This window comes from Ambystoma mexicanum, chromosome 9 (assembly GCF_040938575.1).
Source record: "Ambystoma mexicanum isolate Mex_15411 chromosome 9, UKY_AmexF1_1, whole genome shotgun sequence".
NCBI lineage: Eukaryota > Metazoa > Chordata > Amphibia > Caudata > Ambystomatidae > Ambystoma > Ambystoma mexicanum.
Window position 1 is genome coordinate 1,503,836,136 of NC_090931.1, and position 144,179 is coordinate 1,503,980,314.

At 47.2% G+C, this 144,179-nt stretch overlaps 1 protein-coding gene across 2 annotated transcripts; it reads left to right on the plus strand.

Moving 5' to 3' along the window:
• Positions 1-299: 299 nt before the first annotated feature.
• Positions 300-61,868, plus strand: LOC138489343 (zinc finger protein 300-like). Of its 2 annotated transcripts, none has more exons than XM_069617057.1 (3): positions 300-466; positions 27,211-27,321; positions 53,350-61,868. In XM_069617057.1, the coding sequence occupies exons 1-3, from the start codon at positions 448-450 to the stop codon at positions 54,336-54,338; spliced, it is 1,119 nt and encodes a 372-aa protein (XP_069473158.1). In that variant the 5' UTR covers positions 300-447; the 3' UTR covers positions 54,339-61,868. The 2 variants fall into 2 exon arrangements, with proteins under 2 accessions (XP_069473158.1, XP_069473159.1); XM_069617058.1 differs by having other exon boundaries at positions 357-466; positions 53,353-61,868.
• Positions 61,869-144,179: the final 82,311 nt, after the last annotated feature.

Here is a 144,179-nt window from a genome sequence, read left to right on the forward strand (position 1 = left end):
TAAGTGGTCTTCTCTAACGTCCTGAAACTGCACTCCGGGTCACATAAAGGGAACGTCGTACCCTTTAGTTCCCGCCCACTTTGACCACTGTATAGTTAATGGAGTGCGGTGTTGAAGCTTGTTCTGTAAGGCAGTGTCTGCTTGTGTGTATGGTTATTAGTATTTGTTAATGTGTGCAAAGCGTTGGCGACTCTCCTAGGCACCACGGGGAACTGGCGCTTCTCAAGCAGTGACGTCACGCCACACATCAACACTGCGAAAACGAACCGGAAGTGACGACAGGAAGTAATGCGTCAGGCATTTCCGCCGCTCTAGAGCCAGCAATGACTTCCTAATGCTCTTCCGGGTCACCAAAGGCAGCGTCAACACAGGACCCGGAACAAAAGCTAATCAACGGGGAGCAGACTAGTGATTTGTCTGAAACCCAGAGCGGGTCAGCGAGAGGACATGGCCGGGCAGGGTTCAGGTAAGGCGAGTTGTCTCAGGTGTTATTTTCGCGAGCAGAGCTCTAGTTGCAGCAAACTGGGCCCCCATCGTGAGGCCCCTTCAGCTTCGTGTTCCCAGCGCTCTCATTTCTGGAGGTAGTCGCTTGAAACGGTTGTATTTACTCTGGGGCAGGAAGGTGTGCAAATCCTAACATAATCCGTGCAGTTGACATTTTTTGTTATAAAGCAGCACTGGCTGAAGATGGCTATGAAGACGGGATGACGTCGGCTCCTATGCAGCACGTGATATTGCATGTATGCCTTACATAGGCCCTGTTGCATGTCACCCCTCCTGGGAGCATGGTAGCTCCCACGATGTTGTAATGGGTCACGTGACCAACTTAATAAAAGACACGAGCCTTTTCCGGCTCGTCAGTCCACAAAGCTGACTCCGGTGTCTTCTTTATTTATTTTATTTTTATTTATTGCATTTATTACTCGCCCAAACCCTTGGGTACCACGGCGATGTTACAGACAGCTTGGTTAAAACATTTCTTGGACTTTGCCAATCGGGCGCAGTGCATGTGAATACAAAAATAATCATACACGAAGACATTAAATGCAGGGTTTCAGTACACTGATATTTCCTGAAGCATGGAGGGGTTTTTTTTTAGTCTTGGTTAAATAGCCACATTTTCAGGGATTTCTTGAAACCTGAGAATGTTTGCTCATTTTTGATGGAGAGGGGAAGAGTGTTCCAATATGTGGGTGCGAGGTATTGGAACTACTGCCTCCTGCCTTGGTTGTCTTGTAGCGGGGGATGGCTAGGAGTAATTGACTGTTAGATCTGAGGGGCCTCTTAGATACTTTTCTGGTGATGGCGTGGTTGAGGTAGATGGGGACACATGCGTGGATGCATTTGAATGTGACCCTGGCTTTGATGGGGAGCCAGTGATGGTTTCTTCTAATATTTGAGATATGATCTGACTTCCTTATTCCAAGGGCCGCCCGAAGGGCTTTATTTTGGATGAGCTGTAGTTTGTTTAGATTGGCTTTTGAGGTACCCAGGTAGAGTACGTTGCAGTAGTCGAGCCTGGATAAGATTAAAGCTCTTGCCAGCGTGATACAATTGGTTGGTGTCAAGAATTGGCGACTGAGAGCAATAAGTTTTGCGGTGTAGGATGTAGAGGAAGAGAGGGCGTTGATGTGCTTGGTCATGGTGAGGTTGGCATCAAGGTAGACACCTAGTGTTTTCACTTGTTTGAGTACTGATATGTTTGTGCCATCAATGTTGATGGATGAGTAATCAGGATGTAATGCTTCTATTTTGGATTGGGAGCCCACAATGAGAATCTCAGTCTTCTCATCGTTGAGACAGAGGCTATTTAGTGCCATCCAATTTTGGATTATGGCATATATTTTGTTGATAGTGTCGGTGTCTTGAGTGTAGTCTCCCGATAAAGGGATGAGGATCTGGGTGTCATCTGCAAAGTTGGTGTAGATGACACCCATGTCGTCTAGCGCTGAGAAGAGGAGTTTGGTGTATGCATTGTATAATGTTGGTGAGAGACAGGAACCTTGGGGAATACCAATGGGTACTATGATGGGGTTGGCGGCTTGTTTACCTATGGCGACCCTGGAGGTGCGGTCAGCAAGAAAGGATTTGATCCAGGTAGTAGCTTCGGTGGAGAAGTTGAAGTCTTTCGCTAGTGTGGCGCATAGTTTATTATGGTCTACTAAATCAAACGCTGCGGAGAGATCGAGTAGGAGGAGGATGCAGAGTTTCCCTGAGTCTCTAATGGTATCCATCTGGATTTTTAAGTCAAGGAGCGCTGTTTCTGTGCTATGGTTGGGGCGGAAGCCTGATTGCCTTTACTGCACCGTGCTGGTGCTGCACCGCGTGCGTCAGGCCCAATGGATGGGCCTCGCACCGAGACGGTGCCCCTGCTGGGCAACACCGTCCCACATGAAGGGCCTGGCTGTGTGATCACGGCTGTTAGGGCAACCCCGGCCTGGGTGCCCCCAGAGCCGGGGCTGCAGTGAGCTGGGTGCCACCAGCCCACGGGCTGTCCTCCGGTGATCCAGATCCATCAGGGTGATCCCTGCTGGACGTATGCTGCGTGGTTGCAGCCTCAATGGTAATCTCGAGTGATGCCGACATCAGTGGAGGCCCGCCCCATGATCCGGCAGCAGGCCCCCAACAGGCCCCAAGTGCTGCTATCAATAGAAACTCTTTGGTCAGGGGTTGAACTTGATTTTTCAAATCACATGCCAAGAAGGCGGCAGCTTGCGCTCTTCAGTGATCTTCATTACCTCGACGTCCACTCTTCCTTGTCCCAGTACTTACCTCATGATGCCCCTGCGTCCGACACAGGACCGTCTTCTATTTCGCATGCCCCCCAGCCCCCTAAACCACTGCATCCAGTTTAAATTGTTATGGACAATTCCCGGCGTGAGGCTCTGGAGAGCTACAGTTACTGGCCCCCTGATAGGGCTGTGCAGTGGGGCCTCGCTTCCCTCCAGGTGCGGCATGCTCCCAGGGCCACTGCGGGATTTGGGTCCTGGTTGAGCACAAATTATTATCCTCTCCCGGGTTTACTGCCTGGCTCGAGGCCGATGTAGAGGCATCGCTGCCCGGGGTCCTGCAGCGCCCGGGCTACGGTAAGGAGATGGATGGTACTATGTATGCTCCAGGGGTGCTGAGTGGGGTTTGTTGTGCACCACTTCACCCCATTGTCTCGGGCTCAGCGTTCCGTTCCTCATCAGCGCGACAAGGCCGGCTAATTGATGTGCATCCTGGGGGCGGGTTGGCTCCGCCTCCGGAGGGGTGTGGGAGATTTGCATTAGTGTTTCTCTGGTGGAACTGGAGGAAACCTTTGATTTAAATGGGCCGTTCCCAAGGGGATTAACTGTTTGTTCTCCTTCATTGGTGGGTTTCTCCTGGCCTGCAGTTTATATATGATTGCTCAGCAAGTGATTTTTCTGCTGTTGATGCACACCATGGGAATGCACTCTGCTAAACTCAGGCATCTTGCCCTGTCCTCTTCTTCGTCTTCCTCTTCACCTGGGCTTCGCAGGAGGAAGAAGAAAGAATCTAGGCATTTTTTCTTCTCCTGGAAGGACTTAAAGAAGTTGCTACAGCATCATGCCCGTACGCATGGGTACAAGCCCAGCGTTGGTCGTCTTCATCCTCTTCTAGCGCAGTAGTCCTCTGCCGCTTCCTGTTCATCAGCTGACGCAGAAAGGAAATATCTGGACAGGGTAGAGGTGGAGGCAGTTCTTGCTCACGTTTGGGACTGCATGGGTTTTTCAGAGACCTTAGTACCAGTGGAGGGGGCTGACCCCTCTATTCGCCAGTATAAGCATACCCAGAGGATGGGGTTGCCTTTGGTTTCTGATATCCGGGCTAAGATCCTTCGTGAATGGCTTGACCCAGAGAAGATTGCCATGCCCTGTTTTATGGCCAAACTCAACCCGTTTAAAGTGGGTGAGAGGTTGCTCTTTGACTCAGTTGAGGTTGATGATTTCCTCGCCCGTCTGGTGGGTCGCTCCTCTGTCGGCCGAGGAGGCGGCTGTCCGGGACCTGGTGGACCATAGGGTGAATTCTTGCCTGAAGAAAGTTCATGCTGGTGCACATCTGGCCCTTGGGGCGAATATCTACTGCTCTTACGCTGCAGAGACTGCTGAGTGGTTTCAGGAAGTTGAAGAAGGTCGTGGATGGGGGTTCTGACGGTGCCCTGCTGCTAGCTGACATGCAGCGGCAGGTTGAACTTTTGATGGAGTGCATGATATGGCCATGGGTGCTGGTGTGTCGGCTCGGAAGCATGTACATCTGCAGAATTGGAAAACTGGAGGTTCACAGAAGGTGGTTGCCTTGAAATTTCCTTTTTGATGGTTCGAAGCGTTTTGGTGATTTACTTGAGGATAAAGTGCATAAGGTGTTTTGTGCTGACAAACACGCTGACAAATTACGGCAGAAGTCTACCTCGGCGGTCGAGTAATCTTCTTCTGGTCCAGGGACCGGACAGTCTTTCCCTGGTTTCTCCTCCCGCTCTTTTGGTGGAACCGGGGGGAATGGGGGTGGTCCTCCGCGCTCTTTTCTTCCAGGCCCGGCCAAGGAGTCCTGATGGTTTGGGCAGGCTGGTGTGCGGGCATCTCCGGCTGTTTTTTCTGGTATGGGACAGGTGGTGCTCGGATTCTTGGGCTCTGGACATTGTTCGGAGGGTCGGAATGCTGTTTCCCCTATCGCTGACCGAGTGGTTGGCTATGTCGACTGCCTTTTCTGTATTGTTGCAGAGGGTGGCGATCATGCCCGTTCCCTTCCCGCTCCGGTGTCTGGGTTTCTTCTCACAGGTGTTTCTGGTCTCCAACCCTTAGGGGACGTCTCGCCTTATCTTGGACATCAAGGCCTGCCTGTGCCTTCCCTCGTTCAGGGTCTTTCTCCCAGGGTTTGGCTGCTTCCTGGGCGGATGCTAGGGGATTCTCTACAGGAGATTTGTGGGGCAGCCTCCTGGGCGGATCTGACCACTTTCGCCTACCACTATCGGTTGAATTTCTCCCGCTCTGGGATGGTTCCATCAGGTTTGAGGTTTTATCTGTTGGGATGTGAGTTTGGAGTTATTAAAGGTGTTTTTTTTTGTTTTGCACCTTCAGGCTCTGTCTCATTGGGACCTTTCCCCGTTCCTGCTTTGGTATGCCTCATGAGGTAAGTACCGCGACACGGAAGTGTGGACATGGAGGTAATGCTCTGATTACTTATCGGTAATCTTCATTACTCCTAATCCAATTCTTCCTCAGCACAGTACTGACAACCCTCCTCTCCCTTCCTGCAGGGAAGGTCCCATGCTCCGGCTTGGATATGTTAAACTGGATACTGTGGTTTAGGGGGAGGAGTTATACGAAAAAGAAGAAGGTCCTGTGTCGGAGGCAAGGGCCTCATGAGGTAAGTACTTTGACGAGGAAGAGTAGGACCAGGAGTAATGAAGATTACCGATAAGTAATCACAGCATTACCCCTCCTCGGCCTGGGTCCAGACTAGTGTCGGCAGGTCGCAAAGGAAAAATTAGCGTAACAATCCCAAAACAACGGACTCCCATGCACATAACAAGCACACGCCTATAACACTGGATATGTCAGAAAAGTACGAAACTTATTACACATGCATTGAGGAACACAGATTTAGTGTTTAGAAAAAGAAAAAAAACAATGAGTGTCTCGTTTTATGTCTTGTATGAATTTTTAAAAAGCATGTTGTTGGCTTTACCATTCATTTGGCTATTCGGGTGCCGTCAGGACTGTTTTTTTGTTCTTCCGTAAGTGGAAACCCAAGGCTGGCTCATGGTGTCACACATAACATGTGCCCATTTAGCAGCTATGACCATGTGAATTGCTCCTCTGTTCAGTGGCTCGCTGGTGTGACATGCTCCTCTGGTCAGTCACCTTCTGGTCTTTGGCTCTCTGATGAATCACATAGCTCATCTGGTCCATCACTAAGGTCACTGGCTCATTTGTCAGTTGCTCCTCTGGTATCGCATGTCTCTGGTGCTTGGCATATGGTGTCTGGTTGGCTTTGTCAGTAGTTGATTGTGCATGGTCCCGTAATACCACAGAAGACTGAGCACTGCTACAAGTTGGAGTGTCTTCAAGGAGTCGCGAGGGCGGTGGGGGGGGGGGGACAGTCATAAGGGTGATCCTGGTACATTAATTAGAAACCTTGGGCCCTGAGATTTTGCAATGGCATAGTGTCACTGAGCCTAACATTACAGAATATCAGCGTTCAAAATTGCTGGGAACTATTTAGCTCCTGCTTCTAGCCCAGGAGAGCCTGGTTAGCTTGAAACCGGCAGCTACCACAAACTACTTTGGCTCCCCATGCGAACTGGGTCCTTACACACACCTGCATATCTCACATTAACTGAGTAGTTGAGAATATTATTAAAGAAGAATTATGCACATTTGAACATAATGGATTATACATAATGGGCGGCAAGTTAGTTTGCCTCTCCTGTGGGAGTTAGATTTGCGGTGCGTTGAATGCTTACTCCTCGTTCTCTAGTGGTAGCTCCTACTTACTGGGTAATGCCCGACACCCAGAAGCTGGTTTTGGCTCCTGCTCACCGATTTCAGACATTGCAATATGGCATAACAAGGCATGGAAGCTTGTTGTTGTTCATTCTGTTAAGAAAATTTGACTGTCCCTCTAAATAAATCACCTTTTCCATGTTAAAAATAGTCGACTTAATCTCTAACTTTGAAAAGGGAAGCCTTATTGTATAACTTTATATCTTGTAAGTTTACACTGAGGTATTAGGTAATACAGCAGTGAGGAGTCTTTCAGATGGAATACAGTTCCCATCAGTGTTAAATCCTTTCACAAATGCAAGGAGAATTACACCCTGACGAGACAATGGAGTGATTGCAGGTAGTTAATGGCGCGATTGCGGCTGTTAAAAGGGTTGTCTGGAGGTCAGTCAGTGAGCTCTGTTAAGCTGTGACTTGTAATGGGCTTTGCTGCAAAGTCAACAATCCAACTTTACGCGCACATTTTGTCACATACGTGGATAAAAAACGCAACAAGTGACCTATAAATATTATAAAGCGACTGGCCAAAAACAAGCCCCACGGTGCTTATAATGATCCCATGCTTAAATGAATGAATGAATACTTTTAGTTCAGATTTGTAAAAACAATCTATAAAACCATAATAGTGCAATTAAATACATAAAATCACAATCAAGTAAACAACCAAATTGATAAAAAAGAATGTTCTTAAAACCAAGATATACTAGATAAAAAGCATACAGTACAGGTCATAAAGACATTAGATTGAGTTCATAAAATGAGCAATGAGATTCTTCTTTCCCAGGCCTACTGGATATAGCATGCAAGTTCAAAAGCACTAGTAACATCTGATGAATTCAACAGCAGCTAGAAAGCTGGTTTATACCCACTTCGCCCACATGTAAAAATAAACTCCAACAATCGCTGGCTAGGTTACCTACCTTATTCTTGTGTGTGAGGGTAATGTGCAATATTAGCACACCTCCCTGCAAACGATCCCAAAAGTGCTTATTGCATTAATTTGCAACATAACATACCTCATATTCATCCATCCTAGCCACACACATCCACCAATACGCCAACGACACACCGCTATACCCAGATTGACTCCATCAAGGACATCCATAGGCTCAAAACCTGCCTCTCACTGACCCAGTCTTGGATGTCCAGTGCATACTTGAAGCTCAACCCCGCCAAGACCAAATTCCTGCTCCTCGCTAACAACACCGAACACCCAGACATACAGACCTGGCTATCAACCATGAACTCTGAGGACTCCCCACGTGAGCTCACCTCCTGCGACAAGTTCCTCGGGTTCCACATCGACAAACGCCTCTCCTTCAAGACACACATAGCTAAGAAAACTCAGACAGCTTGGTGTTGGCGCTCCTTTCTGTGAAAGTCAAGCCCTTCCTCTCTCCCGACAGCTTTAGATCCCTCCCGTTGTCCTCCCATGTGCCCCTGAGAAGTGTCCTACGGGCGGCCGCACACCTCTTCAAGAGTCTACGCTGATACGACCACCTCACCTCGGCCCTCATCGATCTTCACTGGCTCCCATTGCATGCACAAATCACCTTAGTCTTGTCATCTACAAAGCGGCATCATTTTTTTTAAAGACTGATGCAGTTGTAATGCGCTGTCCAGTTCAGGAGGTGGTAGGCATCGTTACAGCAGCTGGCAAGTATGATAGGAGTAGAGGGAGGATAGCGATCCGGAAAACAAAGTAGAAGATAAGAGTACAAGAATAAGTAGCAGGAAAGGCAGGAAAGGCAGAAAAGGATATAACTATCGTCTCACCCGAAAGAGGAAATCCGGAGGGTTGAAACGCGGCAAGCGAGGCCCGCTGAATGAAGAGAAAGCTGGCTTCCGGGCAGCATCTTAGAAAAGACTACAACGGCACTCTGATGTGCGGGAAAGAACGTCACTGCAAATGGAATGTCTTTATCCATCTGTGCCACAGTGACCACTGTATCGCTGTGGCAGTATGACCCCCTTCTTCTCCGGTCTAGTCCTGGTTTCCAGGGATGTCGAAGATGAAAACGTTTGAGGAGAATGAGTTTGAGAGGCTGAATGTGAGAGACTGGTTCCCCAGTAAGTTCTTGAGGGGGAATCTCTGTTCAGTGAACCAGTTATTGAACGGCACCTCAGTAATATTGAGAGTCACAAACGGGCTACTTCGTATTCCACATGTTCCGGACTGGACAAAGACATGTGAAAAAACAGGTGGATGCGTTTCCAAGATTTAAGTAATTGTAAACGATATGCCACAGGGTTAATCTTGGCCGTTATGGGGAAGGGTCCCATATACCTAGGGGAGAGTTGAGAAGGTCTGATCCATCTATGCAGGTATTTTGTTGAAAGCAACACCTTGCCTCCCTTTGACCAGAGTAGATCTTTGCTCCAGTGTTGATCGGCATACATACTGTTTCTTTCTTTACTTTCAATCTTGGTAGCGATGTGTAATGCGTAGTTATAGGCGGATTCTGCAAGCGCTAACATGCTCGACCAGTTGTCTTGATTATTGGTGGTATAACATCTAAGGTATTGTACGATTCAAACGCTCATTTTGGCCATTTGTCTGTGGCTGATAGCCAGAAGACCATGCACTTTCTACACCTATAGGGTACACGAGGAGGACCAAAAACAAGAAGTATAACGGGAACCTCGATCTGTGGTAATGAGAGCGGGAGTCCATGCAAACGGTACATATCCTTCAGAAAGACTGAAGCCATTACAGGTGCCGGGGAATGCTCTGTAACGAAGAAAAGTGTGCCATCTCGCTGAACAAATCCACTGTAACCATAATCGCTGTGTTGCCCTCAGAAGGGAGCAAATCCACTACACAGTATGTAGATGGATGAGTCCATGGACATAGGGGAACTGGTGACTGTGTGAGTTTTCCAGTGGGTTTGTGTGTGTTATACTGGAGCAAGTCGGACAGGAAAGCACATAGTCCCTCACGTCTTTCTTCAAGGTAGGTCACCATAAGGTGCGAGTAAGAAGATCTTGGAGAACAGTGAGTCCTCGATGTCCCGCAGTGGGAACATCATGTATCAACAAAAGGACCTTGCTCTGTAAAGGACCTGAGGGAATGATTAGTCGTCCTTTGTAGAAAAACAACTGTTCCTTTTGGGAAACGTGTTCGTGATCTTTAAGGGGTAAGGACATAGTTTCTGTAAGTAGGTCAAAAAATGCGTTCACGATGAGTAGAATCATTTCAGAAATGAAGTCGCCGTTTTCGTTTATATCCTAAAGTGAAAGTGAATCCGCAATGATGTTTAGGGTCCCAGGTAGGTACGTGATGGAAAAATCATACTGCAAGAAGTAAGCCCATCCGGCTTGCCTGCTATTGTTGTATTCAATCTGTTGGAGTACTTGAAGATTCTTGTTGTCTGTGCGGACCTCAAAGGGATGTTCTGCTCTCAGCAGTAGGTGTCTCTATTCAGTACAGGCAGCCCGTATGGCGAGTAACTCTTTTTTTCTATCACTGAGTAGTTTCTTTCACTGGCTGTCAAAGTCCTGGAATAATAGGCCACTGGATGTTCGGAATGATTTATGGCTACTTGTAAGGACGGCTCTAATGGCCCCGTGTGAGGCATCTGTTTCCATGATAAACGGTCTAGACTGATCGGCTGAACCAATATAGGAGCCATACAGAAGGCTTCCCGAAATGTCAAAAAGGCTTGCTCTGCTGTCTTTCCCCAGATAAAAGGAGAGGGCAGTGATCGGTAAGAAATTCCAGATGACGCGACGATGGACATTGGCTACTCCTATCTCTTTATGTCCTTGACAGATTTTGGGGTGGGCCAGGTGGAGATCGCTGAAACCTTTTGTGGATCCATGTGAACCCCTTCTTTGGTTAGTATAAATCATAGATTGGCAACAGGATGTGCTTCAAAGAGGTGTTTCTCCGATTTGACCAGTTGGTTTTGTTGAAGCCTATGCGGAACCTCCAGAGAGACGTTCTCTGGGGAAGAGGAGAATACCAGGATGTCGTCCAAGTATACGATGATGTGATGAAATAGGACATCCGCACTCAGATGTGCGGGAAAGAATGTCTGGGCAAACTGGGCATCATCCTCCATTCTGTGCCACAGTGACCACTGTGTTGCTGTGACAGCTATTTTGCAGTGGAAGACTCCCTTATGGTAATACACGCCACAATCCAGTCCTGGATGGCGACTAACTACCTATGTCTCAACAACAATAAGACTGAGATTCTGCTCATAGGCTCCCCCGCATTGCTGTAAAAAACTCAGCCCACAATTTACCTCATTCTGCAATCCAGATGGATGCAATCCAGATCCTAGTTTCTGATGCAGTAAACACGCTGGGGATACACCTGGGCTCCCCCCTCTCCTTCAACAAATAAGTCAGTACAATTGCATCATCAGCAGCTTGCACAACTAAGCTCATCAATGCAGACCGTTCCTTACCACAGAGAATTACATGACCATCACCAGAGCAATAACCGGGGCCAGATTGGACTACTGTAACGTTCTATTCGCTGGAACCTCTAAACAGAACCCAAACAAACTACAGATTATCCAGAACAACGCCCTACTTGTTTGTTTGCTTGTTAAGCGCTTATACAATAAGAAAATATTGTTTCAAAGCACCTACAGGGCAGAACACAATATTTAAGAGCAGAGGTGGTGGGGAGAGGGAGAGGGACGAATCTACTATGCCTTCTGAGTATTCAGAATGTGCCAGTGCAGAAAGGAAGAGGGGGTAAGTGCTGGGGAGTCTGAGCTCATGGGTGAGCCATATACGAAGTGCTAGGAATGTTGAGTGCTACACGGCATGGACCGCAGGAGTTGAAAGTGCGAGCCGACAGAGCGGAGGGTGTACAGATTCAAAGTGTTGTGGGTAGACAGGAGCTGGGAATAATTGGTGTGGGAAGTCAAAGCCCTGAGGATGCATAAGGGGCAACGCCACCAATCGGCAACTGTGGGATTAGCACGGGAGTGAAGGATGGAAGGAGGAGGAAAAGAGGAAAATCTTAAGGAGCTTCTGGAATTTGAGAAGATCCTGCTCCAGGCACAGGGGAGGGGAGCCTATTCCAAAAGGAGGGAGCCCGCAGAGGAAAGTGAGCAACCCCCTGCCCTCTGTTTAGCAAAATGCTTTACACACAGAGTTGGTGCCAGAGGAGCGAGGTGGTCTAGAGGGAGAGTATTTAGTGAGATAAAGTAGAAGATAGTATGGTGCCCTGGCCCAGACAGCCTTGTGGATGATGCAGAGGGATTTTAATTGATTCCGTGCAGCAACTTGGAGCCAGTGAAGACTTTAGTGCAGGAGAGATGCGGTCCCTGGGCGTAACGCCAAGGATAAGTCTTGCTGCCCTATTCTGGATAAGCTTGAGGGGGCACATAGTGGAAGAAGGAAGATTGAGAAGGAGGCTGTTAGATTTCAAGTTTAGAGAGAAGCAGGGCTTGAGTCACATTGAGCCTCCTGAGGGGAAAGTGAGAAAAGGTAAATTTCTTTGACAAGAAAGAGCTGATAATTGGACATCTTGGCAATGTCCTGAGTGTGAGGGAGGAAAGAGAGAGAGGAGTCGAAGATGACTCCAAGGTTTCTGGCTTCAGTTGAACGCACAGGGGGAGAACCCAAGGAGGAAGGCCAGAGTGAGGGGAAGGAGGGAGCAGAGGTCCCAATGGGAAGGATCTCTGTTTTACAGGCGTTGAGGCAGAGATCATTGGAGGCGCACCAGGACTGGATGGCAGATAGGCAGTCAGGGATGATGGAGGGTGCAAGGGGGTCAGCAGGGAGTCTGAAGAAGAGCTGTGTGTCATCCACTTAACACTGGATGTTAGAGGAGATGAGGCATGCAAGGAGAGCAAGGTAGATAAAGAGCTAAGGGGAGAGAAAAGATCCCTGGGGGACACCACAGGTGGAGATGGAAGTAGGAGAGAAGGGCCCCAGGATGACTTGGGAAGAGTGGTTAGTGAGGAAAGAGGACATCCAATCCAGTGCTCATTCCGAGATACCAAGTGTATCGTGGATCCTTTGTATGAGGATGGAATGGTTAACTGTGTCAGATGCAGAGGAGCAATCAAGTCAAGAAGTATAAGGACAGCTGGGGAGTGGAGTCCAGAGATGCGAGCAGTTCTTTACGGGTGTTCAGAAGAGCAGTTTCCGTGCCTCTGAATGATTGGAATCCAGATTGATGGTCGTGGAGGCCACCAACAAGTTGTGTGAGAGGCAAGGCCAGCTTCTCAAGCAGCTTCCCCAGGAAGGGGAAAGATATGTTCATTTCATCCATTAGTTCAGCTGCTGATTTCTAACCGGCAAGGCTTTGGTGCTCCTGGTTTGTTGCATGTCTTGGGGTGGACAGTAGTTAAACAGTTCTTGTCTCTCCATTATAGGGGTGCTCCTGAGTTGTTGCATAATTTGGGTTGTTTCAGCTGGTGGCGGTTGTGTGCCATGGGGTGTACAGTTGCCAATCACCTCTAAATTATTGTGGGCGAAGTGTGGGGTCATGATGAGCTTGGTGAATGGAACTTGAGAAGTGTTTGTGTGTGAAATGGGTGGTGTAAACAGAAAGTGTTATGGCCGGTAAAATGTATGCAGTGGGGAATAGGGTGGCAAGAAGGGGTTGCTTTGAGTGTTGTGCGAGGGCAGTTGTTGGTCTTCAGATATGTGGTTCAGAAGTGCGAGGCCTTGTCCAGACGAGTGCTGAATGGTGCAGTAGGGCCATCGGGTTTGATTGCCCAGTGTGAAGTCTGGATGATTTGATGTCTAGAGTGTGCTGCCTACTGCCATGATCAGGGAGTGGCAGCGAAGATTGATATCTGGATGAAAAGGGGAGATATGAGGGCTGTAGCCATCTTATTTGATGTGTGAAAAGCTATGGTAGTTTTGGTTCCAGTTTTAGCTTCTCTATATTATGCATTTAAAGAATTGAGGGAATATGGAAGTGGTCAAAAAAAAGAGAGAAGCTGGGAAACCCGGATAGATGAGGGATGGGGAGATGGGACACTATTGTAAAATAAGGTGAACGTCAAATAAACAGGGAAGCCAGGTTGTCTTGGAGCTGCATCCTGCTTCAGTGCTCTGTCTGTGTTGCTTCAGCTGATTCCTGTGATGAATCCAATGGAACCTTCACGGATTCCCTAGCGGTAACCTCCTCCCATGTGGCCGGGGGAAGGCTTCCGCTACTTGATCCTGACCCTGGGGACGCTTTTATGAGGAAGGATCACATGGGAGGGGACAACTACCGGGGAGATGTCATGACTTAATTGGATGCACCACAGAATCTCCCCCCGCCCCTTGCCCCCCTTCCCATGAGGGAGACCCTCTGCCACCCAAGACCTTAATGGCCGATTGTCAGTTAACGGTTCCTCCTTATAGAGGAAGTCAAGAAACCTTTTATTCACACTAGTCTGGTCAGGCCCCTACCTTTGATCCAAACACCCACAACTCGCATATAATACCTTTTTGTTTCTGATGTGCATTTATGTGAAATCTCAGAGAAAAGCCATCTATGAGTTAAAAGTCCAAAGACATCCATGGACTCCAGCTCCCATAACCAATCAGGTAGTGAGACAAGGAGGAGGATGAGGGAGTTTGTGCAAAGGGACAGAAGCTCAAAGTACAACATGCAGGCTAGTTGTGTTTGTAAGCCTACAGTGCGTGGGTCATTTAAAAATGGCAACTGCACTAGTAGATTGAGCAGCAGGGCAGAAGAAGATGTTGAATCCCATACTGAGGCTCACAAGTGCGAGATATACAGACGGGGTGGTGGAACGGAGAAGGCCGCCGGGACAAGAGGAGAAAAGCCGCGTGCGAGCAAGAAGGACCGTGGAGGTGCTGGGAGCCACGCAGAAGCTCCTGGATGTTGGGCCGTTTGAAGAGACAGCGTTCTCAGGCCCGGGCCGAAAAGGAAAGCCACTAAATGAACGCAGAGCCACGCAGGACGCTGGAAGAACATCTGCACACTCCAAAGTGGGGGAAGGGACCATACCACAGATGCGCAAGCAGAGTCTGAGACGCTGGAAGGAACCGGTGAGTCTGCCCAAAGCAACTGGGGACTCCGGGGCATTCCAACAAGCGTGCCAACAAATGTTTGAATGGTACAAAGTTACTGGTGCAGAAAATACCCAAAGTACAAATTGAACACCCAATAAGAATGTTTGAATGCAGATGTTTTGTTAACAAACTTTAACGCGCACATCCACCCAAGGGCATCTTGGCGCGAAGACAGGACACAATGGACAAGCTACTGTCCCGCGAAAGGAGATGGCCTAGAACAGAAGGGTTTTAAGACGTCAACGAAAAAGAAGATGGTTCTCAATACATCCAAGGATACAGGTAACGTGTTCCAGTTGGCAAGGGGACTGAAAAGGCTCGGCCACTTACCTAAATTTCATGTCTCTAGGGTATCACCACTAGGTATGCTTTTTCAGAGCGAAGTGAGCGACCCGGAATGAAATGATGAAATTTACTTGCAGATAATCCGCTCCTAGGTGATGGGGAGCTCTGTGGACTAGACACAGGGACTTCATTTTTGGCCCCAGGGAGCCTGTGCAAGGAAGGGAGCACAGGGTTAATGTGAGATCCATATGGAATGGACATAGTTACACTGGCAGCCAAATGTTGGAGAAGCTACAGCCGATGTATGAGCCCAAGAAGTTGAGCCAGGAACAGAGTTGCAGTAGTCAATCCGGCTGATCACCACTGAGGCAACCACCAGATGGCCTAGGTGGGCGGGAAGAAAAGGCAACACCTTGCTCAGTACCCGCAGCGAAAAGTGGCCCGCTTTGCTTACTGCACTCACCTGAGTGGTCATAGAAAGTGAGGCAGAAAGAGAAGTTCTTAACCACTGTGACAGGGAAAGGTAGATCACCCTAAGGCATGGCCCACAAAGATACGAACCAAAGAGAGAGATCTGAAGGAGAGCCCAGCACCAGAATCTCCATCTTGTACCTGTTTAGCTTCAGTCAATTGATAGTGATATTTTATTTGTATTGCGCTCGTACACCAGTGTTTCAGAGGGAAATTGCGGCCCATCCATTCTACCACGGCCCTCAGCCACTCGCACAACCGCAAAGACACTTTGTCCGGTAGAGATCTAAATGCAACACGATCTGAGTGTCATCAGCGTAGGAGTAGCACCAACAGCCATGGGAGAGGATGAGCCCAATCAGTGGCCGGATGTAGATAAACCACATTGGGGACAAGGCGAAGCACCACAGGAAAGTGAGTTGCCAGAAGAGTAGAAAGGAGGAAGAGAGAGATTGCCCCCTTTCAGTCAGAAAACATGAAAACCAAACTAGGACCGGGCCAGAGAGGCCTGCCGAAGCCATGCGGGACAATCGGATGGAGTGGTTGACAGTGCCGAATGCTGCAGAAAGAGCTAATAATATCCGAGCACCCACTCCACCTTGGTCAACCTGCATGGTAAAGATAAGGCAAATCATGATGGCAAACCCTGATCAAGTACAGATGCATGAGATGCCAATGTGGGGGAGAAGTTTGAACAAATAAGAAGAATGTTTGAATGCAGACAAGGCAAAGTAGATACCATAGACATACCAAACACCTAATGGTGTATGCTTTTGTGGTATAGCCAAAGAACTGTGAAATCAAAGTTCTGGCAGGCAAGTACACTCGGCAGCTGAAATATTGTGTAAAGATTCCTGGCGGGGGAGTACACCAGGTGATATACAAGAGATACTGCGGAAAGACTGTTACAAGAGCTTATTGTTTAAACAAGAACTTTGTGAGTCCAGTGAAGACACAGAAAAACTATTAACCAAAGAGACATTATTTTTGCCATCCTATCTAAGAATCCAAGGGAAGGGGTCAATCCTATTGGATCCAAAGGTCGTTTACTTGGAGAAAAGTTTTGTTGGAGTGATTCTTATACTTTTGGTTTTTGAACACTTTGCCCAACATCAACGTTAAAGAAATGTTCTTGCACCCCTTTTTTTATTATTGTGTAGTCTGAGGGTCGGGATAGGACATTTTGAACACAAAATCCTACTGACATCCTGACACCGACCGATCCTTAGTTTTTGCTTTCTAGGTAGCGAAGATCCTATTTAGAATAAGCCCGAGAAGCATTTTTCCCAATCCATTTTTATTTAATAAATGTCTTTAAACAAAAACATGACAACTTTCTGTCCGGCTTTCATTTCTGATCCCTCATATTCCGGACTGTTTTTTATTTTTTCATAAAGTCCTGAAAAGCCTTTGGATTAGTCAGTCTCATCACCTCTGAATTAATTCAAATACATGGTGCCTCTTTTCCAGCCTTTATTTTTCTATATTTACTCATTGTTCTGATGGCTACTTCGCCTGGACCTGTGGCGTCTGTTATTACTGTTGATTTAATTTCTCTTTGTATCATTGGCCTTTATGCCAGTCTCCACACCCCACACACCCTGGACCTGCACTCTGCATTATTACATTTTTAAAAAGAAAGACGTACAGACCAGGAAACCATAGGAAACAGAAGAAAAAGAAGGATAAAGGGACTGTGCAGGGTAAGTGGGGAGGGTCAGAGAAGTAGCAAGAGGGAAACAGGGCAGCGAGATGGAGGGAAACCGCAGACTTCCTATGAGAGAATGAAATTGGGTGGTTCTCTAGAGACACAGTGACATACCTTATTTTTCTGTCTAGCCCCCAAGGTTGAAACGACAACTTTTCATTTCGACTATAATACGGGCATATATATTTGTCTGCAGTGCAGTCTTGGGGTTTTGCCAACACAATATCCTTGGCTATTCAGTCAGACTGACAGCTGTTAGAACACCAAAAGGTAGTGGCATGAGAGCTGAAATGCTGTATGGTCTCCAATATGAGAATTGTATTGTTTGCCGAGGGTGGATATTTTCTTTATTCAATAGATGCCCCAGAACCAAGGGTATTCTATCACTCTCACACAGACCAAACCTTTTAAAAGTGAGGTCAAGTTTTCAGCTATACAACAATGTCGCATTTCATGTCGTACTGACTCACCAATTCTGGAATCCTGGAAGCTCCAGACGTAGAAGACCATGGAAAAGAAGGGTCAAGAAACCTGTCTTTTACAGATTTGGTTATACCGTTTCTCACTTTCCCAGATCTTCAAATTGTGTTTCCAGAGCAGTTGTCTTTTATACATTTTAAGAGACATTTCAAGAGACATGGTAGGAAGGTAAGGTAGAGGCAGGAGAAGGAGAGGGGGTGAACTAACATCCTCCTCATCAGAACCCTCATATCCCTCCTCAGAGGAGCTTGGACAGCTGTCTGAACCCTCATCATCCTCACTCCCAGTAATATTGTTAATGGTGGACATAGGTTCACTGGAGCCATTCTTAAAGTCCCACAACCTTTGTATTGAGTCAAGCTTACGTCCTTTACAATTGATGACCTTCGCTTTACATATTGTGAACAATCTTTTCATTGCAACATAAGAGTAGTCCTCCGGCCTAACGCAGGCCATAGTGTTGGTTCTTGTGTTAAATACAATAAGTACACTCTACTTTGGCTAAACCAACCCTACTGGATGGTTTCCTTTAGACACAAAGTATATCAATAATCAATGTAATGCAATCCACATTTATCCCAGCACATGCCAACAGAGGACAGTTTTTCTGAAGTCCAACTAAGGGCTTAGAAAACAATTCAACTGAGGCAGAACAGGACTCCACTCTTAGTATAAGGCTGTACCACCAGAGTTCCTGGTAGCGTAGACCGAGCAGCCAGACTTATCTTAAGAGGGAGAGAGGGCTGTAGATCAGTACAAATGAAATTGTAATACAAATGGTCCAAAGAAACACTGAAAGACTATGTATTGTAAAAATAAATGGTTTATTTAAATACAAGTAGGCCCAGATAAATCTTGGGGGGGAAATAGTACTATTGCACATTATATGTAATCACAAGTATCAAAACACAACACTATGCTTGAAGGTACACAGACCAAAGCATAAAGCCTATTTGGAACACCTAACAATAGTTCTAGGGAAGTCGAACCTTTTCATACACATTCAGTATAGCTCACACCTATTCCTGGGGAGTAAAACTCAATGGTTACTTTCAGATTACATTCAGTAATTCAAGGGTAGTAGACCCTGCCGGTTGTACCGTGCCGCTAAGCAACAAATCACGTAATCAGTCAACTGGACAGTATATGTTTTGTGAATAGTGGAACACTTATTCTAGGTGCAGTAAAAACCTATAACTACTTTTGTGATAACCCACCGTTATACTAGGTGAGTAAAACCTATATACTTTTTCAAGGAGCTATCAGCAACTTGGGGCAGGTATAAACCTAAGTATCTGTTTGTGTCTGTCTAAAATAGCACAGGGAAAGCAAAACCCATGTTACCCTTTACTGAATGACTCAGTTATTCTAGGTAGGTAAAACGTAATGCAGACTTATCCTGGACAGGCTAACAGCAAGTCAGGGGAAGCAAGACCCAGTTGGGGGACACTAATACCATTATCCTACCAGGAATAACTAAAGTGAAACCAACCGCATTACTTTTGGGAAGAGTCACAACCAAATCACGGGTGAGTAATTTACCTATACATCTACTTTCTCTCAGAATGGCAAAACAGTTTCTAAGGAAAGAAAGACGTTAAACATACTTTTGAGAATAGTGCAACACACATTCAAGAGAAGTAAGAACCTTTTGTATCTGTTCACTCTCAGAGTTAGTTACCAACCAACTCTTAGTCTTTCCCTTATTCTTGGAGCATGAGTGTTCTCAGTGGTAGAAGGGGGGCCACTAGGGTCTAGTGTCCAAAAGACCAGTGTTTTCCTCACGGCTGGATGTGGTTCTGTGGATTTGGTGCCTTTTTAAAGGAGCACAGAAGAAGACAGAATATCGCCGATTGGATTCTCATTGTTACAAAGGTCCAGCACTCTGGTGAGGGGACTTTTCGGACTTGATTTGTGTCTCTGGAGATACACCAGGATGCCCATGAAGTTCCAGCGAGATTTGGAATTCGGAAGACCGTGCACGGCACAATGACTCAAGGTCCCAGGGTATTAGGGTATTGCAGCCCCGCAAGGTCGCAGCATGACGTGGGATGGCTCAAGATGCAGGTTTTAGTGGGTCTCAACAGACTCTGGGTCATCGTTTTTGGAGTCACCAGGTCGAGTGGAAGGAAGGGCTACAGCAGGCTCAGGTTACACAGCAGGCTCTCCATTCGCTGGAAATCGTCTCAGCCGCTTTTCCTTCATCATCCTCTTCGATTTTGGTTCTAGTGGTTGACTTATCTTCAGCTTCCAGTTTTGGAGTATTTAACAGGAATTACAACACAAACTCTGCATTCTCTCTCTGTATTTTACAACAAGGGGCGGTCTGGTTGTCCAATCAGGACAGCCAGCCCCCCGCTGGGATGTGTCCCCATTCAGGCAAGGAGGAAGACCAAGGGCTTTGGAGTTTTGGACTCCACCCTCGCTTCCTGCCTTCACAGACAGACTCGAGCCTGGGCGGGGAGTCCAGGGGACTCCTGCCGAAGATAAAAATCACACAAAGGAATTTCCCGCCCTGGATGTCAGGGGAAGGAATAAGTAAGGACAAACACTAAAATGGCTGGCGAAAAAAGAAGACCGGGGCCATTTTGGTTAAATGAGCACCTTTGGGTGTCTTTACTGCAGCTGTGAACACAGCCCTCAGTAAGTCTGCACTGAATTAGTAGAAGGTATCGCTGACACCAGCCATTGAAGGTAAGCTTGTCCCTGTAACAAAACTGTTTGTTTTAGAGTGAAAGGAGATGCATTAATTGTATCTCCCCAGCACTCCACATAAGTGGGGGGTGCTGGCTTCATCAAATAAAATGTAAAAGGGATCCAAAGATCCTTTCTACCCTTGGGAACTGTGGTTCTCTCAAGGTTAGCCAGAGAAAGAGAAACGGGGTGCGCCTGGGCAACCCAGCAACATCAGGCACTCATTGCCAAAAATGTGTTAGAGGATAACTTTTTAAAAAGCACTATGCAGAGTCAAAAACTGACACCCATAAAAAGAGTAAACTATTCTGTGGGTGTGGAAAAAGGTTCCCACTCAAAGAGGTATAAGGAAAAATAATCCACCTGTAAAGCAAAAAGTTTTGGGGTTGGCACAGGTTGGGAAGATTTACCATTTCTATGAAAATCTTACCGACAGCATTTCCAACGATCTCTGCCTCAAAGGCAGCAACACTGTGATCTTTCCGATTGGGACCCCTGCTCTTTGGCCTCCCACCTTAGACTCTCCCCCTGCTTCTTCTTCTTCCTACGCAAGAGACCTTGGAGTCATCTTTGACTCCTCTCTCTCCTTCCTCCCTCACACGAAGGATATTGCTAAGAAGTCCCACGTTCAACTCTTCCTTCTCAAAGGAGCTCTCCCTTTTCTCACTTTCCTCCAGAAGCTCATTGTTAACCGAGCTCTGGTTCTACTATTGCAAACGCCTCCTCCTTAATCTACCTTCTTCCACTCTGCGACTGCTTCAGCTAATCCAGGATAGAGCAGCAAGACTTATCATTGGCCTTAAGCCCAGGGACCGCATCTATCCTTCGCTAAAAAGTCTCTACTGGTTCCCGGTTGCTGCATGGATCAAATTCAAATCCCTGTGCATCATCCACAAGGCTGTCTGGGGACCACGCTATCTGCAATTCTCTTTTACAAAATACTCTCTTTGTAGACCTCTACGTTCCTCTGGCACCCACTCCCTATCTATAAAGCGTTTCGCTAAACATGGAGCAGGAGGACGTTCAATTTCCTCAGCTGCATCCCTCCTATCGAACAGCCTCCCCCCTCCCTCTGCATCTTAAGCAGGACCTTCTTAAGTTCCGAAAGCACCCCAAGACTTTCCTGGTTTCCTCCTCCTACCCTTCTTCCCTCCTTTGTTAATCTCACAGTTGCTGTGATTGGTGTCTTGGACCCTTATGCATACTTGGGTCCCCTGACCACTCACATCCAATCTCCCCAGCTTCTGTCTACCTTGAGCACTTGACTCGGCACACCCTCCGCACTGGAGACTCGCACATTTCCACCCAACGTGTATCCTGGCTGCATAGCACCTACCATACCTTGCACTTTATCTGTGGCTCACCCTTCAACACGGACATCCAGCACCTGCCCTCTTGCTTGCTGCACTTGAAAGTTCTGAATACTCATAATACCCTGTTGTTAGACGATCCTCTGCACACCAGAACACTGCTAACATCTCCACAACACCTTCCCTGGGTTCCCACACTACTCCCTCCAGGGTTCGAGACTCGCGTGATTTGGTTACCCCAAAGGACCGGAAGCTCCGTACCAGGTACAATGTACGTGCCCGGTTGCAGCCCTTCCTGCATTGGCAGTTGCCATGGAGAACATACAGCAGAAGGGGCGGCGGAACACCTCTGCATCGATCATTCATTTGCTCACGTGATTCAGAGCGGCGCTTCCCACGTGACCATGGTGGACGTCACATGACTCAGAAGTGCACAGTATATAAAGCTTGATGCACGGAGCACTCTCCGCTTCTCAGCTGTCTTTCGACTCTGTTTGGCGCTACGTTTGATATACTCTGTTGGGTTACCTTGATCTTGGATCTTTCACCTGGACTCCCTCGGATTACCCTTTTGTACCTTTGCTTGGAACTGTCTACCCATTGCTGAACCTCGACCCCTCCCTCACCTGTCTTCGGATCATCCCTTGGTACTTTGTTGGACTGCTACGCCATTGCCCTTTGGGAACTCAAGCTACGTCTTCAGCTCTACAGGTGGGCTATCCTGTGTCCACGCTTGACTCCGTTCCCTGTTGTTCTGGGGACCGCCTCTCATCTGAGTCTCGAACCTCCTTCACTAGGTTTCCCGGGTTTTCCAACCACCGGATAGGTAAGATTATTCAGATCCTCTGATTCTTGTGTTATATTGTATTTGCCTGGTACTTAACCTCGTTCTTTCTGCAGCAGCATCGGTGTTCCAGAGGTTCCGTGGATCCGGGAAGTAACATCTCCCACTTGTGGCTCCAAAGGTCGCACAGCGGGGTTCTTTTGGTTCCCCTGTGCGTCACCTGGGGACGGAGGTCTCAACGGTCTACACGACACTCAAGTCAGAACACATGTTCCCTCCCTGTTGCTTTGAAACAGAATGTATTTGCTGTATAAGAGCCTTACAAGCAAACCATACACTAAACTAAACTAATGATAGCTTGCCAAAAGAAACGGTAAATTAGTAAGCATGTCTAAGACTTGAACTCAGGTAAGTATAAAGTTAATAGCAATCTACTCGGATGAAAAGGAAATGACACAGCATAAGATACTAACGTGCACATTTTTTACTAGACCAGCTTTTGCAGCTAAGAGTAACTTGCAAAAGGTAAGTAACTTATTATTTTGTCATATAATGGATAGTTTCTTGACACATATATTGCAGGTCACGGAGTCTTTGAACTTTCTGCAGCTCCCTTGAAAGAGGTGCAACGAGGCCCATTTTTAGTGGAGTAACAGGATTTCGTCCAAGTTAGATCAAACTCCTGCAGTGGTTGATGTGGCAGAGTAGACTGGCTTCACTCTTAGGTGGGGATGGACTAGTACCAAAGTACCATTAGTATTATGCACATAACATCTCACATAATGTATTGAAAACATATATACATTTATTTACTACTGCATTAGGATAAAGACACTGTGCCTCATTACAGGTTTGGCTGTATTCCGGTGGTAAATCCACCAGAATACCGCCAAATGCAATTACTGTTAGCGGTACTTGGCCCGGATTGCAAGTGGTGGTAGGCGGTGTTAGTCCACTTATAGAGTCCATAGGACTTGTGACGAATCCCAGGATGCCATCACTGCTTCCAAAGGGTCAGACTCTTCCCATGAGGCCAAGGGGGTGGGACTGCTACTCGCTAGTCCCCCTGGGGGTGGTGCTCAGCGAGTGGATTTAATGGGAGGGGAAACCCCCCCCCCTTTGGGGCCAGTGACGACATGTCCAGAGAACGCGGTATCCCCGCCAATCACCTGACCCTAGGCCCCCTCCCTACAACAACCCTACCTCTCCTTCACCTCCTCCTATACCATGTATTTTTGTAGCCCAACAAAAGTAGAGAGCACTGATAAGGAACATCTCTAGTGAGATACATCATAACTCACTTAGTGCTGGGTCTGTGAGGAGACACAGAGTAGTACAGCAATTTACCAGAACCACTTTGCCTATTCTAGTGGTTCTTGACAGCCGATTGGAAGAAGCCATGTTAAAAGCAAAGAAGGACTTGACGAAGCATCAAGCCCGCACTGGAGGAACCGCGAGTTGGAGAACGCTCAGGGAAGAAGAAAGGCAGGCCGAGCCGGGCAAGGAGATGGTTGCTGTCAAGCTGGTCCGTTGTGCAGGGACATTGCGGTGAGCAGCAGAGAAGACGCTCCTGTCATCCCTGAAGGTCGACAGACATGTAGAAACGGTCCTACACCGATGAGAGTGAAGAAGGTACGGCGGAGTCGCCTACCTCCCTGGAATGAGAGAAGGAAGTAGGCGAAGCACAGCCACTGGCGGCAGGCGCACAGGCAGTCCCAAGAACATCGCGGACCACAAAACAAGGTACGTGGATGATCGTGGTGGCGCCGGGGGTCCTGTAAAGTGGTAGAGACAGTCCAAGGGGGCAAGTAAGCCCATAGAGCCACATGAATGGGTCTGGGACCCTAACCAAAGTCAAAAGACATTCAGAAAGCCTTCTGTGTATAATACTTGGCAGAACAGTGAACTAAGTTCAGTGGAGTATTGGGGGGGAAACCCGCAGTGAGAGTCTGGGACCCGCACCCATATAAAAAAAAGTATGAAAGTGATAAGACAGTACATGCAGTACTTGGCAGGCGAGTAAACCAAGTCTGTAGGGGACGCCATAGATTGGGAGTGCATTCAAGCTGTTCTTCGTCGCTGTGCCGGGTGGGAGGGCGGGTGGGAACCACGTGTGCCACCCAGGGTCAGGGACCCACCACAGCTTGGAAATGCACCCAGGCTGTTATTCTTCGTCACAGTCCCTGGTCGAGAGGAAACCAGTCTGCCAACCAGGGTCAAGGACCCACTCCAGTTTGGAAACGCATCAAACTCCTTTTTGTTTTTGCAACTGTGCCTGGTGAAAAGAAACTAGGTCTGCCAATCGGGGTTGGGAACCAAGGGACAGAAAAGAAGCCTGAAAAGTGCCAACAAGGGGACAGAGCTTCACCCAACAATTGTTGAACTTTACAAGAAGCCTGAACAAGGCCGGGCAAGGGAGATATTCCCCAATACTTCAAGGCCTGACGATTCCACAAATGTCGTGTCCAGGGGAAGGGTGCCACTCCCTTTGGGCTCGAGAGATCCTCTTTTCATTTAGTTTAAACTTCGAGTGTGAGGGACAGAGCTAGGGTTGTAACATTGGACATGGGGCTTTTGCTTTGGAAATTCTGTCACTCGTTATTTCAGTTGAGGCAGGGATACCCCTCTTAGAGTAAGGGCGGGATAGGATTTTCTTTTCCTTTTTGCACTTGAATAAAAGATTCTCATAATCACCATGGCCCCTCTGTTTCAGAGACTTACTTCTGCACCCTTACAGACTATGGGGATATTCTGCTAGCAGGTTATTCCACCGATTGTGCCGATTTTTGGCAGTAAGGAAGCAGAATTACCTCCAGCACACAAGGTTTTAGCGGCCAACCAATCAGGTTGTTCCTAAAAACTGCCAAACACACTGGCATTTGCAGGATTGTGATAGAGAAGTTGAGGGATTTGTAACTGGTTTACACACGTTTAAAGCACATGCAAGGTTACAGGGGTGGGATCAGGATGAGTCCACCTCGACTCAGTTAACATTGTATGCCTGCCACAGGGTTCACACAAACCAAGGAATGACCAAAAACAAAAGGGCCCAGTGCAGGTCTTAGGAAAATGAATAGATATTCCAATAACTGTTGTATGTGTGCATTGGACTACTTATGCTTTAAAAAGGGCTACAATATGGTATAGCACACTCCAAAACGCAGTCCTACTGCCCAACACGCTTCCATGGTGAAAGGCTTACCATGGGACCTAAATGAGGTGCATACCATGCACCACTACCCTGGGACCCATATGTGTTACTTGGGCAGGCCATCACAAAAAGTCCCTATATTGATACAAAAACGTCAGAAAACCAGGGACTCCTGGTCGGTCCCCTAAAAATGTTTAGGAGACCCACAGTTGGTCAAAAGATTCCCAAAAATAGAATTCTGCCCTAAAGTCAGAATGATCCATCCTGACACAAATTCAGGGTTTTGATGCATATATGACTGGCTGTGCTCACCACACCGCGTGTGTGTATTATTGGTTTTTAGAAGCAATGCATACATTTATCAACCATCAGACCGAGTGTGCGACAACAAGTAAGGCCCGAGTGCACATCTTAGGAGAGAAGAAATGCTAACCCTGGAGCCTTGATATGTTGATGTATTGAGGAAGTGATTATCCTGTCTTTACAAAGATCATATTTCATGTATTTATGTATGTATGGGATTTATAAAGCGCAAACCTACCTGTGAAGCAACATAGGGGGCACGGGCATGGGGCTACAAGTAGAGGTGCAGTGGTGTCGGAGGGTCTGGTAGAGATGTGGGGGGGGGAAGCTGGGATGAATAGGGGGAGCAGGAGAGGGGTCACAAGTAGTGGTGCCGAGGTATCCGAGGAGCTGCTATAGATGGGAGCAGGGGCAGGGTTACAAGCAGAGGGGCAGGGCTATTGAAGGAGCTGGGATAGAGAAGGGGAGCAGGGGAGAGGTCACAAGAGGAAGAGCTGGGATGGATAGGGGGAGCAGGAGAGGGGGTCACAAGTAGCGGTGCCAAGGTATCAGAGGAGCTGCTATAGATAGGAGCAGGTGCAGGGTTACAAGTAGAGAGGTGGGGGTATCGAAGGAGCTGGGATAGATGGGGGGAGATGGGGGAGGGGGTCACAAGTTGGGGTGCCGGGGCATCAGAGGAACTGGGAAAGAAAAGGGGAGCAGAGGAAGGGTCACACATAGAGGTGCAGGGGTATCGGAGGAGCTGAGATAGATGGGGGATCAGGGGAGGGGTCAAAAGTAAAGGTGTCAGGGTATTCGAGGAGCTGAGGGAGCTAGCAACAGCAGGGAGGGGGTCACAATTAGAGGTGCCGGGATAGATAGTGGGAGCAGGGGAGGGGGTCACAAGTAGAGGTGCCGGGATAGATAGTGGGAGCAGGGGAGGGGGGGTCACAAGTAGAGGTGCCGGGATAGATAGTGGGAGCAGGGGAGGGAGTCACAAGTAGAGGTGCCGGGATAGATAGTGGGAGCAGGGGAGGGGGTCACAAGTAGAGGTGCCGGGATAGATAGTGGGAGCAGGGGAAGTGTCACAAGTTGAGGTGCAGGGGTATCTGAGGAGCTTGGATACATAGGTGGGGAAGCAGGGGGGGTCACATGTAGAGTTGTGGAGGTATTGGAGGAGCTGGGATAGATGGGGGGGGCTCAAGGGAAGGGTCACAAGTAGAGGTGCAAGGGTATCGGAGCTTGGATAGATAGGGGGAGCAGGGAAGGGGTCAAAAGTAGGCGTGTCAGGGTATCGGAGGAGCTGGGATAGATCGGGCAGGAGGGGGAAGGGTCACACAGAGGTTTGTGGGTGTCGGAGGAGCTGGGATAGATGCAGAGCTGGAGATGGTTTAGGATCCTGTTGTACTATACACAACCTGTTTTATTGAGCTCTATATCTGCCAAACTTCTTTATTTTGCTGATGAAAAATGCCTGTATGAGGTATTTCTGTACCTGTTTTCATGGGACCGATATTTCCATGTGATTACAGGACATGCCCGTTTCTCAATGATTGACTCATTGTGCATTAAAGGAGAGGCAGACGAATATTCAATGGAGAGCCAGGAAGGGAAGATTGGAGAATGCTCTGGGAGTGCTGCAGGTGAGTGAAATCGGAGATTAGAAACAGCAGAGTGAGTCCTAGAGGTGGGCAGAATCAGAGGTTGGAGACTGCTCCAGGAGCCCTGCTAGTGTGGATATAGGGAACTAATCTGCTTAAAATTTCCCAGTGTCCCTCATGTGTTTATTCTTTTCTAAGATAATGTCTAATTCTGAAGTTTGTTAATCTGTTTAGATCACATGCTGTGCATGTAGTCCGACATCAAGTAGGAATTGCAGATTACATCTTTCAAATTTCGAAAAGGGACGTCGACATGTGATGTGTAATGTACCCAAAATCCTTCACGCCTCGAGGTCCCGCAAGATTTTTTTCCAACTATCTAGCGGGTCGCACATAATGCGGAGTCCTAAGAGTTTTATATTGCTATTTACAATTTCTTCTGCGGTTTGCTTGCCTTCAGCTGTTTGACGCCTGATCTTGTCTGCCAACAATCCATCCAGTGACTACTCGGCAACTGTTTTCCACGTGCCCTTGCCTCTCTTGCCCGGCCTTTAAAGTAGGGAGAGTTGGGCCTTGTTCGTACTGTCTTCTCTTGAGAATGCCTTTTCTTCACCCCTTCTCTCTCTCTCCTGTCCTTTCCTTTGTCTGACCACAGTGTCCCTCTGCTATGGAGAGGACGCCTTTTAAGTTTTGCCTGTCTTGCAACACCAAATTTCTCTGGAAGGACACCCATCGTCGATGCAATCAGTCTCTCCCTCATGATCACGACGAGCATAACGGTAAAGCAAGTAAGCTCGTTCGGCCCAAGACCCTGATAGACTGGAGTTTGAAATTGTGGACGGCCTATGCTTTGCATGCCAAGAGTCACTCTCCCGCCGGCGCCTCATATGAGTCTGTCGGCAGCCGCGGCTCTGATTTGGAGGCTGTCCACCTTACCGCGGAGCCCTCGCGATCCCCTGTGGCCATCGCGCTCCCCAGTGTCCATCGCCGGGCCGACAGGCATGCCACCGGCAGTGCCATGTGAAGCCACATCCTGACAGACACACATGCACCACCTGCTCCAAAGAACACAACCTCTAGCTGAGCTGTTGAGGAAGGCTTCTGCGCCCGCAGGCCCATCTAAGTCCGCAGCAGGGCCATCGAAACCTTGTAGTTCGAGGCCCTCTGCGCACACGTCCTTGTGGCCTACAAATTGTGGTAAATCCTCTTCTGTAGCGGCGCGCCCACTAAATCTATGGCCGCCAACGCGGGAGAGTCAAAAGCTACAGTGTCGTCGAAAGACGCACTAGCGTCTAAAGACACACCCAGGCAGGTCCACTTGTCGAAAACACTCCCAAAACTGGGAGAAGCTTTCCAAAGCTGTTTTACATGTTTCAGACTGCAAAAAAGCCTCCCCCTCATCTGATGACTATTCTTCAGCCTCTACTCCTCTTTCTGAAGCCCTGCGCCAGGACCCAGTCGCTCCTGCATGGCCCTTCCCCCTCCTGATCATTCACACTCCTCTGAATGGACCAGGGAAAGGTTTGAGGCTTGTATGAATAGAATGGCCGAGTTCATTAATTTCTCGGGCCAATTCGATGACATTTTGAAGAGAACGAGGGATGTTGACCCCTGTCCTGTCCCTCCTAAGTCAGAGGCTACACTCCCCAAGTGCTCAATTCTCATCCCTGGTTGAATCCCATCAGGAACCCAGTTGGATGGGTTTCTAAATGACCCAATGTGACCCTAGTCAAGAAATTCTTTATGCCCAAGACTCTGGCCAAGACAAACAAGATCCTACTTATCAGGACTTGGATTGGAACCCTGTAGATGACCAGGGCATGTGGCCAACCACTCCCCCTCATGACTCTGATCCAGTAAAAATTTTTCTGGACGCTCCTGAGGCCAGAGACTTGCCTATTGGTGACCAGATGACGTTCAATAAACGTCTAAAGAAGGCTGCTGACCATTTTCAAATTACCACACAAGAAGCTGTTCCTGATTCAGACTTTGTGGAAAATATCCTTAAGGAAAAGAATCCAGTCAGCCAAGCCATCCCTTTGTTGAACTCCTTCAAAAAACGTCTACCCACCTCATTGCTCACACCATCGCTCACACGTGTGGTTAATCCCTGTGTGGAGAAAATGTTCCACCTAGCTCCTTCGGACCCGCTGACCATCAGTGGCCATGCCATCCTGGACTACCTAGTCATCACTACTACATGGAAAAGTGCTTGGGTACCACTGTCCTCCTCGGAATCCCCTCCCAACAAGGACTGCAAGAAACGGTACACCCTTGGCAAGCGTGTCACCACCTCGGCTGCCTACTCCACCAGAATAGCCAATAATACCACTCTTCTAGCTAGCTATAGCGACATTCAGTGGGGTCTCGTCCAAGAGGACTAGAACCCGCTTGCACCCTCCTTTTGGCTGTGGTTGCGGAAGGACAAGTCACAGAGTATTCTTAAAAATACCTTGGACTCTGCCGTAACTGCAAGGCGTGTCCTAGCCCATAGCACCATTCTCAAACGCCACGCATGACTAAAAAATTCAGGCTTTAACCGGAGACCCAAACCTCCCTGATCAACAAGCCGGTGTAGGAAGCCAACCTTTTCGGGAAAGAGGTTGAGGAGGCACTGGAGCTCGCTAAGATAGAGCACAAGAGATTAAAATCGCTCGACCAAGCCCATCGTCCAGCCAGGCAATTTCAACACCCGCCGGCCCTTTCATGGGATGTCCTTCTCCGCTCTTCCTAACTGGACCCCCGGACAGGGCTCCCCCAGTGGTTTCCAGTCCCCTCAACAAAGATGGTTTCATCAGGGAAAAGGCAGAGGCAGAAACTCTGCTTCCCGAGGCTCCTCCGCCTCCAAGTGACTCGGCAGTGCAAGCCCCTCCCACACTTCCACGGTCAGGGGACATCTAACATCTTTTACCCACGTGTGGGAGGCATCACATGAGATCAGTGGGTACTCAAGACCATCACCCAAAGGTGCTGCATCAAATTCCTCCATCCACCCCGCTACTATCATCCACCCCGGAGCAGACGAATGTCATGAAACCATTTGCGCAGAGGTCCAGGTCCCGATAGTAAAGGGCGCCATCAAAGACGTCCCTCCACAGGTAAACAAGGGTATTTATTCAATATACTTCTTTGTACCCAAAAAGGATCCAACCATGCACCCTGTTTTAGATCTGTGTCCTGCAAATTATGTCAAACCTAAAATATTCAGGATGACAACACTCTTCAGGAAGTAATCCCGTTGCTGCAGCAGGGGGATTACATGGCCGCATTGGACATGAAAGATGCATACTTATATTTCAGTGTTGCCAGCGCACAGAAAGTACTTGCGGTTCAAGAGGGAGGACACACACTATCATTTCAAGGTTGTCCCCTTTGGCATTGCCTCAGCCCTGAGGGTGTTTAAAAAGGAACTAGCGGCTCACCTGCACAGGCAGTCCATCCTTGTGCACCCTTACCTAGACGACTGGCTCATAACCGGAGACACATACGGAATATGCCTGGGAAATACCCAGAAGACAGTAAATCTCCTATTCAATCAGGATTCGCTATTAAAGAGAAGAGTCTGGTCCCCAGCCAAGTCAAACTGATTTTTGGGACCTTGATTAGGACAGAACACAGGCTTGTCTTCCCCTCCAACGAGAGGATTCAAAACATGCTGTTCCAGATCCCTCATTATGTAGCTAGTCACCGGGTAACCGTTCGTAAGGCTATGCCTGCATCTTCCTAGTGCCTCACGCTAGTTTGCGAATGCGCCCCATGCAGGAGTGGCTCTCGAGCCAATGGTGTCAGGCCAGCGGCCAGTGGGACGATCTATTGGTTGTCTCGACAGCCCTTGTTCAGGCTCTGCAGTGGTGGTCAAAGGAAAACCTTCTGCAGGGGAAAACCTTTGCCACACTCGCAGTACATGCCACTCTCACCACAGACTCCTCTCTGTCAGGGTGGGGAGCTCACCTCCTTCAAAAGACAGTGCATGGTCCCCATAAGTAGGATCCAATCACATCAGACTGTTGTGTTTGCGCTGTTCAAAGCACTGAAAGCTTTCCAGGCTCACCTTCAGGGGAAAGCAGATCTCATCCTTACAGACGGCACCACAGCCATGTGCTACCAGAACACACAGGGGGCACTCATTCTCTAGGGCTATCCAAGCTATCCCAGAACATCTGGAAATGGGCACTAAAACACAACATGTTCCTTTTATCACAACATGTTCCAGGGGAGCACAATCTTCTGGCAGATGTGCTCAGCCGAGACTTCAACCTACCCGTAGAGCATGAGTGGCGCTTCCAAGAGCACATTCTACTCTACGTTTTTGCAGAGTGAGGTTTTCCAGACATTGACCTGTTCGCTGCTCTGGAGAACACCCAATGCCCAAATTACGCCGCCAGGCACCCACAAAAGCGCTTCAAAGGGAACAGTCTCTGAAGAACATGGTCCGGGAGATTTGCCTTTGCTTTTCCCCCGATTTCCCCTTCTCAACAGGATAGTGCACAAGATGCACCAGGAACCAGTCACAATAACCATGGTGGCACCCTTGTGGGCTCGGCAGCCGTTGGTATCCCATCTTATAAGGATCTCAGCTTCCCCCACCCCCCTCAAACACCCCCCAGGAAACTACCATGCCCGTACAACATGGTATCTCAAGAACAAGGGGAAATGCTGCACCCGTGCCCCAGACACTCACCTTATCAGTTTGACTCCGGAAGTCATAGCTTGGACACCTCCAACGCCCTCTGAGATGTATGGACATACTCGGAGAAGCACAAACTCCAAACTAGGCATTGCTATTCCAATAAGTGGAAACGCCTTATCTGGTGCAATGGTAAGAAAGTCAATCCCATTGACTGCTCCCCCAAAGATATTGTCCTGTACCTAACACACAGACGCGTGACTAGTTTTCAGTTCTCTAAAGGTCAACCTGACTGCTCTCTCTGCGTATACCACATCCCAGAGCAAAGTTTCATGGTGGAAGATTCCTGTAATTAACGCCTTTATGGAAGGGGTTAAAATACTTCACCCGCCCTCCCCCCTATTTACAACACAACTCGGATGGGAATGTCGTCCTCGCAAGATTAATGGGACCTCCTTTTGAACCCATGCACAAGGCTAGCCTTAAGACCCTCGCCTATAAGACTGCCTTCCTAGGGGCCATCACCTCAATAAGGAGGGTGAGTGAACTGCAGGCCCTCTCAGTTCAGGACCCATTTGAAACTATTCACAAAGACAAGGTGGTCTTGCGCACTCATCCACGTTTTGCGTATAAAATTCATCTCGAAGTTCCATATGAAACAAAACTTCCCACTTTCTTTCAGAACCTCACTAAATTGGCAGAAAGAAGCCTCCATACACTAGATGTTAGGAGGGCAGTGACATACTACCTTGAAAGGACTAAGCCACTATGAAAGACAAACCAAAATGTCTGTGCCAGTTGGTAGAGAACCCTTTCTCTAAATCAGCTATTTCCAAATGGGTTGTAAATGTCATCACACTGTGTTACTCTTGCCAAGAGAGATCTACCCTTGACGCCTAGCGCTCCCTCTTCTCGGGGCACATGGGCTATCTATCTATCTATCTATCTATCTATCTATCTATCTATCTATCTATCTATCTATCTATCTATCTATCTATCTATCTATCTATCTATCTATCTAGGTTTTTATATAGTGCTCTATCGCCCATAGGCCTCGGAGCACTCACAACAGAGACAGAAACAACATAAAACACAAGTCTACAAAGAGAACGACATAGAGATTCTATTAGACTTCTCCTTCGTCAAACAGATATGTCTTGAGCAGTTTCTTAAAGATGGTAAGAGACGTGCTGTTTTTTATGGGAGATGGCATAGCATTCCAAATCATCGGAGCCCAGTGAGTAAAATTTATGCCACCAACTCTTTCCAAGGTTTTACGTGGTTGTTGCAGATTATTTTTTCCTTTTAGACATTAGAGGTCTTTGAGCCGGGGCCTTAATTAGTCTCTTAGTGAGATAATTAGGAGCGATGCCTGTCTGACATTTGAAGGTCATAACTGAGCATTTGAATTTTATTCGCTGTTGAACTGGTAGACAGTGAAGTTTTTCTCCTGGCAACTGATGTTTTCTCCCGCCAGCTCAAGCCCCAGACCGCCCTAACTGCACCATTCTGAATGGTCTGCAATCTCTTGATGTTAGCCTTACAGGTACCCATCAAGAGACTATTGCAGTAGTCCAGTTTGGAGTTAATTATAGCTCCTCAATCAGCGCAAGATTTTGTTGTGATAGATATGGCTGTATTTGCCAATATGAGATTGATGTAAAAGGTGCATGTGGATTTAAGATGGGAGACCTGTCTGTTATACGAGAGATGTGAGTCCATAAAAATGCCCAAGGTCTTAACATGCTTAGATACTTCGATGAAGCTATTACATCATTGCATTAATTGCAAATGTTCCTCTAGATTTAATTTCCAAAGCAGCAACCTGGAGTTCTGTTCATACTTTCAACCAATACTAGTGCTTCAACACACACTCTAAGGGCCTCATGAGTTGGGCAGCAGCCCTTAAATTCAGCGGTAACGGTATTGGCGCTGCCAATACCGCTCCGCCTGATTACGAGTCAGCGCAACTATCGCCAGACCCAAAAGGAATGGGTGCTATTACAGCCTGCACTAATGGCACCGACAACACAAAGTGCAATTGCAGCTGTAGTGCATGTACGGCGGTATTCATGCCAGAAACTGGCTTTAATACAGCCGAGAATTACCTCCAGCCGCCAGCTGGAGGCAAATGAACACAGATGCCAGAAATGAAGCCACAGACATACCCAATCCACTCCGGAGGCCTACATAAGACGACACCCAAACCCCAAACACTGTTTCTAACACCATATTGATATTCATTGTGTCAAGCTGCGAAGCTGCTCATGCTGCAGCTGGGCCTTCAGATGCTGGACAACCAGGCCACGGCACAGGGAGTACAGCATTGGGGGGAGGAACAGGGAGTACAGAGTTGCGGGGGGGGGACAACGAGGAGGATAGCCGCCCAAGCAATGCGACCACCCATCCCCAGGGTCAGGCAATCACCTTGGGTCCTCTGCGACAACCAGTTGGTTAATGAGTACTGCCTCAACAGGGGGACATCACTGAGCTGCTGGCCGCTATCCATGAAGACATTGGGAGCAGGATCAATATCCATACAGCTGTGCCCCCACTAGTGAAGCTGGCGTCGGTCCTCCAGTTCCTGGGTACAGGCACCTTTCAGCACTCTTTGGCGATGATGCATGGCATGACACAGCCTACATTCTGTGCAGTCCTGGCCCAGGTACTGTACGCCCTCCTGCGCCATGTCAACCAACACATTGCACTGCCCACAACCCAGGTCAATGACATGAAGGCAAGTTTCTATGCTTCCGCACAACTGCCTAATCTCATAGCAGTCATTGACTGCACCCATGTTGTGTTGGTGGCGCCCCATGTCGCTGTATGCAGGAAGCAGAAGCACTACCACTCCCTCAACGTGCAGGTGACTTGCGGGTCTGACCTCATCATCATCACCACTGCTGTGCCCACTACCCAGGTTCCACTCGCGACTCCATGGTCCTACAGAACAGCACACTTCCTAGATACATGGAGAGGAACAGAGGACAGCGGACCTGGATAGTGGGTGAGTAAAATCCCTGCCACATATGCACTGTGAAGCATAGACCAAAAAGAGGGGTGGGGAACACTGAAAAGAAGCATGGCATGACAAGTGCATGCACTGGCAGCACCAGGGCAGCCCTTGCACTAACGACAGGATGCATACAAGGGCGCATGCACACGTTAGACACACCTGGACACACACGCTGATGTACACACATCGCTGACATCACCTCGACACATTATACTGCATTTACCAGAATGCATCAGGAATGCAGCACTGCGCAGATCCACACAGCAGCACCCAACAGCATGTCCACTCATGCCACAGCCATGTGTCCATGTGCAGTCACCTGGGACACACCACAGAAAACCGGCCACATTTCCACAGGGTGCATGTACAGGCAAAGGTATGCATGCCACCACCCACGAAGGCTGCACAAACACCACACATGCACAGCATGTGCAGGATGTACACATGCATACACACGGCTATCAATTGCAGACCCAAGTATGAGACAACTGATGTCTGTATCCCACCCCATGAATGTGACTCTGGGTATCCGCAGCTGGTGTGGCTCGTGACCCCTGTGCGTGATCCACATACACTGCACAAGACAGCCTACAACTATGCCCACTGCCGTACAAGTGTATGCACTCATAGCTTTAATGAGACCTATGAACTGAATATCAGCTTTATTATCAAATTGATGTTCTAATTGTCAATGTATCATTAAAGGTAGATTGGAGTCTGTTTTAGTTCTGATGTGCATATTGGCACAAATTACAATTGCCACATTTATAAAAACCCACCGGTTGTTTTAACCATGTGGTAGCTGTAGCAGGTGGTTTAGCATTATACGGATCAAAAAATGAAGGACTTAATTTGTCCTTTAGAGTGTTGGCCCTAGTGAAAATAAATTTCGGTTTCCCAGATGTGTGGAGTTAAATCCGAGTCTAAATGTAACAAATGCCAATGCTTTGAAGCCAATTTGTACAGAATCGATGAATCTTTAGAGAACTGGGTGATGATTGCAAGGGGTCTTTCCTTGGTGACAGTGGATGTTTTGGAAACAAGTAAGCCTGATTGTGAAGTAGACGTGTATTTGTTAGCGGCTTTGAAAATTATTGATAACGGATAACCTCGTCGTTTGAAGCGTTGGGTTAAAAATGTCCGCTCCGCTTGAAAGTCTAAATCTTTAGCGCAATTCCTTCTCGCCCTATAGAATTTGCCTCCTGGTATGTTATGAATGGTGGCTCTTTGGTGACAGCTACTGGCATGTAAAATATAATTCACAGCCGTAGGCTTCCTATAAATTCTTGTCTCTAATTTCTTCTTCAACAAAAATTTCCAAATCTAAGAAAGTGATAGAGTGGCTTGAGTGTTCAGACAAAGTGATGCCAAAGTTGTTGTTGTTAGCATAATTCACAAAATCATCAAGCGATGTGGAGGAGCCTTGCCAAATGATCAAAATATCATCTATATAGCGTTTCCAACATATAAGATCATTTTGATATTGGTAGTTATTGAGTATGTGTGTCTCCTCGTAATGTGACATAAAAAGGTTTGCCAAAGACGGTGCAAATTTGGCCCCCATCGCAACACCTTTTGTTTGCAAATAATAGATATTGTTAAAGAGGCATGCATTATTGCTCAAAGCCAAATTGAGAAGGGACTTGATCATTTGTATATGGTGATAATAAGAGACAGATGAATTGCGAAAGATAAAGTCTGCAGCATCAATAGCTAAATTGTGTTTGATATTAGAGTACAGGGCCATCACATCAAGGGTTGCCAGACAGTAATTTGGTTGCCGTACAATTGCAGTACTTGAGTACTGTCTCTAATGTATGTGATCATTCTGGTGACAAAGGGTTGAAACACTTGATCTAAGTATTGCGATATGCCTTCAGTTACCCACCCAATGCCACTCATTATTGGCCCTACCTCCGGCAATTCCGTGAACTGCTTGTGTATCTTAGGCATAAAATAGAGAGTAGGCATCGTAGGATCTTTAATAAGTAGAAAATGTTTTTCTTCATCAGTTAGATATCCTGAAGAATACCATTCATTGATTAAAGCATGCAAGTCTTGTACAATCTGTTTGGTCAGGGTTTTTTGTAGCTTAGTGTAACAATCTAGATGTTTGGTCCCCATTTTAATATAGTCCTCAGTATTCAATAGAACAATATTTCCGCCCTTATCAGCTTCTTTTATAGTGATGGAAGCATCACGGCTAGGTTTTTAAGGGCTATAAATTCACGGAAGTCAAGATTTTTGCAGTTATTGCCGCTAAGTGGTTTGTTCAAAACCTTATGTATATCTTTAATCATTGCTGCATGAAATGTTTCTATCACATTTTCAGTACCTACGTTCGGTGTAAATTTAGAGTGAGGCTTAAGTTCAGTCATTTCCAAATGCCTAGATTGGACACCAAGGTCCTGAAATATTGCAATCTTGTTAGGAACACTATCAGATGTCAAGGACAATAGTGTCTCGATATTAGCAATGTCTGTCATAGAATGTGTGCTTAATGGTGTCAGTATCGGTTCGGAAACCTACATTTTAACTTGATTAGCAAAAAATGTCTTTAGTTTCAACTTCCTAATAAATTTGAATAGATCTATTTGGAATTTAACAAAGTCTGCACAAGCTGTAGGTGCAAAAGAAAAGCCTTTATTCAAAATTCTAATCTCATCATCATCATTCAAAAAACGATGTGATAAGTTAACTACAAGATTGGGAATAATCATTTCCCCAGTTGTTTCTTCGCGTTGGCCCTTGTCAGAATTCCAGACTGACCAGATTCTACGTCTGGAATTCCTACGTGATGAACAATTTCTTCTTTCTAAATCTACCTGCCTCCACTCTCCGCCTTATACAATTAATCCAGAACAGGACTGCGAGACTTGTCCTTGGCCTCAAGCCCTGGGATCGTATCTCTCCAGCCTTGAAATCCCTTCATTGGCTCCCAGTGGATGCAAGGATTGAACGCTCTGTATTGCCCACAAGGCTTTCTGGGGCCTGGTTCCAAAATACCTTCTGCTATCCCTCCGTAAATACCTCCCCTCTCAAGCCCTTCGCTCCTCTACTTCGAACTCCCTCGGGAAAGAAACGAGCTGGGGAGATACATCTGTCTTTGGGTGGTGCCTCCCTTTGGAACAGCCTCCCGGCCACCTTAAAACTTGAGGAAAACATCTCTGGTTCCGGAAGCATCTCAAGACCTTCCTCTTTGCCTCTGCCTTTGCCCCCCTTCTCCCCTGTTGATCTGTTTCTTCTCTTGTCATCGTGCACCTGGCGACCCTCTGTCATTCGGGCCCATGTACCTGCTCACCCTGCCACCCTCCTGCACTGCCTCCAGGCCATCCTCTGCACTGGGTTTCTGTATGTGTACCCAGACAGTCCCCCACCCCATACTTTACTTCTGCACTTATCAGATATACCTTTCTGACTAACTTTCACCTGCCACTTGCAGGCTGCACTACCATGGTTTATCGCCCTTATTATTTATTTTATTTAAAGTGGGCAAAAGCGATCTGTGGTCTGTGGGTCCTAGTGGCAGTGGGATAGTGGACCTTGTGGCGGCGGTCTGGTGCTGACGTTTCAGAAAGGCGTGATTGGCGTGTGCTTGACCCGCCCCCACCTCAGCATTTCCTGTAAAGCCTCTGTTCCTGCGCATTTGCGCCCGTGCATTTGTCAAAGTGCATTTGGAAAGTGGATTTGCTGCTGTCTGGCTGTCCTGCCACGCTGCCACGTTACGCTGCTGGATTACAGATTTACTACAGCTGATCGTCATGTTTCTTTCCAGTGATTGACGTGCTATGGGCTAATTGCCGACCGTGAACACAAGTTGAATGTGACGGTTAGTGGCCATTGAACACTGGTTTCACTCTTCTTTTTTGTTTGTTTTTGTCAATGCTTGACCCGCCTCTCATCTCAGCATTTCCTGTAAAGCCTCTGTTCCTGTGCATTTGCGCACACATTTGTAAAAGTGCATTTGGAAAGTGGATTTGCTGCTGTCTAGCTGGAGAGCGGGTGGCGGTTGCTGGATGCACTCCAGGCGAGGTGACTGTAAGGTAATCGATCTAGTCACCTTACTGTTATAATCATTTTATCTTATTTTATTAATCTAATTTGTTTTTATTTATTGTGCATAACTTTCTATTACTGTGATGTCCATGAATATGTATTCTTTGAAATCATGCATGCCTAATCAACATGCGGATAATGTAGAGCCAAAACAAACTGCTACACAGTTTATAAAAATGCTAATTACATCTGCCGTACGATCACAAAGCATGAAGAAAATGCAACGTTCCTTGTCCTTATCGGCGGATATTCACCAGTTCTGTGTGAATGATGTAAAGTTAATGCTGTCTAATAAAGTGACGACGATTGGTGTAATGCCAGCGGAAGTTATGGTTTCTGCGGCGAACACCTTAGAAGCAAGTCCGCAGCTTGCCACAGACATACCACGTGTGCCCGCGTCTGTATCGCCATCTCTTGTTATCGCCACAGAGGCGAACTCGCCTACATCCACTGTCGTACAGAATGAAATTATGACATCAATCCAAACTCCCCACGAAATAACGGATTTAAATTTGGAATCGGCGTGTTTGAATGGTAAAATTCAACCAATGCAAGTGGTCATGTCAAGTAGCCGCAATTGCACACATGTAGATCCATTATCAAGTGCCGTATTTCAGAAGGCACACCCAGCTTGCACGGTGCTTGCTCAACAAAAGCTATGTGAAGCCTACAATACTGGGGGAAGCAGACGAGGAGGCGATTGACTTTATGAGCACGTTCAATAGTATACGTCCCGACTCTCGTATGTCTGTTCGAACACTGGGGATCTAATCCAACTAATTGAGGAAAATACCGTCCATAGCTCCGGAAATACCTCAATAAACAAACTTTTACAAGTTGAGAATGAACAGATACCAAGTACTTTTGAGATGTCAAAATCTCCTGTAATGTTTGATAAATCTGCTGATCAATCCCCAAACAACTCACCATCTTTCATAGCGCCAACTCCACAGTGCTCCCGCTTCAATGAACTGACAGAAGAATGGAGATTTTTATTCACAATCAAATGCCAAATCGTGTCTCTTTCCCGGAAGCACCTGCACTCAATAACACATTAAGTGCCATGAACACAGCCTTACTTTCAGTAGCTAAATTGTATGAATCTTGAGAACGCAAAATGAATAAACCGAGTTACTGATCCAGGTTCTTCAAGCATGTAAAATAACTCTCTCTGAATGTGTGATTCCAATTCAGTTAACATCAGTAATTAAGAAACATATTGAGAAGGAGACGACTGCTGAAGTGAGTGAAACTACTCGAGGAGTGGAAGCAAATATCCAATCCAATCTAGTACCTACCAAGCAATTCCCCTTTTAAAACGAAGCAAATTGAGAACCGTAATATGAATTCTGTGAATCGATCCACATGCACAAACTTGGCACCAAATAGCAGTAAGGCTGGTGAGGCTGATTAATTTACCAAAAACCCGAGCTGCAATGCTCCCAAGATTGACAAAACTACTCTGGAACTGCAGCCGGTTACGAAACCAAGTAATGCATTCAATCTCTTTGCAAATATGACATCTACACAATCCAGTGCTAGTAGACCGCTAAAAAGGGTCCAGAAAAAACAAATCAATTATACGTCAAAAGTCAGAATTAGGAAAAAGTGTCAATAAGGAGGCGCTTTATAAAAATGTTAACCTCCTCTATCAAAATGAAAGACACGGAGCAGGGAATGCGTAGTCTTCCCTTGGATGCAACAATTCATACTGGCCAAAAACCATTGATCTACAAACCACTAGATGACCTAGTGGATCTAGTTGCAAACACAGATCCACTCAAAATGGTTCAAGTAGAGTGTAATCTAGCGCCAATCTCTCAATTGACATCTAATGAAGCGCAGAATGTAACGTGCCCTACTATGCAGGTCTTGTGTGATGAGATAAAAAGCTCAATTGCGCAATATATCGCACACGCTACTGCTCCAATGGCTGGCATGGGTAATAACCAGGCCCCATTGTCTTTACTACCAAACTTACCCATGCTGTTAAAGGGTCCATTGCATGTCCAGACAGCATCACATATGGGATCAACAAAGATGGATCCTGTGAGGGACTCACGCCCCAGGTTGGACAACATGCAGTCAGTTGATGTCATTTGTTCAGAGGCCATAGCAGCCCGTAACCAGGGTAATAACTGGCAACAGTACAAAGATCATCATAGATTATTAATTAGATGCAGAGAACACCCTTTTGTGACATTCAACCTCAATCGCACAAGTATCTTGAACATCTGTGCCGAAGTCCTAGCCCTACAACACTTAACTTCGACCAATATAGATCTGGATGAGTTTACTGACCATAGAGATCTCTCCGAAGCAAGACTTTACATGCGTTCAGGAGTTATTCTAAACGCTCTTTGGCAAGCTAGGACAGCCTTGTATAACCCAGGCTTCGTACTAATACAAGATAAAATACAAATTAAAGAACAGGAGTAGTCACAATTAGCTAGAGGGCCAAGGATTTATGACAACGCCATGAAGAACCGTCAAAACCAATCGCAAATGTCCAACGCCCCTTGGCAAAAACAAACTCGCGAGGGAAGACCATAACAATCCCAGCACAAGGAATGTGTGACACTTTTATGTTGGAACACAAGAGGACATAGGCACTTCATCAACACAAAATCCCAAGAACTATATGAATATGACATTATCGTATTTCAGAAGACCTTGCTTTTAGCTGACCCCGTATGGGATCCTTATGATTATAATGACAGTTCCCGCCTTCAGCAATCCCTATGGACGCCCTATGGCTGGACTGCTCAAAATACACACCCAGAAGTCACCATCTAGCTACGTTCAGATAGTCGAGCTTCAAAAAGGTCCTTATAAAGTTGCCATTGTTGATATATACTGGGATAAACATCAACTGACATCTGAAACAGTCTTTGATCACTTGAATTGTGTTTTTGATGATTTACTATTGGACATAACCATAAATCACACACTAGTAATGGGAGACTTGAATCTCCATTTAATACAGTGAAATTCAATACAATGTACTGCAGATGAATTATGATGGCATAACGTAATGTCTGGCAAGAACTATGCCATGTTGAATGGGGCCATTCAAGGTGATATCCCACCCCTATCCACTTGGCATAGAGGCCTTCAACATGCACATCTTGACTACATTTTTTCTGATATGCGGTTTTTCAATATGGCATCTACTTTGACCATCAAAGATGCTGATCTAAGGGATCATAATCAATGATGTCTTGCATGGACATGGTTCATATCCCCAGAATCAAAAATCATGCAGCCTCAATTGTTAACAATGCAGGCAACAGAGTACGTTGGTCAAATAGTAAATTGTCTCAATACAAACAAACACTCTTGGATGTATTTTAAGATCCAAACACTTATGTACCAGGCTGTTATGTGGGTCTATGCAAAAGTTTGTTGGTAGTGGGACCAATAATCAGCAGTGCAAAAGGAAGCATGTACATGCTTATGACCCAGCGGTAAAATAAAAAAAATAAAAACAATAAAGACAAGATATAATAAGATTGAAATGAGTCTCCAATAGTTTGAATTCATGAAGAAAATCATCTGAAACGATTATACAAATAATGGCATTGTGGTAGAAAGGTGAATCGATAACAAAAAATGGAGAATATATGATGACTCAAATATGATCAAAATCAACAGGTGGCATATGGTCTCTTATGAATGGAGCACTTCATAACACACTCATCTCCATTCAATTTAACTGTGTATCAGAAGAAAATTGGAGTGCATATTGCACTGCTGCTTATCGGTCGCCCTTCCATTAAACTGAAATTGATTTCTTGGGTTTTGTCCTCACTCCCAGAGGCGTTCAGATGGATTTGCACAAGGTAGACGCCATTCTTAATTGGCCATCACCGTCCTCGGTTAAAGGTGTCCAGAGTATGCTCAGTTTTGCAAACTTTACCGCCGATTTATCCCGGGATTCTCGCAGATCTTACATCCGATCACTTCTTTATTATGAAAGAATAATGAGCATTTCCAATGGACTGAAGAAGCAGAAAAAGCGTTTCAAGAACTTAAGAGAAGGTTTACTTCAGCCCCAGTTTTGCGACACCCCCTGCTGGACCTCCCGTATATAGTGGAAACCGACGCCTCCAGAATGGTGATGGGAGCAGTTCTTTTACAGAGGGATCCCAGGACCGGCCAAATACAAGTTTTCCGCACCTGAACTTAATTATGCAATAACAGACAAGGAACTCCAAGGCAGCCTTTAAGGCTTGGCGACATTACCTCTTGGGCGCCAGACATACCATCACTGTAATCACGACCACCGGAACCTTCAATACCTCAAGACGGCAAAGGCTCAATCATCTTGTCAACTCCGGTGGGCTCTATTCTTCACAGAGTAGAATTACATAATCACTCATCGACCCGGAGTTTGGAACGGAAAGGCAGACGCCTTATCCCGCATGTGAGTTGATGAAAACATATACTCGGCCCCGGATCCCATAGCCATCATTCCGGGTGACAAGCTACTAGGTCTCACTGCCACATTATCCCTGGACGAACTTCAAAAGGAAATTCAGCTCTTAATGAACACTGAGGCATTACAGGAGTGGGCCGCTCAAAGTGAACATCGCACAATCAAGGATCAGCTCCCGTATTTCAGGGGATGTTTGTATCTACCGAATAAGGCATTACAAGAACAAGTCATCTCAGGTTATCACGATTCCCTGATGGAAGGACACCCAGGGATTGCCAAAACTTTAGCCAAAATACATTATTGGTGGCCAACCTGGCGAAAGGACATTATACAGTTAATTCTATCATGTGGCAATTGTGCACAGAATAAATCCCTAAAGCAATGACCTGCGGGTCTTCTTCAGTCCTTGGAAATTCCACCTGCGCCCGGGCACACACTCTCCCTCGATTTCATCACCGACCTACCTCCCTGCCAAGGATTCAACACTATTTTAGTGGTTGTTGACCTCTTTTAAAAAATGGCCCATTTCATACCACTTAAGGGTCTACCAAATGCATCCAGTCTGGCGAAGGTATTTTTGGAACAAATCGTGCGACTACACAGATTTCCCTCCGTCCTGATTTCAGACCGAGGCAGCCGGTTTGTGTCTCATTTCTGGAGGAATAGTTGTGCAATGGCCCAAATTGATATCCGTCTATCCACCAGTCACCATTCACAAACTGATGGTCAAACAGAACGGACAAATCAGACTTTAGAGCAATACCTAAGGTGCGTGCTACATCAAGTGGAAGAAGGTTGGAAGGATGTGCTTTGGATAGCCGAATATACCTACAATAATTCGTTACACTCCAGCACGGGGCAGAGTCCATTTTATACCATGTATGGAAGGCATCCACGTACTTCGGAGTTGGACGTCCCCACAACCTTGGAGATGCCAGCGGTAAAGACTTTACATACAACTATAACTCAGACTTTCAAAAGGGCGGCAGAACACTTGATTCAAGCCAAAGAAAGACAGAAAAAGTTTTCTGACCAACATCGACAAAGAGCCCCAGCCTACCAAGTTGGAGATGAAGTCTGGTTGGCATCTCGGCACGTACCTATAAGAGGATCTCAAACGGTACCTAGGACCTTATACCATCAAGGCTATCATAAACCCTATGGCAGTAAAACTAGCTTTACCACCGAACATGCAGATCCATCCTGTGTTCCACGTCTCACTTCTGAAGCCAGTTCAACCTGGAACCCGGGTTAAAACTCCACCAAATCTGATACTGGTTAATGGAGAGCCTGAATTTGAAGTTAGACATCCTAGACTCAAAAATCACCAAATCCAAGTTATATTATTTAGTGGACTGGAAAGGGTACAGCCCTCAAGACAGGACATGGGATCCGAGCGAGCACCTCCATGCACCACGCTTGGTTAAACGTTTTCATCGAGACCATCCAACCAAACCTGGGCCAGTCGGAAGGAATACGGTGAGAGGGGCCTTGGGGGCGGGGGGAGTGCTGTCACGACCCCTTTCCTTGACTCCCTCAGATGCAACAGCCCCCTGACAGCAGTGAAGCTACAGCCCCCCACAATGGCTCCAAGGGCCTTAAAAGCCCATCAACAGAAGACATGGAGTCAGTCCTGACGCCAGGCTCATTATTTAGAATGAGGCAAGCACCACTTTGGACCTTAATCCAATATGTAGGTCCTTTTATACAGATCAGTTCCAAGAACTGAGCCTTGCAGACTAGTGTTTTGGGTGTGGTCAAATCTTCAGTTGTGGCTGGCTATATAAGCCACGCCCGAACTGGTATTCACGCTTTGCGTTATTCTGCACTTGTGCAGCGTAACGCTCACCGTGTCCAGCTCCAGCTTATCAGCTACTCCCAGCGGCTTAAATCCATCAACCTGGATTCCATCGGCAACCTGCAAGAACAGCATTAACAAAAGGACGTTACCTGTGAGTAGCAGCTCCTATGTCCATCTGCACATCCATCTGCGCTCGACAGCCTCACCCATCCCTGGATTGTTCCACATCCTACAAGAACAGCATTAACGCAGAACATTTACCTGTGAGTAACAGCTCCTACATCCATCTGCGCTCAGTGGTCTCGCCATCTCCGGAGTGCTGCGCAACCTGCAAAATGAAAGAACAGCATTAATAATAATCCGTACTCGGCAAGCAGCATATTTGACATCGTGCAACGCTATCTGCAAAGGTGAAAAGCTAAACACCAATGACCACTCACCTGAATAACCGGTTGTCGATTGAACTTCATTCCGGACCATCAGCGCACTGCACCCTGTAAGAAGGCGAGAAAGAAATACAGGTTTGAAACTAGCTCACATTGATCAGCACCGCGCTTTGCGCTAAGCTACTTACCTCAGCCTTATCCATCCAGCGCAGCAGCTCCGCAACCACAACAACCCCTGTGGAAGACAGAGACATTTAGAGTACAAGAGAACGAAAAGAAGACGGGAGAAGGAATAGCAACTGAAAGACTTACCTGAACTCCATAAACGGAGTTGGTGTCACAGCCGGTCTGGACCCGACACAAGGGCACAGGACCAGTGAAGCAACTAGGCCCTCTGAACGCCCACAACTAACACGCGCCCCTGCGCAGAGACGCAGGATGGAGAGCTCAACGCACAAGAAACTAAGGTGAGGCATAACCTCCAAGGGAAGGGACTTGGTCAGTGGGAGGTGGGAGTCCACATCACAGGCTCGGTACTTAACCCTCCATTCTCCTGTCACAGGATCTGTCCACCAGCCAACATACAAATAAGCAGAAGGGGTCCAGGACAGTGCACAGTCTCCCATCCGGTGTCGTGTGATGCCCCTGTGGATACCAGGTGAGCATAACGGGAAGAAGCTCAGGACACTGTTAGAACACTTTTTTTTTTGTTGCTGACATTCCTACACACTTTATATCTTTTGTTGTGAGGGCAAGTATAGGTTTTGGACACAGACAAACTTTTGAGCTGAACTTAATGACAGTGACTATCTTTAGTTTCTTTAGGTAAGCAAATCCCACCTTAGCAAAGGGCAAGTTACTCCATCCTGATATGAGAAGTAAGCCATGTTAGTTTAGAAAGTGAGTCTTGTCTGTATCTTACTTCATGATGTCTTCACAAATGGTGTCATAGTGGGATGTGGCTTAAAGTTGGGGACCCCTCAGATATGAAAAATGTAGTACCAGAGCTTCAGACCCCCTCAGTAGCCACTAAAGGCTCCATTGGGTTTGATATTTGTAGCAAAAGGGACACGTTTATTCCCCCAGGAGAAATAAGACTGATACCCACTGATTTGACTCCAATTCCCCCCTCCTGAAACTTACATTAGACTGGCTCCCAAATCAGGACTAGCATGGAGGTTTGGAAATGTGTTAGCTGGGGTTATAAACCCAGACTTTAGAGGTTAATGTTAATGTTCAAGGTCATTTGTACCGCGCACTATCACCACCGGAGTGGTCCCCTGGCGCTCTGGCGGCTCTGAAAGAGGGGGGGGATGGTGGGTTAGTGGGTGGAGGCTGGAAAAGTGCAAGATTGCAGTGATGTGCTGTTGGCAGCCTCAGCCCGGTGGTTCCGTCGGCTGGGCCTGGGGTGTATGCGGCCGGTAGTCGTCGTGTGCTGATGTGCGAGTCTATGTGTTTTTTTGTTTTGTTGTTGCAGTGTAGTGAAGTTCGTGCGGTTTGCTGCGCTAGAGGTTTGTGGTTGTGTTTGGTTTGGAGTTTGAGAGGTGTATGCAGAGAAGGAAATTGTTAATGGTATTCGTTAGTCATCGCTATCCTGGAGGGTGGAACATCTTTTCATTATTTACATGCCCTGAACGTTTGAGCTATGCAGATGGCCGACATCCACTAAAGTCTTGAAGGAAGATGCACCATACAAAATGTTGCACTCCAAAGCCCACTGGGTAGGCCAGCAGAATGTCTATGGATTAGTGTTGTAAACCTATACACTTGGAGAAAAATGGAACTAGAAAGTAACACTCCTTACATACTTGTAGGTATAGATTGGGGGCATCAAGTGGATAGATTGGTGCACTAAGTTAATGGTTATCAGGGTTTACAATCCCACTGGAAAACAATATAATGGTGATAATTACAGTATTAACATCAGAGAAATACAATCCTACTACTATGTTGGCGACGATCATGGATGACGAATGCAAAATGTCAAGGCACTAACCATGATGCAGGTCAATGTGAGATTATTAGTGATGTGTGGTAAATTCCCAATGCAGAGTTAAGACAAGAGGTAAAATGGTAAAGTGTTGTTACAGAATCATAGAAAAGATCCCTTCCAACCCCATCAAGGGGATAAAATGAAGAAGCCGGGAAGGAGACAACCGATAGTGGTACTCGGGTTTCGTGGAGGCGGATGATGCACCAGACACCCCTCCAGAGCCTGAGCCTAGAAGAGTCGGGAGAAGAAGAAGCTGAAACCCTTCCTGTCTTAGCCTTTCCCCAAAGGAATGACCTGTTCTTGATTGAAGCCTTTTTGCAGGTCGCATTTGAACAAGAGGGCCATGAGAAAGGAGGACCATTTTTCTTTTTAAGACATGGGCTTATGTATCGGGGAGACACCACTTCAGGTGGCCTAGTAAAGACCCAATTGGTTGTCCCTAAGAATCATAAGCGAGTGGTCCTAGGAATATAGTGCACTCGCATTTGACAGACGGCCATTTAGGAAAGACAAAGACACAGGCCCAAATCACTAATGTTCTACTGGCCAGGAATACATTCTGACATAAAAAACCTCGTCCAGGCCTGTGAGATTTGCCAAAAACTAATATGCCACCACCAATTCCCTTAAATCCATTGCCAATCTGAAATTCCATTCTCAAGAATTGGTATCGACATTGTTGGGCCCCTGAAAACATCAAAATTAGGGAACAAGTAAAATTTGGTAATCGTGGATTATGCAACACAATACCTAGAAGCCTTTTCCCTGAGAGCAAGTATCACCCAGAAAATCCTGAAACATCTACTCCCTTCCTTTTCATGAGTAGGGTTTCAAAAGGAAATACTGACAGATCAAGGCTCTACATTCGTGAGCAAACTCATGGGGGAAGTAAAGCAATGGTTCATATTACAACTTTGAGAACACAGGGTGATATACTGATGGCGTGGATCACTTTTGGTGTGGATCATCGGGTGAGTTTAACGTGCCAAGAGAAGCTCCTGGGCCTTATTTGTGTATTTTGAATCTATTGGGCTGTTCGTAGCGCTCTGAGCGCTGTTGTACTAGCTCCCACCCACTCCTCCCCTGCTTCCCTTTCCTGATTCCCCCCCGCCTCCCAGCCTGCCCACTTCCTGTGATTGATGTCAGCAGGGGAAGCCAGTGGCCAGCCGTCAACCAGCAGCAACTAGTAAGGTAGGAGTGGCCCGGGTGAGGAATAGAGCCATCACTCTACCCTGATCACCCTGCCACGTAGCAACCTTACCTACACTAGAATAATACTGTGACTATTAGCCTGTGCCACTCTGAGATAACACTATGCTTATTGGCCGTATTTAACTGCATTGTGAAGGCCTTTCTCCCACTATACAGCACTCTCAGACCCAGGTGGTTTTTTCTCTGGTATTTAAATTGCATTGTGAAAGTAGTGCTGCCTTTTCGGTTTTTCCTTCTCAGCTAAGCATTCATCTAGCAAATAGTTCTACCATTGTCTGTCGTTACTTGTCTACTACTGTCTTGTCTCGTCTGCTGCTCCAAATGCAATACTGGCTCTCTGTCCGCACCAAGAAGAGAGCACACGTCCAAGCCTGCATCTCTGAAGCATCTAACAACTCGGCTGAACTCTTTAAAATCTGCAAGGAGCTGGCATATCCTGCTGCAGTCTCTACCTCTTCTGTCCCCTCCCAGGCCCTCTGCACAGCCCTGGCTTCTCTTTTCATCTCTAAAACTCAGGACATCCTGTCCTCTCTCTTCCTCTCACTCTACCTCTACTCCCTGCTCTTCCTCTGACCCTTCTTCGGCCCTCCTTCTCTGCCTTTCCCCTGTTCTCCCCAGACACGGTTTCTAGACCAGTCCGATCTATGAAAGTCTCGTCAAACCAGGTTCACCCCTGTTCCTCCCAAACCATCAAGGACTATATTGACACTGAAGGCGAGCGTCCCCCAGATAGCACGATCCTCCCCTCTGAGAGACAATAATGGACTCTCCCAAGATGGGAATAAGGCTAAGACAAAGTGCGGGTGAGCTTAAATGGGAGTTTATCAATCAGAATAGGGCATGCAAAGCTCTGTCTGACAATAGCAAAGACAGGCGTATATATTTACAAAAAGCGTCATAAGAACCTACATGCTATAGGGGGCACAAGCTCGTGGGGATTGGGTGGTAAACATTCACATAATATACAATACTCTGAGTCTTTTCAAAGCTTATGTTTTTGACATTGTTAGTGCCTTTTACATGGCCATTTCAAATGTGTTACCTATATGCTAAGTATTTAACAACCACAAAATTTTGTTACCTTTCTATACATGTGCAGTAAGCGAGGTAGTAGTAAGGTTGGTGGAGCACGCAGGAACAACCCACTAATAAGACTGATGGCAGTGACACATGGTGAGCTTGGACATACATATTGCGCATTTTCGTGCACCACTTACATGAGCTCCCAATAGGGCTGTATTTGTCTTCCTTTGCACTCTAGCAGCATTAGTTCAGTTATGGCATGGGACCTTGGGGTGCAGTCTTCTCGGCGAAACATATAACATGAAAACCCCGGGACACTTTTACCAATTGCGCATAGCTACGGGGATGTAGGTACTTCACCCCGAATGTCATATAAGCACACATTCTGCCATCTTCATGGAGGTTACAGGTTTTTAGTCAGAAAGGTCATGGAGAGAAAAGTTTCATCACAGGTAGTTTGCTCATTAGTATTTGGGGGCTCTGCTTTTGTCAGGGGACCATTTTAGGTCTTTTCCATCCCGGCCCTGCTGGCCGGGGTCATACTGGGAACAGCGATACACTGCGGAAGGTGAAATGTTAGTGTTGGCATCTAACACTAGCTCATGTCTGTTTGTTCGTGGGAACGGGCTCTCAGCGGATCTGCCAGGGAGCTGTGGCCACAGGGACAAGTGAGACTCTCCAGGGGTGGGGGCCGCGCTGTGGTGCACAGGGCTCAAACCATTTTGATTTCACAAAATGGTTTCCAGGGCCTAGCGAAATACAGCATGTTTGGTCAATGTCTTCAGCCAGTGGTCCACCCGCCACCTGGGCCCTGGTGGCAGGGGGAACCCCCGACGAGCCATGGACTTCACAAGGGGAGGGGTTACAGGGGAGGGGGGTCTCTTGGACCAATCCTCCCATACAACACCCTGGCTCCTTCTCTGGCTGACTTCTGCAACCACTCCTTCGCCACTGGAATCTTACCTCCCTCCCCCAGAAGCACTCCCTTGTGTCTTCTCAAGAAACCCTCTGCCGGCCCATCCTGCCCTGCTAACTATCACCCAATCTCCATCACTGCGTTCCTGGGCAAATTCCTGGAAAAGCTGGCCATCTCCCAGCTTAATCGTCACACTGAATCTGTTGGTTATCTCCATGACTGTTAGTCTGGCTTCAGAGCTGCCAGAAGCATGGAAACTGCTCTCCTGAACATCCGTAAGACCTGCTCTCCAACCTTGATTCCGGCTCAACCGTCTCAGTTATAACCTGGGTATCACCGATGAGGCCCTGGCTTGGCTGACTTCTTTCCTCTCCGATCAACCCTCCAAGGTCCAACTTGGGTCCTTCCTCTCCTCTATCTCTACCTGTGGTGTTGCCCAGGGGCCTAACCTCTATCCCTGGCTGTTTAACCAATACCTGGCACTTCTTGCCCACTGCATTGCCGCTCTTTGCCCTTACTTTCAGTGCTGTGCGGATGACACTCAACTAATTTTCAAGCTCCCTTCCACCACCACCTCTTCTTCTCTCATCTCTTGACAGTCTGTGTGCTCTCCAGGAGTGGTGTGCCGCCAATGACCTCTGGCTTAATGCCAGTAAGACCGAGATTCCCCTCATCGGCACACCTGCTCGCTCCTTTCCTGTCACTCTCTTGGCCCTCTTCCTGCTCCCATGAGGCCAAAAACCTTGGGGTCATCTTCGACGCCACACTCTCCTCACATCTCTGACGTCTCAAAGAAGTTGCACTACCAGCTGCACCTCCTCAGAGGTATCCTTCCTTTCCTCTCCTTCCCCCAGAAGCTCACTGTTTCCAGAGCTCTGGCTCTCTCTAGGCTGGACTACTGCAACAGTCTCTTTCTAAATCTGCCTGCCTCTACTCTCCACCCTCTGCAACTCATGCAGAACAGGACTGCGAGACCATAGGAGAGAACCTATAACAACCCTGAGTAGTAGATTTGAGTCAGTGTTCGATTAATAGGTCCACTGGAGAGCTCTTAGGGGTGTTATGTGTTCCGTCCTGTCAAATCAGTGTAGAAGACTTGAGTCAGCGTTTGTTAAAAAGATTGAGTCTTGACACTGGTGTAATATAGTCTATAAATAGATCCAGTGGACAACTTAAGAATGGTGTTATGTGCTCCCCCTGTCCAGTGTGAGTCTTTAGTCAATGTTAAATAGATCCAGTGTAGAGCTGTTATTACTGGTGTGCTGTGTTCCCTCATGTTGAGTCTCAGTGGTAGTACTGAGTCAATGTTAAATAGATCCAGTGTGGAGCGCTTGAGGCTGGTGGCCTGCACACCCATCTGTCAAGTCAGAGTAGGGATCTTGAGTACATCTTAAATAGATCCATTGAGGTAACTTAAGGCTGGTGTCCTGTGTTCCATCTGTCAAGTCTGAGTAGTAGTCTTGCCAATGTGTTCCAGATACATTGAGCTTCTAAGTAAGGTAAATATGGATGCAGAGATGTATGTTGTTGTCGTTATTGATAAAACTAGCGATATGATGGTGAATGTCCTGGGTGGGAAGGTGATGACTGGCCTGAATGAGCAAAGATAGTACAAGCATTACTTTACCAGGGGATTTATTTGTGGTTCTAGGGTAAGTCCATTGTCCATAGTAATGCTAAGGTACTTGAGCACGTTTTGGGTTTTCCGGCAAGTACCCATTCATATTTTCCTGAGTACTTTGGCTCTCGGTGCAATGTTAGTTGAAATGATCATGATGTTTGTTCTGTCCGTGTTCAGTGTTATGTTGTTATTCGACATCTGCATGCTCACTTGTGTGAACAGCAGGTAAAAGGCTCTATTCTGAATGGACGCCACAGGGTTGTTTTACGTGTGTTGGAACTGAAAGGGGGATGCCAGGTAGTTTCTGTTCTGTCTCTGCTTTTATTCACGCATTTCCATGCAAAGTAGAGCAAGGACTGGACACGTTCTATCATGTTTGCACCTATTATTGGATTTTATTTTACTGCCCAAATGTCCTGGCAAGTACGTTTTTCTTCATGTGGGAAGTCTAAAATGCCTTTTTTAATTGTATTTATTTTAGATCATAAATTGGCGAACTCAGGTTTCAATATACTTAATTTGGGGGTTCAAATTGATATTTTAGACGAGGGACACATGGAGTCCCTTAGATCACACAGTGTGTGATATACAGTCTTTTCATTGAAAAATGTTTTTTTATCGAAAAGGTTTAATGGAAAACTTTTCATCAAACATCTTTTAACAAATTTTTTTCTTATCTAAAATATATATGTATTTTTGGGTGGGATAAAGGGTTACATTTGGAAAACTGAGGTTTGGGGGGACTCCCCTCCCCCAATTAAAAAAATAAAATTATTGGTGAATTCGATGTACAAATTTTCAATGAAAAGTGTCATTAATATACATTAGGTGAAAACCTTTTTCATTGAATTTGTTTTCGAGGAAACATCTTTCAATGAAAAGAAATGTAACCACAATGTGTTTGTAGGACTATCCCAGGCTTGTTGGTGGTTGTGCTGTACGATGACATGAAATAATGCCTGTAACCTTGTCTTCTTTCAGCAGGAAATGAAGCCAATACCAAAATCGCGTGCCTGCAGATGAATCCTAGAATGTGCCTGCACTGCAATCAGAGCTTCACTGAGCAGTCCCAGCTCATGGTACATAAGAGGATCCACACGACGGAGAAATCATCTACCTGCAGCACCTGTGGAATGTACTTCGCTGACAAGCCCACACTTCTTGAACACAAAAGCTCAAGCATAAGCGTGGAACACTATGACTGTACACAGTGTGGGAAATCCTTTACTACAAGGTCAAAATTAGAACAGCATGAGGCAATCCATTTCTTGGAGAAACGCTATGAATGCAGGGAATGCAAGAAACGCTTCAGTGTCTCCTCAAAACTGCTTATGCATCATAGGAGTCACACTGGGGAAAAGCCCTATAAATGCACAGAGTGCAAGAAAGGCTTCATGGACATCTCACAACTGAAGGTACATCAGAGGATCCATACCGGGGAGAAGCCCTATGAATGCTTGGAATGTGGTAAGTGCTTTAATAGAAAATCGAACCTGATGGAACATAAGAAATCCCATACAGGGGAAGGACTATACCAGTGTACTGAGTGTGAGAAAAGCTTTGCTCAGAGGTCACATCTGAACAGCCATCAGAAGGTCCATACTGGGGAGCGTCCATACCACTGTATGGAGTGTGATAAAAGCTTCAGTCAGAGCTCAAATCTGTATCAGCATCAGAAGATCCATACTGGGGAGCGGCCATACCAGTGCACAGACTGTGGGAAAAGCTTTACTGACAGGTCAAATCTGTACCAGCATCAAAAGACACATACTGGGGAGCGACCCTACCAGTGTACAGAATGCGAGAAAAGCTTCACTCGTAGCACCAACCTGTCCACCCATCAGAAGGTCCATACTGGGGAGCGACCATACCAGTGTACCTGGTGTGAGAAAAGCTTCAGTCAGAAGTCTAATCTGAACACTCATCAGAAGGTTCATACTAGAGAGTTCCCATACCAGTGTACGGAGTGAGATAAGCTTCATTGAGAGGGGGAGCCTGTACACGCATCAGATGAGGCATTCTGGGAACAAGCCCTAGGAGTACAGAGTGTGGCGATGCATTTTATCTGGTATAAAACCTAAGCAGATATTACCAAGCCCACCTCGGGTCGTGGGTCCTAGGTGCATGGAACTGTGATAAGCCTTTTCAAATTGAAGTATTAGTCTTCAGTATACCTGGTGTATAACCCGTATATACTCTTGGCTAAACAAGAAACCTGCAATAAAAGAATCTTGCAAGCTACTTCGAGTACTAAGGAATTGTTTGTAATTCTAAAAGAACTTGAAAACCGAATGCCAGTTCAGGATAACTGTGTGAAAGACAAAACGTGGTGCTCTGACATCCAGAAAGCCTTAGCCAATAAAGTCACCACCCTCCAGAATAAATTCACCCAAAAAAAAAACACCCTAACTAACTTGACCCCATTAGACAAAACTGCTAATCCCAACCCTAAACCTTTTCGCTGCTTCAGCTTCTCTAAAATTTCCATCATTGATCACTCAAGCCTTCAAATTTCCAGGGTGACAATTGCCCTGCCCAACTAATCAAGGATGCCGCAAGAGATCTATCCCCTTTCATAGCTAAGCTGATCAATGCCTCATTCTCTTCTGGCACCATCCCAAGTAATCTCAAAGAGTCTTGGGTACTCCCACTTCTTAAAAAGCAACTTTAGATGAATCCATACCGACAAATTATAGGCCCATTACTACACTGCCATTCCTTCTTAAAATTCTAGACAAGGTGGCCTACCTCCAAATTCAGAAGTGCCTGGAACATAACCACCTCCTAGGTGTCCGCTAGACCCCAACATGGAACCGAAACCGCATTAATCGACCTCAAAACCCAAATAGATGAGCTCGGAGACAAGGGGAAACTGGCACTACTTCTCCTCTTTGACCTCTCAGCTGCATTCGACTTGGTGGACCACCAAATCCTATGTAGCCACATAGACTCTGCAGCGCACTTCTCCCAGGAAGCCATAGTCTGGATAAAATCTTTCCTGAGCAAGGACCAAGAGGGTCTTCTCACCTTCAGCAGCGGTAGACCCCATCCCCATCACTTGTGGAGTGCCCCAGTGTCTATGCCTGAATGATGACAAAACCAAGCTCATCATCCTGGGCACCACATCAAACCTTAACAAACTCGGCCCCAAATACACATCATTTAACATTGATGGCAGTCCCATCAAGGTGGCCAGCGAGGTGAAAACCTTAGGTCTCTACCTTGACTCCACCCTCACCTTCACTTAACAAGTAAATGCCATGGCCCCGGCTACTGCATATACATGCAAATTAATCTTGATAACCTGATGGTTGATATAACAGGAGTGAATCATTGTGGTATAGGGGGTATAGTACATGTAGGGATCATAAAATAACCCTGAGTAAATGAGTGCTGACTGTGATTGCCGCGGTGGATTAGATCACTGCATTAAAAACCAATGCATGTTTCAACCATCGGGTAATCAAGTGACCCCCTTTTTTCAGAACCTAGCTCCAGCAGGATCACCTAGCAGCCTCACCAGTACAACGAACGGTGTTACTCCATTCATTTGATTTCACGAGACGACGACACTAAGGTAGGTCTCGGACTTGCAGCATCCTCTCTTTTAATATGTCACCTTCCTGGTCACCCTGACACACATCATGTCATCTCTACACAGATACCTCACAATACCTGCCTTCCACCTACCCTGTCCTGATGACAGTTCGGTCCCTTCAGACAACTGGCCCAAATCCAGCACCCTCTGTTGGTTATTGATGTTCCGAACCAGTAACACCCATTGTTTATCGTGTCGACAACAGTTGCGTACAACTATTACTGAGTAGTACAAGAAAATGCACAAATAACTCTGCTACTAACCCTCACAACAATGTGTAGCTAATTGTGTCATTGTACCTTTTTCTTTTTGGTTTGTTTGTTTTTAAGGCCTCATGTTGCGTTACAGACCTACATTTTTTAGATGTTTGTCAATTATTAATTAAAGCCTTTGTTCTAAGGATATATCATCCTTATTCTGTGACCTCTCCCATTGCTAGTATTTGTTAACTCTAGCTTTTGCTGCTTTCCGTTCCTAACCTATAATGCATCCCTTGATCAGGGGTAGTTTTTGACTCTCTCTTTCCACAGTGTAAATCCACCCTCTAGAGTCTGGCCCCCCTCGAGCAAAAAAGAGGGTACCCTTTGCCCCACATATATCCTGTTCCTTGGACAACCCATCGGTTGTTGGGCACAATCAACTCCTTCACTAAATGGAGAGCGTGAACATCGTCAGCTTCTCTGATGATCTTTATAAAAAAATTACTAGATACACCATCTTCGTTTGGAAATAAGACCCCAACAATACCGCCGACCCAAAATCCGGCCTCTAATGACCTTGACCTATTATTTGCGAAGAAAAAGAAACTCATAAGAACAGAATCGCACAGGCAATTGATGCTGGAATACCTCAAAGCTGGTGTGATTCCCAAAGGCCTCCAAGTCAGAAATATACCATGCGTCTTCTTGGAAAACCCTAGATTCGTGACCAAATTCGGTGGCGTGGATAACAATTGCTCACGTGACTGGGTTATCCTCGTCATAGAAACTGCAGAAGAAGAAACTAAAACCCAAAAAGAAGAACTTCGCGCCTTGGAAGAAAAAAATCAAGAATGAGAACGTAATTCCTGATATCAAGACACAACTAGAACAAATAGACGAAGAAATAACATAAATTTACCATAGACAAGAAATTATGGAAACTCCAAAAGGACAACATCCAATGAGAACACGACAATGGATGCCGCCAGTGAAACAAACTTGGTAATACCGATCTTCAACCTAAGCAATCACAATTTATCTATGGATGAAACCAACATCCTGAGCAAAGGCCTCAGCTTCATCCCTACGACTCCAGCAGAAAGATTTAACACAGAAGTCGAACTCTATAAATTCTTCCGCACCATCAGACTAAAATACTTATTCAGAGATAGCCCAGAGAAAGACCGCCCCCCCCCCCTGTCCCGAACATTTACTGGTTTCTAAAACCACCCTCTACATTCACTCCTTTATTACACATGGTATGCCCTGAAATCCTAGCATACGAAAACCGCATCCTCATGGAAACCAGTCATCTCTTTGAAAAACAAATCGGATACCCAGACAACCTGAGCAAAAACAAATGCCTAGCCTTGAAATCTCTAGAAAGTAACCATGGTTTTCTAATAAAACCAGCTGATAAAGGCGGAGGCATTGTGCTATGGAGTAAGACCCTCTACGACACAGAAGTTCAAAGACAACTATCGGACACCAAATTTTATAGACTAATACAGACCAATCCAACAACAAGATTGCTGTCAGAAATAAAAAGCTTAATGTGCCATGCTTGGCAGGAGGGATGGATTGACGACAATGAAAAGCTCTTCCACATAAACCGCACTCCGGTGTTACCAGCCTTCTACCTCTTACCCAAAGTCCACAAAAACACACAGACGCCTCCTGGAAGACCAATAGTGGCAGGAATTGGATCTGTCCTTGAACCTTTATCTACATCAATCACTTCCTCTGACCTTTCATCAGCCAAATAAGATCGTACGTCCAAGACACCACCTTGACGATCAAGAAACTAAGCACACTAACCATCAATCAAAATTATCTTTTAGTCACTCTTGATGTAGAATCACTCTATACAAGCATACCCCAACGTGAGTGCATCGGAGTACTGGCCAGATACCTTGTGAGGAGACCCAAATTAGAACCACCTACAGCCTTCCTTCAGGAATATATAAGGATTGCTCTAACAGAACTATTTCATTTTTGAAAAAAACCTTTTATCAGCAATGCCATGGAACCAGCATGGGAGCAACTTTTGCTCCCGACATAGCAAACCTCTTTATGGACTTGTTTGAAATGAATACCAACAACCCTTTCTACATCGGTTGTTGGGTCCGCTACATCAATGACGTCCTAATGATCTGGAAAGTACAACTTTTCGAATTCTTCACTTGGTTGAACACACATAACAACTGCATCAAATTCACCATGCAGCAAGACAAAACATCAATACCTTTCCTTGACCTTACAATCTGCAAAACTACCACCAATACCCTGGCCACTACCTTATACAGAAAACCAACCTCCAAAAACACACTGTTAGAATTTAATAGTTTCCATCCAGCTGGCCTAAAAGAGAATTTACCTTTTGGCCAGTTCCTTCGATTGAGACGTAACTGCACCACCCGTGAAGATTATGACTGCACAAGCATGGAACTGTCCACCCGATTGAAGGCAAGGGGATACCCCGGACATATCATTCGTAGAGCCTGCAAAAGAGCGAAGCATACCGACGGAGTCCTGCCTCACTCCCACTCCACGTGTCAATATCAAAGACAAAATCACCTGTGTTACCACTTACACACCTCTAAGTAACTCTAGAAAACCATTCTTTGCCATTGGGACACGTTATATACCGAATCCTTTAAACCACCCAAACCCCGTTTCACATTCAAATGCAGTAGGAACCTCAAAGACTGTTTGGTACACATACGTTGAACAAGGTCCACCACCCAACCCACAATTGACACTGTGGAATTTACCCCCTGTCATAGGCCACCATAGATGTGGAGCCTGTTCTGTGTGCTGCCTCACCAAGGACCTTAAAACAATTGACCTGAACGGCAAAACTTGGACATTCAACATTTTTACAAACTGTAGATGTAAATGGTCAGTCTACGCTATCCAATGCCCCTGCAAACTACTCTACATAGGCAAAAGTAAACGCGAAATCAGACAACGGATCTGTGTATACAGGACATGCATCAGAAATGCAGTACCCGACAAACCTATGGTGGCACATTTTCAAGCAAAAAACCACAGACAAAATATAATTTTTTGGTTTATTCTCCAAACAGCTAACAACCCTTTTAGAGGTAGTAACATATCTATCCCTTCGCAAATTGGAACAACAGTGGATTTATCGGCTAAATTCAGTTAAACAAGGTTTAAATGTGTCAATGGATGTGAACTTGTTTTTCAAGTGATTCCTCTTCCCTTCGAACAATTTTTGTGCATTTCTGTGACAGAATCAGGTTCCTCGTTTTGATTACAAACTGCTAAAAGTAAATCAACAACTGCCATAGTGTAATTTTTTTTCTGCTGGCCTGATGCCATCATATGTGACAATAATGCTAACCCTATGGCAACATTAGATACTCTTGAACTACTGTCTGCCATCTTCTGTATTATACCAGATGCCAACTTACGTCATACTAATTGCTAGCAGAACCATCACAATCTCACTTATGTTCATGCTGTCACACTGTGATATGAATCAGTACTGAATTGCGTTACACCTACAGAAAAACGTGACAATAATGCCAACTCTGTGGCATGCAACACACCAGTGTCTTTATGAATATTTGTCATCTACTGCGTCAAGTCAAATGCCATGCTAATGACAGCAGAACTATATCACCAGATAAATTGCAAGAGATTGCAAAAGAAATAATTACATTTTCCTTGTTCATAATGTCACACTGTAATATTCACAAGTGTTTACAACTTTTGCAACTTTGACACGAATTGGTATTGAATAGCGTTAAACCGATAGAAAATGGACTTTCCTGTGTTTCTATTCTGCTTTTTTGTGACATGGCACCCAAATGTAAATAATACACCATATCACATTTGTTCTCTCATTGATACAATCCTTTCCCTCCAAATTGCCCTGCCACCCCATGGTTTCTAGAACTGACGCCTGCATCCATTTCATGCAACTACCCATGCGGCAACCCGATTCGGCACAATTAAGCTTCCCCATTCAATTGGCCCCACTGAACACATGAACGCCGGGGCTCCCTCGCAATACGCATGTGCGTAGCCATGACACTGCCCGCAAGCGGAGACAACTACAGCTCCACAGCACCACGAACAAGGTAAGCCGTGCCCAGTTTCCCGCACCTAATTGTTCAACTATCTGACCCGCACTGGGACAGGTCCCATTTCTCTGTGTCTGAGCTAATCAACAGCACCACTAGTTTATTAATGTTGCTGCTTTCACGCATGACTGTGGATACTCGCAGCTACTGATCCAAGCTCTCTATACCACTCAAGTCGTGGTCACTCTGCACTCTCAGATCAACAACCTGCCATTTTCACCAATAAGCCCCATACTGTGCTCAAGAGTCTCTAAACACAGCCCCCCCCGTCGCGCTCACACAGGCTCACTAGCTCACCACAGCTATCACTTGTATTTCAGCGATCATGGCGACTGTTCCGGCACAAATTATGCCGACCACAGTGATGAACCATGTTACTTAAATCCCCCCAACCCCTTTCCTTTCAGGCTGACATTTACCTTTCTTTTTAGGTGTCAAGCGGTCCTACCTATGCTACTTCATCTACATGCATTGGTCTTTAACGCAGTGATCTAATCCACCGCGGCAATCAGAGTCAGCACTCATTTACCCAGGGTTATTTTATGATCCCTACAAGGTATGTACTATACCCCCTATACCGCAATGATTCACTCCTCTTATATCAACCATTGGGTAATCAAGTGGCCCCCTTTTTTCAGATCCTAGCTCCAGCAGGATCACCTATCAGCCTCACCAGTACAAGGCACAGTGTTACCCCATTCATTTGATTTCACGAGACGACACCACTAAGGTAGTTCTCGGACTTGCAGTATCCTCTCTTTTAATATCTCACCTTCCTGGTCACCCTGACACACATCATGTCATCTTTCCACAGGTACCGCACAATACCTGCCTTCCACCAACCCTGTCCTGATGACAGTTCGGTCCCTTTAGACAACTGGCCCAAATCCAGCACCCTCTGTTGGTTATTGATGTTCCGGACCAGAAACACCCATTGTTTATCGTGTCGACAATTGCGTACAACTATTACTGAGTAGTACAAGAAAACGCACAAATAACTCTGCTACTAACCCTCACAACAATGTGTAGCTAATTGTGTCATTGTACCTTTTTTCTTTTTGGTTTATGTTTGTTTTTAAGGGCTCATGTTGAGTTACAGGCCTACATTTTTTAGATTTTTGTCAATTATTAATTAAAGCCTTTGTTCTCCCGATTCATCATCCTTATTCTGTGACCTCTCCCATTGCTAGTATTTGTTAACCCTAGCTTTTGCTGTTTTCCGTACCTAACCTATAATGCGTCCCTGATCAGGGGTAGTTTTTGACTCTCTTTTCCACAGTGACTTTTAATGAGGCCCACTGGCTTCTAATGCAAAGGCATATCTGCACTGTAAATAGCTGCTTCTGAAACTTTGCCCTCACTGTCGTTCCACAACATTTCTGTAGTTCCTTCTAACTGCACCGTTATGATTGTATACTTGTTTTTGTATGTTCCTGTGTGTCTATATGTTACTGTATGTATATCGCTGTTCTTATCATGTGCAACCTAAACTGAAAGATTTTGTGTATCCACTGTGCCCTGATGCCCTCGGGTCTGGTGCTCATTACAAATTAATAAAAAAACCCTACACATTTACTGCAATGAAAAGTATGTAAATATGTACCCAATTTACTGATATTAACCCCGTGAGAAAATTAGAAAAATGTTAAATAACTAAGACTCAAGTATATTGGAGAGTAGGAAGACTGACTACAGAACGATATACTGATCTGCAAATGTGACATGCATGTCAGTGTGGGACAGGAATCATGTATTTGTATACCTCTTTCATAATTAGTCACTGATTCAATGAAGTATGTGTGAAGATGCTTGGCAGACCGTCACTTTGGATTGGAAACTATATTGAACTGAGGTGAGGTACACTGTAGTGATCGGATAGCGAAGTAGGCACAATTCTGGATTGGACGTGTCCGTTTTAAACCCACATGCTGATGCATCATTGAGTGTTTCTGTCCCTCTAAAGAGATTCTCCTGCACTAAAACATTGCCCCATGACAACCTGCTCCCGGGAACTCTGAAGTACACCCTGTATTTCAATATGAAGAATCTGTGATTGGAGGCAGGGTGTTGGTATGTGTTACCTCATGATGTACCTCCTGCTTAGTGAACCAAAGGAGCAACCCCCAAGTGTGCACAAGCTACAGTCCTTGATTATGAGGTCTCATGTGCACATATGATATTAGCAGTGCAGAGATGTCTGTATGGTCTCATTGGATTCATCTCCCGGCTGAGTCGAAGTCCATTCTGCTACAAATAATCTACTGCGCTAAGTACCTTTGCAATCTTGGCACCGGTAACCCCACCCCTCTATGATCCCCCCCTCCCCCGTCCATATCAGAGAGTTGCACTGTCGATGCAGTGACCTGTGATGTGTTGCTGTACAAAGAACCACCTGGTAGGTCCATCCACAATACTACTATTGATTCAACATTCATCCTGCAGGAGCAATGGCTCAAACAGCAGAGAGGGCCTCATCCCCCAAACCAGCCTCCAGAATGGCTATCGCTCAGTTTTTGAGAAAGGGTGAAAAACAACCAACCCTCTCTGACTGGACGAAAAATTCAACCATTTTTGAAGATCACCAAAGAGAGACTGATATCAATCCAGGAGAAGAGCAATGCACACGTCAAGAATAATAGCAGAAGGAACAGCGTCCACCTCTTAGTTCTCCTGCAGAATACACACCGGCAGGATGCGTCGTCTCTCTAGCATATTCCATCACCTGGATCATGAGTCTGAAAGTGGACAAATCTCTGAACATACAGATAGGGAGCACCTCTGTCTGACAGCATTTTTAGGAGTAAACCAAGAGGTTTCTGGAGCACAAAAACCGTAACAAAGGTTTTGGTGCTGCCAAGGGGAAAGGTCTAGTGTCATGGAATGGGCAAACACTATTATTTTCACAGAATGTGTCAAGAGAAACTGCAGCCCTGCGAAATGCATTGCTGGCGCCCCGGCCTGTGCCAAGAAAATGTCATCTGAAATGTTGGCTGTCCCAACCCCTTTTGCTTTAAGGTCACAATAAACATAGACTATATGAAGACTCTGGGGATGTGAAAACATTTACCAGACACATGAGGCCAGAAAATATGGAACTTGCAACATGGATGACGTAGGGTGATGTATTGTATGGCTCGAGTTATAACCTACTTCTAAGTTTTACTGTAAAATGTTCTTTTTTTTCTTCTTTTGTCATGTTTGAATGTACTCCACTGAGAACCTGCTCTGGATATACTGCACTCTGACTCTGCTGTGGATATACTGCACTCTGACTCTGCTGTGGATATACTGCACTCTGACTCTGCTGTGGATATACTACACTGTGACCCGGCTCTGGATATACTGCACTCTGACTCTGCTCTGGGTGTCTGCTGTGTGTCCCGGCTCTGGAAATACTGCACTGTGATACTGCTTTGAAGACCTGCACTCTAGCCCTGCTATGGTTATACTGCACCACAGCACTAGTCTTAGGGTCTGCACTCTTACCTGGCTCTTCATGGTCTGCTCTGAAGGTCTGCATTGTTGCTCTCTACTTCAGCTTGACCATGTTGCCTAGGGACTTAAGCACACTCCAAGGATTTATGAACTATTATTTAAAAACCTGGGGCCAGATTCTCAAAAAGTAGCACAAATGAAGGGAGCACAGAGAATGCACTTGTTTTGTTTGCGCTAGTTTTAGACATGCACAAGTCACCTTACTCTCAAAGCTGACCTGTGCATTTCAGGAGGAGGGGTACAGTGGTGCAAAGATGCTCTGTCCAGCCCTCTTGCATGCATTAGTGTCGGGAGAGCATCTACTCACTTGCGCCAAAACAAATCTGGCTCCTGGGCTTTACATTTCCAGCTTATGTGAGCTTCTTGAAAGAAAGGTCTTCCAGTTATTGTTCATGTTATGTTAGTAACGCTTGTAACGCGTATTGTGTCCTACAGGTATCCTGGTGCTGAGAAAAGGCTACAATCAGCAGGGTCAAGGTGGAAAAGGGAAGGTCTTCAAGGATTGCTGGAATTGGGCATGATCCTCTGCAAGCCTCAATGCTATGGGAAGAATATTCCAAAGAGTTGGTACTGCAATGAGGTCACTATATTTTATGCTTTCCACCCGTGTTTATATGGAAAGTTTGTTCTTCTCAGATACAATATCATAGGTGCAGACCTCAGATTTTAGCATCATCTATCAATTAGTACAAGGGTCTGCAACCTCTAGCTCTCCAGAAGTTTTGTATTACAACTCCCATCAGCCCTAGCCAGTATAGTCTATTGGGAGGGATCATGATCGTTGTAGACCAGAACATCTGGAGAGCCAGAGGTTGCAGACCACTGCCTTAGTAAATCAATGTACTCAGAAATGTTTGAATTATAGCTCCCAAGTAACCCTCCCCTGCTAACGGCACAGTACCCATGCTCATGTAGTTTAGCTGTTTTGTATTTGTGAGAGTACTGAGTCATACCAGAATGGGTAGCCTCAGTTACTCCTTATGGTTACCTATACTGATTGCGTAGCTGGGTCAAGTTTGAGACCTTCGGGCCTGCATGAAATCTACTAAAAACGGTCTAGACCTGAGTGTATATTGAAGCCTTACCACACAATAAAGGACTTCTCTGTGTGTTGAATGTGTCTTGTTGCATTGCAATGAATGAGAGACTTGTGCTCTATTCAGATACATTTATAATATAGAGACTCTAAACACATATAGCTTGTTGACATCTAATGTTCGATTCATACTTTTTCCTCACTCTCTGCATTTTGGTACTGATCAAGAAGTAATTATCAATTTTGAAGGACATGTTGAAGCACCTGAATTGCCCACTTGGCCCTCAAAGCCCTGGGCGGAGGGGTGGCACTATTGCCCATACAAGTCTCGGGCAAAGCTTTTGGTTTTGGATGTTTATCTTCTACTATATTTTATTCACAACTATAGTCGGGTAACAGTGGAAAACAACAGGAAATAGTTACATCCAGAGTTAAATAGCCATAATATTACCGTACCAATACAACACTGCAGTAAACTAAGCATATGTGCTGATACCTGGTCTTATTGTGTTAATCTCCATTAATTAACATGCATTGTGTCTTTTAAAGAATGGAAACACCAAACGTCACAGAAACATGAGGGGAAAAGACGTGGGGGGCCTTTGCAGTTAAGTATAAAGTTCCATGCAGTCGCACTACATGTCATTGTTCTCCTCTGATGATTGTTTCCTTGAAAACATCACTTGTTCATAGGCTGACAATAGGACCAAACACTCAATTCAACTGTCCACTATAGGTTCATGATTAGACTCCCAGACAGGGTCCCAAATAAGATTATGAACTCTGTATATTTCACTCATAATGTATTCAAGTTTAGACTAAGACGATTGTTTATGGAGTACAAACGTAATTTCAAATGCCAGAGTATTTGTTAGGCGATTAACAATGTGTTATAACTACAAAAAACAGACATTTTGTAATCCATGCTTGATTGCCATATTAGAACACCTTCCTATGAAACAGGTCTGCTGGTATCACTGATCCGAACATGCCGGAGTAGAATAATATTGATTGCTACAAACACGAGTAACGTCGGTCTGGGAGCTGTCCGCCTCCATATTGCATTTGCATAAAGGTTGTTGAGGGATACTGAACAGTCATATGCAACCACTGAGAAAGAAATGCGATTACTAAAATGAGCTGTGGAAAGATGCAGTCATTTATTTCGGGTGTGCAAAGTGAAATGTGGACAGGCCACAAACATTTAAGAGAAATACTGATGGCAAAAGCCCTTGATAGGGTGATCGCAAGAATAAGGAAATGGAAAAACATGCTGCAAAAACACACATTCAAGTTCAGGCCTCAAGAACCGGACAGTGCACTGCCTCTCTCGCGTGAAGAATAACAGATAAAATCCTGACAAATTAGGGTGACAAAGAACGGACTGTTACGGACAAAACAGTTTCACAGCCTGAATGAGACCCCGCTATGAAAGATGACAAAACATTATGCAAGGCTATATGGAAATTTAAGTTCAGCTCTTTGAAGAAGGTGGCATTGAAGAAACTGGCTATAGAACCTTAATGGCCAATAAGGGACAGGCATCTAATTAAAATGGGCAATACTATTTTCAACTGTCGATGGGCACAACCACGTTATGAGTTTGGGACCCATATGGTCCCAATGGATACTGGCAGTCGGGCTGCGATGCTCAGACTGAGAGAACTACTACAGAATGTATCCTTTGTGAATAAAGTGAGAAACATTTACAGGGAGAAAGAGTGGCCATGGGCCAGGTTGGCCATCTATATGTAACAATACCTGGGTGCCCCCACTAACTCGCTCTCTATAGAGAGAGAGTTAGTGGGCGCACCCATGTATTGTACTAATCAATTTGCTGGCTCAGTGGGTAAAAGTCAATATCACCAGGGACATTGACACAGAGGGGAATTCCTAGACAAAATATTTAAGAGGTAGGAATTCCCCAACTTTTTCTCAACAGATAATGGCATTCAGTCGAACCCAAGGGAAATTAGGAGGTTTATGTGTGAAAATGGCATAGAACATGAGGTGGAAGAAATGATGAAAACCTTTTATTAGTAAAGCAGTAGCAGACAAATAACCAACGGCAAAAGGAGCCTTCGGCGTAAGCAAACCTCCCCCCCTGTGTACCAGGTCTCTTATACCCACATGAATACATGAGTTTCAATGGCGGGGGGGGGTTTGTGAGCTCATCCTGGCAAGGTCACACATTGCAACTTTATTGCTGACAGAGACCTTATATAGCTTTTTGATGCCAGCTGCACGCTACCGTGCGCATTAGCGTTAACAGTGAAGACTGCATAGCATAATACATTATAGCATAATACATTTCTCCAAGGTGAATATACTCCCTAAAGCTTTGCACTGCTCCGAAGCAGTCGAGAGTCCTTGTAATATGAGGGCTTTCGTCAGCTAAAGCCGCCTTTCATAGGAAAGCGAGAGCAGAGAACACGCTTACCTATGCCAAAAAGGATATACATCAGCAGTGTGAACAGTGGAGGCGAGCATTCTTTTGTGGTGAGCAAAGCGCTTTTCAAACTGTGACATGCGCAGTACATCCTACCATCTCACTTCATGCAAGCTAGAGACAGTGGTTTAAACATGGTGAGTGGCAAACGGAATATAATGGTGTACAGTGACATTATAATAGGGGGGTACATAAATGAGAAGACCTTGTTACGTAGTATTTCCTCTGCAGTCCCCTCCTATGAGACCTTCTCTCCAATATCATTACATACACCTTTATTAGAACACACCTCACATCTGGCCATATCTTCAGTAACTTGACAGTACATTACTTGTGCATTTTGGGAAACATCCGAACACGAACTGATTGCGTGTTGACTGAGGCATTTACAGACCATTAGCAGACCGGACAAACCTAAGATTGTGACCATAGCTATGAGTAGGATCTGACCGATGGATACACCGAACGGCCCTAGTAGCCCTATGATGCAGGACCCAAATGACCAGGAAGCCTCTGTGCTGCTGTGGGGCATGGTTGAGCAAGAAAAGTGTGGGGGTGGTGCACTGCTGGCAGAATATTTCCCATATAGCAACCCCCTCCCAAATTGATGGGCAACCATGGATAAGCTTTATCCCCACAGATGAGATAAGTTCCTAAGTAAGTAGCGTACCCAGATGGGGAGAATGAACATCTGTAGTCAAAGACTACAGTGACATTATTAATCACTACACTAGAGTTGCTGGACATGTAATACTGCAAAACAGGTGATTGCTGAAAGGTTTGGAATTAATCCTAACCTCTGGCATTGCACTGGGCAACCCCCCTCCAGACCATCATTCTTCAGCCTGACAATCCTTTACAGAAGGTGAAAGACTATATGCAAATTGGGCTTGGTCCCACCCCAAAAAGAGCAGTACAATCCAAACTGCTAGGTCACATCCCTTCTGCACGAGACCACCAGCATCCCCAAACATGTTTCAGCCTCATTGGTCGTCATCAGTGAGGAGTAGCTTTGGACCCATGTCTGGGTATACCTGTTCCACTGGGGGTGACTTATGCAAAACAAAAGAGTTGATGGCTGGACGGTTTGGAATTAATCCTAACCTCTGGCAGTGCTCAGCGCAACCCTCCAGACCACCATTCTTCAGCCTACCAAGCCATTACAGAAGGGGAAAGACCATATGCAAATCAGGCTTGCTTATGGTCTCGTGCAAAAGGGAAGTGACCAAGCAGTTCGGGCTGGACTGCCCCTTTTGTGGTGGGGCCAAGCCTGATTTGCATATGGTCTTTCCCCTTTTGTAATGGCTTGGCAGGCGAAGAACGATGATATGGAGGGTTGGCCAGAGGTTAAGATTAATTCTAAACCTTCCAGCCATGATCTCTTTCGTTTTGCTGGTCATGTAATACTGGCATTTACTATTTCCCACGGATAGAGACCATGGGTTGGTACAACATAGGAGACCAGCACTGAGGAGGACCGGTGAAGTGTGGCTGGTTTGACTGGGCTACATTGACCCATTGAACAGAATTTCTCCAAAACCAAGGTGCGCTTCAGCAGAAACAGCAAAATGGTTGCCCTGGTGCCAGTGAGCACCATGGCTTCAAAACTGCATCGTGCAGCAACAAAAGATACCTGCACCATCTTGTCAAGCACATATTGGGCAGGATGGAACTAGGGGACACACTGAGGGAGCGGGCCAGTGTGTTCTGACATATACAAAAGGAATAGAGTGAAAAAGCAGTGCTGCTTTGCTGAAAGCCCAAAGTCCCCATTGAAAAGGGAAGCATTTCACCTTTAAAATTGATGCTGCTCTGACGCTATTTTCATATGTTCTTCCTCAAACTACTGTTATTAATAAGGCCCTGCCATGGCCATTCATATCCCCATTGTGCTTCAGCAAAACCAAGCATGACTTCTGAATGACAGGCTCTGTCAAACCAAATCTGAGAAAAATCAACAAAGAAACTTCACTTTTACCCGCACGGGAAGCGGGTTTATTTTTACAAAGTATATAAGATCAGTAGTTCAAAGAAACTCCAGCTATCTGGGCTATGTCAATTTCAGTGCATCTGTCATTCAAATAAACTACTGCCCACAAGAAAATAACTATGGCTGCAAAACAGTGTGGGAATCTAGAGGGAAAGTCAAAAACCGAATTTAAGGAGCAAAGTGCACATGTGTAAAATGGGCTTTGCAACTAAAGAAAAAAAATGCCTGTTTAAAAAAAAAAAAGTAAAATGTTGAATGAAAGATTGTCTGTGCCTAGCAATGCGAAGGGGTTGGCTGCTGGGAAACACATATGGGCTGTCTATTCAACAGGCTTGTTTTTTTTTTTATTCAAGACCAAATAAAACAAAATGAGAGTTTTAAACTGCCTTGGCTAGATGTTGCAAGTTTCCAAAGGTTATTCCAGTTGGCAGAGTTAAGGCTTCCCCATGGAAGGGAACATCCATAAACTCTCAGTAGTTACTAACACCTCTGTGATAATTACTAGGTTGAACAGAATCTGGTCTGGGCTGAACCCTCTAACAATGGAACTCCCAGGACAAGGAAGTGTGAAGTGGGAAGAGGCAATAAACCTTCAATCAAGCTGGGAAACCCCCACCTTACTCTGGAGGAAATGACAGTTTGTGGCAGCTGAAGGAAAAAAAATGGTCCAGTGACAGACAAAGGACTGCCATTTGCTTCCAAAGACTTTATTAATAAAAATGTAAAGACTTTTATCTGTGCAGCAGGACTTTGCAAAAATTTGAAAATCTTGCAGTTTTAAAGTGATTTTGTGGTTTATAATTTGCGACATTGTAGAATTCATTGACACCTTGGGAACAGAAATGGCAAAGAATTTGGGATTATAAGGAAAGTATCTTTGCAAATTTTAATACTTACCTCTCTTATGATAATCCACACACGTGTATTAAGTTACAGAATTTTAGGCCGAATCTTTCATACTCAAAATTACCAAAAAGTATTAGAAGGGTGAAACAATGTCTCACAGATTGCAGGGTTGGACTGCAATGGTCTGCATAATATAGGTAACCTGTTTAGGTAATTTGCTAAGAGACCTCAACTGTATAAATGTACCATTTTTGGAAAAATCGGATTTTAGCTAAAGTAACTGTGGCCGGTTTTTGATTATTATAAAACTTGCACCATAAATCTGACATTCTGCCTTGAAATCCAACCAGTTGAGAGCGAGGCGGGGACTAGCATCCCTGACCAATCCAGTCGATTAGAGGTGTGCTTAGTTAAGCCTGCCCAGCCATATAGTTTGATGATGTCACTATGCATTATAAATAAGAGTCCCTGACAAGACTCTAGACAGACACTCTTCCTGAAGTTCCTGCGCTGCGTTCCTGATCTGCTCCAGCCATCTTACTGATTCCAACTACAAGGCTCAAGCATTGCTGATCCTATTCCCAGCAAGGCCATTGATCCAGAATCAACCCACTAATCTCCCATTAACAAAAAGGGGAAAGCTGTGGTACCTTTTGCATCCTGAAATCAGGCTGGCTTGCTGCCCACTACCTGGATGCCTACTGCACTCCTGCCATTCAGCTGTCTTTTGCCAGGAGAATTGCGATCCAGTGACTCGAATTGCCCAGCTGTTCGCTACCCGGTGGCCAGACCTTGCCCAGCTGTCTTTTGGCAGCTGTCTGTTGCCAGGCGCGCCAGCCGTGTGGTGACCAGAACCTGTTGACTGTCCAAAAATCCCAAAACTAGAAAGTGGACTGTGAGTATAATCCCTACCCCTTAGAAATACATAGCCTATCTTGTCTTGCCTTTGTCATTATCCCACTCTCTAAGCAATCCTATCTTACCCCGATAACTTGTTGAAACTGTTAGAATTATCCTCGCATCCTGTCCTTAATTTTTAAGTGCTAGCGCCATCTCTTTTCAATTTTGTCTTGTGTAATCCTAAACTATTAGTCATATTTTGAGTGATAGGACTGGTTTCCGCCGGGGTTGGGCGCTGGGGTGACTGGGTTGAACTCTCAAATCAACCTTGGATCTTACTGTGTCTGTCTTTGGTGGTCTAGTCTGAATACTCTGGTTTAAAGTAAAACTGTTCTTGTCACAACTGATTTCCTTTCCTATTTCACGGCTTAATTTTGCTCAAAGCGCACCTTTTTATATCTTGCATAACTCATCCAGTTTCATAGCTAGAGACCTATTTTCACTTCTATAATATCCCTGTGATATACATCTATCCCCCAAACCAAAAAACTGCACTCCAAATCAGAGCATTTCACCTGTTTTTCATAGAAACCGTTTGGGTAATATAAAGCGGGAATTGAGAAAATTGCAACTTTTCAACATGTCATTTGGCTGCAACATGTTCTAAACTTTCCACTAATTTTCGAATTGTATGCCTTTTGCTGATCCACTGCCTTGTGATTGCCAGTGATATAACATACATGCTATTGTGATAAAACATATGTATATTATAATTTAACCACATATTAATTATTTGCCATTCCTGAGTGTTATTTTAGGCCTTTGTTAAGGGTTTAAAGTCCGTTTTTGCCTCTTATTCTTTGAGGGAAGGTCAGATTTGTATTCTGTCTTCTGCCTCTTATTCCTGATTACCTGCTATCCACTCAAAATTCGATTATCTGTGGGTTGAGGTAACATTGCAGGGGGAAACCTTAACTTGGGTGCTATCTCTCCTGATCCAAAAAGTGCTCCTATTCATTTGTGCTGTGTACATGTTCTAATAGAAGGTGTTAACCAAGTGCATTGCTTACATTTCTGTTGTAATTATCACCCCATTGGTGATTGCTGCCCCAAATTAAAAATTGCATGATTTCTTTTGGATTCAAAAATAAATAAATAAATATTGTATTTTCACCAACCAGCCTGGTTCATAGTCCATTGTGACCCGGGGTATTTTAAAAAGGGGGTGTGATACTAGGTGTGTACCATCTCAAATTGAATCTGCATAAAATAAGGAGACAGCATCTCAGTCATGCGCTACATACTAGGCCGGAACCAAGGTGTGGGTCGCCAGATTGAAAGTCTTCGCATGACCTGCACCTTGTCTAAGGGAGGGAAATGTGGGGGCTGTTAGGGGAGTTTTCATAAAGTCCCACTTGGAGTTAAGACTTTAGTAAGCTATCTCAGTGGTTTGTAGATCTACAACTCTTAATATCAGTCTGTACTACTGCTGGAACCTTAGTAGAATGGCAGAGCAGTCAGGCGCATCATAAGAGGAAGATGTGAGCTGTAGGTAAGTACACTGAACCCAATTAGTAAAGCGCATCAAAGAAACGCACATAAAGGTGTATTCAAGTATGTCACTGTAATGTACTGAAGGATCTATCAGCTTCCATATTATATCAAACTTATTACACCTCAAGAATATACACTGGCGTCACATTGTGGCCGAAATAATTGGAATGTAGACTTGGGCTGTTTGTTTTCGGACATTGGGCCTCATTACACGGATGGCGGTAAGGGTTTACTGGTACCGGTAAGGGTACCAGTGCCGGTAAACCCTTACCGCCTTACTACGAGGTCCCTTTGTGGGTCCCTACCTTAACGGCTGGTTTTACCAGCCGTTAAGGACGGGACCCGCAAAGGGACCTTGGAGGTAATTACGGTACCGCAATTGGCGGTACCGTAATTACTGCCTTCCCCATTCCCATTGAGCCCTATGGGGGCAAGAATGGGGAAGTGCCATGGTGAATGGGGATTTACCGCCCCCACACACCTTGAAATACGGCGGTAATTCCGCCATTCACCATGGTAGACTCAGTAAAATACCGGCTGCAACACATGGCGCTAATAGCGCCATGGTTACCGCCTTCCGTGTAATGAGGCCCATTGAGTAAAATCGCATTTGTGCAGGACCAGTTAAATATAAGATTGATTTGGAGTTACTATATACGCAGCAGCAGATTAACCACTACTTATACTGGTCTTCGTAGAAGATGTGGTCGTGTAAATTATGCTGTGAAGATGTTTGCTGGAATTGTAGAAGTGATTTCCGGCACCACCCTCCATATGTTATGGTTTTGTAGAAAAATGCAATTATTTTGGGATGGCATTTTCCAGAGAATTGATTTGGTCTTAGGTATATCCCTTCCAAGAGACCCGCTTGTTGGCATAGTGGGCCTATTTGGGGTATCCAGTGGAAAAGGCTTTTGGGCATACAGGGCATTATTGGTTGCCAAAAGCCACATCCTGAAATTCATGAACAGTGATACTGCCCCTTGTGTTGATGATTGGCTGCCAAGTTCATCACTTCTCTCTAAAAGGGAGACAGTAACTTTAAAGATCAACATCAGAGGTATGAGAGCATCTGGGGTGTGTTTAATGACCTTTATGCTTAACTGTTTACGATTTTGCCTTAAGGTTTGCTTGGTTTGACTCCTCATTAACATCTGGGTGCGGTGGACGGTTTTAGTATTTCTGTTTTCTTTTTTCTCTGTTGTTCTTTTACACCTCCACCCTCATTTCCCCCACCCCCTATTTTTTTTACTCCTTTTACGTTATGACTATGATAGCTGAGTTAAGTTTGTATCTATTCTACAATATGTACATACAAATAATTGTCCTATATTATTTGTTCATGAACCTTTAGAAATAATAAAAAAATATTTGAAAAAAAAGAATATGCCAATAACCTGAAGAAAAAAAAAATACAGATTTATTATATTTACACAAGAATCACTTTAGATCACTTAGCACAATAAACCAAAATAATTTAGAATACTTTCCAAAGGCCACTGCTTAGTTTGTAGTTGCTTGCGGTTACATTTGTTACAGCTTTTGACAGTAATGTCAGTTCTATCGTATTATCAGTAATAATGCACACTCGCGAATCTTAGCAGAAATACGGTAAAGACATTTACTCTGCATGCACATATAAAATAGTGACTTTTGGGAAGTAACATTGTTGGCTAGTGCAACACAAGGAGGTCTTAAGGTTTTAGAGGCAGTTCCTGCGCACCGCAAGTCTTGCAAGGTTCAAAACGCAACCCTAGCTAAAGGCAGTTCAGAGAGGGCTCGATGTCTTGACAAGCAGCAGAATACAAAAGTTTATGTGGATACTTTATAGTTTCTAGTCTTTAAGATGGAAGAGGACACAATCAATCATTGGCGACCCTGTTAAAGGACTCGCTAAAGGGACACAAGCAGCGGCTTAAGTCGGAAGTAAGAGGGGGGTACCCTGGATACCTCTATGTGCACTCCAACGCTCTGGAGCGACTTCACAGATCAAGGTAAGCAATACCTTTCTCCCCACAGTACCTTAGGTTAGAAGAAAAGATTGTGGCTGGATTCTCCTCGATGTGGCGGTGCTGGACCCGACCACCGGATTTTTTGGTCTGATGATATCAGGGTCACAGTGGAGAACAAGTACAATTTGAAACACACCAAGTAGACAGAGAAGGATACTTCAGACTTGTCTTTTTCGTGAAGCCGGACCATAAATGTCCAGGTCCCCTCAACAGAGGGGGACCTTTCCAATGATACACCTCACTAGCTTTTAGAATGAAAGCGCTAGAGGAGTTGATCACTTGAAAGGGCAAGGAATCCAGACACACCACAGGGAAAAAGCACAGCAGGCTGGAACAAACCAGAAGGAACACAGATCAGTATGTCTCTACACAACGGTTTACCTTTAGTACCTGCCCAAATGATCACTGACCTGGATGACAGAGTAACAAGCCCTCCAATGGGTGTCTCGAATGCACCTCTGCCCTGGATCTTCCCTAAGAAAAGAAACAAACAGTGCGGTTGTAGACCCAACCAGATTGTTGCCGTCCTGTCTCTCCTAACCCAGGTGTGGAACTATAGATCTATCCTTACCATATACACTGCTTGAAGAGTCCCAACAGGGTAGTCCAGAAGGTAGGGTTGCTGGAGGTAGGAAAATGACAACGAAGGAAGGGAGGTGTTAGTTGGGTACAAAACCCGAACGGCACGAGGGATGCACTAGATGCGGGTTGCTGCACAGAATAGATGTTAGTTCAGCAAGGCGTCCAAGGTCCAGTGCAATAGGGTTCTAAGGGGTATAAGGGAAGCGGGTGGAAGACACAAGGAAGAAAGTACACATGGAATCCCAAAGTCCGCAAGGAAGCAGATGCAGGAGTTTGTACCTTTTCACAGCTCTTCAGAGATGTTGCTGGAGGGAGGGTTCTGATACAACTTCCTGAATGGAGTCAGGAAGCAAGAGAATGCCAGGCACGGACCGTGTCGATTCCGTGCAGGCAGTGTCTCAGATTTAAATCAGAAAGCAAACTCAAGTCCAGAGACAGGCCGAGGTCAGAAACACTGCGGGTGGTAAGCAAACCAGGAAGCAGGCAATCGGAAGTTTGAGGGACAAGCCGGTGTCAGGTACAGGTATGCAGAAACAGAAGTCTGAGGCGTAACAATGTAGCTTCAAAGCAAAGAAACACAATCAGAAGCACCGGGCGTATGAACAAGCCCACTTTTAAGCCAATCCAACAACGCAGCAGTTAAGCGCTGAGCGCAGTGCCACATGATCGCGTGTAGCCGTGACACGCAGTGCTATGGAGGCATGGTTGGAAAGCATGCAATGTGACCATGGCAACCTCCAAGGCAGTTTCCAGCGAGCAAAAAAGGAACGTGCACTGGGTCTGTCAAGAATCGAGTACTGCGTAGACTATGTATACCTCCATCCCCAAGCACCAGTCAGGGAGCTAAGGAACAACTCGCTGACCGATTATTGGGGCCACAGGTGGCTGGAACAAGAGCACCGGGTCCCCAGGTAGCTGCAATGGAAACAAGCAGTCAATGTATTAATCACTGTGTCGTACAACACAAGAACCAGTAATAAGACATGTACAGAAACAGGGCACCTACCAGTAGAACAGCTGGAGAGGTGGTGTAAGGGAGGAGGTGAAACAGGATCCCTGCTTGTCCCCCCAAGATGGTGCAATGTTGTAAGCAAAGGAAGGCCCAGCAGCTACAAGGTGGTGCAATGTTGTAAGCAAGGAAGGACCAGCAGCTAGCAGGTCCCAACAGGCACTTGATGGGTTGCCACCGTAGTACAAAACTTGTCCAAGAAGGACCCCAAGGGCGGTTGATTAGGGCCAAGCGTAATACAAGAAATGAAGACCCAAAAGCAATCCGGATGCAAAGTCTGTGGTCGGAAAGTCCAGGACAGCAAACAAGTGTGCCGTGGCCAAAAACGTTAAGTACGAGGCAGTCCGTGTAGCCGTAACCAAGTGGAGGCAGTTTGTGTAATCAGGCGGTAGATATCATCGTAGCCAAGGGTCTTACAAGAGGAGGTCCGTAAAGCGAAACAAGGTCGCAATCCAAAGGAACCAAGAGTCGGAATCGAGGAACGCAACTAGCCGGGAGCAAACACAGCTGAGAAGCGCTGCGTTCAACAACCGGCGTTCTTTTATCCCGTTGCTATGGCTGCTGGACCACGTGAGCGAGGCTGCGTCACGTGAGCCAGCCGCCGCGTTGTACGTGTGTTCCTCAATCTCCAATGCAACTTCCATTGCTGATGTGGCCAGAGCGGCCACGAACACCACATCTGAAACAACGGAGCACCCTTTGTTGATGGGAAATCGTAGCAACGTGCTCCTTGATCACCATGTTGCTGATGGGTAGGACGTTATTGAGCCCTGTGAGGAGAGATGTGCTGAGTGCTTGTCAGAGTTGTCCTGGTGTGTCACCAAGAGTGGGAGGTGGACATTAGAAGCGGGTTCCCAGGACCTCTCCTCAGGGCCAAGCCCAACCCAATCCACCAGGTAATACAGGCACCCCCTACTAATACGGGAGCCAAGGATGCCACTGACCTCGTACTCGTCCGGGGAACCCTGCAGGACGGGAGTAGGGGGCAATACCACTCGAGTGGTAGGAGGACATGGCTTCAAAAGGGAGGTATGAAAAACAGGGTGAATGCGACAGGCAACAGGCAAGGACAGGCGATACGCAACAGGATTGGTGACCCTGGTGACCCTGTAGGGGCTTACAAAATGAGGAAGCAATTTCCGGGAACCAGGAATGTGGAGGTACCTGGTGGACAGCCATACCCTGTCGCCTACAACGTAGGCAGGGGCCTGAGCGTGCTTCTTGTCCACTGCATGACACATTACAGCCTGTGCTTCCCAGAGATCGGTGAGGGTCTGGCCCTGGATGACTGTCAGGTCTCTAAGGCATGCATCAGCATAGTGTGTGTGTGTGAAGCAGGTAGATCAGGAAAGGGCAGGACACGAGGATGCTGGCCATATAGTGTGTAGAAAGGAGAAAAACCAGTAGATGAATGAGGGGCATTATTGTAAGCGAATTCAGCGATGTGTAATACCTGGTACCATGAGTGTTGGTGTTTTAGGGACAGACAGCGTAAGTATTGTTCGAGCGTCTGGTTGATGCGTTCGGTCTGCCCATCGGTCTCGGGGTGGTAAGAAGACGAGAACCGAGCATCAACATCCAAAAGTTTTGTGAGGGCCCGCCAAAATCTTGAGGTGATCTGGGAACCCTGGTCCATGACCAGAACAGTAGGAAGACCAAAGAGACAGAAGCTAGAACGAAAGAACAGACCGGCCAAGGTGGAAGCCGAGGGTATACCGGTGCAAGAAATGAAGCATGCCATCTTTATGAATGCGTCCACTACAACTCAGATCGTGTTATATCCTTGTACCTTCGGCATGTCCATGATAAAATCCCTGGTGACTGTATGCCATGGTCTAAGCGCAAGGGGCAGTGGTTGGAGCAGGCCTAGGGGTCGACCCTTACGGTGCTTGCATTGGGCGCAAATCAAGCAGTTATTGGCGTAATCACAAACATCCTTATGCATGGTGGGCCACCAACACCAACGTTGGAGCAAGGCTAGAGTGCGTTTCTGGCCTGGATGTCCATTGATTAGTGCGTCATGAGACCATTCTAGGGCATGAATGCGTGTCTCTTGGGTGGGTAGATACAGTCTGTTTTGCACGAATGGCAAACCATCATGAAACACCGGATTCCAGTCTTGTACTAGCTTGGGCAGAGGGAAACCCACTGTCGGATGGTAGTAAGCAAACATACAGGCGGGGTACATAGGCAAATGACATGCTTCTTGTCTAACAGTGTATCAGGAAAGACCAGGGGAGAGTCTCCACCCGGCAGGCACGGTAAAGCGTCCACCTTACCACGGACGTCACCGGGGTGGTGGCGTATGACAAAATCATAGCCAGAAAAAAACATGCACCACCTGACCTGTCGACTGTTGACGCATTTCAAAGCTGCAAGGTCCTGTAGGTTACGGTGGTCTGAGTAGACTGTGATCTGGTGCTTGACCCCTAGTAGATGGTGCCACCAGATTTGGAATGTGTCTTTCACAGCTAGGAGCTCCTTCTCTGTGACTGTATAGTGGGCTTCTGTGGGGTGAATTTGCAGGAGTGATAGGCCACTAGATGCAGGAGCCCAGTGGCTGGACATATCTGAAAAAGAACTGCGCCTAAAGCGTAGGAAGAAGCATCTGCTTCAACAACGAATGGCAGCTCTACATTAGGTTGGTGTAGTATGGGTGCAGTGGTGAATTCGGACTTCAAAGACACAAATGCCTCTTGCTGTACAGGGGTTCAAATAAACAGATTGAGTGGGCTTGTGAGTCTGGTCAAGGGGGCGGCAATGGCAGAGAAACCTGAGATGAACCGCCTCTAGAAATTCACGAACCCAAGAAATGATTGCAATGACTTAACGGTCGTAGGGACAGGCCAGTCGAGGATTGTGCTGACTTTGGAAGCGTTCATGGAGAGACCCCTGGACGTGATATGGACCCCCAAAATGTCCACTTCCGTTGCATGAAAAAGCAATTTTTCGTAGGGTTTTGCATATAGTGCGTTGGCCTTGAGCTGGGTGAGAACCTCCCGGACGTGCGTTACATGCACCTGAATGGAAGGAGAGAATATCAAAATATCATCTAGGTAGACGATTACATAGGTGTCAATGATGTCGTGAAATAGATTGTTCATAAACCTTTGAAAGGTTGCAGGGGCATTGCATAAACCGAAGGGCATAACCGTATATTCATAGAGACCATCCTGGGTGCAGAAGGCGGTTTTCCACTCGTCACCCCTCCTAATACAAACCAGATTATAGGCTCCCCTAAGGTTGAGTTTGGTGAAAACCGTGGCATGGGTTAGTTGGTTGAGCAAGGGGTTGAGGAGCGGTATGGGATACCGGTTCTTTACCGTTATTTGGTTGAGCCGCCTATAGTCCACACAAGGTCGCCTTCCCTCTTTGGCACGAAAAAGATGGGACTGGCCGCAGGGGATTGTGAGGGTCGGATGTGCCCCATTCGGAGAGAGGTTTGTAGGTACTCTTTCAGGGCCTGGTCGTCTGAAGGGGACAGCCAGTAAATACACCCACATGGAACAACTGCCCCAGGGACGAGGGCAATGGGGCAACCATAGGGCTGATGGGGTGGGAGATGCTCCGCACAACCCTTGTCGAACACCTCTAGGAAATCATGGTATTCCACAGGGATGCCGGAAGTGATTGCTCCCACAACATGGCCCGGAGGGTTGGGGGCCATGGCCTGGTGGTCGTCCAGCGTCAACTGGGCAAGGGCACCCAGTGCTTGGGATGACGAGGCAATGCCATCAGGGGAAGCAAGACAGTGTTCCTGACAATGGGGTGATTCAAAGAATACATGGCCCAAGACCAGTCGATTACAGGGTTATGAACCCGCAACCAGGGTATGCCTAGGATGAGACCAAACTGGGGTGCAATGATCAGATCAAAAGACACAATCTCTCTATGGGTGTCATGAATGACTAGTGTTAAAGGGGCTGTCTGTTTTCTGATAGGCCCTGAGACTAGTAATGAACCATTGACTGCTTGCACTGGTTCAGGACGTCTCTTGCTCTGCAAAGGGAGGTTAAGGGATGCCGCTAAGGAGATGTTTATGTAGTTGCCTGTGGGGCCCGAGTCTATCACCAATTGGACGAGGTGTCTGGTGCCGTCTGTGGACAGTAAGAGGGCGTGGATCAACATGGGTCTCGTGAGACCGAGAGGTGGCACTGAGGGAGTAGAGTGTAGGCCCGTCCGTGTCCCCTGGTCTAGGGACGAGCCTTCTGAAAACCTGATGGCTTAGGTTTGGGGTGTCTTGGACATTCCTTAACAACGTGACCATTCAGTCCACAGTAGAAGCAAGCATTGGAAGTCCTGCGTCGTTCTCTTTCTGTTGCGGTAATCGTACTGCGGATCCCCCCTATTTGCATAGGCTCCTCAGAGGCTTTGTTAGAAGGAGGACTGGGAGAAAAGGGCAAACAAGGACTCCTTCCCGTTTCCATCTTACGTTCAGCCCTCCGGGCATCTACCTGAAAAGCCAAATCCAACAATTCTGGGTATTGGGTGGGCAAAGAGGGCACCATGGCCAATGCGTCCTTCATGGTGTGGCTTAACCCCCTTTAGAAGACGACTGTCTTTTTGTTCTCGGGCATGGCTGTTTCCACTGATAATTGGTTAAATCGGGTGATGTAGTCAACCAAAGAGGTCTTCTGCTGGGTCAAGTCTAGTAATTCCAGGTCCCGGGTTTGTGCCTTATGAAGGGTGTCAAAAACTCTAGTCATTTCGGCCACCAATAGATCGAAAACATACAATACTGGGCTATTATATTCCAATAACTGATTGGCCCAGGCGGCTGCTATGCCGCTTAGATGTGAGAGGGTGAAGGCTGCCTTAGTGGTAGAGTCAGGGAATGTCTGAGGGCGACACAGAAAGTGAAGCTTACATTGATTCAAAAAGGTTCGGAATTTCCGAGGGTCACCCTGAAACTTCTCGGGGCTGCCAGGGGAAACGGTGTAGGCAAGTAAACAGGAGTCTGTGGAGTGGTGTTTCTGGTGGAACCGGGCTGGGGTGGTGGGTCCCTGTATTCAGGATCTGCGGGTAAAGCATGGCGTTCACTTTGAATAGTGTCTAACGGCTGATGTATGGTGGCTGTGGCGGCCGTCATATCAGCCCGTAAAACTGTGATTGCCTGGACCAAGGTAGCCACTGGGTCCCCAGCGGCGGTATACATAGTCTAGGCGGAAAGGCTTCTCAGTCTGTCAAGAATCGAGCTATGCATAGACTATGTATACCTCTGTCCCTAAGCACCAATCAGGGAGATAAGGAACAACTCGTTGACCGATTATTGGGGCCACAGGTGGCTGGAACAAAAGCACAGGGTCCCCAGATAGCTGCAATAGAAACAGGCAGTCAATGTATTAATCACTGTGATGTACAACACAAGAACCAGTAATGAGATATGTAAAGAAACAGGGCACCTACCAGTAGAACAGCTGGGGAGGTGGTGTAAGGGAGGAGGTGAAACAGGATCCCTGCTTGTCCCCCCAAGATGATGCAATGTTGTAAGCAAGGAAGGACCAGCAGCTGCAAGGTGGTGTATGTTGTAAGCAAGGAAGGACCAGCAGCTACCAGGTCCCAACAGACACTGATGGGTTGCCACCGTAGTCCAAAACTTGACTGAGAAGGGCCCCAAGGATGGATGATTAGGGCCAAGCTTAATACAAGAAAGGAAGATCCAAAAGCAATCTGGATGCAAAGTCTGAGGTCGGAAAGTCCAGGATAGCAAACAGAAGCACGCCGTGGCCAGAAACGTTAAGAATGAGGCAGTCCGTGTAGCCGTAACCAAGTGGAGGCAGTTTGTGTAATCAGGCGGTAGATGTCGTCGTAGCCAAGGGTCTTACAAGAAGAGGTCCGTAAAGCGAAACAAGGTCGTAATCCAAAGGAACCAAGAGTCAGAATCATGGAACACTACTAGCTAGGAGCCAACTCAGCTGAGAAGCGCTGCGTAGAGCAACCAGCGTTCTTTTATCCCGTCATATTAGCAGGCTGTCGCGTTGTACGTGTGTTCCTCAATCTCCATGGCAACTGCCATTGCCGACATGCCCAGAGCCGCCACAAACACTGCATCTGAAACAACAGTGCACCCTTTGTTGATGGGAGATCGTCGCAACGTGCTACTTGATCACCATGTGCTGCTGGGTAGGACGTTCTTTAGCCCTGTGAGGAGAGTTGTCCTGGTGTGCTCAGTGCGTGTCAGAAGTGTCCTGGTGTGCATAGTGCATGACACGCGGCCGCAGAAGTACAGGCAGAGACTGAGGTATGGGAAGAGCAGGGGTGGCCGGTACCATGACAGATGACGAAAGGCAGGTCAATAGACAGGATCTCTCAGCAGCAGTCTTGAGGCAACTTCTGTGGACAATCTGCGGTTTTGGCGCCTTTTCTGTAGCACTGATCAAAGGACGTGATTAGCTCCGGTCTTCTTCACTTCTTCCAGTCCCACACTCTGCTGAGGGGCTCTGGATGAGTTGGATCAGATCAGATCTCTGGAGTGTCCTTGAGGGCTCAGCAAAGAATTGGATAAGTTCAGCCTTTCCACAACAATCCACTGAGAATGGGCAGCAGGCCTCCTGGTGTTGGGGTTTTGCAGCTCTGGAAACTCACAGGGCCTCAGGAGATGGCTCAAATCAAAGTTTGTCTTGGGACTGGTTGTTCACACCAGTCAAAGGGAAGGAGTTGTCCTCTTCGGAGTTCCTCTGTCACACAGAAAACAGGGTCAGGACAGCTGTAGTTGCTTCACAAAGGGTCTGCAGGCGTCACTGGTCATCTTCTTCGGTTATTTCAGTTTCCAATGGGTGACATGCCTTTCACCTCAGGAGCTTCACCTTTTATGCAGTTCCAGCACACACTCCTCTGCAATCACTCTCAGCAATTTACAGAAAGAGGCGGTTGGCTGTCGGCTGTCCAATCAAGACAGCCCGACCCCAGTGGGAGCTGGTCCTATTCGGGCACTCAGGCAGACAAAGAGCATCGAGTGAAAAACTCCTCTCCCACTTCTTGCCTGCCAAGACACACTGGAGCCTAGGCGGGGACAGCCTACGGTTCGTGCCAAAGGCAAAACACACACACAGGCTTCCCTCACGCAGGACGGTAGAAGAAGGGCTGACAAAGAGCAACCATGCTAGTAATGGTGAAAAAAGAAAGGAGCCACCAAGTTCATACTTGGGTGACCCTATTGTGTATAACCGAGGCTATGGACATAGCCAGCAGTAGAAAATCCACACAATAGTTGGTAGAACACGTCCACTGCCACCAGCCATAACTAAGAGATTGTGTCTGTGACATAAAAGTCACAGGAACAGAGAGAAGGGGGACACTAAGTATCCCTTTGGCACTCCACCTAAGGTGGTGTGTGCCAATCTCACGTTTTAGGATTTTAGGAGAGATACTTGGTATCTCTCTATCCTTAAGAACTGTGGTGACTCTAGGATATTGCAAATAATCTCAGAGGAGGACCCAAAGGGTCCCCAGCAACACAGCCCATAAGGAGCGGTGTGCTGCCCAAATAAAAATACATATTCCTTAAAAGAGATATGGAGGAAAGTAGACTCCATAGGACAGTAAAATACAAAGGAAAGAGTTCCAAAAGACAGAGCCAAAAGAATGAATGCGTGGAAAAGGCTCCACTAATTCAGGATTAAAGAAAAAGTTCCAGAAGTCCAGCAACAAGTGCTTGGGGTCTCACTGGGAAAGGGGATGAAGCATAAACATGATAAATCTCCCTAAAACTTGATCCCCCCAGACTAGGGACAGGAGGATCTAATCCACTCCTTGATGAATCTCTTGATCCAGTCAGTCATACTTTCTGGAGAGACCATCAGCATTCTTATGTTGGGTACCTGACCTGTGCTCAATAGTGAAGTCAAAACGTTGTAGGCTTATGGACCACCTGAGCAATTTTGGGTTTTCTCCTTTCATCTGCATCAACCACCTTAAGGGTTGGTGGTTAGTTTGAACCCTGAAAGTAGTTCCATAGAGGTATGGCCTGAACCTCTTCAAGGCCCATACAATAGAAAAACATTCACATTCAATTGTGGCCCACCTTGTTTCCCTATCTTTTAATGTTCTAGTAATAAAGCAGTGGGGGTGCTCCCTGCCTTTGCCTTTGGCAATCTGCCAATAACCACTTGTCAGGTCAAAGGTACTGAGAAATTCTGCTGAGCCCAGCTTATCCACTAGTTCATCTGTCCTTGGCAAGGGATGGGCATCCGTGTTGGTAACTGCATCTAATGCCATATAGTCCACACAGAATCTAAATTCCTTAGTTCCTGCCTTTGGTACTAACACAACTGGGCTAGCCATGGACTTGTGGAATGTTCAATCATTCCAAGGTCAAGCATCTTGTTGACCTTCTCCTTTCTGTGATTCCTCACAGTATCTGACATCCTGTAGTCCCAGCATTTAACAGGTACACTATCACAAGTGCCAATATCATGTTGGCCCCATCGGGTCAAGCCTGGTGTCGGTGAGAACAAAGGGGAACACTGAGTTAACAGAGATTTGCACTCCCCGTGTTGCTGCATTGTGAGATTAGTAGAGAGTTGTACTCCTTCTACTGATCCATCTGATGTCCCTATAGAGGTTCTGGGAGAGGCTCACTCGCCTCTTCTTCATGCTCAGAAGCGAAGAGCAAAGCTCTTATCTCTGGTCTGGATACATAAGCCTTCAGACGGTTGGTATGAAAGACCCTAAAGGGCCTCCTTGGTGTTGCCCAAGTCTACCAAATAGTTGACCTCGCCACGTTTTCCTACAAGTTTGAACGGTCCTGTCCATTTGTCTTACAGAAACCATGATGAGAACTTGTTGGTCTGGAGTAAACTCCACAATGTTAACCTTCTGGTCATGCCAATGCTTGACCAGCTTTCAAATTCTCAGAAGCCTCTGTCATCATCTGTGCCATCCTCTGGCTAAGGCCTAGCACATAGTCAGTAATCCTTACTGGCTTGAGGGAAGAAGCACTCTCCAGACCCTCCTTAATCGGGGCCAAAGGGCCTCTGACAGGATGACCTTCAAGTAACTCAAAGGGACTAAAGCCCACTCCAGCTTGAAGAACTTCTCTATAGGCAAATAAAAGGCATGGTAGAAGAAGATCCCACTTTCTTCTAAGTGGTTCTTATAAAGCTCCAATCATGCTCTTCATTGTTCTGTTAAACCTCTCTACCAACCCGTTTGTTTGAGAGTGTTAGGCAGTTGAAAACTTGTAGGTGACCCCACAGGTTTTCCACATGGCGTGCATGTAGTGGGACACAAATTTGAGGCCCTTGTTGGATACAACCTCCTTAGGATATTCTACTCTGGTAAAAATACCAAGTAGGGCCTTAGCCACTGCCTGAGGAGTAACACTTCTCATTGGAATAGCTTCATGATACCTAGTGGCATGGTCCACTACAATCAATGTAAATCGGGTGCCTGAAGAAGTTAGAGGGTCTAGGAGACCAACAATGTCAATCCCCACCCTCTCGGAAGGAGCTCCCACAACTGGGAGAGGCACTAAAGGTGCCACATTCTTGGCTCCACTCTTACCAGATAACTGGAAATTGTGACAACTCCTACAGTGTTTCTCAGCCATCTTGGGCCTGTAAAAGTACAATGTTATCCTCTCCTTGGTCCTCTTGAAACTTAGGTGACCAGCCAGGGGGACTTCATGTGCTAACTGTAGGTATTTGGATCTCAATTATTGGGGTACCAGCACTCTCTTGATGTCCCCTGGAATAGACTCCATAGGCTCACTGTAGAGGGGTCCATCCTCCCAGTATAGCCTATGCTTCCAAGGGTCTTACCCACTCTGGGAAGATGCCTGCTGATGCAGACCTTCTAGAGAGGGATCCTTTCTCTGTCCCCTAGTGAAATCTGTCCTTGAAGTTCCACCTTCTGCAAGCAAAGTCTGCAGCTCAGGATGGTCTCTTGATGTCACCCGCAGGCGTTCCAACTGGCGGCTTCTTTCGCGCTGGGTTTTGGGACGTAGGTACGGGAGGTACTAGTCCCTCCTTTGTGTCCGTTACTTTTTCCTCCTTGTAGCGCGGGGCCGCTGAGAGTATATCTTCTCTCCCGGCCCATCGGTCCCTGCGTTGCAACTATCCTCTGGAAGCTCTCGCTCTTCCGGGTTTCTTCGCTCCTGCTTCGCTCTGACCTGGCTTCTGTCACTCGCGCTCTCCAGCGAGTGTTCCTCTTACCTTCTCTCCCCTCCAGTTTTTCTCTGCTGCCGCCGCGCCTCGGCGGTTACTGTTTCTCTTCTTTTGCGGCCCCGTCCCAGCGGATAGGCGCCGCCCCTTTCCCTACGCTTTTTCTTTTCTCACTCCGCTACTTGTCTGGCGCTTTTCTCCATTGCCTACCTCTCCTCTGGTCCTCGCCCCGCTTGTTGCAGTGGCTGGTGGGCGTTCCGTGGAGCCCTGTCCTCCGGCTCCCCACTGCAGGACTCCCCTGTTCCGCTGCAGTGTTGCCTTCAGTTACTCATAGGGATCCAGTCTATTACCTACCTCCCACTCATCTGAAAGTCTACTTTCCGCTGGAACTACGCCTTCCGTGCTACAGACCAGAGGAGTCCAAGGGTTTTTCCCCATTCAGGGTTTTTCCCCTATTTCGGCTTGGTTCCGGAAGGGAGGTCCTCAGACAGCTGTTCTCCTCAGCGGTCACGGTGGCCTCCCTCCGTGACAAGCAAGCTCATCGGAAAAAGGAGAAGGATTATCTACTTCAACGGCGTCTGCAGGACCCCGACAGCAATTCTGGCAGTTCAGGTGAGGAGAGCACGACAGAAGGGGGAGAAAAGGGAAACCAGGCACTTAAACTGTCACACTTGAATCCAGATCCAGCAGACCTGATTGAATCTCCTCCACCTCTTACTCATCAGAAGATGGTTCCTCTGGGGATTCTACTTGCACCAACCCAGCCAAAGCTGGGTGTGGGGTCATAGGTGTGACCTCTAGGTTTTTTTACAGGAACCTTTTTCCTTGTGGAAGCTTTTGGCTTGGGGCCCTTCTTTCCTTTGGAGACTTTAGGTTTCGCCTCGGTCTCAGTTGGAAGGTCTCCTAAGGTTGCCTCTCTTGCTTTCCTGGTTAGCTCTCTTCTTTTTTTTAAAAGGGGGCTTTGGGGTGCTGGAACCAACACCCAGGGCCTTCAAGTAATTGCCCAAGAGTACCCTACCTGGCACTTCTGACTGAACACTCACAGTGATTCTAACAGTCATGTTGTTACTTTTAATGATATCTGGCAGTATGGGGCACATTAGAACGGGACCTCCTGCTAACTTGGTAAGTATTTTGGGAGCCTCAGCAACTTCTTCCGGTTGAAAGAAACTTTCATCTACCAGCCCCAGTGTCTCTAATGGCAGGGGTGGCCTTACCATTTACAAGTACACTGTCTTTTTAATACTCTTTAGTATTATCAGGAATTGAATTATAGACCTCAATGTTCTGTTCCCACAGTCCCAGAGATACTAAAGATACTCTAGCTTGAATACCACTCGGTTCTTCAGCTTGAGGGTGAAAGCTAGCCACTGTCATTGGGATATCCACATCATGTGTGAATGCTAAGCTGATAGAGATGATCTCTGAAGATGTACCCTTACATCTGGAATCTCCTTTAACATAGTCACCAGACCCACAAACTACGCCATACATTTCCCAAATGTTTTCTGGAATGGGGGTTTCTGATAACCTCCCTCTGGTTTGGGCCCAGAGGTTTCACTAGCCCTATAAATTTGTTTATGGGTATATTTACAATTTTTATGTTTGTGGCCCTCTTTTGGTGGGGGATTTTTTGAATGATCCTTCTTATTCTTCTTATGCTTTCCTCATCCTCTTTCTTGTGAGGAGCCCCAGAATCCTTGTGAGTAGCCCTGTTAGCCACACATAAGTAAGCAGCTATTGCTAGCTTCTCAGGGTCCAATTCCTTAGTCAGCAAGGTGCTTTCTCAGCTCTGGGGAACAGGCATCACAAATATTTCTAGCATGAAGCAACATCTCATACCATCATAAGTGCTCACCTTGTAGCCCTTAATCCACCCATTTATGTGTTTCAGGCTTTCACACACCCAAGTGGTCCACAAGGTACCATCTCTCTTTTTGTGGTCCCTAAACCTTTTTAGGTATCGGGAAGGTGTCTTCCCAAACCTGGCTATGAGAGCAGTTTTTACCAACTGGTAATCTTGTCTAACAACATCATTGATAGACAATAGGGCACCAAGTGGGAGGCCCTCCTGGCCCCCCCGTCCATTCCTCTAAAACCATCATTAATGTCGACCTAAATCGCACTGTCTTGGTCCAGGGCCCTCGGGCCAATCTCCTCCATTTTGATAGACGCTTCCCGCACCTTATCAACTTCGTTTCTTCTCCTGCTATCCCTACTTACCCCTCTCTGGCTCCTCTTCTGCCTCCTTCCTCTGGCTCCTCTCCGACACCCACTCCTGCTTCTCTAGCCACCCTGTTGACTCCTTCCTCAGCTACCTCTCTGGCACTCTCTTCATCCTCTCCAACTACCCTGCCTTCTCTTCCTTCCTCCTCTGCCCATCATCAGGCACCTCCAACATTTCCGCAGGGCGCACCTCTAGCCTGTTCCCCTCAGAGGAAGTCCTTTAAAGGTGGCAACCTGTTCCACATCGCTACTCTCAACTCTCCCTTCAAACACTCCTCTGACATCTGCCGCCTCCTGGAAAAGCTTGATATGGATGCACTCGGTCTCACCGAGACTTGGTTCACGGCCAGCTCTGTCACGAGTTTTGACACTCTCCTTCCTGATGGCTACAAGATCCTCTCCAAACCCAGAACTAACCATTCCGGCGGGGGTGTAGCCTTGATTTTCCTGGAATGAATCCCTGAATCATCTGTCATTCCTATACAGGACTACTCCACCTTTGATTTCCTGGTCTACAGGCTCTCTATCTCTCCTGGCCTCACTTGCACTGTGGCCGCTATCTACAGGCCGCCTGGCCAGGTCACCCTCTTCCTCTCTGAGTGGGCTGACCTTTCCACCTCCCACCTTGCCTCTACCTCTCAACTTCTCCTCCTTAGAGACCTGAACATCCACCTGGATGCCACCAACCCCTCTTCACGGCTCTTTAGTCTCCCTCTCTCTCTCTCTCTCTCTCTCTCTTTCTCTCTTTTTCTCTCTTTTTATCTCTCTCTCTCTCTTTCTCCCGCTCTATTCTTCCCTCTGGCTCAACTCACTCTGCAGGGCACACCCTGGATGTTCTGATCTTCTCAGACCTCCATCTCTCTAACCCGCTCACCACGTCTCTCTCCTGGAGTGACCCCACCTCCTCTCTCTCTCTCTCTCTCTCTCTACCCCTCAGGTCAAGCCATCCCCAGCACTGCCACCTACCTTCTCGGCTATCCGACTCATGAAGCGTGTGTCAGTGGAGGTTTTTACCGCTACTTTCTCTCCTCCTCCTAGACCTTTGACTGCCCTCTCTAACCTTCATCTCTCTATCTCTAACACTCTTGACCTCCTTGCCCCTGTCATGACGATCAGCTTAAAACCCGCTTCCAAGTGCAACTCTTGGTACGATTGCGACCTCGCCACCCTTAAATGCAAATGTAGGGCGGTGGAGAGGGAGTGGAGGGCATCAGACGCACACTCTGACAAACTGGCCGGCCGACTGCTGCAATGGCAGTACATACTCTATGTCCTCTCTAAGAAGAGAGCCAACATCCAAGCCTGCATCTGTGTGGCATCTAACAACACGGCCGAACCTTTCAAAATCTGCACGGAGATGGCCAATCCTGCTGCAGTCTCTACCTCTCCTGTACCCTCGCAGGCCCTCTGCACCGCCCTGTCTTCTCATTTCACCACTAAAACTCAGGACACCCTGTCCACTCTCTCTTCCTCTACCTCCTCTGCCACGCCTGGCCTGTTTTCCGCTGTTTCCCCACCTCTTTTCTCCTGCTTTCCCCTGTTCACCCCTGACAATGTTTCTAGACAAGTCTGATCTGTGAAAGTCTCGTCAAAACAGGTTCTCCCCTGCTCATCCAGAACCACATCGACACCCTGGCACCAGCCTTGGCCGATTTCTGCAATCACTCCTTTGCCACTGGAATCTTCCCCTCCCCATTAATCACTCCCTTGTGCACCCCCTCCTTAAGAAGCCCTCTGCCGATCCTTCCTCTCTGGCTAACTATCTCCCAATCTCCATCACTCCTTTCCTGGGCAAACTCCTGAAAAAGTTGGCCATCTCCCAGCTTAATCTGCATACTGAATCTGTTGGTTGTCTCCACGACCACCAGTCTGGCTTCAGAACTGCCAGAACCATGGAAACTGCTCTCCTGAAACCTGTGAAGACTTGCTCTCTAATCTTGACTCTAATCTTCCTTCTGTCCTCATTCTCCTCGATCTTCCTCTGCTTTTGAGATGGTCAACCATGCCATCCTGCTCAACCATGCCATCCTGCTCAATCGCCTCTGTGACAACCTGGATATCACTGTTCAGGCCCTGTCCTGGTTGACCTCCTTTCTCACTAACTGACGCTCACAGGTCCAACTGGGGTCTTTCCTCTCTTCTATCTCTCGCTCTACTTGTGGTGTGTTCCCCAGGGGTCTAACCTTTCTCCCTGGCTATTCAACCACTACCTGGCACCTCTTGCCCACTGCGCTACTTTCTGTTCTAACTTTCATTGTAATGCAGTTGGCACCCAGCTCTCCTTCAGGCTCCCCTCAGTCACCTCTGTTCCTTCTCCCATACCAGACTGTCCGGCCGCAATTCAGGAATGGTGTGCAGCCAATGATCTCTGCCTTAATGCCAGTATGTGAGGGAAAAAAAGGGCTGTTGGATCTGAAGAGTCGGTCTAAAAGGCTGTTTGGGGCAAAACTAGGCAAAAGACTACAATCCCGATGAGGCTTTGGGGGTGACAGTTGATCCGGAGTGAGGTAGGTGTGTGAAGTTCCCTATTTAAGAAATCCCTCTGCCCGTGCTGCCTGTTGGTGATTGTTGGCGTGGCAGGCACAGGCCGGAGGGAGCAGGTGTGGAGACGAGGCATTTGTAGGAGGTATACATGCAGGACCCGGGCGGTGAAACCCTGCATTTCCAAGCAGCGTTCCGTTCTCATTGAAACGGAGCAGGAGCATGGCATGAATCTGTTCAACGCAGGAGTATATCAGCCTGGGGAAGGGCCGGCGAGCCCACCCTCCCCAGGCATCAGTTAAGTGTTTATGGAACCAAGAGTATGAGATATTGTTGTTCTCTTTTGTTGGGTGAGGTACGCACCATTAGGAATCATTTACTGAACTTATTGTTTACAACAGTGTGGATTTGCGTGCCTTTCCACAACGCACACGGTTTATTACCAAGCAGTGTGAACTAATATGAGGCATGCCAATGTTTCACAGAACGTAACGTTCAGAATACAGGAGCAGTAATCAATGCATTACGTGAAGTAATGCTATATTTGTGGCTGCTCATTCAGTCCATTTCATGTTTGTACCAATCCATTATGTTTCTAATTTCTAATTCTAAAATCATGTTCTGGGTCCGCATTAAGAGAGGTTGAGTCACGCTCTTGCGGCATTACCAATTAAAAGGATATTTTGGCCTATATTTTTGTTCACAGGTGTACGTGTCAGCAGTGGAGTAACTTTGCTGAAAATGTTGGGGGGGACACATGACATCTGAGGAAAAGGTGCCCCAGCCAAATGAATGGGGACAAAATGGTGTGCCATGAAAGTTGTGGGGGACAATGTCATGATGCCTACCTCCAAGGAGCCAGGTCCGACCCAGCAACCCCAGAGGCAGGCATCATTCCCCCCAGGGAAGTGCCAGCGGGCCCAAGCTGTGGCCCTTTGGACACAGTCCTAGCGCCTTAGGCGCTAGGCTCATGTTGGACCCCTGTCCTGGCGCCTTAGGCGCCAGGCTCATAAAGCTAGACATGTGTTCAAGTGTTTTAATGTGCACTTACCTGATGCAGACCATGCTGCTACATCCAGGCCCTCTTGAGGCCTGAATGAAACTACTTTACCTGTGGGACTACTTTCCACCTGGGTGTGGTCGGGGAAGGATACATACCTGATCGGTGGAAGGATACTTACCTGGAACTTCTTCCAAAGCTATTTAAACCCCGCCCGATCAGCAACTCACGCTTCGCGTTCTGCTCCTCGCAGCTGGACGTTCACCGTGTCAGCTCTTGCATCTGGACTTCAGCCACGCCTGTCAGCATCCTGGGTCACCTGCAAAGGGAGATAAGAGAGAATTGGGGAGAGAAAGAAGACCTTACCTGCTAAAGCTGCATCACGGAGACATCACACCGACGATCCTGAAAGGGAAGACATCATTTTTAAAAGCATTTTGCTTCGATCGCTGCAGCGCTGCATTTCACTCACCTTTCCTGGGCACCTCCATCTTCAGCAGCGATCATCCGGTCCGCAGCCACTTCCCAGAGCCTAGAGAGAAAAAGACAAGAACACAAGGTGAGAGAAGGAAGGGAATAGGAAAAGCTCAGTTTCCTTCTAAGACTTACCTGTTGGGTCATTCCCATTTCATTTCGGGTCCTGCTGCTTCCTGGCATTCCGGACCCCAGCCCCTATGGGGAAAAAAGACAAAGACATTGAATGAACGAATGCAAAGACATTACCCGAACGCTCATCCAGAACTTACCTGTCATTTACTGGAACTGCACGTTTCACTTCGGGTCGGCGCCATATCTCCGGCATTCCGAACCCCGGCCCCTAAGGGGAAAAAGACATAAGCGTTAGCGCTTGCTGCAATAAGACAATGAACATTATTATTAAGCTTGAACTTTTGAACTTGCAACAGAACTCTTACAGCGCCTCACCTGAATAGTCAAGCTTATTTTGAACTCCCATCAAACCTCAATCCAGTGAAGTAACTGGGTTTCAACGCGCCCCTGCATCAGAAGCAGGATGGAGAACTCATCCTTCCAGACCCTAAGGTGAGACTTCACGGGGAATCGTGGAAGGGTATCGTGGAGGGTTGGAAGGGAGTGGGAGGCTTGAGCATTATTCCGTCAGTAGGTAATACCCCCTTTTCACGCACAGGGGAATATTCCTGCGAGCCAGAAAAGCCAGAGTGGAGGGGCCCTTCCTGTCCATCTTCAGAGTCCTGCGCTTCACCATTGAAGAAGCATCAGCACTCGAAGCCAGACCTGCGCCTCCGTGGGAATCAGGTGAGCGTGACAGACAAACACCCCTGTGCCCCCCTAAAATTATGCCCATGTGTGTCAGTTATCCATGGCTTCACGTCATTCATGCTTTCTGTTCTTATGTTTGTCGCTTATTTAGTGAATGTATATGAATGCAAGACACAGGAGTCTGTATCCTAATCGAGAAGGGTACTGATTACCTAGGAATCAATGGTTGAGACAAGTGTATGCTACATGGTCAGGTGACATGTTTTTCCCTGTGTTCCCCAGTCCTATCCTATTTCAAGTTTCCTAAACCTTTTTCCGGTTACCCTAACCACCCCCTACCTATCCACAATCTCTCCCTAACCCTCTTCCCCCCTTTGGCTGCCTCGCGCTGCCTGTATATATCTGAATCAGGAGCCTGTGCAAACTAAGGTGGGAGGGGTCATCTGCATTTGGCTTCAGTGGCTAGGAAGGAGTTGTGTGATACTCCAGGGGTGTGACACGGTAAGACAGAGATCCTCCTCATCTGGAGACCTGCTACCTTTCTCCTCTCTCTCTGGCCGCCCATCCTGGGCCCTCTTCCTGCTCCTTCCTGTGAGGCTAAGAACCTTGATTTCATCTTCAACTCCACCCTCTACTTCTCTCCTCACATCTCTGATGTCTCTAAGAAGTGTAAGGAAATAAGGGGCTCTGCTGTTTTCGGTAGCTCTGAAATAGACGGCGCTGTATTGGAAATGGGGAATGACTACATTTACCACGATTCTTGTGTCAGTTGGGAGCAGGTTTGTCGGCTCACGTTGAGCGCTACTTGAGTTCCTCCCTGGCCCGTGCTGCCTGTTGGTGATTTTGGGAATGTCACAGGCAGAGGAGAGCAGGAACACGGATGCAGGAGAACGGAAGAATCCGGGCCGGCCAGTGATACGAAGCGTTCCTGGCGCTTTGTTCCTAGCATGAGGCGGAGCAGGCAATGACGGTGGCCCGTCCAGCGCGGGATCAACTAATGCCTGGGGAGGTGTCGGCAAGCTCCCCCAGCCCCTAGGCCTCAGTTAAGTGATCTGGGAGAGTGTGTGCACGCTTGATATTTCTGGCATTGTTTCACGCACTTGTTACTGGCTGGCATTGTCGTGCACCATTCACAGTGCGCTACGTTAATTCCTGTTGCATGTTGTGAAGACTTGTGTGGGACACGCAGGATACTGGCTGGCATTGTCGCGCTCACTCACAGTGCGCTGAACTTTCATATTGTCCGCTGTGAAAATCAAAGCGTGGGCAACCTTGTGAACTAGCTACGAACATTTCGGATATGTGGAATTCAGAAACCACATTTGTTGCATCAATTCAAGGGCAGAGAAGGAAATGCTATGTTGAATTTGCTGCTTTCATGTTGTCCAACAGTCATTATGTTAAACCTAAGAAGAGCATTAAGTGGTAACTTGAAAAGCTGAAGAGCACCATTCAGGAAGTGGTGCATGAGAACCATCACATGTTCAAGTTGTGCATTGTTTTTTCATGGTGTTTGCAGTGGCTGTCAGCTATGGCCAGCAATATCTATATGTGCTTATGTTTGTTGCTCAGTTAGGTAGGAAGTAGGATCAGGCAGGAACCATAGGGGTAGCTGCATCCTAATCAACAAGTGTCATGATTCCTGCCCCTCTTGTCCCCATCCCTCCAAGATGCCAGGCTGGAGCCAGGCCACAATCACCTACATGGCCCTCAAGGGCCTCTCCATCCCTCCAAAGACTCACTTGGAGTCAGACTTGGCGCTTGTGGCACCCGACTCACTCACTCCCATAGGATAACATTGGGGATTGGACTTGTAATGCATTGATGGGGACAAGATGGATGCCCCCACATATTTTGGTTCCCAGAACTGCATGTGCGGTCTAGTCTTTTGGGTGTGGTTCAGCCCAGAGGCACCTGGGATACCCAGAGACTATTTAAGCCACACCCAGGCTGAGAAGCATGCTTTGCGTTTTCTGCACCTGCAGCGTGACACTCACCGTGTTCGGATCGGTCTCCAGTGGGCCTGCATCTTTCTTCTGCGCTCAGCTCCTGCAAGAACAAGAACACCATTAGGAACAGCCTTACCTTGCAGCCCTTCTGCCCATCATTCAACGCTCCTTCTGTTCTGCGGGCATCTTCGGCGGTGTCATTCCCATCCCGGCACGCCGCTTCCTAATGAAGAGGAAAAGAACAGAGAAAAGGCATTAGTAAGCATTTTACAGCTCTTCGCTTATTTTTTTTCAAATACAGTGCGAGCTTCAAACGCTTACCTGAATCCCAGCCGCTTTGGGGGAACTGTGTCTCTGGAACTTCTCATCCATCTGCGAGGGGGAAAAGACACTCCAGGTTAGCGTGGAAACATCTAGAGGCGCCGCATACCGCGCTTACTCACCGCATTTGTTCTTCATAACCGGCATCCACGCTGACAACGTTGCGGCACCTAAAAGACACAGAAAAAGAACTCAGTTCAATACAAATACAAAAAGTGTGTATCGCGCATCGCGCTCTCACTCACCTTCAGCGCCACTCATCTCAGCAGCACGCCACCATCCCCGGACGCCGGCCGTCATCTAAGAAGGAATGGAACAAAGTTAGAGAACTGTTCAAAGACTCATTATACTTACCAGTCGGACTCTCGCCAGTGAAGTAACTAGGCACCAACGAGCCCGCATCAATCAACGCGCCCCTGCGCTGAAAGCAGGACGGAGAGCACACCATCCAAGAAAACAAGGTGAGCTGTGGATCAAAGGGAACGGTTGGACCCCGGGGAGGAAGGGGTTCAAGCACGCAGAGACAATAGGGAGTTAAACTTTACCAATCCTGTGTTTCAGGCCCAGTCGCCATTCGAATAGCCTCCAGGGAAGGGTCCAAGGTCGTAAGAGGCCAGGACCGGCTGAGTGACGTCCCCATGGATACCAGGTGAGCGTTACAACAAGGGTGCAGTACTGAGTTGCGGGTGTCAGGAGGTGCAGTTGCTTTCGGGGTAAACTCTATCTCTTATGTTTCTTTCCCTACGTTTCCCCATACCCATCCAGTTGCAAGGAAACACTAAACCTTTTCCCGGTTTTTCCCTAAACACCCCCTACCTATCCACAACCTCTCCCTAACCCTCTTACCCCCTTCGGCTGCCTCGAGGTACCTGTTATATATAGGTCAGGGGCTCTTGCTAACCAAGGTGGGAGGGGTCAACTACATTTGGCTTCTGTGGCTAGGAAGGAGTTGTGTGATACTCCAAGGGTTTGACAAGAAGTCAAACTTTCAATTGCACTTCCTCAGAGGTATTCTCCCTTTTCTCACTTTCACCCAGAAACTCATTGTTTCTAGAGCCCTGGTCCTCTCCAGGTTGGACTATTGCAACAGCCTATTTCTAAATCTGACTGTCTTTACTCTTTGACCCTAATTAACTCATCCAGAACAGGACTGCGAGACTTAACCTTGGCCTCAAACCCAGGGATCTCCAGCTCTGAAATCTCTGCACTGGCTCCGTGTGGCTGCAAGGATCAAATTCAAGACCCTTTTCATCGTCCACAAGGCTTTCTGGGGCCTAAAACCGCTCAACCTCCAACTTTCTCTTCCTAAACATCTTCCTTCTCAGAGCTCTCCCCTCATCCACCTCCAATTCTCTGAGGGTCAGCCTCTTTTCCAAGCAGAGAATGGGGTGCAGATCTCTCTCTTCGGCTTTGGCCTCCCTCTGGAACAGCCTCCCTGCCTCTCTCAACTTCAGCAGAACCACCTCCGGTTCTGGGAGCAACTCAAGACCTTCCTTTTCGCTTCTGCTTCCTCTCCCCTGCTAATGTCCCTGATAGCTCTGCACACTGGTCACCTGGCCACCCCTGAACTCAGGCCCAGGCTCCTGCATATCCAGTTGTCCTCGCACGGCCTCCGGGCTCCCCCAGCACTTAAGGGTCTGTATCCGTAACCCTGCAGTCCCTTCTCTTTGCACTTAAGAGCCACCCTCTTGCAGCACTTATTGAGACACCTGTACTCCTCCTCACCCCCACACTCCCTTGGCATTTCTCCCCTCCCTTCTTCCCCGCACTTGCACGATTTGAATCACACAAGGCCTAGTAAAATGGTTGTTTATCCTCCTTCTATTTCCCCCTCCTTGTCTTGTCGTGCCTAGAAACACTTCAGTACAGGCGTGTTATAAACGACTTATCATATCATATCATTCAACTCTATCACAGCCATTCTTGGGTAGCCTAGAGATTACCCATGGAGCAAACTCACGTTCACATATATACCTTGCACTTTACATGTACATTCGAATGTACTCAGCCAATCAAGACTATCAGTTTTTGCATCATACACAGGCTTTGGGGAGACTAGGCTTCCTGCTCCTGGAGGTGTCGGACATAGAGGACTCTGAAACAGAAGTGCAATCAAAGGACAACGTTTTCATGTCCAGCTCAAGCTGCATCTCTTTTTCCCTGAGTTGCAGTTCCTTCATAATTTCTTTATCTCTCATTTCTGACTGAAACTCCAGTTTCCTAAATTCAAGCTGCATTTTCACTGTCTCTATTTCTAGAACCAGTTAATCTGGCATGTTAGATACAGGTATGGGTGAGGTTAGGCGGTTTAGTGGTGGAACAGCAATCACATTTTCCTCCACTTCATTATTTACCTCACTTTCTGGAAGATGAGGACTAAGTGTTATTGTCATGAACCATCGAACTCGCCCTTTCTGGGCCTCCTGGTCCCTGACATGTCGGGGATTACACTCCATAATACTACAAGCTCAGAACACTGCTCACCAGTCTTCACGTTCTACGCAGCGTACTCTATAAAGAGGCCACACCCCTGCGGCCCCGCGCGTCTCAACGCTGCTGTTAGCTGTGACCGGATGTGCGCTCCGTACTCTCCCTTGTATTATTCTGTTGTTTCCTGGTTCCAATCTACCTTCCCACCTTCTTATCCAGCCCTTCCCGGAACCCCTGCACCGCCTCCGCGTGCTCCATATCCTTTTTCTGAATTTCCTGGAGTTTTCCCTTGATCCCAGACATCAAAGCTGAACGAACACTGGAAGCCGAGGACGGCCGAGCGGGCTTGTATAAGACCCGAACCATACGAAAGAAGACTCCTCCTTAAGAAGTCATCAGACAACGAAAACAGGTGAGAAAGGGGGAAACCTGTGACAGTTATACTAGGACCATCATTATTATCCAGCTCAGTTCTGGGAGTAGGGGTTACAGGCCGACTCACAGTTTGGTAATCCAAAAGGCTTTGGATCAATTCTGCTTTCTTTCCTTTAGTACTAAGACATTTTTCTTTACACATCTCTTTCAGTTTTTCAACAGTAAGATTAATAAGAGCTTCTGCCTTATAGTTTTCCATAGTGGACATGTTTTAGTACTTTACAGTATAGTGAACTTGAATATGAATTTGTTGAATACAATACAACAAGGAGTCAATGTAATCCAACCTACACAAATCCCACCAGCTGTAACACCAGCGTTAGGGGAGTTTTCCTCAAGTCCCACTTGGAGGTAAGCTATCCCCCGTGGTTTGTAGATCCCCAACTCTTAGTATCAGTCTGTACTACTGTTGGAATCTTGGTAGAGTGGCAGAGCAGTCAGGCTCATCATAAGAGGAATATGTGAGCTATAGGTAAGTACACTGAACCCAATTAGTAAAGCACATCAAAGAAACACTTACACATAAAGGTATATTAAAATATAGATGCATACCCTAGAAGTATGGAACAAAGTAACAGAGAGAGAAACGTTAACCAGAGACCCGGCCCCATTTATGCCTCTATTCGACGGTACGACGTCCTTTCGTTGCGGGATGTTTTTTCGCAGGGTTTTTTACCGCAAATTATTTTTTGAAAGAAACCCATCGAATTGTTTAGAAAATGGGGGGGGTTGGGGAGAACTCCCCCCCCCCAAAAATGTGATGGTTTTAAAAAAAAAAATCGCCGCAAAAACCTAGCGAAAAAACATGTCGCGATGAAATGACATGGAACCCTATTCGACAACCCAGAATTCCAACCAGGCACGGAGAAAGGAGCATTTCGTAAATGGATAGACGCGATTGTATAAAAGTGGGTGACATGTACGAAGGCCAGCAAATTAGAACCTACACAGAACGTCGGGACCTACTAGGCATAACAGACGCAGATAAATTTAAATACGAACAACTCCATCACTGGCTTTCCTCCCAGAGAATAGCACATGCGGCTACAAGACCCCTGACCCCATTTGAGAAATACATAATGACACAACCAGGAGGCAAAACATTTGTCTCAACCATGTACACATTTATAATTGCACAGACTGAAGAAACAAAATGGCTATACATGAAGAGATGGGAAAAGACATTAAGTAAAGAAATCATGAGGGAACAATGGACATGTGTCTGGCAAATCATCCCCAAATGGACCCGGGCGATCCAGACAAGAGAGGCGTGGACGAAAATGGTGATACAATGGCATTACACCCCGGAAAGAATACACAGAATGTACTCCATGACAAAAAACAAATGCTGGAGGGGATGCAAGGAGGAGGGAAGCTGGAGACACATATGGTGCATAGATGCATTATATTTACACAAGAATCACTTTAAAATACTTAGCACAATAAACCAAAACACATAGGAATACTTTAGAATACTTTCCAAAGGCAACAGCTTAGCTTGTAGTTGCTCATTTGTTACAAATTTTGACAGTAATGACAGTTCTATCGTATTATCGGAAATAACACGCACTCGCAAATCTTAGCTGAAATACGGTAAAGACATTTACTCTGCATATACATATAAGATAGGGAATTTTGAGAAGGAAAATTGCAGGTTAGTGCAACACTCGCAGGTCTTAAGGTTTTGGAGACAGTTTCTTCGCACAGCAAGTCTTTTAAGGTCCAAAACACAACCCTATCTAAAGGCAGTTCGGAGAGGGCTCAAAGTCCTGACAAACAGTAGAATACAAAGGTTCCTGTGGATACTTTATTGTCTTTTAGATGCAAGAGGACACAATCAGTAGTTGGATACCCTATTAAAGGACTTGCTAAAGGGACACAAGCAGCTGCCTCATTCAGAGGTAAGAGGGGGTGCCCTGGACACCTCTATGTGTACTCCATCGCTGTGGAGCGACTTCACAGATCAAGGTAAGCAATACCTTTCTCCCCACAGTACCTTAGGTTAGAAGAAAAGATTGTGGCTGGATTCTCCTCAATGTGGTGGCGCTGGACCTGACCTCCGAATTCCTTGGTCTGATGACAAAAGGCATCTCAATGAAAGAGATATCTCAGCAGCAGTCCCGAGGGAGGACCTCTGGCATGGCTTTCAGAAACTTCTCTGGTCACGCTGCGGTTTTGGCGCCTTTTCTGCAACACTAACAAATGATGCAATTTGCTTGGTCAATCTTCTTTGCTTCTTTCAGTCCCACACTCTGCAGAGGGGGTCTGGGTGAGTTGGATCGAATCTCGGGAGTGTCGTTGAGGGCTCAGCAAAGAATTGGATGAGTTCGGCCTTTCCACGATGATGCACTCAGAATGGGCAGCAGATCTCCTGGTATTGGGGTTTTGCAGTTCTGGAAACTCACAGGACCTCGGGAGATGGCTAAAATCAAAGTTCGTCTTGGGTCAGAACAGCAGTGGTCACTTCACAGTGTTGCAAAGGATCTACAGGCGTCTATGGTGGTTGTCTTCTTCGGTGACTACAGAGGGTCTGAAGCCACACCAGCCACTCTTACAGGATTTTCAGGTTTTCATATAGGTTAATACCCATATATCCAATAAAGATATTGTGGTCTTGATAATTGGAAGGATAACTTACATCCTGTAATGCTAGTGTGAAAAATGCAAGCCAGAATAACATGGCGTCGATGCACAGCCATTTTGAACACTCATCTCCAAATGCAATAAGAAAGTCTGCGCTTCCGCGGGCCTCACAGAATGAACAAGTAGCAGGAAAAACAGAGCAAGGTCACGTAGATATTTTGCCAGCGGACTGCCTACAGAGAATAGTTATTGTATTGTCCAGTGAAGGACAAATACAGAAGGGGAGTCGGAGTGCAATGCAGGTGCATGATAAAGGGTCTGGGAATGGATGCAAGTGAGAGGAGCGCCAGGTTTTTCCACTTCTAACTGGATTTTTCCACTCTCTGTCTCTTCGACTTGTGATCTGCCTTTCGACCGAGGGCAGAACGCAATTGGGGGCGGGGGGGATGCCCCATAAAAGAGAGGACATCACGGAAGGGTGTGTTGGATGTTGAAACCTGGGAATTGCAGTCTCGCTGAAAGGGAGGACACTCCGCTTCAGACCCCGTTAACCGCAGTAATCTCTTCGCCTACCTGCTGAGGGACTAAGCAGTGTTGCTGGTGGCCAAGATTAAGTTTTCCTCTGCCTTCTGTTTAACGTGATGCTACTTATATTCTAATATATATATATATATATATATATATATATATATATATATATATATATATTCAGTGAAAAAACTTTGTTAAAGGAACGTTATGGTTAAGTTGTGCTACTAAACACCTATGAAATTCAGTGAAAAAACTTTGTTAAAGGGACGTTATGGTTAAGTTGTGCTACTAAAAACCTATGAAATTCAGTGAAAAAACTTTGTTAAAGGGACGTTATGGTTCCAAGTAAAACCGAAAAACCCTTGAAATTCACCAGTTATCGAAAGCTAAGCAACCATAACTCGCGCCACCACCATGCACTGGTAAGCCTAACACCTAGGACATCAAAGATGACATCACTGATGACATCACATGTCTGGCTCCCCCTTTTTTCCTTTACTGACATATCTAGGCCACATGGTTTTCTTCAGTAACAGTCAGGAACTAAAAATTGTAAATGTACTATATTTGTAGACTTATCCTTCAAGTATGTTCTTACAATAATTCCCTTATGGTCCAGTCATATAATATGAAACATATACATAGGGGAAGACACAACCTTGAAAGACAGCAATCCTTTTTGTGCATTAAAATTATCAGTAGAGTTATCAGCACTTTCTGATAGTTTTGATGTTTTTTTATTACTGTACTTTCCCTGTATATGCTCATATTTTTATATGTTGTACTCACACTATTTTCCTTAGGGTCCAGACACATCATGTGATATATATAGATAGGGTATGTAACAGCTTTGAAACAGAGCAATCATTTCTCTGCACAAAGGTAATCAGTTAGGTTATGAACACTTTCTGCTACTATTGCTGTTTTTTTTCTTACTTCTATTCCCTTGTATATATTCATATTTGTATGTGGTGTTGTCTCTTTGTGATTTGTCTATAATAATGCAATTATGTAATAAGTGGGTTTTATTACCTACTTATCACATGTTTCACTGTACGCAAAACTCTAATATGAAAACAGTTATCATTTCATTATTCAACATGGCAAGCTTATGAATATTGCACCTCCATCATGTATGCTGCACACAATGCCTATGTTTCTACATGAGTAGCTTAGTATACTGGATTGAAGTTAATAATAGAATGCTATTTATATCAATGCATAGCTTAATGCACTGATTAGCACTTGATATTTATTCCAATAATCCCTGAAACTTTTTTAATTAAAATTACAATAAGAAACCCTTGTACAGACTTTTCATGAAAGATAAATGCACATGTGATGTCATCAGTGATGTCATCAATGACATTTGTGATGTCATCTTTGATGTCCTGGGTGTTAGGCTTAGCAGTGCACGGTGGTGGCGCGAGTTATGGTTGCTTAGCTTACCATAACTGGCGAATTTCAAGGGTTTTTCGGTTTTACTTGGAACCATAACGTCCCTCTAACAAAGTTTTTTCACTGAATTTCATAGGTTTTTAGTAGCACAACGTAACCCTAACGTCCCTTTAACAAAGTTTTTTTCACTGAATTTCAAAGGTTTTTAGTAGCACAACTTAACCATAACGTCCCTTTAACAAAGTTTTTTCACTAAATTTCATAGGTTTTTAGTAGCAAAGCTTAACAATAGTAACTTTGACTTTATGTATATGTAATATGGAACATACTGAACCACTTCTACTGAATGTAATGTCCGGGAACATTTTTGATGTCCGCGGACATATTTGGACAACAGTACCACTACCTAAAAAGTCTGGGGGGGGTATGTTTAATTGTTATATTACAACATGATAACATTTAAAAAATTCACAAAGTAGTACACATACATATTATATGTAGTAATACATAAGAAATGTAACCCATATATGTACCGCACTAACCATTCATTTAAATACAATATATTCTAAAATGGAATATACCAAGAGAAGATAAATAGGCTTCCAACATAATTACCTCACAGACACTCCACAACTACGACCAAGACCAGACCTACAGAGTACTCAGAACATATCTTACCTGAAATAGTAAGTGTACATCATTTTACTAATATCTTTATAAACTTTCTGTATTAGATTAAAAAAAATATATTGTATTTTTTTTTTTTTCTCACAGAAATGTCTAGTACTCTGGAATGGCTAGAGGAGCACTTCCCACATGACAAAATGTCAGAAAATAGTGAAGCTAATGGTACACACTTTACAATATAAACCATTTAATTGTTATTATTTTATATATATTTAACATATATATTTCTTTTTGTACAGAGCATACCAAAATAGAAAATATGTCTGAAGAAACTGTTATGGAAAACCCGCTTGACAGCTTAAAAGAAAAAAGGGATTTATTATTGAGCAATTTTAAAAATTTGAAAATTTTTGTTGAGGATCATTTTAAAACAAAAACCTCATACCATTGTCCCACATGTACTTGTCCCCCCTCACCATATCCCAGTCAATTATCCCCAAACCCTCTCCATAATCCAAAATGTTTTGATGAGACTTCCATCCCTTCTTCACCTGATACCAATCATGTTGAAACCCCTAATTCTCCTGTTTTTGTTTCTGTTTCTGCCTCACCTTCTCTGTCATAAATTATTAATATATGTGAAATAAAGTAAAATGTTTATATTGTGTTGTAATTACTTCCCATTTTTTATTTTTTTTAAAAACAATGTAGATGTCCGCGGACAGTGCGGGTGTTCTGAAATGTTCGTAAATAAACGAAAATGGAGGTGTCCTGAAGAACACTATACCTGTCCGTACTGTTCGTTAGCAAGTTGAAACTGTTCTAAGAACACAAGCGGTGTCCTGAAATGTTCGTAATTAAACGAAAATGGAGGTGTCCTAAAGAACACTATACCTGTCCGTACTGTTCGCTAGCAAGTTCAAACTGTTCTTAGAACCCAATTGGTGTCCTGAAATGTTTGTAATTAAACGAAAATGGAGGTGTCCTAAAGAACACTATACCTGTCCGTACTGTTCGGTAGCAAGTTCAAACTGTTCTAAGAACTCAATTGGTGTCCTCTAATGTTCGTAATTAAACGAAAATGGAGATGTCCTAAAGAACACTATACCTGTCCGTAATGTTCGCTAGCAAGTTAAACTGGTCTAAGAACACAATTGATGTCCTGAAAAGTTCGTAATCAAATGAAAATGAAAGTGTCCTAAAGAACTGTAACACTCACCTGGTTCCCTCGGAGGCGCTGGTCTTGACTGGACGGTGAAAACGTCTTCAACGTTAGGCGGAGGGTTCGTTTGGCTCCCGGATTTGGCCCTTTCCTCACCGAAAGCTTGACCTGCAGAGTGAGGTGTCTGCAAGTGGAAAATCAAGGTATTAGTGGCTGGAAGGTTGGGAGTAGTTCTTAGCCCCTCTCTCCCTCTCTTCCCGTGGTACTCGGGTGATTGTTGTGCTCACCTTAAGTAAGTGAATGCTGAGCTCTCCATCCTGCGTCTTGTGCAGGGGCGCTAGGTCCAGTTACTTCACTGGATGTGAGTTCCGCCTCTTGATTACAGAGGGTAGATGAGAGCGATGCCGCCGTTTGCTGCACGACCGTGACTTGTAAGTATTAAAGTTTTCTTTAGATTGCTCTCTTCAAATGTCTTTTTCCCTTAATGTCTATGTCTTTTATTTTTCAGATGCTGTCGATGTCAAAGACGATGCTCTCCCTGATTCGTGGCAGAGAGCGTGACAAGAAGATGATGAATTCGAAGGCACGTAAGTAGGAAGGCGGCTTTTGGGCCGTAGAACGCACCTTAATGTCCCCTTTTGTCTTTACAGGTGCCGGAATGCAGTGCGAGCAAGTTGGAGCAAGCGCAACACAGGTAAGCAGTATTGTAACTAAGCGTTACTAAACCAATGTTCTTTGTCTTTGCAGGCTCGATGCCGGACGAGAAATGCTGAAAAAACGTCTTAGATGCTGCCGATGGATCGGGTGAGTTGAAGCGCTAACTTGCCTTTGTTCAATCTGTGCCTCTTTTGTTTTGCAGGAACCGCTGAAGATTGAAGATTGGTTCCCAGCAGGTAATTTTCATAATTACAGGATCCGGAGCTGAAGATTCGCTGGAGCTGACACGGTGAGCGTCCTGCTGCAGATGCAGAATAACGCGAAGCATGTGGTACCAATCGGGTGTGGTTTAAATAGCCCATAGGAGTGCTTAGGTGTCTTCTTCCACAGCAGCCTCGCCCAAGTAAAAGAGTTCCTGCTTCCAGAAGGGTTCCAGCATCAATGATCCAGGGAGTGGTGCCTGCCCCACCCAGAAGGAAAAGTAGTCCCTGCCAGAAGAGAGTAAAGCATTATCTTGCTGGTAAGTAAGCAGCATGGTCTGCTCCAGGTAGGTTCACCCAAGCACTTTTACACTTGATATGAGCCCGGCGCTTCCTGTGCCGGGACGGGTCCTTACTATGAGCCTGGCACCACCGGTGCCAGGACAAGGTCCAAAAGGTCCCTATTGGGACTTGCTGGTGCCGATAAGACATGTTATGAGCCTGCTTCCAAGGATGTTGGGTAGGTCCTGACTCCTTGAAAGCAGTGGTCATGACAGCACCCCCCTCAAGGCCCCTCCCAAATTTGTCTTCTCCGGGGGTTTTGGTTTATCAGGAAAAGTTCGATGAAACTTCTTAACCAGACGAGGTGCATGAACATGTTCCGACGGTTCCCAAGATCGTTCCTGGGGACCATAACCTTTCCAGTCAATCAGATAGTATAATTTAGATTTGGAAATCTTGGAGTCTCATATGTCCTGTATTTCGAATTCTAGTTCTCCGTCCACAAGAATAGGGTCTGGAGATTTTGTCAAACGGGTTCCAGGTTGCATGGGTTTCAGTAGTGAAACATGGAAAACTGGATGTATTTTCATATGGGCAGGAAGGCCCAATTTAACCGCCACTGGGTTGATTATGGCAGTGATTGGGTAAGGCCCCAGGTATCGTGGATTGAAAGTACGCGGTCCTTTTAGGGGTAAATGTTTGGTGGATAGCCAGACCTGATCTCCCACAAAATATTGAGGAGCTTCCTTTCGATGTAGATCCGCACACTTCTTGTATTGCTCCTTGGCCTGCTTAAGGTGAGATGTGGCCTCTTTAAAGGCTTGAGTGATTGTTGAATGCAGATGATCTACAGCGGGTGTTCCAAGAGTCTGAGGTGGGTCAAGATTTGAGGTGCGAGGGTGGATTCCATATGAAAGAAAAAACGGAGTTTTTCCGGTTCCGGCGTGGACTGAATTATTATAAGCGTACTCCGCAATCCAGAGAATGTCTTTCCATGTGCCCTCTGATTGTTGTAACATGCAGCGTAGATACTGTTCCAAGGTTTGGTTGGTCCTCTCGGTCTGCCCGTCGGTCTAGGGATGGTGGCTGGTCGAAAGCCTTATGTCAATTTGGGGTAGGCGACAACAACTCCGCCAGAAGTGGGAAATAAATTGACTCCCTCTATCTGAGATTAAAACTGAAGGATAGCCGTGCAACCGAACGATGTTTTCGAGGAATTCTCGGGCCAAAATTGGAGCTGTAGGTAACCCTTTCAGTGGGATGAAATGAGCCATTTTCGAGAATAGGTCCACAATCACTAAGATTGTATTAAATCCGGAGCATGGTGGTAAATCTGTGATGAAGTCCATGGAGAGAGTATGCCATGGGTGTGGAGGAATGTCTATTGGATGTAGGAGGCCTGCTGGTTTCTCCTTCTGGCTTTTGCTTTGAGCGCACACACCATAGGAATTTATGAAATCCTTAATGTCCTTTCTCCAAGACGGCCACCAGAAATGTCTTTTTATCTTTTCCAACGTTTTGGTAATGCCGGGATGTCCTTCCATTAAGGAGTCATGGTAACAAGAGATCACCTGTCTTTGTAAATCGGTACATGGTAAATATAATCTTCCTCGAAAGTATAGTAGGTTCTTATCCATTGTGAAATCGTTTCCCTTGAGTTGCCAGTCTTGCACTTCTGCTGGAGTCAGAAGATCTTTAACTTTAGCTTCAATGTCTTCAATGGATTGTGTATCTATCAAACCCAGGATTCTCTGTTCCGAAATTATGGGGACGGGTTCAGGATTGGTCGTGAGTTCATCTACTCCAAGTCGGGAGAGAGCGTCTGCTTTACCATTCTTGTTGCCTGGCCGGTAAGTTATCACAAAGTCGAATTCGGCGAAAAACAATGCCCAGCGAAGTTGTCTGGAGGATTGAGCTTTGGCTGATTTTAGGTACTGTAAATTACGATGATCCGTGATGACGGTGACTGTGTGTCGGGCTCCCAAGAGATAATGCCGCCAAACTTTAAAAGCGGACTTGATAGCCAAAAGTTCCTTATCTGTAATGGTATAGTTGATTTCAGGAGCTGAAAATTTGCGGGACCAAAATGCCACTGGGTGTAACTGATTTGTTTCCGGGTCTCTTTGCGAAAGCACTGCTCCCATTGCGAGACTGGAAGCATCAGTCTCTACGATATAGGGAAGTTCCGGGCGAGGATGTTTTAGAACTGGAGCCGAGGTGAATTTTGTTTTCAGTTCCTGAAAAGCTTGTTCAGCCTCTGTAGACCACTCGAAACGTTTATTCTTTCTGAGGAGGGCTGTAATGGGTTGGACTACTCGAGAAAAATCTGGGATAAATCTTCGATAAAAGTTGGCGAAGCCCAACATGCTTTGTACTCCTTTCACTGACGTGGGTGAGGGCCACTTAATGATAGCGTCCACTTTTCTTGAGTCCATGTGGACTCCATTAGGTGACAAAATAAATCCCAAAAATTCGACCTCCGTGACGTGAAAAACACATTTTTCCAATTTTGCAAAGAGTCTGTGTTTTCGGAACCGCTCCAGTACTGCGGTGACATGTTTTCGATGTTCCGCCTCAGAGGACGAGTAGACCAGAATGTCATCAATATAGACAACTACACATACGTCAATGAGCTCTCTGAGGACGTCATTCATAAAATATTGGAAGGCTGCCGGTGCGTTGCAAAGCCCAAAGGGCATTACTTGATACTCGAACAGTCCATATTTAGTACGAAAGGCCGTCTTCCATTCATCGCCCTCTTTTATTCGTACTAAATGGTAAACTCCTCTGAGGTCCAGCTTTGTGTAGATACAGGCACTTTTAACCTGGTCAAGGAGTTCAGGGATCAATGGTAACGGATATCTGTTCTTAATCGTAATCTGGTTCAGGGCACGGTAATCTATGCATGTTCTTAGGTCTCCCTCTTTTTTTGGCACGAAGAACAAAGCTGAAGAGGCTGGGGACTTCGAGGGACGGATGAATCCATTAGCCAGGTACTGGTCCAGATACTGCCTCAGGTGAAGATTTTCAGGTTTAGTGAGGGCATAAATTCGACTGCATGGAGGAGTGGATCCAGGAACCAAGTCTATTTGGCAGTCGTATGATCTGTGAGGAGGCAGCGAATTAGCTTGATCTTTCCGAAAGACATCCTGAAATTCCCGGTATTCAGGAGGCAAGTGAGGACTCTCAGAAGCAGTTGCAGCTAGCTTCGTGGGGGGCTGCGGATAACAGGTAGGTGCGCATTCTGGAAACCGGATTGTCTTTGCTCGCCAATCAATTTGAGGATTGTGTTTCTCCAGCCAAGGGATTCCCAGGATAACTTGAAACTGTGGAGCCTTGATCACGTCAAACACGATTTTCTCTTGATGTCCATCTTGGCTTACCAACGTCACTTCCAGGGTGGTGTGAGTAACTGGTCCGGAAGCTATTTCCGTACCGTCCACGGTGGTGATGACGTCTTTCACCGACTTAGGACAAAGAGATAGATTCATCCTGGCGGCCAATTCACAGTCCACGTAATTGCCGATTGCGCCACTATCAATGTATGCTTTAATGGCATGCATACGATTGGGTTGCTCCGGACTCACGAGGACCATGGGCATGGTAAAATGCGAGGTCAAAGAACTGGTTTTTACGCTCGGCAAGCGGACCTCTACACTTGTCGGGCGAGGTCATTTTCCGACTCCGAACCTTTGGCACCCTTATCGGAAGCTCCTACTGTCTTCTTCTTTGGTTTCACTGGGCAATCTTGGAGGAAGTGCCCTGAGTTCCCGCAATAGAGGCACAATTGCAGTTGTCTTCTCCTTTCTCTTTCCTTTTGGGTTAGAGGTCCTTTCACCACCCCAATCTGCATGGGTTCCACAGTATCATTTCCTTTAACGGAGCTCTGTGGTCTTGAAAAAACTCGATTCTCAAACCTGGAACGATCGGCTTTTCGATTTTGTATTCTATGATCCAATTGCACCACCAGATCAATGTATTCGGAACAGTCTTGTGGAGGATTCACCACCTGGGCCAGAACGTCTTTAAGTTCTCCACGAAGGCCTCTATAGAAAAGGGTGATTCTCTTATCCTCAGGCCATCCGGTTTCAACCACTAGTCTGTTAAATGATGCAATGTAGGCCAGAAGATATTGATTGCCCTGTCGTAGTGAAAGAAGTTCATTGTCCAGGGCCTGCCCCTGAGAATGTCTTGTGAACAATCTTTCCATACTAGCTTGGAAGTCCTGGAAATTGTAAAGAATAGGGTTATCTTGAGTCACTAAAGGAATATACCAATCTGCGGCACTGCCACTAAGATATGAAAGCATGAAGGCCACCTTAGCCTGGTCCGTTGGAAAAGCGGCAGGTCTACACAGAAAGTGCAAACGACACTGATTAATGAACACAGCAAATCTTTTCGGATCACCTGAAAAGCGTTCGGGCGGAGCCAAAGGTACATTTCTTGGTAGATTAATTTGCACCGGATTTGAGGAAGCCATTGGGGCATGGCTTCCACCAGGGGTAGGCAGAGGAGTCTGTCCCGCTTGGGCTTGTAACAATTGTCTAGACAAGTCGTCTGTTCGCGCCTTAGAAACCACTAGCTCTCTCCTTAGGGCATTTGTTTCCTGGCGTGCTGCGTGTACTTCTGCTCTCAACTCCCCGAGCAACTGGGCCAATTGGTCTGTGTCTGAAGTCTCCATTGCGCCTGGGCGGGAAATGTATGATGAGGCTTCGCGTTCTGTAACGCTCACCTGGTTCCCTCGGAGGCGCTGGTCTTGACTGGACGGTAAAAACGTCTTCAACGTTAGGCGGAGGGTTCGTTTGGCTCCCGGATTTGGCCCTTTCCTCACCGAAAGCTTGACCTGCAGAGTGAGGTGTCTGCAAGTGGAAAATCAAGGTATTAGTGGCTAGAAGGTTGGGAGTAGTTCTTAGCCCCTCTCTCCCTCTCTTCCCGTGGTACTCGGGTGATTGTTGTGCTCACCTTAAGTAAGTGAATGCTGAGCTCTCCATCCTGCGTCTTGTGCAGGGGCGCTAGGTCCAGTTACTTCACTGGATGTGAGTTCCGCCTCTTGATTGCAGAGGGTAGATGAGAGCGATGTGCCGTTTGCTGCACGACCGTGACTTGTAAGTATTAAAGTTTTCTTTAGATTGCTCTCTTCAAATGTCTTTTTCCCTTAATGTCTATGTCTTTTATTTTTCAGATGCTGTCGATGTCAAAGACGATGCTCTCCCCGATTCGTGGCAGAGAGCGTGACAAGAAGATGATGAATTCGAAGGCACGTAAGTAGGAAGGCGGCTTTAGGGCCGTAGAATGCACCTTAATGTCCCCTTTTGTCTTTACAGGTGCCGGAATGCAGTGCGAGCAAGTTGGAGCAAGCGCAACACAGGTAAGCAGTATTGTAACTAAGCGTTACTAAACCAATGTTCTTTGTCTTTGCAGGCCCGATGCCGGACGAGAAATGCTGAAAAAACGTCTTAGATGCTGCCGATGGATCGGGTGAGTTGAAGCGCTAACTTGCCTTTGTTCAATCTGTGCCTTTTGTTTTGCAGGAACCGCTGAAGATTGAAGATTGGTTCCCAGCAGGTAATTTTCGTAATTACAGGATCCGGAGCTGAAGATTCGCTGGAGCTGACACGGTGAGCGTCCTGCTGCAGATGCAGAATAACGCGAAGCATGTGGTACCAATCGGGTGTGGTTTAAATAGCCCATAGGAGTGCTTAGGTGTCTTCTTCCACAGCAGCCTCGCCCAAGTAAAAGAGTTCCTGCTTCCAGAAGGGTTCCAGCATCAATGATCCAGGGAGTGGTGCCTGCCCCACCCAGAAGGAAAAGTAGTCCCTGCCAGAAGAGAGTAAAGCATTATCTTGCTGGTAAGTAAGCAGCATGGTCTGCTCCAGGTAGGTTCACCCAAGCACTTTTACACTTGATATGAGCCCGGCGCTTCTTGTGCCGGGACGGGTCCTTACTATGAGCCTGGCACCACCGGTGCCAGGACAAGGTCCAAAAGGTCCCTATTGGGACTTGCTGGTGCCGATAAGACATGTTATGTGCCTGCTTCCAAGGATGTTGGGTAGGTCCTGACTCCTTGAAAGCAGTGGTCATGACAAGAACACTATATCTGTCCGTAGTGTTCGCTAGCAAGTTTAAACTGTTTTAGAACATACGAGATGTCCAGAAATGTTCGTTTGATGTGTGACGCACTTTTAATTAATTCAGGACCTGAACACTGTCCGTTGAACATCAACGCGCATGCGCAAACCAATGTCCGTGCATTTGGTGTCCTGCGGACAGGAGCTTCCTTCGCGGACCTGTTCGCGAACGGATCATGTGACCGCGCCCATGCTGATCGCGTGTTCTGAATGCGGACACTGTTCGTGTCCCCGAACAATTTAAAAGTACATTTTCGAGTAATCCACAATATTTTTCCATAAAAACTCATCATGGCACAAGTCCCACATAGTAATCCTGAGTTTCTACATATCTTTTGAAACTTTTTGAACCCTTTTTTTGTGTTCTATCTGTCCGCGGACAGCGCGCATGTCCGCGAACCGCGTACAAGCACCCCTATAAAAGACCACGCCCTAGAGCTTATTCTCATTGTGTTTCTGGCTATTCTTCAGAGAACAGCTATTTCTCCAGCAACTTGCTGATTCCACCATCGAGATGGCATCCCTGGCTGCAGAACTGCCACCTGGTGCTGCACCTGCTTCAGCACCACCCCCACCCCCTCCACCACCACCACCACCACCTTCCCAAGGGCCTGAAGAGGGGAACAGGAGTGAGGATGTAGAGGAGGAAGAAGAGGATGACGAGAATGAGGTAGAGATAATCCCTACTACCCGCACTAGACGTGAGTCTTGGGTGTGGCAGTTATTTTTAATTTATGGGAATGGTCCTAAGGCTCGTGCGAACCGTGTTATCTGCAATGAGTGCAAAATGATACTCAGTCACGGGAAGCACGGTTCGTACAGCTTTGGGACCACGACCATGAAGCAACACCTGAAGTCATTTCACTCGGGCTATTCGCAAGGTTGTACGTTGCGAAGAACGTAGTAGGTTGATTTCCTCTACTTCATCCTCTGTTTCTGATCCTGTCCCCACAAGGAGCACCTCTGTGGGACAGCATCTTCCTCAAGCTGCCTCACAGGCCATACAGAATTCTGATGACCCTTACCTTTCGAGGGTCACAGTTGTATGTATGTACTGTGACACAGTACTCTGCAGGGGAGAGCGACTTCGGAGTGCTTTTGAGACTATCGTCTCAGAGCACGAGAAGACCTGCTCACTACCCAAATAAAACCCACTCTACATCTTCCTCTCTCAGCTTGCCCTTTCTTATCCCTGTGTTTGGTGTCCCCCCCTTTACCCTCCTTTCCCCTCCTCTCCTAGTGTGTCGTGTCTAAAAAACAAAAACAAAATACAAAATTACAAAAATCAAAAAAAATAAGGCTCTTTTCAGAGCCGCCTTTCACAGTTAAAAAATAGAAGTGAAGATAAATAAAGCAGGGCCCTTTGTATTTCTTAAAAGTCTGCGGACAGTTTGCGAACATTAAAAGAAATTGAGGTGCTACCCTATTGTTACCATTACATTTTTCTCTGGGAGGAAGTGGTGGCTCTGAAAAGAGCCTTTGGGAGGTGTTTGTATGTCAAAAATTATAAATACTTAACACCTACTTCAAAATGGATGCTGTATTTCTAAAAAAAAAGGTTGCAATGCATTTTGTACATTTCTCAGAAAAATCTGATTGCCTGCATGGACTGCATCTCTGCGAAAAATGTATGTACTACGAAACATAATATTTTCATTGTGAAAAGAGGACATGCCAAAATCTCTTAGAAATGCACAAACAGCCTTATTAACATTGCACCTTGCTTTTTCCATTTGTGGACCAAATGAAGAAGAACGAAGCCACATTTGTCTCTGCGCAATCCGTGAAAATATTTCTTGAGAATTAGGAAACATGTCCATGACTTTCCCAAGTCCTTCTTTCATAGAAAATTGCAAAGAAATTCCAGACACATGTCTTAAACTGTTCCATCCACAATTAATTACAATTATGTCTGGATGTTGCTTTGTTTCCAAAGTAGCACAGAGAGGTAGCAAGTCCAACCACTTCATTCCACGTACTCCATGCCAGTGTACTTCGACATGTGGAAATCCAAGATCTACAGCTACTTCACAGCTTTGTGCATGCACCTTCAACCAATGTATCCACGAATCTCCCAAAATCCAAACAATCTGTTTTCTGAAACACACAGCCATAGCTATCTGTTGTTCTCTCAGCAAAAAGAGTATCTGAGAAACTCTCTCCTGGCACAACACACCCACTAAACTTTCCTGACCAATCCCTTTCACTGCTCATTCTCATTTGCATGACTTCTAAACCCAAAAATCCCCGGATGTAACTCCCGATGTCCGCGAACTACCGCCATGTCCGCGGACATATCGTAACATGAACAGCCCTTCTACCATTTCCACTTCACTCTCTGTGCCATTCCCTCATTGGATGTAGCTAAGAAATCACATGACCATGCACCAATCACATTCAAGACCTCTACATCTAACTGCATCATCATAGATCAGCACTGCAAATGTACTGTGAATCTCTCTGAGTACAAGTGTCATATCATTGGCAAGCACCATCTACAAGAAATACTGTACAAGTCTCCAAGATTTCTACTTGCAGCTCCATGCATATCCATATGCATGAACACAAACTACAGGTATGCATATTTTCTGTACAGTACATGAACACATTTTCAAACTGACTTTTAGCTTGTGTAATCTGTAAAATGAATCTACTGTCTTTTTTCCAATTTCCTAAAATCAACTATCACTTATAAACCTATACTATTTACTTTCTTTATACACACACTATCAAATCATGTTAAACTAACATTTTTTAAATTAAATTTATAGACTACATATATTCAAACAAAATTGAATGCATGCACACTCTATGTTCCAATCTCAAAAAATAATACTTATACAATTACATTTTTTATTTATTTATTTATTTATTTACTTACTTTAATTTAAGCATGACATTAAGGCACTATTACCTAGAACAGCTCAGTTACAGAAAGGGTGGTATTCAGTGGTACATTATGAATTTCACAAGACATACTAAAGATATGTTGTTTGTTACAGTTACTCATTGCAATACAATTTGTTCATTAAGAACATATCATATGTATTGAACTAGTGCAACATATCTTATGTGATTAAGATAGTTTTAATGGTTTTAAGGAAGGCGCTGAGGATTTCAATTAAAAAAATCAATATCTAAATTAAAAACAGTGCTATATACAAACAAAATTACTAATTTGTTTCTTTTACAATTGCAGTGAAGACCATTCTCCTGAAAACAAACAGCCGAATTTCAAGAACAAAGAAGAACTAAGAATTAAACTGCTCATTTTAGAAAAAAAGTAAGTAGAATATCACCATCATATTTGTATTATTACTCAAACCTACTGTAAAATTAATTCATGCTATTTCTGTGCCTAAAAATAGAGATTGTGCACCATTCTGTCCAAAAATCCCCATGTCTTAAACAGCGATTTACAGCCAGAATGGCGCACAAATTCCTACTTTTGGGCACACAAATTACCCAACTCAACCGCTAGAATTTTCATATTATAGAACAAACAACTGTTTTTATTGTATACATTAGATTTACTATTTGTACTTCTCCACACCACTAGCTTATTTTTTTCTGTCATCTGAACCTGAGTTTAGTAACATATTAATTAAAGAATACACATCCCTACTAGTTGTAGTTCCCAATGCACAATCAGACACCATTACATACATCATCTTACTCAAACACTCATGCACACAGCACACATACATTGCAGAACACCCCAACCCATACCCTCTTTATTTTTTTCAACAGACCCTAAAGAATGCCTACCAAAAGTCACGTACGTAGAAAGCAACACAGAAGTAGAGCAAAGGAAAATAAAAGTGTCCAACATAAGCATCCATCTCTAGCAGAATTTGTAAAAAAAAGTTCAAACAAAACAGCTAATACAGTCATTTAGTGAAACACAAGAAGTTTCAAGTACAAAAACTTTGCCTTCTCTATCAAAATGTAAAACAAACCAAAAAACAATTAACAGAAAATCAGCTATCACTACAGATAAAAATACTTCTTTAAATTTTAATATAGTGCAAAGTAAGCATACCAAGAAAAGTATTTTAGCCAAAATGTTCCGTCACAAAGTCCTTCAAAATCTTATAAAAACAGGAGAGAAATCCGGTTCAATGCTTAAAACCTATCGTAGGAAATTAATTTTAGAAGCGTTGGCAGATAGTGCAATTCTTCTCAAAAGAAAGTTATTTATTTTAGTGTTAAACAAAATGAAACCACTAACAAAACTAATAACTAAATTACAAAAAAGACTTCTCAATAAACGAAATGTCAACAGAAAGAAATTCTTAAGTATCTGTGAAGGTGAATGGAGTCACACTACGAGCACAGAACCATACTTTAATGAAGAAGCGTACAAACAAAAACAAACAAATACAATTGCCAAACATAGCAGTGATCAAGGTTATGAAAAAGTTAATAATACCATAATGGAACTAGAAGTACTCCTTACAAAAATATGCCCTGAAAACTTAGAATTACCCCTCCATTCAACTGAATCAGAACGTCTAGTGTACAAATGGCCATGCACGTCAATATGTAACATTCCTAAACAATTTTTCAAGTCTTTACGCCAATTCCTCAATCAATATGTAAAAAGCAAAGACAAAATCAAAATTAAACTACTGCAAAATATGGACACCTGTCCAGTGCGCAAATACACAAGACTACAAGGACATTCATTGGCCTGCATTACAGGACCTACTTGTAAAACCACCTTCCATGATATCAAAAGAATATCAACACATCATTCAACTATAAGAAATCTAGTCTATAAACTGTACTATGCTAAAAGTCCTGCTTTAGCACTAGCAAATTTAAATAACATTCTTCTACATGGTACAGCGAAAGACCTACTTCAAGAAATTGACTATATCCAGAAAAATTATTTTGGAAGTGAAAGCCATTTACAGAATGAAATAGCTTTAAACCAAATTAGCAACAATTCTACACATGGCAACCTTTTGCTAAACACATACAAAAAAGAAATATTAAAATTTAAAAGTACATTAGCTGAAGTACCAAACCATGTATGTGTATGTTGCCGCAGAACTTTTTATAAACGTAACACGAAAACAGTAGACCTATCATATAAAATAGAAGACAATGAAGATTCTACATGGTTTGAATTAGCTCTCTACCTTGTAGCAGAAAAGAAATACGAAATAAGTGATCCCTTAATACTTTGCAGTTACTGCACTACAAAACTTGACAACAACCAAACTCCTTCACGTGCTATCACAAATAATTTAGAATTATACCCACTACCAAAACCCCTACAACAACTTAATTTATATGAGAGCATCATAATTCAAACAGTACACCCATTTCAAGCAATAATACGCCTTCAACCAAAAACAGTAAAATTAGCTCCCTCTGAATTGGTAAAAGGCATTCGTGGAAAAGTAGTTTATTTACCATTAGATCTAAAAGGAAATGTGCACACTCTAGGAGTGCAACGTCCAATGCAGCAATCTTTAATTATTTTAGTAAATGGAGTACCTACAAAAGACAAAAAAATATGGCAACAGCTGGTAGATTTACATAAATTTAGACAAGCCTTACAATATCTTAAAGAGAATAATGAATATTACAAAGAAATTAATATTGAAGAAAACTTGAAAGATACAACTGAAATAATTCAAGAAACACAAGAAGCTGGTCAATTTGAGCTACTAGATCCTGCTACAATATCAAATACTTTAGACCATTATACAATTCATCCTTTGAACTCTAATGACACCATAGAAGTTGCACTGGAAATGTACCAAATGCGTCAAACAAAAGGATCACCAATCAGCATATGGGAAAAAAGTATAGAAGCACGTGCTTTTCCTCTACTCTTTCCTACTGGCAAAGGAGGAAGGTATGATAATAGACCTATTCAAATATCAGCTTCAGAATACCGCTCATTACGGATGTATTCTGAAGATACCAGATTTAGACAAAGGGCCTGATCACGACTTTGGCAGTAACGCTGGCAGTATTACCGCCGGCAGTATTAGCCCTACCGCCGAACTCCCCGGCGCTAATAGCGCCGGATCACGAGTTCGGCGGTAATGTAATTCCCCATTCCCCATTGAGCCCATTTGGGAATGCCCCATTCCCCATTGGGCTCAATGGGGAAAATTTGCGCTCTTACGGCCGGCGGATTTTCCGCCGGCGGTAATAGCGCACATTTTCGGCGGATTTCCCCCCAGCTCAGAGCTGGGGCGAAATCCGCTGAAGTCCTGATTTGGCGGACCCTTAATCCGGCGGTAATAGGGCTACCGCCGGATTTAAGGGTTACCGCCAAAGTCGTGATCAGGCCCAAAATGTGGAATACATATTCCACCTACTCTTTGAAAGTGAACTAGCAACTTTATGTTACGGAGTTGCACACATATTAAAATCAGGATCCCACTTTCAAAATATGGCAGCTACACAATTATTACAAAAATTGCAACAAAAGGATGAGGTTTTACAATCAAATATTAAAAATCTATTAGCAAATATGCGTGGTACTAAAGAGTACTGGTTTCGACGTCACAGAGATGTACGTTGTATGATCAGAAACCTTGGCCCACCTACTTGGTTTGATACATTAAGTTGTGCAGAATATGCATGGGAAGATTTACATGATTTCCTACGCATATCAAATAAAAACAAAACAAACATAGATATACTAACACCAGGAGAACTTTGTTTTTTGGATCCTGCTAATGTTTCAAGATATTTTCACCATCGCTTCATTGCTATGCTACATTTTATTTGTAATAAAACTGTTCCTCCCCTTGGAGAAGTGCAACACTTCTTTTGGAGAAATGAATACCAAGCCAGAGGAGCACCACATTTCCACATGCTTTTATGGATTAAAGATGCTCCTAAATTTGGTCAAGACAGTGATGCCACTGTTTTACAGTTTATTGAAAAATATGTCACTTGTGAAATTCCATCAGAATCCACAAATAGTGATCTTCATGCACAAATTTTACAATTTCAAAGACATAAATGTGGCAAATATTGTCATCGCAAATACAAAAACAAAGGGAAATACTACACCAAATGCTGATTTGGTTTCCCTAGACCAGTTACAAATAAAGGTCAAGTGAACAACCTCATGTCTTCAGTTAGACATAGTGTTAAAGGTAAGTCACCTAAAAATACATATTACATAAAAGGAAAAGAAGAAGAAAAATATATCAATGATTATAATGCAATCATTGCCCACTTATGGAATGCAAACATAGATGTGCAGTACATTGCAGACAATTCTACTGCAGTTGCACGATATGTCACAGCATACTTAACCAAAGCAGAAAAGACAGAGCTCCAAGACCTCTGGAATGACCTGTCATCAGATAAAACAGTGTCTCAGAAATTATACAGCTTGGGCATAAAAATGTATTCCCATAGAGAATGTGGATCATATGAAGCAGCTGATCGTTTAACTGGTACTGCATTGTATGGTATATCTGAAAATATAGTATGGCTAAGTCTTGGTCCAGCTAAATCTAGAAAAAGAGTTCTAAAAACATACAAAGATATAGAAACAATAGCCAAACATGATCCCAACAGCCAAGACATTTTAAAAAAACAATTTATTGGACACATACTACCCAAACAGAAGTAATACTTTGGAAACCATGTGTCTATACCACATAGCCCAAAACTACACATACAAAAACAATATAAAACCTGATGAAAAAAAAGGTAAATACAGAGTGACAAACTGTGAAGGCAGCTTAGTTAAACTCACTAAACCAAATTTAATTAATCATATCAAATTGTCATTGAAGACTCCTCAACATAAAGAAATATATTATATGTCCCTGCTACAACTCTTTAAACCATGGAGAAAAGAAGAAGAAATACTAGAAAACTATGACTCATATGAAGATGCTTTCAAAGCAAATGAAAGCACTATAACTGATGTAAACTTTACACAATACAAAACAATGTTGCACAATGAACAGCAACACAAAGAAGAACTCCAGGCCCAACTAGATAAAGACACTCCTGACAGTAGTCAACCTTCTGTAACAGGAAGCCAAGAACCACTGGGAGAACCACTAATAATAAATGAGGCAGAATTAGCTATGATAGAAGTAGAAAACACCATGGGGCCGATTCATGGAACCAACGTGCGCCGAAAATCCTGGCGCAAGCATGCGCAAGCATGCCCAGGCGGAAAAAAACAGGCGCACACGCACGCGTGCGATTCATGGAAGTCCCTGCGCGTGTTCACCGCGGGATGTGCGCCAAACCCGTGCATGGCGCACAAGTCACTGCAACATCGCGAAAGGCGTGCGCGACGCGCACAGTGAAAGCACACAACCCCAGCGCACACACCAGAAAGTGGGCGGGACATGGGGCATAACGCGCGGAATGGGGAACAACTCTCGAAAATAAGGGCGTAACTGGGGATGTACTGCAGGGAAGCAGACGGAACGCCCACACGCACTCGAACCACATGTATTCATGGAATCGAATAGGGCAAAGCCACGCACAGCCAAAGCCACGCACAAGCTGAAACACGGCCGCCACACGAAGGCAGGCGGTAGAGTCCCAGCGCATCAAAAAAGTGGCGCGCGGGAAGTTAAATACGCGATTGAGCGGGGTACGTGTATTTCGGGGGTGCGCGGGAAGTTACACACGCGATTGGCCTGGGTACGTGGATTCCAGGGGTGCGCGTGAAATTCTACACGCGATTGGCCTGGGTACGTGGATTCCAGGGGTGCGCGAGAAATTCTACACGCGATTGGCCTGGGTACGTGGATTTCAGGGGTGCGTGAGAAATTCTACACGCGATTGGCCTGGGTACGTGGATTCCAGGGGTGCGCGAGAAATTCTACACGCGATTGGCCTGGGTACGTGGATTTCAGGGGTGCGCGAGAAATCCCACACGCGATTGGCCTGGGTACGTGGATTTCAGGGGTGCACGAGAAATTCTACACGCGATTGGCCTGGGTACGTGGATTTCAGGGGTGCGCGAGAAATTCCACACGCGATTGGCCTGGGTATGTGGATTTCAGGGGTGCGCGAGAAATCCTACACGCGATTGGCCTGGGTACGTGGATTTCAGGGGTGCGCGAGAAATTCTACACGCGATTGGCCTGGGTACGTGTATTTCAGGGGTGCGCGAGAAATTCTACACGCGATTGGCCTTGGTACGTGGATTTCAGGGGTGCGCGAGAAATTCTACACGCGATTGGGCCTGTGCGAGTGGGGCAGTGTATCACGTGGGTGTGCGGGAAGTCGAAGAGGTGAATTGCCAGTGTGGGTCCTCCCAGGTCTCCCCTCTACCCCCACCACGACCTCTGCAGGCAGCCCACACCACAGGGGACTACCCTGCACCCCTGGTCATGTCCCGCAGGCAGCCCTTCCACCATGGGCATGCCCCCCAGCCAAGCCACATGTCCCCTTGCACCCCCACCCCCCAGCACCGTGGGGCACCTGCCAGCAGGCCCCCAACCATGTCCCACTCATGTCCCCTTGCACCCCCACCCCCCAGCAGGCCCCCACTCATGTCCCCTTGCACCCCCACCCCCCAGCACTGTGGGGCACCTGCCAGCAGGCCCCCACTCATGTCCCACTCATGTCCCCTTGCACCCCCACCCCCCAGCAGGCCCCCACTCATGTCCCCTTGCACCCCCACCCCCCAGCACTGTGGGGCACCTGCCAGCAGGCCCCCACCCATGTCCAACTCATGTCTCCCACCACCCCCACCCCTCCAGTCACCAGGGGCAGCCTCCACCAGGCCCCCACCCATGTCTCCCACCACCCCCACCCCCCAGCCACCAGGGGCAGCCTCCAGCAGGCCCCCACTCATGTCTCCCACCACCCCACCCCCCAGCCACCAGGGGCAGCCTCCAGCAGGCCCCCACTCATGTCCCCCTGCACCCCCGTCCCCCAGCAGTGCAGGGTCACCCTCCACCAGGCCCCCACTCATGTCTCCCACCACCCCCACCCCTCCAGTCACCAGGGGCAGCCTCCAGCAGGCCCCCACTCATGTCTCCCACCACCCCCACCCCCCAGCCACCAGGGGCAGCCTCCAGCAGGCCCCCACTCATGTGTCCCACCACCCCCGTCCCCCAGCAGTGCAGGGTCACCCTCCACCAGGCTCCCACTCATGTCTCCCACCACCCCCACCCCCCCAGCCACCAGGGTCACCCTCCACCAGGCCCCCACTCATGTCTCCCACCACCCCCACCCCTCCAGTCACCAGGGGCAGCCTCCACCAGGCCCCCACCCATGTCTCCCACCACCCCCACCCCCCAGCCACCAGGGGCAGCCTCCAGCAGGCCCCCACTCATGTGTCCCACCACCCCTGTCCCCCAGCAGTGCAGGGTCACCCTCCACCAGGCCCACACTCATGTCTCCCACCACCCCCACCCCTCCAGTCACCAGGGGCAGCCTCCAGCAGGCCCCCACTCATGTCTCCCACCACCCCCACCCCCCAGCCACCAGGGGCAGCCTCCAGCAGGCCCCCACTCATGTGTCCCACCACCCCCGTCCCCCAGCAGTGCAGGGTCACCCTCCACCAGGCCCCCACTCATGTCTCCCACCACCCCCACCCCCCCAGCCACCAGGGTCACCCTCCACCAGGCCCCCACTCATGTCTCCCACCACCCCCACCCCTCCAGTCACCAGGGGCAGCCTCCACCAGGCCCCCACCCATGTCTCCCACCACCCCCACCCCCCAGCCACCAGGGGCAGCCTCCAGCAGGCCCCCACTCATGTGTCCCACCACCCCCGTCCCCCAGCAGTGCAGGGTCACCCTCCACCAGGCCCACACTCATGTCTCCCACCACCCCCACCCCCCAGCCACCAGGGGCAGCCTCCAGCAGGCCCCCACTCATGTCCCCCTGCACCCCCGTCCCCCAGCAGTGCAGGGTCACCCTCCACCAGGCCCACACTCATGTCTCCCACCACCCCCACCCCTCCAGTCACCAGGGGCAGCCTCCACCAGGCCCCCACCCATGTCTCCCACCACCCCCACCCCCCAGCCACCAGGGGCAGCCTCCAGCAGGCCCCCACTCATGTGTCCCACCACCCCCACCCCCCAGCCACCAGGGGCATCCTCCACCAGGCCCCCACTCATGTCTCCCACCCCCCAGCCACCAGGGCCACCCTCCACCAGGCCCCCACTCATGTGTCCCACCACCCCCACCCCCAGCACTGTGGGGCACCTGCCAGCAGGCAGTCAGGCAGCAGCAGATGGCAGGTGGGAGCGTGCTCGGGGCTCTGGGGGGCAGTAGTTCGGCCTTCTGGGCAGGAGCGTGGTCTCCCGTGTGCCTACGCGTGGCCAGCCTGATACGGAGTGATTTGGCACGTGAAAATTCTGCACGTCAGCGTGTAATTCGAGGAAAGGCCCTTAGCGCGTAAGCGCGTCTGCACGCATACGCATTTTCATTGGACCAAAGGCCCTCAGCGCGTGAGCGCGTCTGTGACGTGACGTGCGAGGGTGTATCCCTCATTGCACGTGATGACAGAACACACGTGGATTCCAACCAATCGCGTGTGGAACTACCCGCGCACCCGGAAACACACGTACCCAGGCCAATCACGTGTACGCTCGCTCCCCTCCGATCACACGCGATGACACCCGAAAACGGGAAACCAACGAGTCCGCCCACACGGAGGCGTCCCGCGCCCGCGCACAGCATAAAAGTGCGCACAAACAACAAACGCGTATATACAGCGACGATGAATGCCCCATTTGTTGCTGCACTGATTGTGGGACATCGCAGGAGGAGGAGAATAGCCAGGGCACGCATTTTTACACCACGGACCAGCCTTTTTGGGATGCCCGACGACCACGTCTATGGCAGGTATAGGTTTCCACCTTATGTCATCCTAGACCTCGTCAGGGAGTGGGAAGATGACCTCACATCACCCACACTCTGTTCCCAAGCATTGAGCCCCTTGGAGAAGGTGCTCAATGTCCTGCATTTCTTGGCCACTGGGTCATTTCAGCGGACAACTGCCATAGTGAGGGGGGTCTCACAGGCCACGCAGTCACGCTGCCTACACCAGGTCTTGAACATCATCACTGCGCGCCCCTCCGTCCGCAGGCACATATACATGCCCAGAACACCTGCAGAAAGGCAGGCCGTGCTCCAGGACTTTTACAGCGTGGCACACTTCCCTAAAGTGCTTGGTGCCATAGATTGCACCCATGTGGCCCTACGTCCACCTAGGGCAACGGAGCACATCTATCGGAACCGCAAGCACTGGCATTCCATCAACGTGCAGGTTGTATGCGATGATAAAGGAATCATCACCTCCGTCTATGCAAACTACCCTGGCTCCAGTCATGACAGCTTCATATACCAAATGTCCGCCCTGAGCCGGGCCCTGGAAGCTGGTCAGCATGGCGACACATGGCTCCTAGGTGAGTACAAAAGCCTGTGCACATGCATGCATGTCACACACTGCCAAATACCAAAACCCTAATAATCACAACTATCATCACCTCCCCAGGGGACAGTGCCTACCCTCTGAGCAACCACATGATGACACCAATCCGGAACCCCACCACCCCACCCCAGGTAAGGTACAACGAAGCCCACATTGCAACCAGGGGCATAGTGGAGCGCACATTCGGAGTGCTAAAGTCACGCTTCCGCTCCCTTGACCGCTCTGGTGGACAGGTACTATATGCACCCCCAGTAGTGTGCAGGATCATTGTGGCAGCATGTGTCCTGCACAATGTTGCAACACGGCAGGGTGTACCAGTGGACATGGTGGTGCCCCCACATCCCCAACCACATGCACAGGCGCTGCCCGTGGGTGGGGACAGGGCGCGTGGCGAGGCAGCCCGGACCCAGCTTGTGGCCACATACTTCACCTAAACTCCCACCCCTGCGGAGTGCACACAGGGCTGGCACATACCAGGTGACAATCGATGATGACAAAGAGACAGTCAACTGTCACAACCTAAACACCCTGAGAATGTTGCCACGGAAGTGCCACATTGTGTGCATCCCTAGCTACTCAAACAGAACCAATCCTGTGTGACCAAAAAAGGAACCAATGCAAGGTGCGTATCACCCCCCCCCCCCAACAGGCCATGACAATCCCTGGAATGTCCCACACACCCTCCCAACCCACATCACCTTGACCATCAGAACACCCACCTCTGGGGCATGCAGCCTTCTCCCCGCAAGGCCACTTTCCAACAGGATGCCCCTACCCCTTGCTCACCATGTCACAGCTTGCGTGTAAATAGGGCCCAGCCCCCTCAGAGGCCACATTTACTGTTACAAATACAAAATTGCAGAGAACTACAAGGAGGCAAACCCCCCAAAAATGCAAATATCTTGTAGGCGTAAAAAAAAACATGATGACTCTCCAATAGACGACTCGAAGTAGCAGGAAATGTCCAAGCACATGCACAAGCACAATGATCGAACTACCAAGGTAGCACTGTTCAGCAATGTTCAAACAGGAAGGGCACCATATACCATCCTCAACATACAATGATGATGCAACAACTGATGGCCAGTGTCACAGCTCTGCTGTCCACGCGCAGGAGTGGCACAAAACAAGCACCCCCTCCGTGGTCTGTGTGCCTGCAAGGTCAAACCTACACAGGCCACAGAGAACCTTGCGTGGAAGCAGGCACTGGGATACGTAGCATGGACAGGCATTGTCAACCAGGAGAACCAGAAAGAGGGGCAGGAGAGCGGATGTGGATTAGCAAAAGAAAATATGCAAATTACAAGTATCCACAAAAACACATACCCAATTATACTAAACATGTACATCATGCACACTTCACCAGAAATGTCACATGCAAGCCAAAGAGACACTTATCCCTGGGGTGAGTGCTGGCCTCCTGCCTGCGCACTCTCTGGTCCGGTAACAGGAGCACTCCAATGCTGAAAAGAGAGCGTGAGTTACTAATCTGAATGTGTCATCACAACACCCCCCCCCCATCCATGGGCCAAAGCAAGTGACTCCTCCACAAGCAACCATCCCTGTCTGCTGCTGTGCACCCATACGTTAGCCTGTACCACCGATGGTGCACACACTGTCAATGCACTAAGGCAGGCGCATGTGGCTGTGCGGGAAACGGAAGACCAATGGGACAAGATTCGCACATGATACAATGGTCCCTGGCTGAGCTGCTCGACGTACATATCAAGGTGCAACTGCAGTACAAGTTGTGCACTGGCAGCCGCAGATCACAATAGCCAGTGCACCTGCCAACTAGCACATGATAACAACATGCCCTGGCCACGAATCTGTGCCTCACTGGGTGTCCCTGTGCGTCGTATCAGGACATGGCTAGGAATGCCACTACACCAATAAGTATGCCTCAATGGACCGGGGATCACTCCTGGAAATGTCTCATGGCCCCAGCATGTGCCACTGACAACATGTAAAGCCACTTGCCATTTGGCCCTCAACGTATGCCAGCTGTACTGTGTGCATATCCAACAATGCCTGGCAAAGCACCACAGCACTGGTGCCACTCAGCATGCATGTGCAAGTGTCCTGGTGGAAGGTTGGCTGCGGTGTGGGCCCTTGTGCTGCTCACCTTGGCTGGAGAACCTGGAAACACGTCTGCTACTGTTGGACGTTTCCGCACAAGCCCTGTGCCCCTGCTTGCGCACACATCCACACATCTGCACCACCGAATTTGACCAGTCCTCTGCATCAGTCGTCCCCGTGTCTGCTGGCAAAGGCAGTCTGGAGCCTCAATCACCTGCAGGAAGTGCATGGAAGAAAAAATCAAGACATGAAAGTCCCCTGTGTGTGTCTACATGCTGTCTGTCACTGGGCCAGGTCACAGAGCTACATCCAAACACCTCCCACCATCATCCACAGGCCAAGGGTGCAGGCTACTGTGCACAGCATGAAGTGCATCAAGCACACTTACATGCAAGAACAAGACATACATGACAATCCACAACAATTAATGCATAAATCAATCACACAATCACCCAAAATAACTACAGACATCGGGTGGATGAAACGCAAACAATCCCCACTAGGGGTGTGAACACAAGTATCACAGCAGTAGACAGGCCACAGTTATGAGGCAAGTCCAATGCCCTTGTGTAAAATGTTGTTACACCGAACCATCCTAGCGAGCCCATGGATAAGGGAAGCAGGAGTGGCCTATGTGAGTCAGGACCCAAGCTGCAAACACATACACAAGACAAGCTCGAAGGGCCCTGCTGGAACAGACAGTGGATGCTTTCAAAAACCACAAAGCACCACACCGTCACATGAATGCACAATAGACAAACAATATTAAACTATATTAACTAATTAAACAAAAAACAAAATTAAACTAGATAAAATGATTAAACTAAAAACAACATTAAACTAAATTAACTAATTAAACTAAAAACAATACTAAACTATTTTAACAAATTAAACTAACTAACCTAAAAGGAAAAATCAAAAATGGCCACATACGACCCGGGGGGGTGGGAAGGCACCCAGGAGGGGGGAGGTACAGGGTGCATCTCAACACCCACATGCAATGATGTTGAGGAAAAAAAAAATACCTCCATGGGCTCAACGCCGGCACACCACGACCTGTGTGGAAGATAAGTCATCGTCCGAGTCTGCCTCTTCCTCTAAAGGAGGACGTGGGCCAGGAGCCTGACCACGCCTAGGCGCAGCTTGCCCCTCGTCGGCAGCAAGTCTGCCGGACGGGTGAGCCTGGTTCTGTGCAGCAATTACACGCAGGTCTGCATGCAGTACCTCCCGTGATACACGTGCTTCCTCTTGCAAGGCAACACGTGTAGCACGGAGTTCTTCCTGCGTGGTCTGGCTGGACAACTGATGCACCTCCCGGCAAGCACGTAGCTCAGCCGAGATGGTACGCTCAAGCTGCTCAAACCTCTCCTCTGCCCGCACCCTCTGGGACATCAAGAGGACATCCAGAGTGGATCTGAGGGAGGCATACTCCTCCTTCAGGGCCTTCATGTGTGCCTCTGCGTGAGCATCAATAGCTTGACGCAGAGACAACATTCCAGCCTGGCGTGCCCTGTCAGAGGCCGCCATGCCCAGCCTGAGCGAGCGGGCCGTGGACCGTGCCGCCTGCTGCTGGAGTAGCACCTGCCTAGCAGGGGGGAGCACGGAATGGGCCACACGTTCCATGCTCGCAGCGATGGTATCAAGTGCTGCCCCCTGACGTTCGGAATTGGCAGACATGTCTTGCTCCCACTCAGTTAACCTCGGTGGCACGCGGCCACCGCGTTGCCGGGCCTGACACCTGCGGGACCCAAGGACCGGGCGTCCTTGTGGGGTTGGCACCGCCCGGGGCTGCACGACTACATGCCCCCGTCTACGTGATGCCCCAGGCACATCAGAGACTGTTGTGGAGGGTGACCCTGCGTCCCGGCCCACCACAGGCGGAGGTCCCACCCCTGACTGGCCCCTCAATGCAGGTGTCGCGGACAGAGGAGTGTCCACATCAGAATCACTCACCGCAGATGTATGGACCTGATGCACATCCAACTCAACATGGCTGTCAGAGTGGTCATCTGAGCTGGAATCATAGCCAGACATACCCAAGATGGACTGAAGCACATGTGGGTTCTCGTGGACTACCACCCCACGTCCCCCACTTGTGCCGGGTCGTGCATGTGATACCAACCCTGTGTCAGGCATGACAACACCATCCTCTGGCTCCATTGCGTCATCATCTGAAAGGTGGAGAGAAATGAATACATCAGGACACATGTCAGGAGTACATTACACACATCACACAGACAGCCAACACATGATGCAGACATGTCACACACAAAAGATTACCGGGCATGCATGCATGGTCAATGTGACATTGCATCAGTGTGTAGGCATGTAGAACACTGTAACATGGCTCAGAAGTGTGTTCCTGCAGTGGCGAACATGCATATGTCATTCACTATCTACATTAACAAGTACTCCATGATGTGTATCATATATATGGAAGTCAGTGGAAGGGCACGTTAAGGCATCACGTGACATGTGCATGCAATGGGTTGCATGGCTAGAAGCAAAGGGCCACCACCCCCCATTCAATTTGCTGGGATGGCTTGCGTGGTAGCAAAAGTCAGAACTGAGACATATGCCTTTGCAGACAGTGTTGACTGGCATCTATGGCATCATCTGAGTCAACTATCAACACAGCAGATGATGATGGGACAGTAAGCAGGACCCATGAGGAACCCTCAGTAGTGCACCCGAGTGTGCAAAAGCCACTGCAGCAGATGGACAGATTCAGTGGCCCTGAAAGTGGGGGAGGACTGTGCCCCACAGAGACTGTGACACCCTAAAGATGTGTGGGATGCAGGACAGGGCCAGAGTGTGCATGGGATGGCCAAACAAATTCCATTAAATGTAGCACATACAAGACACGTACCACAATCATCATCCAGGCAAGGTCACATAGATATGATCTGATAATGCATAACTAACGCGCCCATTCAGAAGTGTTCCAAGGGGCGATGAGGCAGGTAGGGGTGAGCAAAGGGAAGACGGCCAACGATCCTACCAGGCCTGTTGACATTCACATTGCGCAAGTGCATGGGTTGGGTGAAGGGATATGTGCAAGGGGAAAGTGAGGGCTAGAAGTGCAGTCCAGGGTAGAGGGAAATATGATGAATGTGCCAGATGCTGGCAAGTGCAAGGTCAGTGCAGACAAGTGCTGGCAAGGGGGCTGTAGGGATACAGAGACAGTCCTGTAGTGCAGGGGTCGACTGGGAGTCTATGCAAGTTGAGGTTGCCCGGGCCAAGGTCCTAAATAGTCGAATTGGCACACTTGTAGATTCAGTGCAGTGCCAGGCAACAATCAGAAGAGGAGAGGGGGAGGGAAAGCAGAAGCAAAGAGGAAGGTTTTGAGGTGCATCTGGAACGCGAGATGGATCTACTCAAGTTTCAGGGAGGCATGGAGGCGACTCCAGGGGGATGCCCCTGCCGCGGAGAGCGAACCTCCCCCAACTCGATGCCAGAAGAAGTGGATGAGCCTGAGGTAGTTGGAGGCAGATGAGCAAACAGCATGAGAAGGAAGATATATCGGAAGAGACAGTTGAAGGTATTCAGGCCCCAGGCCCCAGAAGGCCTTGTGAACAATGCAGAGGGTTCGGAACTCAATCCTCGCAGCCACTGGGAGCCAGTGTTGAGCATTCAGTGTTGGAGAGATGCCGGTGCCTGGACTTGAGGCCAAGGACAAGTCTTGCAGACCTGTCCTGGACAAATTGCAGAGGGCGGAGTGTAGAGGCAGGCAGTATGATAAACAGGCAGTTACAGTACTCCATCTTTGCAATAACCAGGGCTTGGGAGACAGTGAGCTTCTGTGTGAAGGAGTTGAAAGGAAGAACACCTCTGAGGAGGTGCAGCTTGTAGTGTGAGTACTCATAGTAGTCAGATATGTGAGGAGACAAGGAGGGCGTAGAGTCGAAGCTGACCACAAGGTTTGTTGCCTTGCAGGCAGGGGCAGGAAGAGGGCCAAGATTGGGCGACCAGAGAGATGCAGTGGAGGAGGGAGGGGGTGTGCCGATGAGTAGAATCTCCGTCTCACTGGCATTGAGGCAGAGGTCACTGTCAGCACACCATTCCTGGATTGCAGACAAACAGTCAGAGATGAGGGAAGGAGAGGAGGAGTCCGAGGTTAGAGGGAATATGAGCAGGAGTAACATCCGCATAGCACGGAAAGTGGCATGCATGTAGAGCACATGGAGCATGAATGGGCACCCATGTCCCTGTGGAGCATCTGCCAACTGCCCAGTCCAAGTGTGACACCCTGCATGAAGGGCAGAGGACACTTGCACGTGAGTCATGCAATGACATAGTTCCAGTGCTGAGTGGAAAACGCCCTGGGCTACATGCAGGAGGGCCAGCAAGCAGGAACATGGACTGGAGGGCCGTCTGGGTGACTAGCAAGTGGCTCTGGGGCAAGTGTGGTGATGAGGACAGTCCCCTTCTGCTCTACATGTAAACCACCCTGCACATCAAGCATGCATCTTTGATGCGTTGCAGGACAAACACATGAGAACCATGTACACATACCATGTAGTGCCAGTCAAGCACAACACATTACACAGGCAAACCATACACGGGCTGCACATACATGCAACAACACTCACTGGACTGTGCATCAAAGTCCTGCATCTCTCCCACACCTTCGACCAATCCAGCTGGAATGAACTCCGCAACGAGTGTCTCCTGCGGAGGGAGGACCACTTCCTCAGGTGCTGGCCCACCGCCAGTCACCTGGGTCATGCTGTAATTAGAGGCACGCTTGGCCTTAGCGCTGCGTTTGAGGTCATCCCAACGCTTCTTGCACTCGGCACCTGTGCGCACCTCATGGCCGATTGCACTCAAATCATCCGCAACATGGTTCCAGTGAGTATTCCGCTGGGCAGGTGTACTTTGTGAATCGGGCCCCACTATCATGTCCGGATGTCCCTTCACGTAGCCCACAATGAAGTCCAGTTCCTCCTTTGAGAAAGGCTTCTTCCTTGACGTGAAGGAGGTCGTGGCTGTGTCTGGGGTCTCAGCCTGTGCTGCAGATGCAACCTTCCTCCTCTTGGATGATGGCGCAGACCCTGGCTGGCGATAGCCGCCCTGATCACCATGGCCAGTGGGACCAGTGGATTGGACCAAGGGAGTGGCAGGTTGTAGGACGACCGAAGGGCTGACATGCGTCTGTGGCTGCGGGGTGCCCTGGAATGGGCCCTGCGCAGCTACATCTGCCGTGCCAGGGTCATTGACCGCAACTGTCCCGAGTGGTAGAGTCACAACCGGGGTGCTGTTGGCTGCAACTGCCCCTGCAGTTGTCAACACCCGGCTGGACGGGGCAGCAGATGACATTGCTGCCCCAGGGACACATGTCTTGGTCAGGCCAGCCCTGCGTGCACCTCCGGTCTTACTCCTGACCTGCTGGAAATCATCAAGGGATCCTTCGAGTGCCAACGCAGACTGCGCTGGTAGACCCTGAGCCTGGGTGGTGGTGTTCACAGCTGCACCTGCAGCCACCACTACCCTTTGGGCCCTGGCAGTCGATGGAATGGACTGCCAGGTCACATGGGCGCCAGTGCCAGGTGCAAGAACTGCATCACCTGCAGGCGCAGGGGGTGGTGGCATGGCTGCACCAACACGTGGCACATCATTGTGCTCAAGTGGCGCACCCCTGCCTCTGGCCCCTCTGCGTTCGCCCTGGACACCCTGGAGTCCCCCTACTCCCTCGTCACCCCGGCCACGTCCCTGGCCACGTCCGCCACGAGGAGTACGCCCAGCTGAGGCGCCCCTCACCTTTCTTGGCCTCCCAGCCATGGCACAGATGGAGTTGTGCCGGCACAGATGGAGTAGTGCCAATTGGAGGTGTAGACCACAATTGTCCTGGGCAATTGGGGTGAAGGGGGTGGGATGCAAGTTGTTAACAGCACCCCTGCACCTGCAAGGCTGTGTGTGACCCCGGTGATGTAGTGACGGGTCACGCAACGCTCAGGCACCCCAAAACTGCAGTCAAACCGTGCACGCAACCCCTGCAGCCTACGTGCGTGGAATTAACCTCCCGCAGTACGCGGTGGCACCCAGGAACACGAAAAACGCGTACGCGTGGGACACGCAGGCTACTATGACCTCGAAAACGGGTGCGATACACAGGGGCACCCACAGTGGGAAAATAGCGTGCGCAACTCACCGTCTGACTAGCGCGATGCAGAAAAACACGCGTAGCCAATACCCCCGCCAAAAGAAGAGATACGTCCTAGGGATACGTCCTAGATGTGAAGTTGAGATGGTGGTGAAACAACACGGAGCAGCAACACACACGTCGGTCTCCACGAAAGGCACGTACACCGAAATGGCGGACACGCTCACCTTTAACCCGTGCAGGGGGAAACGCCCATGCGCGTCACGTCACTTACATGACATGCATTCACACGGCTACGTGCGATATTCACACGTGCTGGATCACGATGCGCACCCACAGGGAAACGCCCGCGCGCGTCAAGTCACAGACGCGCTTACGCGCTAAGGGCCTTTGGTCCAATGAAATCGCGTACGCGTGCTGACGTGCTTACGCGCTAAGGCCCTTTCCTCGAATTACACGCTGACGTGCAGATTTTTCACGTGGAAATTCACTCCGTATCAAGCTGGCCACGCGTAAGCACACGGAAGACCACGCTCCTGCCCAGAAGGCCGAATTACTGCCCCCCATAGCCCTGAGCAGCCTCCCACGAGCCATCTGCTGCTGCTGCCTGCCTGCCTGCCGCCACATTGCCCTGCCATTTGGTGCCTGCACATCAGCCATCTGCAGGGGTCCAGTTGCTGTGTCCACCCCTGCTGGAACAGTAGACTCCCGACTGGGATACCATCGCTCCACAGCCCAGCCCCAGGACCCAGTAGCCCACCCACGCATTCCTCGGGGGTCGCCATGTCGGGGCAAGCACCATCTGAGACCAGTAACGACCCCCAGCCACAGAGGCAGAGGGCCACCAGCTTCAGTGAGGAGGAAGTTGGTGTCCTGGTGGAGCATGTCCTGGGGCATTATGATGCCCTCTTCGGAAGACCACGCGCCGACAAGGAAGGACGGGAGAGGATCTGGGACGATGTAGTGGTTGCCATCAACGCGGAGGGGGTGGCAACCCGCGACATCAAGCACACCAGGAAGCGCTGGGAGGACTTGAGGTCCAGGACCCTCAATAAGGCCCGGCGCCTCGCGGAGGGGGGCCGGGCACGCCTGACTGTCATCCAGATGAGGGTCCTGGAACGTGTAGACCCAGCGCTCCACGCCCAGATCCTTCAGAGGCAGACCCGTCTGGAGTTGAGCGGTAAGTGGCCAGGCATTGCTGTGTGAGACAGGGCATGTTGCAGTGTGCTGGTTGTCTGATACATGCCTGTATGTGTGACATAGGCCATGTACGTATGTGTGTGTGCAGGGACATCATGTCAGGCATGTGAGTACAGTGATGTGTGAACCACATGGTTGGTGCATGTGTACAATTGCAACATGGGGGGCTCTGCGCGGAATGGACACATGGAAGCATGGCAGTCTCTGTTCCTGGACATGGGTGGGGGTGAGGGATGGGTGCTGGTCCCATCTACACGTATGGTGTCCATGTGTGTGTGTCTGACCTGCGTGTCTGTGACTTGTAAATGCCATGGATGCTTGTCACATGTCTGTGACAATGTTCAGATTCACTGATGCAGCCTAGTCATCCTTGTATCCACTGCGTCTGTGGTGTGCGAGGCCGGATGGATGGAACTACGGTGAGGTGTGTGCATGTGATGGCAAGGCCCATGATGCATGTGAGTTCAAAACCAACATTGTATGAATCATGAGTCCCTTGGTCATGTATGCCAATGTCCATGGCATGCGCCATGCCTGTTACTGCATGTGTTTTGCCTGCACTGACCCATGTGTTGTGGAGGGACATGATGGAAGTGATGCATGACAGTGCCACTCATCTGCTATTGCTTCCTGTCTAGGGGACCATTGTACAGTACCCTGATGCTTGTGTTCTATGTCTCCCTCTACACAGTGGCAAGTGAAGAAGAGGGCGGAGAAGGCGCTGTGGAGCAGAGCGGCGGGGATGCCGCCATGGCTGCAGCGGAAGGGGTGGGTGAGCCCCCACAGGGGCTTGCAACGGCGGAAGACGGCGTGGAGACATCCAGGTTGGTGGTTTCCACAGAGGGGGAGGAGGCCGCTACTGAGCCACACATGGGGCCTGGTGGGGGCATCCCCGCTGGTGCAAGTGGTGCAGTCCAGGGCCAGGGGCAGGAGGCAGCACAGGTCGCCATGGAGGGGCCTGTGCATGTCACTGTCCCTGACACTGTGACTGCACCACCATGCACCAGCAGGGATGCCCCATCCCAGGCCCGTCCGCAGGTAGGGGAGTTGTCCATGTCATCTGACACTCCTCTACCTGCGGACGTGGGGACCCCTGGCCGTGTGGAGAGGGTCCTGATTGGTGTCGCGTTGCGCACGGCTGGCATTCGTGATGAGGTGCATGCTTCCCGGGAGGAGCATGCACATCATCACGAAGAGCACCGTGCGTACGTGAACCATTTGGGAGCCGCCATGGTCGGGGGTTTCCTACATGTGTGTGGCCTTCTGGCGACCCTCTCCTCCTCTGTGGAGGCTATGCGCCAGTCGTGCTCCATGCCGTCTTCCGGCCCAGATGCTACCAGGGCCCCCTGTGGACCTGCCCCGACCAACGCAGCCAGCTCGGTGGGGACCCCATCCTTGCCACAGTCGGGAGTCGAAGGTCCAGCAGGGGTGGACACACCAGCAACTGTCCCCCTGCAGATGGAGGATGTGCCGGCATCATCTGGCAGGGCACGTGCACGACGGCATCGGTGGATACCATCAGCCTGGATGCCGTCGTGCTGGCAGAGGCAGTGGTGTCGGAGGCAGCAGCAGGCTCGACGTAGGAGGCATCATGGCAGGGCAGGGGAACCCTGGGATGGCAGTGTCTTCCGTGTGGGAGCAGTTGGTCCAGCGGATAGGTGCGGAGCGGCAGCGGGCGGAAGAGGAGCGGCTCTCCATGGTCAGGGCGGAGTTCTCCATGCGTCGGGCGTTGAGGCGGGCTGAGTGCCTCGAGGAAGCTCGCAGGGAGTTTGAGTTGAACACGGGGTTGTCCCTGCGAGACCTCGGGGCCAGGACAGAGTCCCGCCTCCGGGACATCGACATGGAGTTCGATGATGCCCTGGCCGGCAACATCACGGAGTGAGCCGCAGGACTTGCCCGCTGCCATTGTATATAGTTCTTTAGTTAGTTAGTGAAAGGTTTCCTTTATTTTTTAATTTTTCTTTGGACCGCTCGGACAATGGCCACTTTTCTGTATATATTTTTTGTGTTAGGTAGTAGTAGGTTTCATTTATGGTGTTGGGCTCATGGACCCTGGGATATTCTTTTTGCATCGTTTTTTATTGGACAACTTTTTTTGGATTTATATTTGTGTTCTCCATGAGTCAATGGTTTTTCCTTATTTTTTTCACCCATTTTTTTCCTTTGGACTACATTAGTTTTTGAATTCCTTTGTTTTTTGATTTTTTCTATTAGTTCTCGGACATGGACCATTTGTTTTGTCATCCCCATTGTTGTGTGTTTCATTTCTTTAGTTCTTTTTCATCTTTAATACATATTTATATTACTTTCATTTGTGGTATTTTCTCTTTGGTTTCATGCATTTCATGATATGGGTTTTGACATTCACTTGCACCCATTGTGTATGTGTGTGTGACGGACATGTGTTCATTTACATACTTGCCATTGGGGTTGTATCATGTAATTGCTTCTACTATGTGGGTGGATGCAATCCTTGGCTGGCTGTTTGTGCTGGGTGTGCTGCCCATTACTGCCATGATTGAGTTTCGTCAGGACCTGGGGGCAGGGGGACATGAGTGGGGGCCTGGTGGAGGCTGCCCCTGGGGGGTGGGGGGTGGGGGTGATGGGAGACATGGGTTGGACATGGGTGGGGGCCTGGTGGGGGCTGCCCCTGGGGGGGGTGGGGGTGATGGGAGACATGGGTTGGACATGGGTGGGGGCCTGCTGGCAGGTGCCCCACAGTGCTGGGGGGTGGGGGTGGTGGGAGACATGGGTTGGACATGGGTGGGGGCTTGCTGGCAGGTGCCCCACAGTGCTGGGGGGTGGGGGTGGTGGGAGACATGGGTTGGACATGGGTGGGGGCCTGCTGGCAGGTGCCCCACAGTGCTGGGGGGTGGGGGTGCTGGGAGACATGAGTTGGACATGGGTGGGGGCCTGCTGGCAGGTGCCCCACAGTGCTGGGGGGTGGGGGTGGTGGGAGACATGAGTTGGACATGGGTGGGGGCCTGCTGGCAGGTGCCCCACAGTGCTGGGGGGTGGGGGTGGTGGGAGACATGGGTTGGACATGGGTGGAGGCCTGCTGGCAGGTGCCCCACAGTGCTGGGGGGTGGGGGTGCTGGGAGACATGAGTTGGACATGGGTGGGGGCCTGCTGGCAGGTGCCCCACAGTGCTGGGGGGTGGGGGTGGTGGGAGACATGGGTTGGACATGGGTGGGGGCCTGCTGGCAGGTGCCCCACAGTGCTGGGGGGTGGGGGTGGTGGGAGACATGGGTTGGACATGGGTGGGGGCCTGCTGGCAGGTGCCCCACAGTGCTGGGGGGTGGGGGTGCTGGGAGACATGGGTTGGACATGGGTGGGGGCCTGCTGGCAGGTGCCCCACAGTGCTGGGGGGTGGGGGTGGTGGGAGACATGGGTTGGACATGGGTGGGGGCCTGCTGGCAGGTGCCCCACAGTGCTGGGGGGTGGGGGTGGTGGGAGACATGGGTGGGGCCCTGGTAGGGGCTGGCCCTGGTGGCTGGGGGGTGGGGGTGATGGGAGACATGGGTGGGGGCCTGGTGGTGGCTGCCCCTGGGGGGGGTGATGGGAGACATGGGTTGGACATGGGTGGGGGCCTGCTGGCAGGTGCCCCACAGTGCTGGGGGGTGGGGGTGGTGGGAGACATGGGTTGGACATGGGTGGGGGCTTGCTGGCAGGTGCCCCACAGTGCTGGGGGGTGGGGGTGGTGGGAGACATGGGTTGGACATGGGTGGGGGCCTGCTGGCAGGTGCCCCACAGTGCTGGGGGGTGGGGGTGCTGGGAGACATGAGTTGGACATGGGTGGGGGCCTGCTGGCAGGTGCCCCACAGTGCTGGGGGGTGGGGGTGGTGGGAGACATGAGTTGGACATGGGTGGGGGCCTGCTGGCAGGTGCCCCACAGTGCTGGGGGGTGGGGGTGGTGGGAGACATGGGTTGGACATGGGTGGAGGCCTGCTGGCAGGTGCCCCACAGTGCTGGGGGGTGGGGGTGCTGGGAGACATGAGTTGGACATGGGTGGGGGCCTGCTGGCAGGTGCCCCACAGTGCTGGGGGGTGGGGGTGGTGGGAGACATGGGTTGGACATGGGTGGGGGCCTGCTGGCAGGTGCCCCACAGTGCTGGGGGGTGGGGGTGGTGGGAGACATGGGTTGGACATGGGTGGGGGCCTGCTGGCAGGTGCCCCACAGTGCTGGGGGGTGGGGGTGCTGGGAGACATGGGTTGGACATGGGTGGGGGCCTGCTGGCAGGTGCCCCACAGTGCTGGGGGGTGGGGGTGGTGGGAGACATGGGTTGGACATGGGTGGGGGCCTGCTGGCAGGTGCCCCACAGTGCTGGGGGGTGGGGGTGGTGGGAGACATGGGTGGGGCCCTGGTAGGGGCTGGCCCTGGTGGCTGGGGGGTGGGGGTGATGGGAGACATGGGTGGGGGCCTGGTGGTGGCTGCCCCTGGGGGGGGTGATGGGAGACATGGGTTGGACATGGGTGGGGGCCTGCTGGCAGGTGCCCCACAGTGCTGGGGGGTGGGGGTGGTGGGAGACATGGGTTGGGCATGGGTGGGGGCCTGCTGGCAGGTGCCCCACAGTGCTGGGGGGTGGGGGTGCAAGGGTACATGTGGCTTGGCTGGGGGGCATGCCCATGGTGGATGGGCTGCCTGCGGGACATGACCAGGGGTGCAGGGTAGTCCCCTGTGGTGTGGGCTGCCTGCAGGAGTCGTGGAGGGGGTAGGGGGGAGGCCTGGGGGGACCCACACTGGCAATTCACCTCTTCAACTTACCGCACACCCACGTAATACACTGCCCCACTCGCACAGGCCAATTCGCGTGTGGCATTTCTCGCGCACCCCTGAAATCCACGTACCCAGGCCTATCGCGTGTAGAATTTCTCGCGCACCCCTGAAATCCACGTACCCAGGCCAATCGCGTGTGGAATTTCTCACGCACCCCTGAAATCCACGTACCCAGGCCCATCGCGTGTAGAATTTCTCACGCACCCCTGAGATCCACGTACCCAGGCCAATCGGGTGTAGTATTTCTCGCGCACCCCTGAAATCCACGTGCCCAGCCCAATCGCGTGTAGGATTTCTCGCGCACCCCTGTAATACACGTACCCAGGCCAATCGCGTGTAGAATTTCTCGCGAACCCCTGAAATCCACGTACCCTGGCCAATCGCGTGTAGATTTTCTCGCGCACCCCTGATATACACGTACCCAGGCCAGTCGCGTGTAGAATTTCTCGCGAACCCCTGAAATACACGTACCCAGGCCAATCGCGTGTAGATTTTCTCGCGCACCCCTGATATACACGTACCCAGGCCAGTCGCGTGTAGAATTTCTCGCGAACCCCTGAAATCCACGTACCCAGGCCAATCGCGTGTAGATTTTCTCGCGCACCCCTGAAATACACGTACCCAGGCCAATCGCGTGTAGAATTTCTCGCGAACCCCTGAAATACACGTACCCAGGCCCATCGCGTGTAGAATTTCTCGCGCACCCCTGGAATCCACGTACCAAGCCCATTCGCGTGTAGAATTTCTCGCGCACCCCTGAAATTCACGTACCCAGGCCAATCGCATGTGATGACACCCGCACACCCCATGAATACACGCTCCCCGCTCTGCCTTTGCTGCTGCCCTTTGCGCTGGATTGGGGATTTTGATGGCTTTTCCCTGCGCGAGGGGCGTTCTTGGGGGCGTTACTGGCGCTGCTGCAGGGTCGCTGCGCCACTCTGCGCCACGGCTGGTTGTGGTTGTTGGAATCCATGAATACGCTGTGCGCCTGAATGTGTTTTGGTGCACGCGGCTGGCGCAGACTACCGCACGCGCACACTGTGCGCCAGCCGCGTGCGCCACTTGTGCGCCGGATTCTATGAATTACCCCCATGTGTCAGTATTATGATAAAGAAGACTCAACTATACTACAATCAAAACTAAACAACGAACAACGTAGCATTTTTGAAGAAGTAACAAAACAAATTGCACATGGTGTACAACATGAAAATAAAGAATGTTCCTGCCATAATTATAAACCTATACTACTGTATGTCAGTGGTGAAGCTGGTTCTGGCAAAACATTCCTAATCAAAATCATCAGTAAATTCCTTCAACAATTGACAAACAACAAACTGTCAGCTGTTGTCACTGCCCCCACAGGTTTAGCTGCCTACAACATAGGTGGTGTCACTTTACACCGATTACTAGTATTGCCAGTAGAACACCAGAACAAATTAGACTATTACAAACTTTCTGCAGAAGCTGCAATGGAACTACGCAGAGTATTGAAACAAATGAAAATGCTACTAATAGATGAAGTGAGCATGGTCTCCAACCTAATGTTGGCTTTGATTCACCTCAGATTACAAGAAGTACTGAAAACAAACTATGAAGAGCTCTTTGCAGGAAAACACATTATTGTTTTCGGAGATCTTCTTCAATTGACACCAGTAAAAGGTGAGCCTATTTTTAAAACATTAGGACACAAACTCTGCCGTAAAACTGTTGGCAGCATTGGAAATGTCAACCTTTGGCAACATTTCCAATACAGAGAATTAACAGAAAACATGCAGCAATCTGCAGATCTCACTTATGCCAACATCTTAAAAAGTATCAGAGTTGGTATACTCTCTAAAGAAGCAGAAACAATATTGAAAACCCGGCAAATTAATGCACTTTATGGCGATAATGCATGTGCTCCAGATGTTATGGAACAATTAGCCCAACAAAAATGTCAGTTGTAGGGCCTAATGCCAACTCTTGCAAGCTGTTTCAAATTCAATGAAATAATGTTAAGTAAAGAAATGCAACCAATAATGGAAATTAGCGCCACAGACAAACTAGATGTACATGGTATGACACTACCTATGTGTGACCAAGCCACAACAAGACTGAATGGTTTAGAAAAATCAATCTCAAACACAGCAGGCTTAGAAAAGATATTAAAATTATCCTTAAATTGCAGAGTAATGCTTAAACGTAACCTTGACGTGGACCAAGGACTAGTTAATGGAGCACTGGGTACAGTTGTTGGCTTTCAAACATACCCACGTGAATTCAGTTTGTCAATATACTCTTTGACAAACTTTCAGAAGTTAAAAGGATAGGACGCTCAACAGCTCGATTCCTTCTCTTCAAAGACAAGTATGTACGCAGAGAACAATTTTCTATAACTCTTGCATACGCAGTCACGATTCATAAATCACAAGGTCTTACCCTAGACAAAGCAATGATAGATATTGGTAACACAGTCTTTAAAGAAGGCATGAGCTACGTAGCACTATCACGCTTACGTACACTTGACGGTCTATTTCTAATCAACTTTGATGCAAGTAAAATAAACGCTGATATTCCTTGCATTTTAGAATACAATAGACTTTGCTCACTATACACTCCCCATCTAAACAAATATTCTGTTCCACAAAAAGTAAAACATTATAAAAGAAAAATAAATCAAACAGAAAAGCAACAGGATGTCACTGCAAATCCTCCAAAGAGAGTAAAAGAAAGTAATACTTCATCAAGTACCACAAGCAAAAAAGAATCAATTAGGGAAAGTAACCCAGGTACTTCTTCAAAGAAGGAAGACAAACTCCAAAAAAAGCAGTCAGATACAGAACTACCTTATCCATTTAAACTCTCAAATATAGTTGGTGTAAATTGCTACGCAAATGTAGCAATGAATATTCTATTTCAATTACCACCAACTGTTGAGAACATTTACTTACACAGTACAGACCCATTGTGTTTGCAAATGTTAGTATTTCACAGAAATGCAGAAAACAATCCTGACAACACGTATAGTGTTTATGGAATAAGACAACAATTGGACTACTGTGCTGGAATGGTGAAATTCACTATAAACTCACAGGAAGATCCACAAGAATTTCTAATGTACTTACTACAAGTACTGGAAAACAAAAACATACCTATAAATGAAATCTTCCAGATTTCATACATGTGGAAACATACATGCACTCTCTGCAACAATGTGACACAAGAAGAAATCCCCAATGAACGCTTCGTATATATATCAATACCTAATTGTGAATCCTTTCCATTTCAGCAACTTGTACAAAATGCAAACCATGGTAGATTATGTTCTACCTGCAATTCAGATATTCGCTCCACGTTAGTAATTCAAACACATAGAAAATACGTAATACTAATGCTTCTACGTTACAATGCAGATGGTACCAAAAACAACTGCAAGCTGACTGGATTCACACATGGTCAAATATCACTTGGTAAGAAAACCTTCACAACAATAGGTATAATCTACCACGCAGGAGCCACAACCAATTCAGGGCACTACACTGCATATATAAAAAAGAAATGTGGATGGTTTGAATGTAATGATAGTACCATTACTCTAAAGCAGAGATTACCAGCAAATCTTACAAACGCTTATTTGATGTTCTTAAAACCAAAATTTGATAACTAAACTGTACTTAAACCTCAAGTAACTTGTAGTAAAAAATATAAACTGTTAGAATATTCCAAAAGCTATCTAACTGCCCAAAGATTCTACAACAATTAATCACATAAATGAATACCACTAAATTAGAGCAAAAAATAGACAATTAGAATACGCCAATTGGTATCTAACTGTCCCAAAATTTTACAATATCCAAACAGATAAATCAATATCACTAAAATATATCAAAAAATAGACAGTTAGAATACGCCAATTGGTATCTAACTGTCCCAAAAATTAACAATATCCAAACAGATAAATCAATACCACTAAAATATATAAAAAAAAATAGACAGTTAGAATATGCCTACTGGTATCTAACTGCTCCAAAATTTCATAATATCCAAACAAATAAATAATATGTTACTGCTCCAAAAACAATGCAACAACCCAATGTATAAAGCATTAGCCAAAAACAACAAATGAACACTGAAAACAAACAAACAAATAAACTGTAGCATAACAGAAAAAGGTTTTTTTTTTAATCCAACATGGATTTTTTTTTCTCCCACAGACCCAATGATTTTAGCAACGAACACAGAAACTGAGCAAATTGCACAGTACTCTGGTTTGTAATCTACTAAACATGAGGGTCCAAAAAAAAAAATGTTGATTATACAATGTAAAAACTCATTACAAAATACTAATACTAACATGCTATTTTCTTTTATCACAGAAATTAACAAGAAATACATGTACTCCAGTTACTAAACCAAACAGTAAGTATATTATACACTCTATGCCCTGGCCACAACCATCACAGCATATGACACCCATAGTATGTTATAACTTTGTTCCTTATAAATTTGTTTTTGACCCAAAGTTATAAGCAACTATAAATGTGATATGCTGCGGTGGTTGTGGCCAGGGCATAGAGTGTTGGGTGCATGGCCAAATGGCCATGCACCCAACACTCTATGCCCTGGCCACAACCACCGCAGCACATCACACCCATAGAGTAAAACATTTTAAACTATGGCCTATGGAAACTTTTAATGTCCGCGGACATTACCAGTGTTCTTAGAACACTTTCAATTTGCCAGCGAACAATACGGACAGCGTCTTCAGAACACCCCCTACGAACATTTCAGGACAACGCGAAAGTTCTTAGAACACTTTCAACTCGACAACGAACAATACGGACAGCGTCCTCAGAACACCCCCATTTTGTTTATTTGCGAACATTTCAGGACACCGCGAGTGTTCTTAGAGCGTCTTCAGGACACCCCCTGCGAACATTTCAGGACACCGAGACAGTTCTTAGAACACTTTCAACTTGCCATCGAACAATACGGACAGCGTCTTCAGGACAACCCCTACGAACATTTCAGGACAACGCGTGAGTTCTTAGAACAGACCCCCATTTTGTTTATTTATGAACATTTCAGGACAACGCGAGAGTTCTTAGAACACTTTCAACTTGACAACGAACAATACGGACAGCGTCATCAGAACACCCCCATTTTGTTTATTTGCGAACATTTCAGGACACCCCGAGTGTTCTTAGAACACTTTCAACTTGCCATCGAACAATACGGACAGCGTCTTCAGGACACCCCCTGCGAACATTTCAGGACAACGCGAGAGTTCTTAGAACACATTCAACTTGCCACAGAACAATACGGACAGCGTCCCCAGAACACCCCCATTTTGTTTATTTGCAAACATTTCAGGACATCCCGAGTGTTCTTAGAACACATTCAACTTGCCACAGAACAATACGGACAGCATCCCCAGAACACCTCCATTTTGTTTATTTGCGAACATTTCAGGACACCGCGAGTGTTGTTAGAACAGTTTCAGCTTACTTGCGAACAAAACAGACACATATTGAGTCCTCAGAACACCCCCCATTCAGTTTATTTAGAACATTTCAGAACACCCGTGATGTCCGCAGACAAATCGAACACAAAAAGAACGTCTACCACATAAAAAAGCACAACATTTAACCTATCTCATACCCTTCCATCCTCCCCAAACACTCCTACACACCAACGCACTCTGCTAAATACACATTTAGAACAAACTTTCACCGCGCTGTCCGCGGACGTCCGCGAATCCAAGATGGCGGGCGCTACCGAAAATCTG

Excerpts from the sequence above, each read along its gene's own strand:
- LOC138489343 (XM_069617057.1), top strand. Across the intron at positions 27,322-53,349 it reads ATGCTCTGGGAGTGCTGCAG|CAGGAAATGAAGCCAATACC; the intron begins GTGAGTGAAATC and ends GTCTTCTTTCAG.